Source organism: Mesocricetus auratus, unplaced genomic scaffold (assembly GCF_017639785.1).
Source record: "Mesocricetus auratus isolate SY011 unplaced genomic scaffold, BCM_Maur_2.0 Super-Scaffold_100676, whole genome shotgun sequence".
In the NCBI taxonomy this organism is placed as follows: Eukaryota; Metazoa; Chordata; class Mammalia; order Rodentia; family Cricetidae; genus Mesocricetus; species Mesocricetus auratus.
Genome location: NW_024429266.1, coordinates 97,064,257 through 97,208,435, shown reverse-complemented (window position 1 = coordinate 97,208,435; position 144,179 = coordinate 97,064,257). Strand labels below are relative to the sequence as shown.

At 40.4% G+C, this 144,179-nt stretch overlaps 2 protein-coding genes across 2 annotated transcripts; both read left to right on the top strand.

Moving 5' to 3' along the window:
* The first annotated feature begins 38,809 nt into the window (after positions 1-38,809).
* On the top strand, positions 38,810-68,411 carry LOC101841296 (vomeronasal type-2 receptor 116-like). The gene is made up of 6 exons (XM_040738912.1): positions 38,810-39,009; positions 46,683-46,974; positions 47,647-48,453; positions 49,467-49,694; positions 50,040-50,169; positions 67,504-68,411. Exons 1-6 carry the CDS (start codon positions 38,810-38,812, stop codon positions 68,409-68,411), a joined length of 2,565 nt encoding a protein of 854 aa, XP_040594846.1.
* Positions 68,412-78,390: 9,979 nt separating this feature from the next.
* LOC101822508 (vomeronasal type-2 receptor 116-like) lies at positions 78,391-107,623 on the top strand. The gene is made up of 6 exons (XM_005081334.2): positions 78,391-78,590; positions 96,219-96,510; positions 97,220-98,026; positions 99,069-99,296; positions 103,749-103,878; positions 106,716-107,623. Exons 1-6 carry the CDS (start codon positions 78,391-78,393, stop codon positions 107,621-107,623), a joined length of 2,565 nt encoding a protein of 854 aa, XP_005081391.2.
* Positions 107,624-144,179: the final 36,556 nt, after the last annotated feature.

The window sequence follows — 144,179 nt, the reverse complement described above, 5'->3', positions numbered from 1 at the left end:
CTGCCCCTGAACTCAAGGAGGCTTGAGTCTCAGTCTCTTGTAACTCTAAAAAAGCTTCTTTTGTGTCCTGAACTACCTGGCGGTGACGAACCTTATCTGTCAAAAGTGCTCCCCTCACTAATCTCCATAAGGAGAATGTCATAGGGGGCAAGGACTCAGATCCCTCTTTTCGTAAAAGTCTATGAAGATCACGGTGAACCTCCTCCCAATCTGGAATATTTAAGCTTCCCCCAGTAATGAACCATGGACTGGCTCGTTCGATGGATTTTAGAAAGCCTTCTAGGGTTTTAGACTTGACTGCAGTCCCATGTCCCTTAAATAACTTTTTTAGTTGATACTGTAATGATTCTAGCTTCCCGGAATTATTCCCCATAGTTTCTTAACCCTGTCCACTTACCTCGCTTTCACAATCTCGGTAGGACCTCCACTCTTAATATTCTTTCTTTATTCTGTATATTTGGGGTCTTGATTATTATGTGGCGGGGTGACTTTTTTTGTGGTCCACTCTATTTGGTGTTCTGTAAGCTTCTTTTACCTTCATTGGCATGTCTTTCTTAAGGTTGGGAAAGTTTTCTTCTATGATTTTGTTGAATATGTTTTCTGCCCCTTTGAGGTGGTTTTATTCTTCTTCTATACCTATTATTCTTAGGTTTGGTCTCTTCATAGTGTCCCATATTTCCTGGATGTTTTGTGTTAAGGATTTGCTGGACTTAAGGTTTTCTTTGGTTGATGAATCCATTTCCCCTAGTGTATCTTCAACACTTGAGATTCTCTCTTCCATCTCTTCTATTCTGTTGGTAATGCTTGTATCAGTAGTACCTGGATGTTTGCCCAGCTTTTCTATTTCCTGCCTTTCTTCAGATTGTGTTTTTTTATTGTCTGTATTTCAGTTTTCAACCCTTGCCTTGTTTGCATTGCTTCTAGCAATTTTTGGTTCATCTTTTCATCCACTTATTGCCTTTTATGAATTTTTTTTGGTTTCTTCTTTCTTCCATTTCTTGCATTTTTTAAATTTTATTTTCCAGTTTAAATTTAGATAAGAATCAAGGTTGCTTCACAAGTCAGTTCCAGGTCCCTCTCCCATTCCCTCCCTTCCTCCCGTGCCCTCCCCTCCCCCCCCGTTATCCTCTCATTTCTCCAGGGAGGGTGAGGCCCTCCATGGGGGTGTGCATAGTGTGTCATTTCATATAGGGCAGGGCCTAGACCCTTTCCCAAGAGTTCTGGGTGAGAGTGCACCTCACATTGTTCTATTGGAGTCCAAAGTCCGTGTGTATACTTGGGATGGGTACTGATCTGCTGCCCAAGGCTCAATAGATTCCCTAGGCCTCTTCACTGACACCCAGATTCAGGGGGTCTTGATCAGTCCCATGCTGGCTTCCCAGGCTAATGCCTGGGATTCAAGAGTTAACCTTTGTCTGGTCAGCTGTTTCTGGGGGTTAAACCAGCCCAGTCTTAATCCCTTTGATCATCAGTCCTCCCTCTCTGTTACTGGCTTTCTTGAGTTCAGCTCAGTACTTAACCAAGGGAGTCTGCCTCTTCTTCGATCAGCCACTAAATAAAGTTTCTGTTTCCCAGACTCTCTGGCCATAGGATTGTAGGCTGGCACTCCCCAGATCTATGTCTAAAATCCATATATGAGAGAGTACATGCCATGTTTCTCTTTTTGTGACTGGGTTACCTCACTCAGGATGGTTTCTTCTAGTGTCATCCATTTGCCTGCGAATCTCATGATTCCATTATTTTTTCTGCTGAATAGTACTCCATTGTGTAGATGTACCACATTTTCTCTATCCACTCTTCAGGTGAGGGACATCTAGGTTGCTTCCACGTTCTGGCAATTACAAATAAAGCTGCTATGAACATAGTGGAACAGACCTCTTTGTTGTATGAATGGGCATCTTTTGGATATATGCCTAAGAGTGGAGTTGCTGGGTCTTGTGGTAGGTTTATTCCCATTTTTCTGAGGAATCTCCACACTGATTTCCAAAGTGGCTGAACCAGTTGGCACTCCCACCAGCAATGGAGGAGTGTCCCCCTTTCACCACATCCTCTCCAGCATAAATTGTCATTGGTGTTTTTGATTTTAGCCATTCTGACAGGGGTGAGATGGTATCTGAGAGTTGTTTTGATTTGCATTTCCCGGATGGCTAAGGATGTTGAGCACTTTCTCAAGTGCCTCTCAGCCATTTTAGACTCCTCTATTGAAAACTCTCTATTTAGTTCTGCAGCCCACTTTTTAATAGGGTCCTTTGGTGTTTTGGAGACTTGCTTCTTGAGTTCTTTGTAAATTTTGGAGATCAACCCTCTGTCAGATGTGGGATTAGTGAATATTTTTCCCATTCTGTGGGCTGCCTTTTTGTCTTGCTGACTGTGTCCTTTGCCTTACAGAAGCTTCTCAGTTTCAGTAGGTCCCATTTATTAATTGTTGATCTTACTGCCTGTGCTACTGGTGTTATGTTCAGGAAGCTGTCTCCTGTACCAATTCGTTCAAGGGTACCACCCACTTTCTCTTCTAAGAGGTTCAGTGTGGCTGGATTTATGTTGAGGTCTTTGATCCATTTGGACTTAAGTTTTGTGCATGGCGATAGACATGGATCGATCTGCATTCTTCTACATGCCAGTCTCCAATTATGCCAGCACCATTTGTTGAAGATGCTTTCTTTATTCCATTGTATATTTTTAGCTTCTTTGTCAAAGATCAGATGTTCGTACATGTGTGGGTTAATACCCGGGTTTTCAATTCGATTCCATTGGTCTACCTGTCTATTTTTGTGCCAATACCAAGCTGTTTTCAGGACTATAGCTCTATAATAGAGCTTGAGGTCAGGGATGGTGATGCCTCCGGACGTTGCCTTGTTGAACAGGGTTGTTTTGGATATCCTGGGTCTTTTGTTTTTCCATACAAAATTGATTATTGTTCTTTCAAGGTCTGTGAAGAACTGTGCTGGGATTTTAATGGGGATTGCATTGAATCTGTAGATTGCTTTTGGCAGGATTGCCATTTTTACTACATTGATCCTACCTATCCAAGAGCATGGGAGATCTTTCCATTTTCTGAGAGCTTCTTTAATTTCCTTTAAAGATTCAAAGTTCCTACGATACAGGTCTTTCACTTGTTTGGTTAGCGTTACCCCAAGGTATTTTATGTTGTTTGTGGCAATTGTAAAGGGTGATGTTTCTCTGATTTCTCTTTCAGCCCTTTTATCATCTGTATATAGTAGGGCTACTGATTTTCTTGAGTTGATCTTGTAGCCTGCCACTTTGCTGAAGGTGTTAATCAGCTGTAAGAGTTCCCTGGTAGAGTTCTTTGGGTCATTGATGTAAACTATCATATCGTCTGCAAACAGTGAAAGTTTGACCTCTTCCTTCCCAATTTGTATCCCCTTGATCCCCCTTTGTTGTCGTATGGCAATAGCTAGGACTTCAAGTACCATGTTGAAAAGGTATGGAGAGAGTGGACAGCCTTGTTTTGTTCCTGATTTTAGAGGAATTGCATTGAGTTTCTGTCCATTTAGTTTGATGTTGGCTGTTGGTTTACTGTATATAGCTTTTATTATGTTTAAGTATGTCCCTGTTATCCCAGATCTCTCCAAGACCTTTATCATGAAGGGGTGTTGGATTTTGTCAAAGGCTTTTTCAGCATCTAGTGAGATGATCATGTGATTTTTGTTTTTCAGCTTGTTTATATGGTGGATTACGTTGATGGATTTTCGTATGTTGAACCATCCCTGCATCCCTGGGATGAAACCTACTTGATCGTGGTGAATGATTGTTTTGATGTGTTCTTGGATCCGATTTGCCAGTATTTTATTGAGTATTTTTGTATCAATGTTCATGAGGGATATTGGTCTGAAGTTCTCTTTCTTAGTTGTATTTTTGTGTGGCTTGGGGATCAAGGTTATTGAAGCCTCATAGAAAGAGTTTGGCAAAGACCCTTCTGCTTCTATTGTGTGGAACACTTTGAGAAGAATTGGTATAAGCTGTTCTTTGAATTTCTGGTAGAATTCTGCACTGAGGCCATCTGGACCTGGGCTTTTTTTGGTTGGGAGACTTTTGATGACATCTTCTATTTCCATAGGGGTTATAGGTCTATTTAAATTGCTTATCTGTTCTTGATTTAGTTTTGGCAATTGATAGCTGTCCAGAAAGTCATCCATTTCCTTTAAATTTTTGAATTTTGTGGAGTACAGGTTTTCAAAGTATGACCTAATGATTCTCTGGATTTCCTCAGAGTCTGTTGTTATGTCCCCCTTTTCATTTCTAATTTTGTTAATTTGCGTGTTCACTCTCTGCTGTTTGGTAAGTTTGGACAAAGGTTTGTCTATCTTGTTGATTTTCTCAAAGAACCAACTCTTCGTTGCGTTGATTCTTTGTATTGTTTTCCTGGTTTCTACTTTATTGATTTCAGCCCTCAATTTGATTATTTCCTGGCGTCTACTCCTCCTGGGGGAGTGTGCTTCTTTGTGTTCTAGAGCTTTCAGCTGTGATGTTAATTCTCTGGTATAACTGTTCTCCTGTTTCTTCATGTGAGCATTTAGCGCTATGAACTTCCCCGTAGCACTGCTTTCAAAGTGTCCCATAGGTTTGGGTATGTTGTGTCTTCATTCTCATTGAATTCGAGGAAGTCTTTAATTTCTTTTTTTATTTCCTCTTTGACCCAGGGATGGTGCAGTTGAGCATTATTCAATTTCCATGAGTTTGTAGGTTTTCTGCAATTTGTGTTGTTGTTGAATTCTAATTTTAAAGCATGGTGGTCTGATAAGATGCATGGAGTTATTCCAATTTTTTTGTAGCTGCTGAGGTTTGATATGTTGCCAAGTATGTGGTCGATTTTTGAGAAGGTTCCATGTGGTGGTGAGAAGAAGGTATATTCTTTTTTATGTGGATGAAATGTTCTATAGATATCTGTTAATCCCAGTTGGGTCATTACTTCTATTAGCCCTTTTGCTTCTTTGTTGAGTTTCTGTTTGGTATTCCTGTCTAGTGGTGAGAGTGGTGTGTTGAAATCTCCCACTATAACTGTGTGGGGCTTTAGATGAGATTTAAGTTCTAATAATGTTTTTTAACGAATGTGGATGCCTTTGTATTTGGGGCATAGATGTTCAGAATAGACACTTCCTCTTGGTGGGTTTCACCTGTGATGAGTATGTAATGACCTCCTTCATCTCTTTTGATTGATTTTATTTTAAAGTCTAGTTTGTTAGATATTAGGATTGCTACCCCGGCTTGTTTCTTGGGTCCATTCGATTGAAAAATTTTTCCCAACCTTTAATTCTCAGGTAATGTCTGTCTTTAAGGGTGAGGTGTGTTTCCTGTATGCAGCAGAAGGAAGGGTTCTGTCTTCGAATCCAATCTGCTAGTCTGTGTCTTTTTATGGGTGAGTTAAGGCCATTAATATTGAGGGATATTAATGACCAATGATTGCTCATCCTTCTTCGATTTGCGATGGTTGTTGTTGGTGGAATTATATGTGGAATTTCACCCCTTTGTTCTTTTGGCTGTTGGTAGAGAGAGATTCTCTAATGCTTATGTTTTTCTGGTTGTAGTTAGCGTCCTTGGGTTGGAGTTTTCCTTCCAAAATTTTCTGTAGGGCTGGGTTAGTGGACACATATTGCTTGAATCTAGTTTTGTCATGGAATATCTTGTTTTCTCCGTCTATAGTGATTGAGAGCTTTGCCGGGTCTAGTAGTCTGGGCTGGCATCCATGGTCTCTTAGTATAGGTAGAATATCTATCCAGGACCTTCTGGCTTTCAGCGTTTCCATGGAGAAATCAGGTGTAATTCTGATAGGTCTGCCTTTATATGTTACTTGACCTTTTTCCTTAGCTGCTCTTAATATTCTTTCTTTATTCTGTATGTTTGGGGTCTTGATTATTATGTGGCGAGGGGATTTTTTTTGTGGTCCACTCTATTTGGTGTTCTGTAGGCTTCTTGTACCTTCATTGGCATGTCTTTCTTAAGGTTGGGAAAGTTTTCTTCTATGATTTTGTTGAATATGCCTTCTGCCCCTTTGAGCTGGATTTCTTCTCCTTCTTCTATACCTATTATTCTTAGGTTTGGTCTTTTCATGGTGTCCCATATTTCCTGGATGTTTTGTGTTAAGGATTTGTTGGATTTAAGGTTTTCTTTGGTTGATAAATCCATTTCTCCTAGCGTATCTTCAACACTTGAGATTCTCTCTTCCATCTCTTCTATTCTGTTGGTAATGCTTGTATTGGTAGTGCCTGTCTGTTTGTCCAGCTTTTCTATTTTCTGCCTTTCTTCAGATTGTGTTTTTTTAATGACTCTATTTCAGTTTTCAACCCTTGCAGTGTTTGCATTGCTTCTTGCAATTTTCTGTTTATCTGTTCGTCCGTTTGTTGCCTTTTATGAATTTTTTGGTTTGTTCTTTCTTCCATTTCTTGCATTTTTTGGTTTGTTTTTTGTTCCATTTCTCGCATTTTGTGCTTTGTTTCTTCTTCCATTTCCTGCCTTTTTTGGTTTGTTTCTTCTTCCATTTTTTTCATTTTTTGCTTTGTTTTTTCTACCATTTCTTGCATTTTTTGCTTTGATTCTTCTTCCATTTCCTGCCTTTTTTGGTATGATTCTTCTTCCAATTCTTGCATTTTTTGCTTTGTTTTTTCTTCCATTTCTTGCATTTTTTGCTTCATTTCTTCTTCCATTTTCTGCCTTTTTTGGTTTGTTTTTTCTTCCAATTCTTGCATTTTTTGGTTTGTTTTTTCTTCCATTTCTTTGAGGGATTTTCCAATATCCTCTTTTAGGGCCTCTATCATTTTCATGAAAGTGCTTTTAAGGTCGTTCTCTTCTGTTTCGTCCGCATTGGAATGTTGGGGTCTTGCTGGTGTGGAGTCTCTAGAATCTGGCGGTGTCATATTTGTTTTTCTGTTGCTGACTGTGTTTTTGTATTGTCTCTTTCCCATCTCTTCTTCTAGTGGGTACAGAAAGAGCCCCTTACTGGTCTGGGGACCAGCGTTCCCTTTTGGTGGGTGCTAGCAAGTCCAATAATCTGGTGGTTCTTCTATTCCTTGTCCGAATGCTGGTCCCGTGGGTGGAGAAGAAGAACAGGAATCTGGGGCGCTTATCCTCTTACCTGGTCCCCTGGACCCTATGCTGGGTCCTGTTGTACTTGATCCGGAACAGCTACTCCCCTGGTCTCCCTGGGTCCTCTGGTTTCCTGGTCCCGTTGGTGGGAGAGAAGACCTGGGGTCTGAGTGCTTGGCTCCCGCCGGGATTGGGAGCTCTGTGCAGTTCCCAGGGGATCTGCAGGCACTGGAGCACAGGCCGGGAAGCCGGCCTGTTTACCTGATGCTGCTGGAAGAACCGCCGCTTCCCTGGACTCCCAGCCTCCTCTCCTTTCCTGGTCTCGTTGGTGTGAGCAAAGATCCGGAGTCTGGGGTGCTTGGCTCCCGCCGGGATTGGGAGCTATGTGCAGGTCCCAGGAGATCTGCAGGCACTGGTGCACAGGCCGGGAAGCCGGCCTGTTTACCTGATGCTGCTGGAAGAACCGCCGCTTCCCTGGACTCCCAGCCTCCTCTCCTTTCCTGGTCTCGTTGGTGGGAGAGAAGACCTGGGGTCTGGGTGCTTGGCTCCCGCCGGGATTGGGAGCTCTGTGCAGTTCCCAGGGGATCTGCAGGCACTGGAGCACAGGCCGGGAAGCCGGCCTGTTTACCTGATGCTGCTGGAAGAACCGCTGCTTCCCATTTCTTGCATTTTTTGGGTTGCTTTTTGTTCCATTTCTTGCATTTTTTGCTTCATTTATTCTTCCATTTTCTGCCTTTTTTGGTTTGTTTTTTCTTCCAATACTTGCATTTTTTGGTTTGTTTTTTCTTCCATTTCTTGCATTTTTTGGTTTGTTTTTTCTTCCATTTCTTTGAGGGATTTTCCTATATCCTCTTTTAGGGCCTCTATCATTTTTATGAAAGTGGTTTTAACGTCATTCTCTTCTGCTTCGTTTGCATTGGAATGTTGGAGTCTTGCTGGTGTGGAGTCTCTAGAATCTGGTGGTGTCATATTTGTTTTTCTGTTGCTGAGTGTGGTTTTGTATTGTCTCTTTCCCATCTCTTCTTCCAGTGGATGCAGAAAGAGCCCCTTACTGGTCTGGTGGTTAGGGGGATCAGAGTTCCCTTTTGGTGGGTGCTAGCAAGTCCAATAATCTGGTGGTTCTTCTATTCCTTGTTCTCGTTCTGGTCCCATGGATGGAGAAGAAGAACAGGAATCTGGGGCAAATAGCCTCCCACCTGCTCCCCTGGACCCTTTGCTGGATGCTGTTGTACCTGATCCTAAGGCAGGAACAGCTGCTCCCCTGGTCTCCCTGGCTCCTCTGGTTTCCTGGTCTCGTTGGTGGGAGAGAAGTCCTGGAGTCTGGGGTGTTTGGCTCCCGCCGGGATTGGAAACTCTGTGCAGTTCCCAGGCGATCCCCAGGCACTGGAACGCAGGCCCAGAAGCAGGGCCTGTTGTACCTGATGCTGCCGCCAGAACAGCTGCTCCAAATGTAAATTTCTTAAGTCCAACCCAACTAACAATGGCATAATCCAAAACTCATACCAATTTTGCTATACAAAAAGACAAATAATATACATATATATATGTTTATATATGTGTATGTATATATATCAAACTATTTTATTTTTTAAAAGAATTATTTTTGTTTTTTATGTATCCATATTTGGCCTGTATGTATGGATACTGTAGAATATTATTTTATTTTATGTAACTATGTGTTACATTTGTCTTCACTGCCTTTGTTAATGATGTTAAGATTGCTTACTTGTTATACTTCATGAAGCCCTGAGTTTGTTCCAGGCACCTAATATGTAAAGAATGGTAATACCCACTTGTAATCCCAGCAGTAAAGGGGTGAAGACAGGAAAATCATAAGTTCAAGGTCCTTGTTGGTTACACCGAAATTATGTATCTCACAGGCACCACCACTGCACTCCTGGCTATCAGGATCCTCAAAGGTAATCAGGTCTAGAAGTTTTTCAAGACAAGGAGTCTCTGAAGACTAACCTGGATTGAGACGTTTCCTGGCTGCCAAGTTCTATGGTTGCCAGGCTTGGGTTATTCCCCTCCTGTCTCTATGAAATGTGGAAGAGTGCTACTATCTGTCTTTGGTCTTCAATCCTGACATCTGGTTCATCATCTTAATGTCCCTCTGCCTTCTCCAATAGACTCTTTGTGTGTTAAGGGCCCAAGTGAGTAGGGCCATGAGGGAATTTTAGGATATGTATGATTTAATTAAGAGACCCAGGGCTGTCCCTCAATATAGTAAGAGGTGACAATGTGAGAGTCCTTAGTCTTCAAGGCACAAGTTGCTGGTGGGTTCAGAATGCCTGGGCTGTGGGGGACAGGGGAGTAAAGACTTCCCAGTGAGCTTATGTTGTGTTGAGAGGAAGTGGTTAAAGTAAATGATAGTCCCAGGAAACACTCTCCCAAGAAGTGGGCTAGGGTTTGGAAATTAGGAGGCCATATTAAGGAATAGCTGCCGTGATTTCCTAATGTCACCCTGACTTCCTTCTTCCAGGAAAGTCAAACCTGCCAAGGCAGAGACTGTAGGAATCATCATGTCTTTTTCTTCCTAGGCCTGGCTCTGGGACCCCAGCCTGTCTTTCTTAATTCAAAGCAGTGAAAAGGGAGGCAGCGTTGGATCTTTCTTTAGTCTTCACTATTACAACCCTCCCTCCAAACACTATCCCGTGTCCCTGGAATGAACTCTGCAAAACAGGCCAGCATCCCTAACTCTTGGCTATATGCCCACATCCCTGGGCAAGCAAAGGTTGGGGCCCAGCCATGACACTGTTGGAAGAAATAGCAGCAGTGTCAGAGTGACTCCCTCCTTCACAGGTAGACAAAAACAAAAACAAACAAACAAAAAAACCCCACAACTTTTCCTGCTTATATGCATAGGTTCCCGCTATGACCCTCGGCCTCTAGGACCTCCAAACTTGATTTGCAGACCTCAAAGGGGGTAGACTCAAAGTTGGTTGACTGGAGGTCACTCCTTTGATGCAGAGGAATTTCAGGGAGGGGCAGAAATTATGAGTCCCATTTAAAATGGCGGTCCTGGTGCTCATAGGAATGCTCTCTGTTGCCAGCCCTTAAGAAGATCCACTTGTGCCAGATCTGTCTTCTAATCTATGAGTCCCCCTATTATGGTATTTCTCATCCTGTCCCCCCCCATACTACCCCCCACTAACCTTCTGTTCCGCCATGACCTACTCTCTCTTCCTCTTCTCCCCCTCTCTTCTTCCCAGCTCGCACTCCCGCAGACACCTCGCAGTGTTCCCAATCTGTTCAGGAGATCTTGCTTAATTCCTCTTCTCTGGGGTGCCATGCATACCTCTCTTAGGTTCTTTCCTGTTTCCCAGACTCTCTGTCCGTGGAAGTGCAGACTGGCACTCTCCTGATCCATGTCTAAAATCCATATATGAGTGAGTACATACCATGTTTGTCTTTTTGTGACTGGGTTACCTCACTCAGGATGGTTTCTTCTAGTGCCATTCATCTACTTGTGAATTTCAAGATTCCATTGTTTTTTTCCGCTGAGTAATACTCCATTGTGTAAATGTACCACATTTTCTCTATCCACTCTTCAGTTGAAGGGCATCTAGGTTGCTTCCAGGTTCTGGCTATTACAAATAATGCTGCTATGAACATAGTGGAACAGATGTCCTTGTTGTATGAATTTGCATCTTTTGGATATATGCCTAAGAGTGGAATTGCTGGGTCTTGTGGTAGATTGATTCCTGATAATGAACTTGACGTCTACACTGTATGTCATCCTAGAACCTTCATCCAGTGACTGATGGAAGCAGAGGCAAACACCCACAGTTAAATGCTGAGCTGAACCCATGGAACCCAGTGACAGAGAGAGAGAGGAGTGATGAGCAAATTGGCAAAGAATGGGCTGTCAAAACCAGCAGAGACAGCTGATCCAAACAGGGGAGAGCTCTTGGACCTCAGACCGACAGCTGGGATGCCACCATGGGACTGATCCAGACCCACTGACTGTGAGAGTCAGTGAGGAGGCCTGGGCTACCTATGGGGTCCTGAGCAGTGGATCAGTGTTTATCCCTCGAATACTAACAGACATCGTGTGTCCATAACACTAAGAGGGTTGCTCTCTCTGCCTGGACTCTTAGGGAAGTGCCTAGACCTTACCCTGAGTGAAATGATAGACTCTAGATATCTCCTATGTGGAAGGAATTGGCAATAGGGTGGGAGGATGGGGGGGGATGGTGGGGAGGTTCGGGAGGAGGGAACTGGGATTGACATGTAAAACAAGCTATTTAAAATCAAAAGTTTAAAAAAAGATGAGAATCTTCTAGACTTATACAGATTTTTATCACTTTACCACACCAGTAAAGGAGAACATACAAGCAAAAAAAAATTTATACCTGCAAGGACATTTGCTGCTATTTTTCTGCCTGAGTCTGAAAGCAACCACTTTACGTTTTCTTCCCTACTTTATAAAGGATCCTTCTGTGAAAACAGTGATTGGGTGTGGTTGTGCCCCACTCAGGGAGAATGGAGCACTTTGTCTTGAGAGGGGCTGAAGTACACCCTTTGAGGGCCACAGAGAAGGAACAAGCCTGGAGTCAAGACATCTAGACTGTGGCCCAGTATGGAAAGACTAGTTTAGTTTAGTTTGTTTGTTTGTTTGTTTTCCTAGTTCTCTCTCTCTCTCTCTCTCTCTCTCTCTCTCTCTCTCTCTCTCTCTCTCTCTCTCTCTCTCTCTCTCTCTCAGATGATAAGATGTACTTGAAGATGACCTTAAGCTGTTCCTCCTGCCTTCATCACTTAAGGATGGTACTGCAGGTATCACCATGCCTAGATCCGCGGATCGAATCCAGTGCTGTCTGCATGCTGGGCAAGCACTCCGCTAACTAAGCTGCATCCCAGTCCGTCTGTCTCATTTACAGCCCTGGAAAGGGAGGCAGCTCCGGGTCTCTCAGCCATCCTTGCTGTTACATTCCCCTCCCCCACTGACACTGTCCTCAGCCTCTAGAATGAACTCAGCCAGAATATCCAGCTCCACCCCTAGCTCCTGGGTGTACTCCCACATCCTTGGCAGGAAATGGCTGAGGCTGAGGTTCTTCTTTACTTTGGTACCAGGCCCTGTCAAGAAAGTGTTGGAAGAAATCACACTAGTGCTATGGTAGCCCTTTCTTCCCTAGGCCCACAGATAAAACCTTGCAGCTCACACAAAGGTTTCCACTGCTCCCCTCCGGCTCTGCAATGTGCAACCATGAGGTCCAGAGGTCATGGGGATGGGCAGCTGCAGCTGGCCTGCTTGATGCCACTCCTTTAATGCAGAGGAATTAGAGGGGGACCAGAGTTATGACTGCCAGTCAAAATGAAGGTCCTGGTGCATGTGAGAATGCTCTCCACTGTCACTCCCCATGCAGGTCTCTGTGTCACTGTCCGTGTTAGAGTTAATCCTGGACAGCCTGCTTGTTCTACTGCCAAAGTAAAGCCTTGCCTGCCTGTCCCTGGGCCACTCCCAGGGTCTCCTTCCCAGGAGCTTCCACATGATCCTATCTTGTCCCAAAAGCTCCCTTCATCCAGGTGCCCTGTGATGTGATGTGCCTGGAAATTCCAGCTGCTTCTGAATATCTTCAGCACTAGCCTTAAGTCTCCCCTGGGCGACTAGATTAGGAGCACCCAAGGCAGGCTCAGCTGTTGTGCCCAAATTCTGGACCCCTGAATCACCAAGAGACCCATTCTGATGCAAAAGCAAAGAATCTTTTATTGTTTAACAAGTTAACCCCATTAACTCAGGCCCATCATGGCTGGGTGAATGAGAAGAACCCCAAGGGGCTGTGACAAGGTCAATATATTGGGGTGAGTAAGGCGAATATCTTAGGGGTACGCATCAATGTCAGAATTGGTGTCCTTCTGGGCTTGGGCAACCTGCCCTGTGTTGATTGTACAACTGGTTGCTATGGCCCTCCCAGGGTGGTTGCTATGCTCTGCACATCACTGTTATGCCACTTTTACCTTAAAGCACCATGAAGCATGTCCGGAGCTGCCAGCTAACTTCTGATTGGTTCCTTGGGTATCTGACCCCTTAGTGCCTGTGAGTATGGGCAAAGTCAGGAAGCTCAGCACTTTTTTTTTTTTTTTTTGGTTTTTCAAGACAGGGTTTCTCTGTGGCTTTGGAGGCTGTCCTGGAACTCAGCTCAGCACATTTTGCTGAGTCAGTGGACAGGGCTGTCAAAGCCAGGGGTTGGGTGAGGGTCTAGTCCCTTCACAACTTCCTCTGTCCTGGTGACCATAGCCATTGGGTGGAGCCCTCTATACCAAACCCAGCCTAGTTTGCCTGTCCTACTTGAAGCGTCTGTTAGGTCTAAAGCATTGGCTCACTGGCAGACTTCTCTGTGCATCATTCAGCATGTCCAGACCATGCCTTCCCTGTCTCCTGTCATGAATACCTTTTCCCAAGATGCTTGGTTTGGGGGAGAGGTCCAGGGATTAGCAGGGATGTTTCAACCCACTGAGTTTTCCTACTAGATTATTCCTGGGCTCCCAGGGGATGAGGAGAGAAATGGGGAAGGAGCAGCTCCAGGAAAAGTCACAGGTTCCTCCTCTCTCAAGAGCTCAGATTGTTACTGAAGTTTTCTGTCCCCACAACAGTGCCTAGATGCTTGTGGTGGGTAGGTGTATTGTGTGGTAGCACTTCCCCTTGAGTTTCCCACCCTGCTCATGCTCCGCAGTGACTAGGATGGCTGGGCAGCTTGAGCAAATATTTCACTTGTGCTTAGGGCCCATGGGAATCTTCACAGTGAGCAGTCATGGTGGAGTTTTTACCTCATTGGCTCTTTGTCCTGGTTTAAGTGCACACTGGTCCCCTCCTCACCTGTGTCTGGGGTGCTCTTGTCCTGCTGGGTGGCACTGCACAACTGTTTCATCCATTTATGACTTTGGGAATAGCACAGATAAATGACTGCTGTTTCTCCTAAACTTTGTTCTTTGCCCAAATGATGAAAAAGGTCTAGTTAACAAATTACCTATTTATTTGTGCACAGGTGTTTTGTGTGGTTCTTAATTGAGTTAACTATAGTCCCGGATATTTTACAAGACATATCGGCAGGTGTTGAAGTTCTGAGCCACCTAACTTAGCTCCAATATAGACTTCAGAATGTCTGACTTGGCTGAAGAACCGTTCTTTGAATATTTCTCACTTTCATTTTATTTTCTCACTGTAGTTTCCAGCTATTTTTTTAAATGGCAGGTTTTATCTCTTGGGAGGTTAAATCAGTTTCACCTGTGCCTCTGAAAAATGTCTTAATTAAAAAAGGTGAAGTCTTGCCTTTTAAAATGCGCAGCCATCATGGTACATGGTGATAGTCTAATCTTTCTATTCGCAGATGCCAAAGGAAGTGTTGCAGGCCATTTCCTTTAAGGCAGAAATGGTCCAGCATATGTCCCTCATCATGAATACTTTTTATTTAAAGAAGGAAATTTCCCTTTGAGAGTTGATCTCTAATACTTCCGATCAGAGTGTTCTACTGTATTTTTAAAGCTTTGAAGAAGTGGGAAAATTTAAGTGTGGTTTGACGGTTAATGAAACTGATTGAGCGTAATAATCCAAGTGTTGATCCCCAAACTATGCCATAATTTTAAAGGGTCTCTTTGGAAAAATAGAATAATGCAAACTGCATAGGTCTTTATAGGCCTTGGAAAAGATCCTTTATGTGAACCCAAGAGACCCTCCTAATATGCATGGCAGTAAAGAGATGAAAACTGACATCATCCCCATCTTCAGGAATGCAGGCTTTCCCTGCTGGACACAGTTATTGTATGACCATGTCTGACTTCATATATAACTTGAGAACAATATTTAATTCTGGGGCAAATGTGTTGGTGCAGGCTATCCAGCTGTGGCCATACCATTCTAAATTCATTACTGCTTTCAGGTAGTTAATTTTTCTAAGCCTGTTTGACTGGTGTATGTGAGGAGTGTTTTAGAATGAATACACATGGAAGTCAGAGGAGAACTTTGACAATTTGTTTCCTGAGATTGACCCCTTGACTGTTATACTTTCTCAGCAAGAATTTTTACTGCATGATCAACCAGGGCTTGGATTTTAAGAGGCTTTTGAGCTACAGGTAGCAAGTTGTAAAATTAGCTGGACCCTTGGATAGATTTAGTGACATCTGCCTCAAAACTTATGTCTTTCTTTTCAGACACTGATGAAGATAATCAGCAGCAAAGGAGTGGTTTTCCTAACGAAACACACCCCACACTTGAAAGTGCTGAGGGTGCTTCTCACATGGAAAAACTAGATTTGAGACCTACATGGGAGCCCATGCCTTTTTACGAGTTTCCTTGTGGCTCTCCTGACAGCTATGGCTGTCTTTAAAGCATCTGTTTATTTATTAAGTTTAATGGACCTCTTGAATCCTGTTCTTGTGCCTTAAGGAAGGTGCTAGGGTTGTCCTTCTGTGTATTTTTATCTTATTGGTTGATGAATAAAACACTGTTGGCCAATAGGACAGCAGGATACCCAGGTCTAAGAGATAAGGATAATTCTGGGAGGTATAGGTAGGGGAGGAGTCATCACATGAGCCCTGCAAGAGGAGACACAAATCAGGCATTCTCTGATAAGATAAAAACCAAGTGGAAATACATAGATTAGGAGTTATGGGTTAATAATTAAGACAGAGTGAGCCAATAAGAAGTCTTCATCATTGCCCAACAGCTTTATAATTAATATAAGTCTTTGTGTGTTCATTTGGGGCTGATGCGGCTGTGGGATTAGGCTGCGGGGAAGAACCATCCATAATAGGAAGGAAAATCCTCTCTCATAGAACAGCAGAGTAAGGTGTTGTCTATTGTGGGGTTTTTTTATTCATGGATTTTTGTTTGTTTTGTTGTTCTTTTTAATTTTCTTTTCTGTGCATTGATGTAAGGGTGACGGATCACTGGAGATACAGACAGTTGTTTTAGCTGTCATGTAGGTACTGAGAATTAAACCTGAGTTCTCTGCAAGATCATCCAGATGAGCCATATGTCCAGAACATCTTTCTTTGCTTTGTTTTACCTATTTGTTCTGAAAAGAAAATGATATCTATGCCTGATAGGGAGAATGGAAAATGCATGCTCTTTCAGTTCTTTCTGTGGTCATGTTCCTGGAGCCAAGGAGGCCACAGAAGTGACACAAACTTACAAACTTCCTGCCTGATCTCCATGCCCTCATCAGCTCCCACAATGGGTGCTTTGCCAGAGATTGCCTGCATGGCCTGGGGTGGAGGCAGAAAAGGCCCAGTTACCTTTTTGAACCACAGCACCAATGTTCTAGCCGGGTTGGTCAAGCCATTCGTTCTTGGGATCCCAAGCACAGTGATGACCATTGTCACTCAGTAAAAATGCCTTGTAAATATCTGAGGCTGTGGTGGTTTGAATAAGAAAGATACCCATAGACTCATAGATTTGAATGCTTGGTCATCAGAGAGTGTTGTGTTCACCACCTTGCTGCCCACCATAAAGATAATGAACTAAACCTCTGAACCTGTAAGCCAGCCTCAATGGAATGTTGGCTTTATAAAAGGTGTCACATTCATGGTGTCTCTTCAACAATGGAAATTCTAAGACAGATGACAAAGTACTCGCCTTTGGTTAGTTTTCTTATTTTCTAACAATGATGTCTCTTCTTCTTTTGCCCGGGTCATTGATAATTCCCCCTAGCACCTGTGGCCATGAACTTCAAGGCTTTGTATGACCTGATAGGTCTTCCTTCAACCACTCACCCAACCTGTAGAATACGTCTGTCTTGCTTTATGTTCCATCCCTGAAAGCTCTGTTCCATGTTTTACTCATCCAGTGTTCCAACTTATATGAGAAAGTCTTTCCTAAGCAACACAAAGAATTATCTTCCTCCCACTTCATTGTCCTCCTTCATGTTAGTGTTACCCTTCTCAGCATACACTGCAACTTATAACCATGTTTATGCCCCTGCCCTCTGTGGGTGGGTGAGTGTGGGCTCTGCTTGGGGCCCCAATTCCCTACATACATCTGCTTGGATATTCCTGGGCCAGCTCCATGCTTAGAGTAGACCCACCCAGCCAGAAAGGACAACCCTGAGTCTGGCTACACCTCAGTCTTGACCCCCTTCTGCCCCTGCCCTCTGCTTGAGGTGAGTGTGGTCCCTTCTCAGGGCCCCTACTCCCTACATCCCCCTGCTTGGATCTTCCTGGGCCTGCCTCTCATCTAGCATGTCTCAGACCCATCTGCACCCATTCTGAGACTCATAAGAACATTGGACCTGCTTGAACCCACTGTAAGAGGACCTTAGACCTGTACCCACCAACCCACCAAGAGAAGAAGAGAACACACGAATTCCCACTGGAAGAAGGGATGGGAAGACAACAATAAAAAGACACAGTCAACAATAGAAAAACCAATATGACTGCACCAGCAAGACCTGAACATGCAAATGCTGAAGAAGCAGAAGATAATGATCTTCAAAAAAAAAACCTCATGAAAATTATAGAGGACCTCATAGAAGATATGAGAAAATCCCTTAAGGAAATGGGAGAAAAAGCAAACAAAAAACCATAATGCAAGAAATCAACAAATTTCTTAAAGAAAGCAAGGAAAGCCAAGAAAAAACAATCAAACGGATGAAGGAAACCATTCAAACAGTTCAGGACCTGAAAACTGAAATAGAGACAATAGACAAAACACATTATGAGGGAATGCTGGAAATAGAAAAGCTGAGTAAACTATTAGGAACTACAGATGCAAGCATAACCAACAAAATACAAGGGATGGAAGACAGAATCTCAGGCGCTGGAGATAAACTTCAGGAAATAGATTCATCAACCAAAGAAAATCTTAAATCCAACAAATCCTTAACACAAAATATTCAGAAAACATAAGATACTGTGAAAAGACCAAACCTAAGAATAATAGGTATAGAAGAAGGCGAAGAAGCCCAGCTCAAAGGTGCAGAAAACATATTCAACAAAATCATAGAAGAAAACTTCCCAACCCGAAGCAGGACATGCTTATGAAAGTAAAGAAGCTTACTGAACACCGAATAGATTGGACCAAAAAAAAGTTCCCTTGCCACATAATAATCAAAACACCAAATATGCAAAATAAAGAATATTAAGAGCTGCAATCCACAGGCCCTGGCCACAACAGTAGGACACATTGTTTGTGGTCAAATTGTATCAGCTGCTGTTCCAGCACCCAGACAGACACAAGTGAGGTCTCTAGCCAGACTTCAGACAGTACACTCCAGTGGCTTCCTGGTGATCAGAGGGCAAATAAGAAATGTGCTGAGACATAGAATGGAGAGAAACTGGAATAGTGTCCTGAGATACTGCAGCAGGATCCTAGGAATGCTGCCAGGCAGCACTTTTCCCACCAGAGTTAAAGACCTGCAGGGGACTCACTCACACGAGATTCCCAGGTAGTGCCAGATCTGGGTGCAGGCAAGCCCCAAATCATGAGAAAAATTCTCCCTAAAATCTTGCTGTGCACTTGGGCTAGGAGTTTTTTAGAGGTGATCTGATCTACTCGCCTACTTTCCTCTTTGTTACTACTTTGGACATGCAGAAGGGAAAGTATGAGATGTTTTGAATGATTTTGGTGTTTGGTGTTTAAGCCTATCTCATTATGTAGCTCTTGTCTGGGAATTCACTGCTCAGACGCACATAGGTCTTCTGGCATTTGACTCCTGATTGTTGGGATTAAAAGCATATGTCACCTTGCCCAACTTCATACTTTTTATGTGGGTAAAAATGAGTTTTGCCCCTCAACAGAAACAAACAAAAAATTTAAGAATATTTTTGCCAGGTACATTATTGTAACTATAGTCCTTTGATAAAGTTGGTGCAGACATGTACTGAGGCATGGCTCTCTGGGTTCTCACCATTCTCTGTCTTACATCTGGTAGCTTCGGTGATTCTGCTGTTATCAGGAGTGCATGTTTGGGGATGCTTGGGCCTGAGTTGCTTAGGAAAGTGACTGAATGGGGCAAATACCAGCTCAAGGCCTCTCAGTTGGTAAGAACCTGTATCCTTCTGACTCAGGAGATTTTTGGGGATAGATGGATTGGCCTAGGACATCATATATATTATTCTGACCTGGAATGTCCTCTATAGGTGAGGAATAACTTCATCTATTGATGAGATGAGGTGGTAGTTCATCAAATGCATGATAATCACTCTAAACTAAATTAGAAGACTAACATTTTCATTTGCTCAGATATAACTTGCCAAAAGGAAAACTCTCCAAAGTTAAACTTGAGGCAAGGTTTGTTTTTGTCTACCCAGGAGACTGAAGATATCCACCTAAGGAATCTAAAGACCAGTGAACAAACGAGACATCCGAAGGAAAAGGATGAATCATCCAGAGAAAATGTCCCAAGGAAAAGAATACATTTCCCTATTTGTATATCATATTTCCAACAGGATAAAATTTCATAACTCTTCTCAAAGGTTTGTTTCGGCTGTTCTCTATAGATATATAATGCAAATGGTCTCTTTATAGTTCCAGTCCAACTAAAAATTAAAGCTGGCTTTGAAGTTGGAGCATGGTTCTCTCCTCCTCTTAAACTCAAGCATGCTTGTTAAAGGAAAATTCAGAATCTCTATCTCATGTCAGAAGAGTCATGTGATATGGGGCAGAAGAAAAAAACAAAATTAAGGAACTATTCTATTGCCACTAATCTTGTAATTCATTGGTTTAGTTTTGACTTTTTAAAACTGTTTATAAGTTACAAATGTCTCAAAATTTATAAAATTAATATATCTTTTAAATGATTTGTCATGGTATTAAAGGATATACAGAGTATTAATATTATAAAAAGGCTTTATCTAGCTTCATTGCATGATTTCTAGTTTGAGTCTCTATCAGGTAACTAGGAATTAAGTTTTTGTACTCTGGATGTACATCACAAATTATGGTCCTTTAAGCTATTTGAAATCTACTTCTTGGTATTTAAAATGTTTAAGTTTTCTGCTGTGAACTATGACCATGAGTAACAGTTACCTTTGAATAAGAAAGTGAAACTATTTCTTTTCTGGGAGACTTGGTGCTGTTCACCTGGAGCTTAAATATGAGTGGTGATTAATAAGTGGTCTTCTTATCCTTCTCAAATGGTGGGGGTAGGTGCCTTTAGTCCCAGCATTCAAGAGGCACAGGCAGGCAGATGCCTGTTGAAGACCTATATAATCTACAGAGTTCCAGGAAAACCAGGGCTATACATAGAGAAATGCCATATTGGAAAAAACAAATAAATGGAAAGATCTGCACCTGCTCTATGTAGTGAGTTCCAGGAAAATGAGGGCTACACATAGAGAAATCCTATCTTGAAAAACCAACAATAAATAAATAAAAGAAAGTAGAGACTGGCAACTTTGAGGTGAAATATTGTAGAAGGTGCTGATTGTCAGCACATAGAACCTGTGTTTTGGACATGGTCAAGGATATATCTTAGGCTGGCAGCCAACTTGTCAGTGCAAACTTCAACACGATAATATTAGTTTTGAAGACTTGAAGTGCTCAAGGAGAATGTTCATGGTCATTAGCATTGAGTGTCAGGACTTGGGACTCTGATTGAGTGTCCAGGAGAGGCTATTGGTGAAACTACAGCCCAGATGCACCAAGTAGCCCCAGCAGTTTTGGTGATACCAGTACTATGAAATGACTAGTAAGATTTGCAGCAGCAGTGGAGAGGAGCCAACGAGATCCTAGGTGATATGTAGTGTGTGCTGTGGAGGACAGTGCTTGAGAAGTGACCCAAGACTCTTGGAGGATCCCAGAAGCTGTTAGTGAATCCCAGACAATTGTACAGTTAGTCATTTACATTTTCAGAGTATTGTTTTCCTCTAGTAATATTGCTACTGTGGTCTGGTCCTTTCCTGTTGAAGTAACAAAGTATTTAATTTATTTTTTAATTTTCTGGAGGGTATAGTTTAGAGATTTTGAATTTCCAAACATTGGAATTAAAAAAAAAGATTCACCCTTTTAAAGAGACAGATCTTTGATGTGGTTGAATTTGTAAAGAGTGTGAATTTTGAAATTAATAATTTTTAATGTGAGACATTGGGGAGGGATTAGCAGCAAAAGATTGTGGTTTAACACTGATGTGTTTGTGTGTTCAGTTGACACAGGAACAATTGTGCTGAGAGGACAGAGCATCAAGAAAATGCCCCCATAAGACTGGATTGTAGCCAAAGATTTAAGGCATTTTTCTAATTAGTAATTTATGGGATAAAGGTTATCCCATTGTAAGTAGGGCTATCGGTTGGTCGTGTTGGGCTCTATAAGAAAGCAGATTGAGCTAGCCAGGAGTGCAAGCCAGTAAGGAGCACCCCTTCATGGTCTCTGCATTAGCTCCTGCTCCACATTCCTGCCCTACTAGAGTCCCTGTCCTGACTTCCTCTGATGATAAAGAGTGATATGGAAGAATAAGACAAATAAACCATTTCACCCCATAATTGCAATTTGCTTGTGTTATTTCACTAAAGCAATAGAAACCTAAGAAGAAAGGTGTGTGCTGCTGGATTCTAATGGCTCCCTGGGAGGAGGGGGTGCGGAAACACCAAGTCAATGATGTAGCTCTTGGGAATCAGGTGAATGGAAAGACAGATGCATTTAGTTAGCAATGGATACACACTTACATACTATCTCAGCACCCATGTGTTCTGACGCCTTGACACTGTCAGCTAGGTAGCTGACATTTCCTGTTACTAGGGCCTCAGGCAAGACTGTCTGGTCCACCCTCAGTGTCTAGACAGGATCAGGACCACTGATAGCAATTGTCAAACTCCAAGTTCACTCATTTCTTGACCTGGTAGTCCTTAACTACACACACACACACACACACACACACACACACACACACACACACATATATATATATATATATAATTAAAATTTAAGTATTTACAGTTACACCTACAGAGTAGTATAGTTTATGACCTAGTCACAGAAATAGACAGGAGATATGGAGAATTACAATGTGGTCTTCTGAATGTATCATTGTATTTCAATCACTAACACTTAGCAGGTGTGACCACCTGCACAATCAGGGAACACACACACACACATACACACACACACACACACACAGAGCCATAACAACATAGACCACACAAAGACACATGCACACACACAACCATAGAAACACACTAATACACAGAAAGAAGCACATGGACAAATACAGACACATACACTCACACAGAATATTGTAAAATAGGAAATTAGAGAAGTTCTACAAGGTTTGTAGGAGGATATAAGTGTAATAAGTGGTGAATATGATCATAATGTGTACAAGTATGAAATTTTTAGTAAATATTGAATCAAAATTTAAATCATATCTTCAGCTTGATGTCAGAATTAAGAAACATATTTGAACTACAGAATATGTGGAGACTCCCTGGTCTTAGGTACCCACAGATTAAGATCTGGTTATGACTCATTGCTCCATATAAATTACAGGATTCCTGCATCATTTACTACAAGTCACAACAGGGATAACCAGCTGCCAAGCTTACTGCAACCTGTGGTGGTCCTTGGCTCCTGAGCTCCAGGATACCTTTCCCCCTGAGCTGTGTAACACTCAGTATCCTTGGCTCCCGAGCTCCAGGATACCTTTCCATCTGAGCTGTGTGACACTCAGTGTTCTATGACTCCCAAGTGCCAGAATACCTGACCCATTCCTGTTCCATCCTGTCCGGACCCATCCTGAAACGCTTACATCCACCCTTGTTGTTTGGCTGAATGGACACATCGTCTGGCTTCCTATTCAATGCTTACATCTACATCCATAGGTAGTTCTGACCTTAATCTTGAACAAAGAATCATCTTTTTGGCATAAATGGTAATTACTCAAGAGTCACAAGGTTAATAATGATGCCAAGAACACATGAAGGGTTAGCCTAATTAATCCTTATTAATAAAACATCATGAGTTAGATAACAGGATAAGAGCATGAATGATCAGAGAATCCGGGGAGCAGACACCAGTGACTTTCTATCTCTTCGGTTCCTTTTTCCAAAAGAAGCTGAAATCATCTTTCAGCTCCACTTTACCGCTTCCTGTCTGCTGTCTATTGTCCTCTAATCTCTATGGTTAATTTTTGTCAGCTAGTAGCTAGCTATGCCCTCTGTCTCCAAGCAAGCTTTATTTGTCAGAATACAATCAAAATATCACATAGTTACCCCTTTTGTCTAACTAAAAAGTGAAGAATGTAACTAGCATAGTAAAGTTATATGCAATAACTACAATAACTATATACAAATACAGGCAATAAATACAATGACAATGTCAAGTTCACTTGCATTTGACAAATTCAAAGGAAATACTTCATATTCTAGCCTATCTTTTTGAGTCCAAAGTGTTTCACCTTATTCACTTTCTATACTAACTTGTATTGCCACCCTCAAACTATCTTTTTATGTCTCTCAACCATATACAGTTTACACATCTTTTGTGGGTTTCTTTTCAGAATTTGTTAACAAGGAAAACAATGGCTATAACTATCTAGACTTCAACTCCATTAGAAGTCTGAGAAGGTTGTATTACTCAAGTAAGCAAGAAGTACAGAGCAAACAAGTTCCAAAATTAAGAACTGACAGAAACAGCTGAGTACCTGGACAGTCACCCAATGGCTCTGCAATGTTGGGGCATCTATTTCTGGCCTACAGGCCTAGAATATTTGACAGACTTTTCTGTGAAGCAGGATGTTTGGATTTTCCTGCCTTGCTTTGGCAAAGTTAGGCAGTCACATTCTTTTGTGTCCTGTTTGTCCAATGTGGAAAGCATACTCTCAGTGGTAGAGGCCAGGGAAGCTTCTTTCGCAGTGGCTAACTTTGAAATATAGAAAGTAAACTTCATGCAGAGTTGTTTTTTTTTCTGAAGTAGATTTGTGCTTCCAGGAACAGACCTATCCCATTGTCATAAAAAATCGTATGCTATTTAAACCTTTTGTTTGTTTGTTTGTTTGTTTGTTTTATGAGACAGGGTTTCTCTGTATTGTTTTGGAGGCTGTCACTCCAGCCTGGCCTCGAACTCACAGAGATCCGCCTGCCTCTGCCTCCCGAGTGCTGGGATTAAAGGCGTGTGCCACCACCACCCGGCTTATTTAAACATCTTAAATGCCATATTCTGAAGGTCTCTGAAGCTTTTGGTGATCATATGTCTATCTAAAATACATCTGTTTGATACAGAAAACAAATCTAAACATGACTGCAAGTTTGAATGAAATAGGAGATTAAATAATAATCTGCATTTATTCATTATCATAAATAGTTTATAATAATAACTTCCAAGGACTAGAAATTTACATTACATTTTTAAAAGAGCTGCATAGATATAATACAATAAACAGGAGTACAAATATATGTAGAGTATGTTCCAACAAAAATAATCTTACATTTGTAACAATACACAAAAAAACTTTTTTTCTGCTTCTAGGATATTCTTTTTTCCCTCAATATATGTTTTTATTTAAATTATAAACATGAATGTTTCACATGTCAATCCCAGGTTCCTCCCTTGTCCCTCCACCAGTCCCCTTCTAGCCCCCCACCCAGCCCCATATCATTCCCCAGGGAGGGTGAGGCACTCCTTGGGGGGATTTCCAGAGTCCGTCATTTCATCCAGGGCAGGACCTAGGCCTTTCCCCATGTGTCCCGGCTGAGAGAGCATCCTCTATGTGGAATGGGCTCCCAAAGTTCATTCATATGCCATGGTACACTCTGATCTACTACCCAAGGCCCCAGAGATTTCTGAGGCTTCCTCACTGGCACTGCATTTGTAGAGTCTGGATCAGTCTCCTGTTGGCCTCTCAGCCATCAGTCTGGGGTTCAAGAGTTCCCCTTTGTCCAGTCAGCTGTTTTTGTGGGTATCACCAGCATGGTCTTGACCACTTTGCTCATCACTCCTCCATCTCTGTCACTGGTTTCCAGGAGTTCAGTTCAGTGTTTAGCCATGGGTATCTGTACTGCTTCCATCAGTCACTGGATGAAGGTTCTAGGATGGCATATAAGGTAGTCATCAACCTTATCATCAAGGAGGGACATTTACTGTAGTCTCTCCACTATTGCTTAGTTTTCCAGTTGATGTTATCCCTGTAGATCTCTGGAAATCTCACCAAGCTCTCTCTTCAAACCTATAATAACTCCATCTATTATGGTATCTCTCATCCTGTTCTCCTCTATTCTTACCTTGACTCAACCTTCCTGCTCCTCCATGCCTTCTTCTACCCTCCTCTTATCCCCCTCCCCTTTTCCTGGTTCCCTCTCCCCTCCCCCATGTTCCCAATCTGCTCAGGAGATCTTGCCTCATTCCTCTTCTCTGGGGTATCCAGCATATCTCTTGGGAACCTCCCTATTTCCCAGACTCACTGGCCCTGGGACTGTAGGCTGATACTCCCCTAATCCATATCTAAAATCCATATATGAGTGAGTACATACATGTCTGTCTTTTTGTGACTGGGTTACCTCACTCAGGATGGTTTCTTCTAGTGCCATCCATTTGCCTGCAAATTTCAAGATTCTGTTGTTTTTTACCGCTGAATAGTACTCCATTGTGTAGATGTACCACATTTTCTCTATCCACTCTTCAGTTGAGGGGCATCTGGGTTGCTTCCAGGTTCTGGTTATTACAAATAATGCTGCTATGAACATAGTGGAATAGATATCCTTGTTGTATGAATGGGCATCTTTTGGGTATATGCCAAGGAGTTGAATTGCTGGGTCTTGTGGTAGACTGAGTCCCATTTTCTTGAGGATTCCCCATACTGATTTCCAAAGTGGCAGTATGATTTTGCACTCCCACCAGCAATGGACCAGTGTTCCGCTTTCTCCACATCCTCTCCAGCATAAACTGTCATTGGTGTTTTTGAATTTAGCCATTCTGAAAGGACTAAGATGATATCTCAGAGTTGTTTTGATTTGCATTTCCCAGATGGTTAGGGATGTTGAGCACTTTCTTAAGTGTCTCTCAGCCATTTTAGACTCCTCTATTGAGAATTCTCTATTTAGTTCAGTCCCCTACTTTTTATTTGGATCCTTTGGTGTTTTGGAGAATTGATTCATGAATTCTTTGTAAATTTTGGAGATCAGCCCTCTGTCAGATGTGGGGTTAGTGAATATATTTTCCCAATCTGTGGGGTGCCTTTTTGTCTTGCTGACTGTGTCCTTTGCCTTACAGAAGCTTCTCAGTTTCAGGAGGTCCCATTTATTAATTGTCGATCTCAGTGTTTGTGCTACTGGAGTTATGTTCAGGAAGCTGTCTCCTATACCAATTCATTCAAGGGTACCTCCCACTTTCACTTCTAACAGGTTCAGTGTGGCTGGATTTATGTTGAGATCTTTGATCCATTTAGACTTAATTTTTGTGCAAGGTGGTAGACATGGATCTATCTGCAGTCTTCTACATGCCAATGTCCACTTATGCCAGCATCATTTGTTGAAGATGCTGTCTTTTTTCCATTGTATACTTTCAGCTTCTTTTTGGAAAATCAAGTGTTCATAGATTTGTGGATTAATCTCAGGGTTTTCAATTTTATTCCATTGGTCTACCCATCAATTTTTGTGCCAATAGCAAGCTGATTTCAGGACTATAGCTCTATAAGAGCTTGAAGTCAGGGATGGTGATACCTCCAGACGTTGCCTTGTTGAACAGGGTTGTCTTGGCTATCCTGGGTCTTTTGTTTTTCCATACAAAGTTGAGAATTTTTCTTTCAAGGACTATGAAGAATTGTGCTGGGAATTCAATGGGGATTACATTGAATTTGTAGATTGCTTTTGGCAAGACTGCCACTTTTATTATATTGAGCCTACCTATCCAAGAGCATGGGAGATCCTTCCATTTTCTGGTGTCTTTTTTAATTTCTTTCTTTAAAGATTCAAAGTTCTTGCCATACAGGTCTTTCACTTCTTTGTTTAGCATTACCACAAGGCATTTTACCTTGTTTGTGGCAATTGTAAAGGGTGATGTTTCCCTGGTTTCTTTCTCAGCCCTTGTATTGTTTGTGTATAATAGGGCTACTGATTTTCTTGAGTTGATCTTGTAGCTTGCCACTTTGCTGAAGGTGTTAATCAGCTATAAGATTTCTCTGGCAGAGTTCTTTGGTTCATTTATGTAAACTATCTTATCATCTGCAAATAGTGAAAGTTTGACCTCTTCCTTTCCAATTTGTATCCCCTTGATCTCCTTTTGTTGTCGTATGGCTCTGACTAGAACTTCAAGTACAATATTGAAAAGGTATGGAGAGAATGGACTGCCTTGTCTTGTTCCTAATTTTAGAGGAATTGTGTTGAGTTTCTGTCCATTTAGTTTGATGTTGGCTGTTGGTTTGCTGTATATAGCTTTTATTATGTTTAGGTATGTTCCTGTTATCCCAGATCTCTCAATGACCTTTGTCATTAAAGGGTGTTGATTTTGTCAAAGGCTTTTTCAGCATCTAGTGAGATGATCATGTGATTTTTGTTTCTCAGCTTGTTTATATGGTGGATTACATTGATGGATTATCATATGTTGAACCATTCCTGCATCTGTGAAGCCTGCTTGATCTTGGTGGATGAGTTTTCTGATGTGTTCTTGGATCCAATTTGCCAGTATTTTATTGGGTATTTTTGCATCAATATTCATGTGTGATATTGATTTGAAGTTCTCTTTCTTGGCTGTGTCTTTGTGTGGCTTGGGTATCAATGTTATTGAAGCCTCATAAAAAGAGTTTGGCAAAGACTCTTCTGCTTCTATTGCATGGAACAATTTGACGAGAATTGGAAGAAGCTGTTCTTTGAATTTCTGGTAGAATTCTGCACTGAAAGTATCTGTCCCCGGATTTTTTTAGTTGGGGGACTTTTGATGACTGATTCTCTTTCCTTAGGGGATATAGGTCTATTTATATTGCTTATATCTTCTTGATTTAATTTTGGTAAGTGATATCAATCCAGAAAATTGTCCATTTCCTTTAAATTTTCATATTTTGTGAAGTATAGCTTTTCAAAATATGACTCGATGATTCTTTGTTTTTCCTCACTGCCCATTGTTATGTCTCCCTTTTCCTTTCTGTTTTTGTTATTTTGCATGTTCATACTCTGCCATTTGGTAAGTTTGGATAAAGGGTTGTCTATCTTGTTGATTTTCTCAAAGAACCAACTCCTTGTTACATTGATTCCTAGTTTCTACCTTATTCAATCCCTCAATTTGATTATTTCCTGGCTTCTCCTCCTCTGGGGTGAGTTTGCTTCCTTTTGTTCTAGAGCTTTCAGTTGTGCTGTTAATTCTCTAGTGTGACTATTCTCCAGTTTATTCATGTGGGCACTTAGTGCTATCAACTTTCATCTTAGCACTGCTTTCAAAGTGTCCCATAAGTGTGGGCATGGTGTGTCTTCATTCTCATTGAATTTTAAGAAGTCTTCAATTTCTTTTTTAATTTCTTCTTTGACCCATGAGTGGTACAGTTGTGCATTATTCAATTTCCAGGGGTTTGCAGGGTTTCTGCGATTTGTGTTGTTGTTAAATTCTAACATTAAAGCATGGTGGTCTGTTAAGATACATGGAGTTATTCCAATTTTTTGTACTTGTTGAGGTTTGCTATGTTGCCAAGTATGTGGTTGATTTTTGAGAAGGTTCCATGTGGTACTGGGAATAAGGTATATTCTTTTGTGTTTGGATGGAGTGTTCTATAGATGTCTGTTAAACCCAATTGGGTCATAACTTCTATTAGATCCTTCGTATCCTTCTTAAGTTTCTGTCTTGTGGTTCTGCCTAGTAGTGAGACTGGGGTGTTGAAGTCTCCCACTACAAGTGTGGGAGGTTTTATATGTGTTTTAAGTTTTAGTAATGTTACTTTTATGAACGTGGATGGCTTTGTATTTGGGGCATAGATGTTCAGAATTGAGACTTCAGAATTGAGACTTGGTGGATTTCTCCTGTGGTGAGTATGAAGTGACATCCTTCATCTCTTTTGATTGATTTTAGTTTAAAGTCTTATTTGTTAGATATTAGGATTGCTACCTTGCTTGTTTCTTGGGTCCATTTGATTGGAAAATCTTTTCCCAACCCTTAACTCTGAAGTAATGTCTGTCTTTGAAGCTGAGGTGTGTTTCTTGTATGCAGCAGAAGGATGGATTCTGTCTTTGAATCCATTCTTTTAGCCTGTGTCTTTTTATGGGTGAGTTAAGACCATTAATATTGAGGGAAATTAATGACTATTGATAGCTCATTATCATTTGTTCTGGCATAGTTGTTATTGGAATTCTATGTGGTTTTCCACCCACTTTTCTTTTTGCCTGTTGGTAAAGTGGCATTATCTGTTACCTATGTTTTTTTCTGGTTGTATTTAACTTCCTGTTGTTTTCTTTTCTTTCTTTTTTTTTCTTTTTTTGGTTTTATGAGACAGGGTTTCTCTGTATTGTTTTGGAGGCTGTCGGTCCAGCCTGGCCTCGAACTCACAGAGATCTGCCTGCCTCTGCCTCCCGAGTGCTGGGATTAAAGGCGTGCGCCACCACTGCCCAGCTTAACTTCCTTTTGTTGGAGTTTTCCTTCCAGAATTTTCTGTAGGGCTGGGTTAGTGGATGTGTATTGTTTAAATCTTGTTTTGTCATGAAATATCTTGTTTTCTCCATCTATATTGATTGAAAGCATTGCTGGGTATAGTAGTCTTGGCTGGCATCCGTGGTCTCTTAGTGATTGTAGAATATCTCTCTAGGATCTTCTGGCTTTCATAGTTTCAATGGAGAAAGCAGTTATAATTCTGATAGGTTTGCTTTATATGTTACTTGGCCTTTTTGCGTAGCTGCTCTTAATATTCTTTCTTTATTCTGTATGTTTTATGTCTTGATTATTATGTGTTGAGGGGATTTTTTTGGTGCACTCTATATGGTGTTCTGTAAGTTTCTTTCACCTTCATTGGCATGTCTTTCTTTATGTTGAGAAAGTTTTGTTCTATGATTTTGTTGAATATGTTTTCTGCCTCTTTGAGGTGAGTTTCTTTACCTTCTTCTATACCTATTATTCTTTTTTTTTTGTTTTGTTTTAAGAGATAGGGTTTCTCTGTATTGTTTTGGAAGCTGTGGGTCCAGCCCGGCCTGGAACTCACAGAGATCTGCCTGTCTCTGCCTCCCGAGTGCTGAGATTAAAGGCGTGTGCCACCACCACCCGGCTTATACCTATTATTCTTAAGTTTGGCCTTGTGACGGTGTCCCATATTTCCTGGATATTTTGTGTTAGTGATTTGTTGAACTTAAAGTTTTCTTTGCTTGATGAATCTACTTCTCCTAGTGTATTTTCAACACCTGAGATTCTCTCTTCTGTCTCTTGTAGTCTGTTGGTTATGCTTGCATCTGTAGTACCTGGCTGTTTTTCCTGCTTTTCTTTTTCCAGCATTATTTCAGACTGTTTTTTATTGTTTCTATTTCAGATTTCAGTCGTTTCACTGTTTGAATTGTTTCTTGCAATTTTTGCTTTGTCTGTTCCATTTCTTGCATTTTTTGGATTGTTTTTTCTTCCATCACTTTAAGGGGTTTTTCTCATATCCTCTTTGAGGGCCTCTATCATTTTCATGAAGTTGGTTTTAATGTCATTCTCTTCTGGTTCATTTGTGTTGGGGTGTTCCAGTCTTGCTGGTGTAGGATCTCTCGACTCTGGCGGTGTCATATTGACTTTTCTATTTCTCCTTGTGTGTGTGTGTGTGTTTGGTTTTTACGAGACAGTGTTTCTCTGTATTGTTTTCGAGGCTGTCGGTCCAGCCCAGCCTCGAACTCACAGAGATCCGCCTGCCTCTGCCTCCCGAGGGCTGAGATTAAAGGTATGTGCCACCACTGCCCGGCTTCTCCTTGTGTTTTTATATTGTCTCCTTCCTATCTTTTCTTGCAGTGTGTTCCAGAAGGTGCTTCTTCATCTCCTGGTGCGTTTGGGACCAGGATTCCTTTCTGGTGGGTGTAAGCAAGTCCAATGTTCTGGTAGCTCTCCACTTTCTGGTCTCGTGTGTGGAGAAATGGACGAGGATGCTGAGGTGCTTTGGATCCTGCTGGGGTGGATGGGAGCCTGAGTGGCAGACACCAGGCATGCGAGTGTGGGCTGGAGACAGACCCTTATACTCTTTGTCACGTGGGTGGAGCAGAAGACTCGTCGATGCTGGGGTGCATTGGAGCCTGCTGCCAGGATGGAATTTTTCATGGCAGTCCCCAATCACAGGCAGGGGCCCCAGAAATGGTCCCTGGTTTACCTAGTCCCATGGGTGGGTGTTTCCCACCACTGGGATGGAAGAGCTCATTTTTGATTTTGTTAATTTGTATGTTCACAGTCTGATGATTCATATGTTTGGATAAAGGTTTGTCTATTTTTTGATTTTCTCAAAGAAGCAACTCTTTATTACATTGATTTTTTTTGTATTGTTTTCCTAGTTTCTACTTTATTCAAGCCCTCAATTTGATTATTTCCTGGCATCTACTCCTCCTGGGTGAGTTTGCTTCCTTTTGTTCTAGAGCTTTCAGCTGTGCTGTTAATTCTCTAGGGTAACTATTAACCAGCTTCTTCATGTGGGCACTTAGTGCTATGAACTTCCCTCCTAGCACTGCTTTCAAAGTGCCCCTTAAGTTTGGGTATGTCGTGTCTTCATTCTCATTGAATTATAGGAAGTCTTTTATTTCTTTTTTTTTTATTTCTTCTTTGACCCAGGAATGGTGCAATTTGCATTATTCAATTTCCTTGAGTTTGTAGGGTTTCTGCAATTTGTGCTGTTGTTGAATTCTAATTTTAAAGCATAGTGGTCTGATAAGGTGTATGGAGTTATTCCAATTTTTTTGTACCTGTTGAGGTTTGCTATGTTGCCAAGTATGTGGTCGATTTTTGAGAAGGTTCCATGTGGTGCTGAGAAAAAGGTATATTCTTTTTTGTTTGACTGGAATGTTCTATAGATGTCTGTTAATCCCAGTTGGGTCCTAACTTCTATTAGTTTCTTTGCTTCTTTGTTATGTTTCTCTCTGGTAGTACTGTCTGTCTAGTGGTGAGAATGGGGTGTTGAAATCTCCCACTATAAATGTGTGGGGCTTTATATGTGATTTGAGTTTTACTAATATTTATTTTATGAATGTTGATGCCTTTGTATTTGGGGCATAGATGTTTAGAATTGAAATTTCCTCTTGGTGGATTTCTCCTGTGATGAGTATGAAATGACCTCCTTTGTCTCTATTGATTGATTTTAGTTTAAAGTCTAGTTTGTTAGACATTAGGATTGCTACCCCACTTGTTTCTTGGGTCCATCTGATTGGAAAATCTCTTCCCATCCCTTAACTCTGAGTTAATTTCTGTCTTTGAGGCTGAGGTATGTTTCTTGTATGCAGCAGTAGGATGGATTCTGTCTTCAAATCCATTCTGTTAGCCTGTGTCTTTTTATGGGTGAGTTAAGACCATTAATATTGAGAGATATTGCTGGAGAGATGATGGCTCAGAGGTTAGAAGCACTAGCTTCTCTTCCAAAGGTCCTGAGTTCAATTCCTTGCAACCACACAGTGGATCACAGCCATTTGTAATGAGATCTGGTACCCTCTTCTTGTGTGCAAGGATAACACTGTATACATAGTAAATAAATAAATTAAAACAAAAACAAAGCACAGTTCAGCAAGATGATTCAGGGGATAGACACTTGCCACCATACATGCCAACCTGAGATGGATCCTTGGGATCCATATGGTAGGAGAAAACTGATTCTCAGCATTGTCCTTTGATCTTTGTATGTGTGCTATAGTTCACACATACACACACTAATAATAATAATAATGAGAGATATTAATGACCATTGATTGCTCATTCTAGTTTGCTTTGGATTGGTTGATGGTGGTGGAATTATATGTGGATTTTTACCTCCTTTTTCTTTTGGCTGTTGGTAAATTGGGATTATCTATTGCCTACGTTTTTCTGGTTGCAGTTAACTTCCTTCGGTTGGTGTTTTCCTTCCATAACTTTCTGTAGGACTGGGTTAGTGGATATGTATTGTTTAAATCTGGTTTTGTCATGGAATATCTTGTTATCTCCATCTATAGTGATTGAAAGCTTTGCTGGTAATAGAAGTCTGGGCTGGCATCTATGGTCTCTTAGTGTGGGTAGAATATCTATCCAGGACCTTCTGGCTTTCAGAGTTTCTGTCGTGAAGTCAGGTGTGATTCTGACAGGTTTGCCTTTGTATGTTACTTGGCTTTTTTCCATTGATGCTCTTAATATTCTTTCTTTATTCTGTATGTTTGGGGTTTTTACTATTATGTGGCGAGGGGAGTTTTGTGGTCCACTATAGTTGGTATTCTGTAAGCTTCTTGTACTTTCAATGGCATGTCTTTCTTTAGGTTGGGAAAGTTTTCTTCTGTGATTGTTTGAATATGTTTTCTGTCCCGTTGAGGTGGTTTTCTTCACCTTCTTCTGTACCTATTATTCTTAGGTTTGGTCTTTTCATGGTGTTCCATATTTCTTGGATATTTTGTGTTAGGAATTTGTTCGACTTAAGATTTTTTTGGTCGATGAATCTATTTCCCCTAGTGTATCTTCAACTCCTGAGATTATCTCTTCTGTCTCTTGTATTCTGTTGGTTATGCTTTCATCTGTAGTTCCTGACTGTTTACCCAGCTTTCCTATTTCCAGCTTTACTTCAGCCTGTGTTTTTTTTCATTGTCTCTATTTCAGCTTTCAACCCTTGCAACTGTTTGAATTGTTTGTTGCAATTTTTGCTTTGACTTTTCCTCTATTTCTTGCATTAGTTGGATTTTTGGTTTGCCCTTTCTTCCATTTCTTACATTTTTTGGTTTGTTTTTTCTTCCATTTCTTTAAGGGATTTTCTCATATCATCTTTGAGGGCCTCTATCATTTTCAAGAAGTTGTTTTTTTATTTTTCAGTTTACATTTAGATTAGAAACAAGGTTGCTTCACAAGTCAGTTCCAGGTCCCTCTCCCTTTCCCTTCCCTCCTCCTGTGCCCTCCCCCAACCCCCCCCCATTATCCCCTCATTCCCCAGGGAGGGTGAAGCCCTCCATGGGGTGTCCATAGTCTGTCATTCAAGAAGTTGTTTTTATGGTCTTTTATGGTCTTTCTCATCTACTTCATCTGCAATGGGCTGTTTAAGTTTTGCCGGTATAGAGTCTCTAGTCTCTGGAGGTGTCATAATTGTTTTTCTGTTGCTATATGTGTTTTATATTGTCTTCTTCCCATTGTTTCTTCCTGTGGGTGCAGAAGGAGTCTCTTACTCTCTTGTAGGGTATGTGACTGTGGTTTCTTTCCAGTGGGTGGGAGCAGGTCCAATACCCTGTGGCTTTCCTCTTGAGTGGATGGAGGTTGTCCTAGTATCAGGGCTTTGGCAATCTCTGATTAGGCTGGACCCTTGCCTATCCTGTGGGTGGAGAATGGGACTTGGCAGTCTCTGGATGTCCTGGTTCTTGCCAGGAAGGGAGCTGCAGTTTGCAGTACCCTGGTTCTGGCTAATTGTGCGCAGATCACTCTAAACAGCCCCAGGCCTATCTAGCCCCATGGGTGTTGAAAGGGACTATTGTGCTGTCAGTATCTGGGTGGGCTAAATCCCATCAGGATGGGGTCCACCTTAGGCAGGCTCCAGGTCTCTGGTGTTTCTGCTCAGGGCACCAGAAGTCAGGCTGCAAACAGTCCTATGCTTACCTCCCCTGTCTTGTTGGTAGAAAATGGGGCTTTGAAGCTGGAAGGCTTTGTGGCGGATGACTCTGGTGGCTCTGCTCAGGATGCCAGAAGTTAGGCTCACCTCACCTGTCCCATGGGTGGAGAATGGAACTTGGATGTTGGCAGTCTCTGACCGGGCTGGTTCCTGTCAGGACGGGAGCTGGAGTGTGCAGTACCCTGACCTCAGCTAGTTGTGCTGAGCTGGATTTCTTCACCTTCTTCTACCCCTACTATTCTTAGATTTTACCTTTTTATGGTGTCCCATATTTCCTGGATATTTTGTGTTAGGGATTTATTGGACTTAAGATATGCTGTGGTCCATCGATGTCTCCTAGTGAATCTTCAATGCTTGAGATTCTCTCTTCTAACTCCTGTATTCTTTTGGTTATGCTTGCTGTAGTTCCTGATTATTTACTCACCTTTTTAAATTCCAGCATTCCTTCAGACTCTGTTTTTTTTTATTGTCTCTATTTCAGCTTTCAAACCTTGCACTGTTTGAATTGTCTCTTATAATTTTTGGTTTGTCTTTTCTTCCATTTCTTTAAAGAATTTTCTCATTTCTTCTTTTAGGGTCCCTATCATCTTCATGAAGTTGTTTTTAAGGTTGTTCTCTTCTGCTTCATCTGTGTTGTGATGTTCAGATCTTGCTGGTGTACAGTTCCTAGACTCTGGTGACATCATATTGGTTTTTCTGCCATTGAATTTATTCTTGTATTGTTGTCTTCCCATCCCTTCTTTCAGTTGGTACAGGTGAGGTCTCTTCCTTTCCTGGTGGGTATGGGTCCAATTTTGTCTTCCAGTGGGTACAAGCAAGTCCATTACACTGACAGGTCTGAGGCACTCCCATTCCCAGTGGGTGAGAGCTCTGCCCTCTGCCCTCTGCCCTTTGCCTCCTGCCCCTTGCCCTGAGTGGGGGCTGGAGTAGACCGGCCTTCTCAGCAGGTTCCTTGTTGCTCGGTCCTCCATGGCAAGTTGAGCTTGCTGCAATCCCCAGTCCAGGAGATCCCAGAGAGGGTGAGCAGAAGGAAGTATGGACCAAGATGACAAACTTTGTTTCTAATTCTTCCCAAAGGTCTTACATTAAAAATATTTAAAACATTTCCACTCTTTACAAATTCACCCACATTAAAAGACTGGTATCTTTAAAATAGCACTTTTCTAAATTCAAAGACTTTGGAAATCCAAAGTCTAAACTATGTCTTCCAGGAAAGTAAAAAAAAAAAAAACTTTGTTACTTCAATCAGGAAGAACCAGGTCATAGTAGTAATACGACTAGAGAAAAACAATACTCCAATAGTGTATATTACCCATTATACCATTGTCTGTAATTCACTCATGACTCTGGGTCACTTCTCAAGCTTTGTCCTATGTGGCACTCACTACCTGTCATCTAGGCACCAGTTGTCTTTTCTTCACTTCTAAATCTTATCTTGTTGGTCATCCCATGGTACTGGTATCATCACAACTGCTGGGACCCCTTGATGTATCTGGGATATAATTTCACCAATAGCATCTCCTTGTACTCCTCAGAGTCTCAAGTCCTGACACTCAATGCTAATGACCATGAGAACTCTCCTTGATCACTTCAGACCTTCAAAAGCAACACCATCTTGTGGAAGTTTACATTGACAAATTTGACCACCAGACTAAGTTACACCATCATTCATGTCCAAATACCAAGACTTGGGTGGTTAAAATTAGCACTTTCCAGAATATTTAACCACACATATGCAGGTCTCTCTTTTATTTATTTGCTCATTTGATTATTTATGTTTTTTTCAAGACAGGATTTCTCTATGTGTAGGCCTGGTTTTCCTGAAACTCACTCTGTAAAATAAGCTGGTCTTGAACTCAAGGAGATCTGCCTGCTTCTGCCCCCCTGAATACTAGGATAAAGGCTAGTACTACCACCACAGAGCAGCAGGTTTCTTCTGAATCATCACTCACATCTCTGATTCAGGTAAAAAGCAGCAAATTTACCAGCAAAGCAAAAGTTTCACTTTAATACCTTTTGAGTCAAAGCTTATTCTTCAGCCCCAGATAACCACAGCTACAGATCCTTTCCACTAAAAGTTCAGTAGACCTTGTTTTCTTCTAAAACTTCATGAGCCAGACCTACATTATATGCCTTACTTTCAAACTTTTGATTTTCCAAGCTCCTACATGTTCTTCCCCTATAATGAGACTGATGACTACCTTAAATGCCATCATAGAGCCTTCATCCTGTAGCTGATGGAAGCAGGAGCAGAGATCCACAGCCAAGCACTGAAATGAAATCCTGGAATCCAGTTGTAGGGAGGGAGGAGTGATGAACAAGAGGTCAAGACCATGTTGTGGAAACCCACAGAAACAGCTGACCTGATGAAGTGGAATTTCACGGACCCCAGTTTGACAACTGGGGAACCAGCACAGGACCAAACCAGGCCCCTGAATGTGGGTGTCAGTTGGGAGTCCCGGGCAGTATATAAGGCTTCTGGAAGTGGAATCAGTATTTATCCCTGTTACATGAATGGACTTTGAGAGCCTATTCCTTATGGAGGGATACTGTCTTACCCTAGATACAAATGGGAGGGACTAGAACCTGCAAAAAAATGATGTGACAGTCTTGATGATCCCTCATGGGAGACCTCGCCCTCCCTGAGGAGTGTATGTGGGTGGGATGGGGAGTTTGGGGGAGGAATGGGAGGGCAGGAGGGAGAGGGAACTGGGATTGGTGTATGAAATAAGATTGTCCTTAATTTGGGGTTGGAGAGATGGCTCAGGGGCTAAGAGCATTGGCTGCTCTTCCAGAGGACCCAGGTTCAATTCCTAGCACCCACATGGCAGCTCACAACTGTCTGACTTCTGTTCCAGGGGATCTGATACGATCACACTCAGGAATACATGTGGACAAAACACCAGTATACATGAAATACAAATAAATTAAAAAAGATTGTTCTTAATTTAAATAAAAAATTATAATGAAAATTATTGTCAGGTTTGTCACAACAATACCGCTGTATACAGGTACCAACTTGTCTTAGGGTTTCTATTGCTGTGGTGAAAACCAATGAAAAAAATCAAATTATGGAGGAAAGCGTTTTTCTTAACTAATACTACCATCTCACCTTTGACCATCAAGGATATCAGGTCAGCATCTAAGGAAGAATCTGAGACACAAGTCATGGAGGGTTGCTGCTTACTGTCTTGCTCACCATCACATTCTTAGTCATCTTTGTTATAGAACTGTAAAGGGCCCAGGGACATCAACATCCACTACACGTAGACCCTGCCCTATCAATAACTAGTGAAGAAAATGCCTTAAAGAACTGCCTAAAACCCAATCTTGTGGAGGCATTTTTTGATTTGAGATTTCTTCCTCTCAGTTGACTTTTGCCAAATTGCCATTAAATTATGGGACACAATATCTGTTTAGCAAAATTCAGTAAATGATTTCATCACTAAGCCTTATGATCTCCCTAGCCAGAAGGCTTTCATTAGTTACACAGTCCTAGGCACATATTAACTATGGTGGGCGGGGGTGGGCTTAATATTCAATTGAAGTGTGGTTAGTTATGCTCAGAGTAGTAATGACACTATCATGCATTTTTCCATTTTGTTCCTCAGGCAAAGGGAATCTGCATTTATGAGGTATTTGCATATACTAATAGGCATTATGGTGAATGCAAAGTGCCTCCACTGAATGCTGTAGATACAAGATGACAGTCACTATCTTGGACACTATGGGGCACTGTTTTCTAATTTCATGGAGGAACCCTTCCAGATTGGGGCACTTTCCTGCCCATCTAACTTGGAATCCTCAGACACAATCCAATTGCATCATGTCAGATAACTTTGTGCCATAATCTTATGACACAGGTTTGACAAATAAATTTCCCCATTTGGGTTTGTCCCTGGGGCTTTCTATTCTTAGACATATTTTTCAAGTATGTTCTTGTCCCTTGGACAGAAGACCTCAGATGTAAGGCCTAAGGGTAGAAGATGTTAAAGATTTCTCCAGGGGACACTAGGAAGCAAATGTGGAATGAATGGGTAGTTAGTTGAGAGGCCTCCTTTGCCTGCAACACTTATAAACCTCAGACAGGTTCACACATTCACCTGTTGACTGTACACTTGACATCACTGCAGATTCAGTTTGTACTCAAAGAATCACTAGCAATGTCCACTTTGATTTTCTTCTTCTTGACTTTGAAGCTTCCTGTGCTGCTGTGCAAGTTGGTTTTCCCTGGATGTCCTGTCTCTTGGACAGACTATGTATGCCAGGATGGAGACATGATGATCAGTGCATTCTTACCCCTTTATACCTATCAAAACTCCCAGCACAGTGAAGGGCCACAGGACACAAAATTTCAACAACGGTAAGTGTCTCCTGCCCCATTCTCCAGGATGTACATTAATCCATTTCATCTGTTTCTTCTAATCAGTGCTCTCTTTCCAATGTGGTAAGAGTTTTTCAGTTTCATCTTTTTGTCTATTGCCTTTTATATTTTATGGGTGAATTCTGAGCACAAAACCACTTTCCAGACATTTCCAACACATCTCTCCCTCTTTCAGCTGCCATGCAGAGCAGTAAATGATGTAACTTAGAAATATAACTTGAGGCCTGGGTACAAAATTTGGTACTGAAAGTAATGAACTATTCCTTCTGCAAAATATGGATCAGTCATGCTTCTGTGCATTTCCTTATGTCTGTAAAGACTGGGTGTTACCGTGTGCATGATAAGTTCCTGAGGAGACGACCTATTGCAGTTAGTTATTTCCAGGTCTATTCATGTCAGTACTTCCTGTCAGGTGTCCTCCTGAAGGTTGCTTACAAATTCCAGGTCAGGAACTATAATCAGACAGCTGTGGTGTTAACAGTCCCTCCAGGTGTTGAGCAATGCGGGTGCACAGGCGTTGCTTTGCCAATTAACAATGTCACCAATTCAATCAATGAACGGACTAATAAATGGCCCAAACAGATTTGCACCTAGCTTTCTGCTCCTGTGAGCAGAGAAGGTGTCAAATGGAGAGAAGCTAATGCCCCTGTCAGTTCCTGATGTGACAGGTGTTGTCTGTGGATGCTGTGCACACTCGGCAAGACAGGAGGCAACTGTTCCCACTTAGAATCTGTCTCGTCTCTCCACAAACCTAAGTGTCGGCTGATATTAATGCATCCCTGTCCACTTTCTCCTTGTTGATTCCTTCTCACTTTCTGTAGCTGTGCCAGTCACATATGCTTGCTGTTGTCCCTGTTTTACCAGCTTCACTAATTCCCATGGCTCTCTGCCCATTACCAATCCTCAGATGAGGCTCACCTGAAGTTTTTGAGTGATTTTTGGGATATCATGACCTGAATCACCATTGTATCTAAATTATAGCACTCATTAGTGGCATGTGTTGAATTTGGTCAGAAACTAGCTTTACTGTGTAGAAGGCAAACATCAAACCTTCTTATCTGAAGCTGATATATAATTAACCCAGGCATAATCAGTACTTTGTCTAATTTTGTTAATGGCCAATCATAATTTTACATTTTCAGAGGGTGTAAAGAGTTACACTGTGTGGATAATATTTGTGATAGTACCAAGGGCATAAATTCATCAACTTAAGTTTTTTCACAAAGCCTACAATTTCAAATTGAATCAGTAATGCTTTTTCACACCCTGTGACATGTCCTTACTGAGAGCTTTACTAACTGTGCTAGACAGTGTACCTTCATGTTGTACATACAAAATTTTTACTGACATGAAGTAAGCCCTTGCCTTAATGCATAATAGGCCTTAAATACTTTATGTATGCTTCAAATTTTCATATGTATATATACTATATTAAGAATATATTCTGGAGAAGACCCACCCATACAGGAAAGACATCAGCCCCTCCAAGACCCCAACCCCAGCGAATCCAGCTTCAGGTGAGATTGGGTCTCCAGCAGGGACCGCCCACCCATCCCCCATCCCCCTTGATCTTCCGGGTTGCTCCTGGCATCCAGAAGACCCGCCCACACAGGAAAGACATCAGCCCTTCCAAGACCCCAACCCCAGCGAGTCCAGCTTCAGGAAAGACATCAGCCCTTCCAAGACCCCAACCCAAGCGAGTCCAGCTTCAGGAAAGACATCAGCCCTTCCAAGACCCCAACCCCAGCGAGTACAGCTTCAGGAGACCTGCCCACACAGCAAAGAAGTCAACAATTCCAAGACCCCAACCCCAGTGAGACCAGCATCAGGAAAGACATCAGCCCTACCAGGACCCAAACTCCGTGTCAGCCTCTCCAGCTTCAGCTGCAGGAAGGAAGGAGACATCTACGCCCCAAATACAAAGGCACCTACATTCGTGAAAGAAACATTACTAAAGCTCAAAATGAACATAAGAATCTCACACACTAATAGTAGGAGACTTCAACACTCCGCTCTCACTGCTAGACAGGACCTCCAGACAGAAACTTAACAAAGAAACAAAAGAACTAATAGAAGTTATGACCCAACTGGGTTTAACAGACATCTATAGAACATTCCACCCAAATACAAAGGGATATACCTTCTTCTCGGCACCACACGGAACCTTCTTTAAAATTGACCACATAATAGGAAACATAGCAAATCTCCACAGATACAAAAAAATTGGAATAACCCCCTGCATCTTATCAGACCACCATGCATTTACATTAGAATTCCACAATAACACAAATCGCAGAACCCCTACAAACTCATGGAGATTGAACAATGCACAATTGCACCATCCCTGGGTAAAGGAACAAATAAAAAAAGAAATTAAACACTTCCTCGATTTAAATGAGAATGAAGACACAACATACACAAACTTATGGGACACTTTGAAAGCAGTGCTGAGAGGAAAGTTTATAGCACTAAGTGCCCACATGAAAAAACTGGAGAACAGTCATACTAGAGAATTAATAGCACAGCTGAATGTTCTAGAACAAAAAGAAGCAAACTCCCCCAGGAGGAGCAGACGCCAGGAAATAATCAAATTGAGGGCTGAAATCAATCAAGTAGAAACCAGAAGAACACTGAGAAGAATCAATGAAACAAAGAGTTGGTTCTTTGAGAAAATCAACAAAATAGATAAACCTCTGTCCAAACTAACCAAAAGACAGAGGGAGAGCATGCTAATTAACAAAATCAGGGATGAAAAAGGGGACATAACAACAGACTCTGAGGAAATCCAGAGAATCATCAGGGCATACTTTGAAAATCTGTACTCCACAAAATTCGAAAATTTAAAGGAAATGGAAAATTTCCTGGATAGATATCACTTGCCAAAACTAAATCAAGAACAGATAAACAATCTAAACAGACCTATAACCCCTAATGAAATAGAAGCAGTCATCAAAAGTCTCCCAAATAAAAAAAGCCCAGGCCCAGATGGCTTCAGTGCAGAATTCTACCCGAAATTCAAAGAAGAGTTAATTCCAATACTCCTCAAGGTATTCCACACAATAGAAGCAGGAGGCTCACTGACAAACTCTTTCTATGAGGCTACAATTACCTTGATACCCAAGCCACACAAAGACACAACTAAGAAAGAGAACTATAGACCAATTTCCCTCATGAACATCGATGCAAAAATACTCAATAAAATACTCGCAAACCGGATTCAAGAACACATCAGAAAAATCATCCACCATGATCAAGTAGGCTTCATCCCAGGAATGCAGGGATGGTTCAACATTAGAAAATCTATCAATGTAATCCACAATATTAACAATCTGCGAAAGAAAAACCACATGATCATCTCACTAGATGCTGAAAAAGCCTTTGACAAAATCCAGCACCCCTTCATGATAAAGGTCCTAGAGAGATCAGGGATAACAGGAATGTATCTGAATATAATAAAAGCAATATACAGTAAACCAACAGCTAACATCAAACTAAATGGAGAGAAACTCAAAGCAATTCCTCTAAAATCAGGAACAAGACAAGGCTGTCCACTCTCTCCATATCTCTTCAATATTGTACTTGAAGTTCTAGCTACAGCAATAAGACAACAAAAGGAGATAAAGGGGATACAAATAGGAAAAGAAAAAGTCAAACTTTCACTATTTGCAGATGATATGATAGTTTACATAAGTGACCCAAAAAACTCCGCAAGGTTACTCCTAGAGCTGATAAACACCTTCAGCAATGTGGCAGGATACAAGGTAAACTCAAAAAAATCAGTGGCCCTACTATATACAGATGATGAAGTGACTGAGAAAGAAATCAGAGGAACATACCCTTTACAATAGCCGAAAACAACATCAAATATCTGGGGATAATGTTAACCAAGGAAATTAAAAACCTGTATATCAAGAACTTTGTGTCTTTAAAGAAAGAAATCAAAGAAGGTACCAGACAATGGAAAGATCTCCCATGCTCTTGGATTGGTAGTATCGACATAATAAAAATGGCAATCTTGCCAAAAGCAGTCTACAGATTCAATGCAATCCCTATCAAAATTCCATCACAATTCTTCAAGGACCTGGAAAGAACATTAATCAACTTTATATGGAAAAACAAGAGGCCCAGGATAGCTAAAACATCCCTATACAATAAAGGAACTTCAAGAGGCATCACCATACCTGACTTCAAGCTCTATTATAGAGCTATAGTCCTGAAAACAGCTTGGTATTGGCACAAAAATAGGCACGTATACCAATGGAACTGAATCGAAAGCTCTAATTTTAACCCACACACCTATGAACACTTGATTTTTGACAAAGAAGCTAAAACTGTACAATGGAAAAAAGAAAGCATCTTCAACAAATGGTGCTGGCATAACTGGGTACTGGTATGCAGAAGACTGCAGATAGATCCATGTTTATCGCCTTGTACATAACTTAAATCCAAATGGATCAAAGATCTCAACATAAATCCAGCCACACTGAAACTTTTAGAAGAGAAATTGGGAGATAATCTTCAATGAGTTGGTACAGGAGACCACTTCCTAAACATAACACCAGTGGCACAGGCACTGAGATCGACAATTAACAAATGGGACCTTCTGAAACTAAAAAGCTTCTGTAAGGCAAAGGACACAGTCAAAAAGACAAAAAGGCAGTCCACAGAATGGGAAAAGGTATGCACTAACCCTACATCTGACAGAGGGCTAATCTCCAAAATTTACAAAGAACTCAAGAAACAAGTCTCCAAAACACCAAAGGATCCAATTAAAAGGTGGGGTACAGAGCTAAATAGAGAATTCTCAGTAGAGGAGGCTAAAATGGCCAAGAGACACTTAAGAAAGTGCTCAACATCGTTAGCCATCAGGGAAATGCAAATCAAAACAACTCTGAGATACCATCTTACTCCTGTCAGAATGGCTAAAATCAAAAACACTGAAGACAATTTATGCTGGAGAGGATGTGGAGAGAGAGGAACACTCCTTCACTGCTGGTGCGAGTGCCGACTCATACAGCCTCTTTGGAAATCAGTATGGAGATTCCTCAGGAAAATGGGAATTAATATGCCACTAGACCCAGCAATTCCACTCTTAGGCATATATCCAAATGAGGCAAGTTCATACAACAAGGGCATCTGCTCCACTATGTTCATAGCAGCATTATTTGTAATAGCCAGAACCTGGAAGCAACCTAGATGCCCCTCAACTGAAGAGTGGATAGAGAAAATGTGGTACATTTACACAATGGAGTATTACTCAGCAGAAAATAACAATGGAATCTTGAAATTCGCAGGTAAATGGATAGCACTAGAAGAAACCATCCTGAGTGAGGTAACCCAGTCACAAAAAGACAAACATGGTATGTACTCACTCATATATGGATTTTAGACATGGATCAGGATAGTGCCAGTCTGCACTTCCACTAATAGAGAGTCTGGGAAACAGGAAAGAACCTAAAAGATATGCATATATGCATAGTACCCAAGAGAAGAGGATGGAGACAAGATCCCCTGAATGGATGGGGAACATGGCGAGGGGTATGGGGGAGTGGGACCTGGGAAGAAGAGAGGGGGTGAAGAGGAAGAGAGTTGGTCATGGGGGAACAGGAAGTTGAGGGGGTGGGGGTAGAATAGGGGGAAGAGGGAATCATAGGATGGAAAACAGATCAGGCACCAGAGCGACCTCGAGTGATCTAAAGGGATAACACCAATTGGCAAGCTAAGCAATAGTGGAGAGACCACCTCGAATGCCCATTCCTGATAATGAACTTGATGTGTATAATCATCCGGGAGCCTTCATCCTGTGACTGATGGAAGCAGAGGCAAACACACAATCACTGAACTGAACCCAAGGAACCCAGTGACGGAGAGAGAGGAGTGATGAGCAAATTGGCAAAGAATGGGCTGGCAAAACCAGCAGAGACAGCTGATCTGAACAGGGGAGAGCTCTTGGACCCCAGACTGACAGTGGGAAGGCCAGCATGGGACTGATCTGGACCCCCCAAATGTGAGTGTTAGCGAGAAGGCCTGGGCAACCTATGGGGCCCTGAGCTGTGGATCAGTGTCTATCTCTGGTATACAAACAGTCTTCGTGTGCCTATAGCACAAAGAGGGATGCTCTCTCAGCCTGGACTCTTAGGGGAGTGTCTGGACCCTACCCAGAGTAAAATGACAGACTCTAGATACCCCTATGTGGAAGGATTTGTCAATAGGGTGGGAGGGTGGGGGGGGAAGGGGAGTGCGGGAGGAGGGGAGGGAGAGGGAACTGGGATTGACATGTAAAACAAGCTATTTAAAATTAAAATAAAAAATGATAAAAAAGAATAAAACCCACAAAAAAGAATATATTCTGAATTTCAGTGTTTGTAAAATGACTCCGTGTTTGTTGTTTGTTTTGGAGACATTTAAGTGTTCTGTGTTGAAGTATGCAAGAACATAGGTAGTTAAGGCATTCCTGGTGTAGTAAGAGATGGTTGTATATTCACCTCTAAGGTCTATCCATTTTCATTTGGCTCAGTTTCCATGCCATTCCTGTTCACCTTCTTGCTGAGCACACATTAAGTTAAATTACATATCTACCGGCAATTTATGCAACCAACCTAATATACCACTGAGAAAAATTATGTGTTTTCAGTCCATTAATTCTCCATAAACTACATAGAAATTGTTGTATTTGTTTTGCATCAAATATTTGAATATACATTGAGCTTTCTATAAAATCATTTATTTTTAGCCTTAAGTGAATCACATTTTATCACTTTACTGGTCCTTTATTATGAGTGTGTCCAACGTGTGTGTCTGTCTGTATGTGTCTGTGATTATCAGTGTGGACACATGCATGCCTAACTCCTGAGGAAAACATTGTATGTTTCCTTGAGGTCATTCTTCTTCCAGACATCATATGTGTAGGCCAGGCTTGCTGGTCAATGAGTTCTTCTGTATCCACCTCATATGTATCGGTAGGAAAGCTGCATCACACAAGCCAGCCACAATATCCAAGATTTTCTCGTTTTCCATTCAGTTCTACTTCAAAATTTCTTGACTTAAATCAAAGGGTAAACTATAAATTTACCTCTGGAACAACATTCAATTTGGCATTTTTAAACCTAATCACAAAAGATTGGCTCCCCATGATAAATTTCTTCATCATTTTCATCTGAACAATATGTATTTTAATGTTCTGTGAAAAGAGCTTGATTTATTATTTGTCTTTAAAAGTGCTTCATGTTTTCTACCCAATTACCAATAACCTTTTAAAAATCTCTGTGTGTGGTGGGGGTGCTGTCTGGCTGTCTATCAGTTACATCTGCAGATCACATCAACATTCTGGCAGCTTGGCTTGGTCCAGATTTACTTTGTCTTCAGTTGTTTTCTAGCCCAGGTTGTATAGTTCCTGGATCATATTACCCCAGTCATTGACATTCAAGACTTTGGGGCTGAGGACGTTCCCCTCATTTAAGATAATTCTTCCTTTCACCACTTTCCTCATTCTATTTCTCTTTTGAAATTATGGCACCTACATTTGAACACTCATAATTTCCACATAAACATAACATAATGTATACATTTTATGGGTGACATTTACTATATTCATTTTTAAGAAAATGTTGATTGAATATTGTTCTGTAATGACCCCTATCTCCTCTACACAGAATTAATGCCAACAACTACCAGTTTGCAATAGCGTTGATTTTTGCCATTGAAGAAATCAACAGAAACACTCTTCTTTTACCTAATGTGTCTCTGGGATATTGTATCCACACAGCTGGGCCATATGAAGAACAGACATCTTTTAGTTTCCTCTTTTGGCTCACAGGGTTGGACAGACTCATCCCAAATTACACCTGCAGAAGAGAAGAAAAATATATAGGTGCAATTACAGGAACTACATGGGAAATATCTTCTCTAATTGGCACATATCTTAGACTTTATAACTATCCACAGGTGAGATTATATGAATGCGAAGAAAGGAGAGAAATCTCTATTGATGCCAACATCTAGTGATTAACTTATATAGTCTTGGGCTAGGTTATTCCTCAGGAGTCAAGCATGCTTTCTGTACTATCAGGAGTATAGGAGTTTGGATGCCAGCACCACCCATCTACTCACGACAACACAGCAAAGAAAATGTGACCTCTGTGGCTTCTTGTCTTTCAGTCACACAAAATGATATGAATCCCTTGATGCTGAGTGATCAACATCAATAACATGTGGAGGGAAATAGAGGAAATAGAGGAAATACAATGTCCTCTTCTAGCCATCATATGCATATGTATATGTTCACCTATATGTATATGTTCACCTATACAGTCAGGCAGACACACATGAGTGACAAAACAATATTTGAAATGCATTGTCTTTAAGGGTATGTCCTCTGATACTTGTTGGTATATCCACATACCTTTTGTAAATGTGCATGAAAGGCATGAGACTCAGATAACTGCTTATGACAGAAGGGAGTATTTTATCTCATGTCCTAAGATGTACTCCAGACGTTGGAGGTGACTTTAAGTATAAATCCAAATTTCTAAATTTTAAGCTGCTGTTTCAAACTCACTGAGTCTGTAAATTCTGGAATATCCTCCTTCATGTTCCTCCCTGTTCTCTTTTCTTTAGTTAGCTTTTGGAACTTTTGAACCAAATCTGAATGATCCTGTGAAGTTTCCTTCTCTGTATCAGATGGCCACCAAGGAGTCTTCTCTGGTCTTGGGCATGGTCTCACTGATGGTCTATTTCAGATGGAACTGGGTGGGGCTGATCATCTCAGAAGATGAAAAAGGTGTTCAGTTTGTCTCAGAACTGATACTAGAGTTGGAAAGAAACAGTGTCTGTGTAGCGTTCATGGAAATGCTCCCAGTCATGAATGTACATTACATTGTTGACCCTAATATCATTCAAAATAGGATTGAGGCAAGCACAGCAAAAGTAATTATCTGTTATGGTGATACTGAGTCTTCTGTAGGTATAATCTTCAGAATGTGGGAACATGTGCTCCCATGGAGAACCTGGGTCACCACTTCAAAATGGGAAGTCTTTACTGCTATGAAACATTTATTTCTTGATTCATTTCATGGAACTCTCATTTTTTCACAACACCATGGTGAGATTCCTACTTTTAAATATTTTGTAAAGAAAGTCTCCCCTTCAAGATACCCAGAAGACATTTTCCTTGCAAGATTGTGGGAGATTTATTTTAATTGTCCGCTTTTGCCTGCTTCCTGTACATTGGTGGAAAATTGTTCATATACTGGTTCCTTGGAATGGTTACCTTGGTACCATTTTGACTCTGCCATGAGTGATGGCAGTTACCATGTATACAATGCAGTATATGCGGTGGCTCACACCCTCCACAAGGTGCTTATGCAGCAAGTAGACATGCAAGTGGTGAAAAATGGAGGAAGAATGAAATTTCCCCCCTGGAAGGTAATGACTTTATATTTGAATGATGAAGTATGTCACCAAGGGAACTTAGCTAATTGGCCCTACAAGTGCTCTAAAAATGTATCCTGTGATTCTTTTTCCAAAGATAAGTTGTTTAGAGTATTTTACTGTCTAAAAAATAGATATGGTGGAAATCAAAATTTAGATGATAATGTCATCATTGAAAATACTTCAGAACCAAGGGCAAAGTTTATTTTAAAGCAGACGTTAGTGTCTTGCCCTTGTACTGTCCTCAACAAAGAAGTACTCACCTATTCCTATGAATTTCCTAAAATGAATATTGAGAGAATGACATGTCAGCTACAAAATAAAGTAATAAAGTAATCTTATATCATCCCATAAGATAGGTTTGATATAAACACTCTTTATATCAAACACTGTTCATTTCCTTTTTTCTTTGATAAAGTATGTGGACAGAAGTCATTAAAGTGAGAAAGGAATTTGTGATTTACACTTACAGTTTATAGACCATCATGCCACAGAACCCAAGGTGGTCTGAATTTAAGCAGCCTATCCATTTACATCAATTGTCAAGATCAGAGAGCAATGAGTGACTGCATGGATGCTTTTGCTCAAGTGGCTCATTCTAACACATTCAGTAAACTCATCAAGGGTCTTCGTGTCTTAGACAGACCGAGTTAGCAAATCTCTCATAGATGTGCTCAGTGACCAAATTAATCTAGACAATTCTTCACTGAATTTTCACTCCTAGGTGATTTAAGATTGTGTCAGGTTCATAATTAAAACTAACCATCAAAAATTTAATGATCAGATGATAACCACTAGAACATATAATGAACCAAAAATTTATCTGAAGATCAGCTCACATAGTATTAGGAAAACTTTGTTATTTAGCTATAATCATTCATTTTTTCTGTTACATACCTATAATGATGCTTTATTTTGAGAACAGATTAATGTAAAGGTGACATGGCATAATTCAGGTTTACTTTTTACAATGAGCATGTCCGTCATAAATCATGCATCTTTCTTAGCTGAATCACATCCTGAAGAACATTCAATTCACAAATCCCTCTGGAGACGCAGTAAACTTGCATCCATCTGAAAAATTGCATGTAGAGTATGACATTCTAAACTTCTGGAATTTTCCACAAGGTCTTGGATATAAAGTGAAAGTAGGAACATTTTCCCCATTTTATCCACCTGGTCAACAATTGTCACTGTCAGAGGACAAGATAAAGTGGAGCACAGGAGTTAGAGAGGTGGGTTAAATGTCACACAATGATTTACAGAGCACAGAAAAGAAAAATAAACTTTGATTATCCCAGAAACCTCCTCACTAATTAAAATGAAACTGTGCTAGTATATTTTCAAAATCAATATAGTTCCTTCATAAGTTAATTTTTGTCAAGTATTAATACATCTTCCTCATGTATCTACATGATTCTAAATACACACACTCACACACATATATATTATATATATTCATGTATATGTATATGTTTATTATTTTTGTATTTTATTGTAGGGTGTATTTATATAGTCATTAATAAAAGCTTAGTTCCTGAATTAATTCTTATATTTTCTCGCACCTCTGATTTCCTCAGACTCCAATATCTGTATGCAGTGAAAGTTGTGTTCCTGGCTTCAGGAAATCTTTTCGGGAAGGCAAGGCTGTCTGCTGTTTTGATTGTAGCCTTTGCCCAGAAAATGAAATTTCCAATGAAACAGGTAAGTGTGTGCCTAAAGGATGAGGTACCTACCTTTGTTTTCAATCCATAGTTAGAAGCAGCAATCATGCACAAGAGAATTGTGCAGAATATATTCTTTTAAATTTCTTTTTACACGCCAACCTCAGCTCTCCCACCCTTACCTCCTGCTAACCCCCCTGCCTCCTCCCCAGTCTGCCACCGGTGTAATGTTTACCACCGGTTAGGGCTCCCATGAGGAGACCACAATATCTGGAACAATAGGTTGAGGCAGAGTCAAGCCCTTGTTCCATACATTAGGCTGAGCATGGCACCCTGCCATATGGAATGTGCCCCAACAAGCTATATAACATACCAGGTTTGTATTTTAGTGCTAGTGACAGGTTCCTCAGATAGTCCAGGCTTCACAACATTCTCCCACATTCGGAGGGTCTGGTAGGTTCCCTGTAATCTCACAGGAGGCAGTCTAGAGTTTGAGAGTTCCCATGCACTTGGTTCAGCTGTCTTTGTAGATTTCTCTTGAAGATAGAGTTTTTCCCAGTCAGACACAACAGTCATTTAGTCTCAAATAAACACACAGAGACTTATATTATATTAATTGTACACTCTTTGGCTGATGGCACTGGCTACTTATTGACTATCTCTCATTTAATTATTAACCCATTTCTATTAATTTAAGTATCCCCATGTGGTCTTAGCTTGCTGGAGAATGACCAAGCATCCTACCTCCCCAGGGACTATATGGCTTCTCTCTCATGACTCCTCTCTGTGCTCCTCTTCTCAACCTTCTCCTACTCTGGTAGCCCTACCTATACTTCCTGTCTGGCCACACCCTGCCTGTCCATTAGCCAAAACAGCTTTATTTTTTTATTTAAGTTAGAAACAAGCTTGTTTCACAAGTCAGTCCCAGATCCCTCTCCTTCCACTCCTCCCCTTCCCTCCCCATCAGGTTCCCCAGGCCCCAACTCAATCTCCACTCCAATCACTGGGGAGGGTGAGACCCTCCATGATAGATCTCCAATGACTGTCATTTCATCCAGGGCAGGGCCTAGGCCCTCACCCAAGAGTCTTGGCTAAAAGAGCATCCCTCATTGTGGGAAGGGCACCCAAAGTCCATTCATATGCCAAGGATAAATATTACCCAAGGCCTCGTAGATTACCTAGGCCTGCTCAGTGAAACCCACATTCAGGGGATCTGGGTCAGTCCCATGCTTTCCATACAGCCATCAATCTGGGGTCCAAGAGCTCCCCCTTGTTCAGGTCAACTGTTTCTGTGGATTAAACCTGCCCGGTCTTAAATACTTTACCCATCATTTCTCCCTCTCTGACACTGGATTCCAGGAGTTAGTTCAGTGTTTAGCTGTGGGTGTCTGCCTCTGCTTCCAGCAGTCTGTGGATGAAGGTTCTGTTTCCCAAACTCTCTGGCAGTGGGATTGTATGACGACACTCCCCTGATTCATGTATAAAATCCATAAATGAGTGATACATACCATATTTTTCTTTTTGTGACTGGGTCACCTCACTCAGGATAGTTTCTTCTAGTGCCATTCATTTGCCTGCAAATTTCAAGATTCCATTGTTTTTTTCCCACTGAATAGTACTTCATTGTGTAAATGTACCATATTTTCTCTATCTACTCTTCAGTTGAGGGGCATCTAGGTTGCTTCCAGGTTCTGGCTATAACAAATAATGCTGCTATGAACATAGTGGAACAGACATCCTTGTATGAATGTGCATCTTTTGGGTATATTGCTAAGAGTGGAATTGCTGGGCCTTGTGGTAGACTGAGTCCCATTTTCCTGAGGAATCTCCATACTGATTTCCAAAATGGCTAAACAAGTCAGCACTCCCACCAGCAGTGGAGGAGTGTTCCCCTTTCTCTTCTCCACATCCTCTCCAGCATAAACTGTCATTGGAGTTTTTGATTTTAGCCATTCTGACAGGAGTGAGATGGTATCTTGGAGTTGTTCTGATTTGCATTTCCCGGATGGCTAGGGATGTTGAGCACTTTCATAGGTGTCTCTCAGCCATTTTAGACTCCACTATTGAGAATTCTCTATTTGGTTCTATAGCCCACTTTTTGATTGGATGCTTTGGTGTTTTTGCGTCTTGCTTCTTGAGTTCTTTGTAAATTTTGGCGATCAGCCCTCTGTCAGATTTGGGGTTAATGAATATTTTTTCTAAATCTGTGGGGTGCCTTTTTGTCTTGCTGACTGTGTCTTTTGCCTTACAGAAGCTTCTCAGTTTCAGGAGGTCCTATTTATTAATTGTTGATCTCAGTCTTTGTGCTACTGGAGTTATGTTCAGGAAGCTGTCTCCTTATCAATTCGTTCAAGGGTGCCTCCCACTTTCTCTTCTAAGAGCTTAAGTGTGGCTGGATTTATGTTGAGGTCTTTGATCCATTTGGATTTAAGTTTTGTGCATGGTGATAGATATGGATTTATTGGCAGTCTTCTACATGCCAGCCTCCAGTTATGCCAGCACCATTTGTTGAAGATGATTTCTTTTTTCCTCTGTATAGTTTTAGCTTCTTTGTCAAAAATCAGGTGTTTGTAGGTGTGTTGGTTAATATCAGTGTCTTCAATTCGATTCCATTGGTCTACCTGTCTATTTTTGTGCCAATACCAAGCTGTCCAAAACAGCTTTATTTATTAATCAATAATAGAAACATATATTCACAACATAAGGAAGGACATCCTCTATCATCTCCTCCTTTCTGTCTAGATAAAAAGTAAGGTTTTAACTTTACCATAGTAAAAGTAAATATAACAAAACTGTTATCAAGCAAGAACTATAGCTAACCATAGCCATTCCATTAATATTTGGTAAACCTTAAAGAAAACATTCTACCTTACATCCTATTTTTGTTAGTCTAAATTTTATTTGTAGCTTATCTTTTATCATACCTACTATCTGTCTTCAACTCCATCAAAGACAACAGAGGGGCAATATATAAACTCTAGAATTGACTGAGACAAGTTACTGTCTGGACAGTCACTCAAATTTCCTCTGCAATATTGGGGCATCCCTTTTCAGCGTACAGGCCCAGAATATCTGGCAGACTTTTTGAAGGTCCATTCTGTGTTATGGTAAGTTCAGCAGGAACTTTTCTTTGTATCCTGCTTGTCTGGTTTGGATACAATGCAAGCTTTCAAGCAGTCCAGGCAAGAGTAGTTTGTTTTCCAAATGACACTTCCTGCAACATTGACGGCAAAGACTATGATGAGTTTCCTTGCTGCCCATCCTCCTCTCTGACATAATCAGTGTTGTCAGGAGCAGTTGTGTCTCATTGTCACAAAAACCCCTAATAAACTATTTTAAATGCCATATTCTGTAGGTCTTTGAAATGTTTTGAAGACTATCTATTCATTTGAAATATATCTCTGTATATCCAGTAAACCTAACTAACCTAACTTTTGACTATTATAGGTGACGATCTATTGTCTGTATTTAATTATAAATTAAATTTTTGAAAGAGCTGTATAGACACAATACCTAAACATGATTTCTCTTTAAACCTATAGTGGCTCCCTTTGTTGATATGTCTCTTTTCCTGCTTTCCTCTATTCTGCTCCCTTCTCAATCTTCTTGATCCCTCATGTTCTCTTCCCCCTCCTCTTCTCAATTCTTCTTTCTCCTACCTGCCTCCCACTCCTCCAATGCTTCCAATTTGTTCAGGGGCTCTTGTCCCTTTTTGCTTTGCTGAGGGAATTTGTATGACTCTCTTAAGGTTCTCCTCCTTCCTAGCTTCTCTGGAGTATGGATTATAGTCTGCTACTCCTTTTCTCCATGTCTAATATCCATATATGAGTGAGTACATGCTGTGTTTAGCTTTCTGTGATGGGGTTACAACACTTAGGATGGTTTATTCAAGTTCCATGCATTTGCCTGCGAATTTGGAGATTCCATTTTTTTCTACTGAGTAGTACTCCATTGTGTAAATGTACCACATTTTCTGTATCCATTCTTCAGTTGAGGGGGTATCTATCTTGCTTCCAGGCTCTGGTTATTATAAATAATGCTGCTATAAACATAGTTGAACAGATGTCCTTGTTGTATGAATGCACATCTTTTGGGTATATGCCAAAGAGTGGAATTGCTGGATCTTAAGGTAGACTCAGTCCCATTTTTCAGGGATACTGCCACACTGATTTCCAAAGTGGCTATACAATTTTGCACTCCCACTAGCAATGGAGAAGCTTTTCCCTTTCTCCACATCCTTGACAGCATAAAGTGTCATTGGTGTTTTTATTTTAACCATTCTGACAGGTGTAATATGGTATCTCAGAGTTATTTTGATTTGCATTTCTCTAATGGCTAAGGATATCAAGCAATTTCTTAAGTTTCTTTCAGCCATCTTGTATTCCTCTATTGATAATTCTCTGTTCACTTCTATAACCTACTTTTTAATTAAATTATTTGGTGATTTTGGGACTAGCTTCTTTGTATATTTTTGAGATTAGCCCTCTGTCTAATGTGGGGTTGGTAAAGATCATTTCCCATTCTGTGGGCTGCTGTTTTCTCTTGTTGGCTGTTTCTTTTCCCTTACAGTTGTTTCTCAGTTTCAGGAGGTCCCATTTATTATTTGTCAGTCTCAGTGTCTGTGTTACTGGTGTTATGTTCAGGAAGTGGTCTTCTGTGCTAATTCATTCAAAGGTACCTCCCACTTTGTTTTCTCAGAGGTTCAGTGTGGCTAGATTTATCTTGAGGTATTTGATCCATTTGGACATAAGTATTGTGCATGGTGATAAATACAGATCTCCCTGCAATCTTCAACATGTACCTATCCAGTTATGTCAGGGAAATTTGTTGAAGTTGCTTTATTTTTTCCACTGTGTAGTTTTAGCTTCTTTGTCAAAGATAGATGTTCAATGGTGTGTGGGTTAATATCAGGGTCTTCAATTCGATTTCATTGTTCTATGTGCCTGTTTTTGTGCCAATAGCAAGCTGTTTTAATTCTAATAACACTATAGTAGAGCTTGAAGACAGGGATGGTAATGCCTCCTGAAGTTCCTTTATTGTACAGGGTTGTGTTGGCTATCCTGGGTCTTTTTATATAAAGTTGACTAATGTCCTTTCAAGGTCCATGAAGAATTTGCTGGGATTTTGATAGGGATTGCACTGAATCTGTAAAGTGCTTTTGGTAAGATTGCCATTTTTACTATATTGATCCTATCTTTCCAAGAGCATGGGATATCTTTCCATTCTATGGTATCTTCTTTAACTTCTTTCGTTAATGACTCAAAGTTCTTGTTACACAGGTCTTTCACCTGTTTGGAGTTACCCCAAGATATTTTATGCTGTTTGTAGCTATTGTAAAGGGTGATGCTTCTCTGATTTCTTTTTCAGTCCCTTAATTGTCTATATATAGCAGGGCTACTGACTTTTTTGAGTTAATCTTATATCCTGCCACTTTGCTGAAGGTGTTTATCAATTGTAGGAATGCCTTGGTAGAATTCTTCGAGTCACTTATGTAAACTATCATATCATCAGCACATAGTGAAAGTTTGACTTCTTCCCTTCCAATTTGTATCCTCTTGAATTCTTGTTGTCTTATTGCTCTAGGAAGAGCTTCAAGTACAATATTAAAGATATATTGAGAGTGGACAGCATTGTCTTGTTTCTGATTTTAGAGGAATCACATTGACTTTCTCTCCGTTGATTTTTCTGATGTGTTCTTGGATTCAATTTGCTAGTATTTTACTGATTATTTTTGCGTCAATGTTCATGAGGGAGATTGGTTTGTAGTTCTCTATCTTAATTGTGTCTTTGTATGACTTGAGTACCAAGGTAATTGTAGTCTTGTAAAAAGAGTTTGGCAATGATCCTTCTGTTTCTATTGTATGGAACAATTTGAGATATATTAGTATTAGCTCTTCTTAGAATTTCTGGTAGAATTCTGCACTGAAACCATCTGGCCCTGGGTTTTTTTTTTACAGGGGGAGAATTTTATCACTGCTTCCATTTAATTAGGGATTTCAGGTCTTTTTAAATTGCTTATATGTTCTTGATATAATATTGGTAAATGATATATATCCAGAAAATTGTATATTTCCTTTAAATTTTCCAAACTATTGGAGTACAGGTTTTCAAAGTATAACCTGATGATTCTCTGGATTTCCTCAGTGTCTGTTGTTATGTGCCCTTTTCATTTCTAATTTTGTTAGTTTGCATGTTCTCTCTCTGCCTTTTGTTTAGGTTGGAAAAAAGTTTGTCTATCTTGTTAATTTTCTCCAAGAACCAACTCCTTGTTTCGTTGATTCTTTGTATTGTTTTCTTTATATTTATTTTGTCAATTTCAGCTCTGAATTTGATTATTTCCTGGCATCTATTCCTCCTGTGTTAGTTTGCTTATTTTTGTTCTAGAGCTTTCATGTGTTCTGTTAATTCTCTAGTGTGGATATTCTCCAATTCTTCATGTGGGAACTTAGTGCTATGAACTTTCCTCTTAGCACTGCTTTCAGATTGTCCCATATATTTGGGTATGTTGTGCCCTCATTGTCATGGAATTCTAGGAAGTCTTTCTTTATTTTTCCTTTACCCTGGAGTGATGCAATTGAGCATTGTTCAATTTCCATGATTTTGTAGGGTTTCTGCAATTTGTTTTGTTGCTGAAATTCTAAATGTAAGCATGGATGTCTGATAAGACATAGGGGGTTATTCCGGTTTTTTTGTATCCACTGATGTTTGCTTTATTGCTGATTATGTGGTCAATTTTAGAGAAGTTTCCATGTGGTTCTGTGAAGAAGGCATATTCTTTTGTGCTTGAATGGAATCTTCTATAGAAGTCTGTTAAATCCAATTGGGTTGTAACTTCTGTGAGTTCCTTTGTTTCTTTGTTATGTTTCTATCTGGTAGTCCTGTCCAGTGGTGAGAGTGGGGTGCTGAAGTTTCCCACTATAAATGTGTGGGGTTTAGTGTGTGATTTGAGTTGTAGTAATGTTTCTTTTATGAATGTGGGCGCCTTTGTATTTGGTGCATAGATGTTCAGAATTGAGACTACATCTTCACTGATTTTTACTGTGATGATTATGAAATGACCTTCTTCATGTCTTTTGATTAATTTTACTTTGAAGTCTAATTTGGTAGATATTAGTTTAGCCACATGAGCTTGTTTCTTAGAGTCATTTGATTGGAAAACCTTTCCCAACACTTAACTCTGAGGTAACATCTGTCTTTGATGTTTAGGTCGGTTTCTTGTATGCAGCAGAAGGATGGATTCTGTCTTCAAATCCATTCTGTTAGCCGGTGTCTTTTTATAGGTGAGTTAAGACCATTGACATTGAGGGGTATTAATGATCATTGATTGTTGATTCTTGTTTGTTTTGGATTCGGTTTTGGTGACAGATTTGTGGATATGTATTGTGTTAATCTGGTTTTGTCATGGAATATCTTGCTTTCTCCATCTATAGTGATTGAGAATTTTGCTGGTTATAGTAGTCTGAGCTGGACTCTGTGGACTCTTAGTGTTTGCAGAACATCTATCCAGGACCTTCTGACTTTCAGAGTTTCCATTGAGAAATCAGGTGTAATTCTGAGAGGCCTGTCTTTGTATGTTACATGGCCATCTTCCTTGCTGCTCTTAATAATCTTTCTTTATTCTGTATGTTTGGCATTTTGATTATTATGTGGCAAGGGAACTTTTTTGTTTCTGTCTATTTTATGTTCAGTAAGCTTCTTGCACTTTCATTGGAATTTTCATCTTCAGGTTGGTAAAGTTTTCTTCCATGATTTTTGTTGGATAAGTTTCCTGCACCTTTGAGCTGGGATTCTTTGACTTCTTTTATACCTAGTATTCTTATTTTTTGTCTTTTCACTGTGCCCCATATTTCCTGTATATTTTGTGTTAAGGATTTTTCCTTTTTTTAAATTAAGTTAGAAACAAACTTGTTTCACATGTCAATCCCAACTCCCTTTCCGTCCCCTCCACCCCAATCCTCCCCACCAGGTCTCCCAGTTCCCCACTCTATTTTAAATCTGATCCCCAGGGAGGGTGAGACCCTCAATGGTGGGTCTCCAGAGTCTGTCATTTCATCTAGGGCAGGGCCTAGGCTCTCCCACAAGAGTCCAGGCTGAGACAGCATCCCTCATTGTGGGATGGGTACTCGAAGTCTGTCTGTACACCAAGGATAAATGCTACCCAAGACCCCATATATTACCTAGGCCTCCTCACTGACACCCACATTCAAGGGGTTTGTGTCAGTCCATGCTTTCTATACAGTCATCAATCTGGGGTCCAAGAGCTCCCCCTTGTTTAGGTCAACTGTTTTTGTGGGTTAAACTAGCCTAGTCTTAACTCCTTTGCTCATCAGTTCTCCCTGTCTGTCACTGGATTCCAGAAATTCAGTTCAGTGTTTAGCTGTGGGTGTCTGCCTCTGCTTCCATCAGTCACTGCATGGAGGTTCTGTCAATTTAAATTTTCTTTGGTCAATGAATGTATTTCCTCTAGTTTATCTTTAATGACTGATATTCTCTCTTCCATGTCTTGTATTTTATTGGTTATGCTTGCATATGTAATTCCTGATCATTTGCCCAGCTTTTCTATATCTAGCATTCCCTCACTTTGTGTATTCTTTATTGTCTCTATTACAGTTTTCAGGTCTTGAACTGTTTGAATTGTTTCCTTCACCTGTTTGATTGCTTTTTCTTGTCTCTCCTTGCTTTCTTTAAGAGAATTGTTGATCTCTTGCCTTTTTGGTTTGTGTTTTCTTCCATTTCTTTAAGGGATTTTCTCACGTCTTCTTTGAGGGCCTGTATCATTTTCATGAAGTTGTTTTCTAGGTCATTCTCTTCTGTTTAATCTCAATTGACATGTTCAAGTCTTGCTGGTTTAGAATCCCTAGACTTTGGTGGTATCATATAAGTGTTTCTGTTGTTGCATGTGTTTTTATACTGTCATCTTCCCATCTCTTCTTCTGCTGGGTATAGGTGGGGTCTTTCCCTTTCCTGTTGGGTATGGGTTCAAGGCTCTATCCTCTCCGCTCTCCTGGGAAGTGCAGAGGCAATACTGAGGTTGTGGCCTATGCTGGATGCTTTGTTCTCCCTCCATGTTCCTGTCTCTGTGTCTACCTGCGGGTGGAGGAGCAAAACAGTAATGGCTGCCTATGCTAGGAGTTTTGTTCTGCCTCCAGGTCCATCTAGGGAATTTGTTTGTAGGAAGGGTCTGGTGGCTGCAGGTCAGGGGCTCAAAGAGGGAAAGGTGGGCTGGAAGAGCCCCTGACACTCACCTGTCTACCAGATGGAAGCAGCCCATGCTCCTTCCTCAGCAATTTAAAGACAACGAATAACATACAGTATCCAGATTTGCCATCTTTTTTACCGAGGCAGGGTTTCTCTGTATTGTTTTGGAGGCTGTCCTGGAACTAGCTCTTGTAGACCAGGCTGGCCTCAAACTCACAGAGATCCGCCTGCCTCTGCCTCTTGAGTGCTGGGATTAAAGGTGTGTGCCACCAACGCCTGGGATCAGATTTGCCATCTTTATGTGGCTTTTTTTTACTCTATTTTGTTTTATTTTTTTTTTGAGACAGGGATTCTCTGTGTAACTCTGGCTGTCCTTGAACTCACCCTGTAGACCAAGCTGAATTCACAGAGATCCACTTGTCTCACCCTCAGAGTGCTTGGAATAAAGATGTGTGCTACCAGACCCAGATACTCTATTTCTTCTTAAAGGATATTTGTTCACTATCCTTTTTCTTTTCACTTCCAAGTGTAAGTATGTTTTTAAACATACTGTCAGCCATTTAGAAGTTTATCTTCATCTGAATCAGTCTTTACTGCATATCTCTATCTTTTTCTGGCCAAGAGTCTTTAATCTGCTAAACAGAATGGCTAAGCTTAAAGCATCACCTGGCTCCAAACAGTCTGGCTTTTCAACTTGGTAGGCGTTCATTTTCTGCCACTTCTAGGAGCTGTGCTCACTGCCTTGACTCTTGTCTATGCCACAATCAAGCAGCCTGTATCACTCTGCCAATAATGCTTTACTGTCTATCTGAGAAAAAGCTAATTCTGTCATGAACCATGCTATGTGAATTGGAGATTCAGTTTATGTGTACTGTGGTGGGAATCCACCTTGCTATGTTAAAGACTAACTGCCATAGGCTCTCCTCACCATGGGCTGCATGAGACTGGGAGACTAGGAAGGTCATTGTGGCTCTGTTTTACCTGGAAATTCTTGCCCTATGTTGGATGCCGTATGAAGACAGAGTTTCTTTCCAGGAGGGTCACCCAACCCTTCAGTCCCAAATAAACACACAAAGGCATATATTAATTATAAAATCTTTGACCAATGGCTCAGGTTTCTTATTGGCTAGCTTTCTATTGATTATAAATCCATTTCTATTAATCTATGCATCTCCATGTGGTCTTCACTTACTGGAGAATTCCCAGGAATCCAACATTCCCAATGGCTACCTGACTTCTCTCCAATGAATCTTCTCTGTGTTCCTCTTCTTAACTTTCTCCTACCCCATCTTGATCTTGACCTCCCTTGCTCATATAGTAGTGGCTTCCCCTTTTAACTGGATTCCTAGATCCAGCCTCCTGCTTGATTCTTGATATCTGTGTCTGGTTCCATAAATTCCTGGTTAGAGTCTCTAAAATGGTAGTTGTGGTATTCTTCAATGTGATTACAGGGGCAGACCAGTTCAGACATCCTCATTTGAATTCACAGTTAGTAGTTATAATGAAAAATTTTCCATGAGATGATCAGGTTGGTGACTTTATATTTGTACCAGCTATATTTTATTCAGAAAATACATTTCAAAATCTTGAAATGGGTCTGAGACTCACTTCTTCCAGAAACATTTATGTGTGGAATCCTCACACAGGTATCTATTTCCAATCTGTTGGGCACTGAATTAGCCTCACACTGAAATCCTTAATCTTGTACATGATCATTCTTCTGGTGCCCAGAACTGCTTCTGAAATAGATCAGATTTTAATAGATAGCAGATTTTTCTTATAACCTTCAGGGACTGACAAGGTGGCATATTATTTAAAAGCACTGGATGCCCTTCTATAAGACATAGGATTGGCACCTGCAACTGAAGTGATGTCTTTTTACTACATGCAATGACAATCCCAGGGTACATGGCACCATAGTTTGTCCACTGTGGTTACCTGACAGATGTGGTGCTTAGACCTACACTCAATCAAAATACTGAAATCAAACACAGCATGAGTAAGAAATTAATACATCTCATATATAACAATATGTGGCATAGAATGATTGCAATTTGAAAACTGTATTTTCTGCTCTCTGATGTTCAAAGAGGACCAGAAAAGAAACTCTGTGGAGAAATACATGTAGGGTTATGACATAAAGCTGAATAAATATATGCAAAAATTCCTGGAGGCTGATGTAAGTGAAGCTACTTACATTTTGAGACTAAATCATGGTTGTTTAAGTTGGTTTGTGCTAGAACATAAGATGGTGAAAGAACAGGGGAAATGATTGTCAGTGTTCTTGGAAGCATATAATATAGGAAATTATCAAATCATGTAATATCCAGGACATAATAAACTACTTGACAAAAACCAGGTAATCTCACTACCAAGATTTTAGAAGTTTAGCATGTCTGATTAACATATGTGCAATAATTCACAGTGTAAAATGAATTCAATAACAAATAAAAGAACAATAACCAACATGGAATGTTGAATTCATTATTTAGATGTAGATTATACAATATACGTAAGTAGCTATTTGTAGTCCCCCACATGAACAGATTCAAGCACATAAACTGTGTGATTATCTAATTAGGTAGTGGAAGCATCTGACAAAAAAATCCAAGCTTTCTTTATGACAGAATTTCTGGAGGATTTAGGCATATAGGAGTTATATCTCAAAATAACAAAGGCAACATTCATTCCCATAACAAGCATCACACTTAAGGAAACACAAAATATGTTTCCACTACCTCAGGAATAAGAATAGGTTATCCACTGTGTGTTTTATTCCATAGTGTTTGAAGAAATATGGCAATGAAGCAGATAATGAGGGTATGTATTGAAAAGATGAATTCAAATGATCTTTATTTATAGATGACAGAATTCTATACCTAAAAGTCCCTAAAAACACATCAGAAAACTCCTGAAAGTAATAAATGCATTCAGTTAGATAAGAAGATACTATATTACCGCAAATAAAGGTCTTATTTTCCAACATTCAATATTCAAAGAAAGAAATGTAGAGAACATGATATTAAAGTTAAATTAAAAATCTAGCGATGACTCATCATGTGGAAGGGAAATAATAGTATACTGATGACACTGAAGAGGAAATTGAAAAACGACTGACCCAGACAATTATTTACCCTAAGTACTAGGGAAGAATAGCACAATAACATTTTGTATAATGGTCATAGGATCAAAGTTCTTCCTAAGTCATTAGTGTTATATTCATAGATTAGTGCAGGTATCATTCCTCATCAGAGATGCTGTTTTTCAGTAAGTGGCAGTTCATAAAGTGACCTACTATAGGTCAGCAAACAACAAATGAAAATCTCTAGATGTACCAGTAATCCAACCTCTAAACCCATTGTTCAGAGATCATGACCAAAGAAGACTGAGACAATAGATTTTAGGGATGAGAAGCAGAAGAAGGCTGAAGCACAAACTAATTTACAGATGTGGCAGTGCTGCTACTGGCATGAACTCAAAGCAGCTGTAACAGCAGCGCAAGAACTAGACAGCGTGAAGTTGCCCAAAATCACTGATTGAATTTTGTACTTTATCATGAATTCCTATCTCTGCATTCAGAGAAATTGATGGTGAAATGGGAGTCAGTTTGTCAGTTTTTTCAGGAGTGGATTTGGCCTCTGAGAGTCTTATTAATGCTCCATAAGGTACGTTAGGAAATATTATGTAAACTCTGTGGAATTGCATGAGCAGCACATGAAGTTGGGAAATAAAAGTTTTGGGAAGGGAAGGGAAATAATTGAATGGGAGAAAATGTGGAACAGCATTGATAAAAACATATTATATGTGTTGGTGAAATTCACCAACAAGAAATAATCAAAAACTGAATTGTGTTAGGCATGGGAGATGACTCCATTTGGAAATGCATTATCATGCAAATTTGTAGCCTGGGTTTGGTTCCACATCATTCAATTTAAAAACTGGTAATTAATTTATAATGATTTTACAAGGATATCAAATCTCTCTATCACACACACACACACACACACACACACACACACACACACACATCCCACCACCACCAAGAACAATAACAACGACAATCTAACCCTTCAATTAAGTGGATTGAGTAGTTAGACGTCCCAGGTGTTAATAGTCACTTTCTAACTAGACTTAAGGTCCTCACAATAAAAAAACACCATATTTGGCCATGTTATCTAGGTCAAGATTCTGTGGTAGGATTGGTTATAGGCTGTGCTAGTTTGAATGAGTTCGGTTTCCAGAAGCTCATAAGGAGTGGCACTATTAATAGGTGTGGCTTTGTTGGAGCAATTGTGTTCTTGTTGGAGGGTGCTGGGTAGTACATGCCTTTAATCTAGACATTGAGAGTGGAGGTCACATCTGTAATCAGGGATAAACCCTTTGTGGAAAGTGAGTTACTGGGGGTTGGGCTTTTAGGTCTTTTTCTTAACATCCACTGAGTGTGATAGTTGGTTGGCTCTCCGTTACCTTCTTGCTAAAATGTAGCACTCTCAGCTTTGGAAATATGTCTGTTTGCTTGTCACTGAGGTCCATGCCATGAAATAATGGACTGCACCTGTGACCTATAAGTGAGTCACCCAAATCAAATGTTTCATTTCCTAAGAGTTACCTTGGTCATGGTTTCTCATGAGCAATGAAGAAACCCTAAGACAAAGGGACTAGGAGAAAAACATTCTACGTTTATCCTGTGAAATAAATATTATGTTAAGTAACTCTTAGTGACATTACTTTCATCATGATCGGGAAATCTCTTAGCCCCCATTAGAGAACTTCATTCTTGCGATTCAAGGAATTAAGCAAGACCTATAACTTGTCATTGTGCAGAGAAGTGAGAGTCTTGGAGGGCCCTGTACCATAAATGGTATGTGAATTTTAAACACACACCTATGAAGGTTCAGGAGTCTTCATGGAAGAAGCTGTGGTTAGATTTTAAGATGGTGGGTGATTACAAGAAAACAACATTTTTCTGAAAGCAACAAGGCCAAAACAGACATAAATATAAACCCAAGTCAGGCAAATGCTAGCATGAGTGAGGTCTGAGGTATTACCTAGTCCCACAATTACCTGAGAAGATAATAATATTTTCTAGGTATTGAAAAAGGCTGTGTCAGATTATTTTTATGCTGTAACTTGTAGTGTACTCATCACATTCTTCAGAAGTCCCCATACTACAAATACTCAACATAAATCGTATTTTTTTGTTGACAGAATCTGGGAAGGGGACATCAAATGAGGAACGGAGGGAGTAATTGAAGAAGGGAAGATGAAGAAAGAGCATGAATATGGGTGGGTAGGGTAGGGAGGTATGGGGCATCTGTGGAAATCAGTGGACAGGAATAAATGTGATCAAAAGGCATTATATTAAATAACCAAAAATTTAACAAAACCTTTTAGAATATGAGAAAATTAAGAAGCATTTACCAGTGTTACACATCTAAGAATTGATTTCTCTTAGGATGCTGCTTATATTAACTAAGTAAATATCCAGAGCCCTGGTGTAACTTGCCCAATAGAATATGCTCTGATTCTTGACCAATGTGATCTCTAACCTTTTTGTCAGCTTGACATACATGATAAGAGAGGAAAGGACACTACTTGAGGAATTGCCTCCATCTTTTTGCCCGTAGCACTGTTTGTGAAAAAATTTCATTAAATTATAAATGTAGGTTCTTAGCATTCTGTGGGCAGTATCATTCACTGGCATGTGGTTCTGGGCATTGTAAGACTGATAACTCAGCGAGACAGGGAAATGAAGGCAATAGAAAGCGTTCTCCATGTTTTCTGTACCAGTTTCTGTTTCCAGGTTCCTGTCCTGAATACTGCTTTTTCCTTCCTTAGATGTTGAACTGTTACCCATAAGTCAAACCCCTATCACTTAGATGATACCTTTTGTAAATATAAAATCAAATTAAATAATACATTAACAGTTGATATCAGTTACAGTTCACTATACAAATTACAGACAAAATTTCCATATCCATCAACATGTTACATTTTGAAAGTGAACTAAACACAGTTTTTGAATATGGTTATGAAATTAATATTTGGTTCTTCTTTTTGGAGCAACAGAGTACATGTATCAAACTGATATGATGGCTCTCAGCTGGCTGTAACTCCAGCACAAGAGGGGCTTTGGTATATGCATAAGGCATAAATGTCACATATTTATGACAGTATGACAGTAAAGGTACAATACCCATAATATTCAATATTAACAACATTTACAAAAGTCTAAATACTGGATGTTTTAAACTTAGTTTTGAGATTATAATATAATTACTTCTATCTATTCACTTTCCTCATTCCAATCTTACCATATAGTGTCCCAATGCTCTCCTACAAAAGGGCCTCCCTTTCATTATTTATTGCTTGTATATATGTATGTACAAACACATTAGTAAACATCAGCAGCTCAGGCCATATGACATTACTTTTATGTCTGTTTTCATGGATAATAGTTTGACACTGGACTATAAATTGGTGTACTCTTTACTAGAGAAGACCTCATGTGTAGTTTTAATGAACTTTTCTAATCTGGTACAGTGGTGGACATAGGCCATAGACCACCTAATAAAACCCCAAAATTAAAAAGGAGAAGCCCTCCTTTTAGTTGTTGGTAAGAGATAGCATAATAATATCAGAAACTACACCCATAAAGCTTGTTAACATGACTACCCAAATGTAAGAAGGAATAGGATGATACCAATAGATATACTAAAGTGGATTAAACACAGGACACAATTCCAAACCCAATACAAAGAACTCTTGGTAACTGAGGAGAGCAGGGACTGAGAAACCTGGAAATATGAACAAGGTTTCTTTACTGTATATGTGTAACTAAAATAAAAATATTAACATTTTTGGGTGATCTAAAACTCACTCATAGTAATGCCATGCTCCGGAAACTCATAATGTATATTATCAGTTTTCTTGGTAGTTTGCAAACTTTTGTGCTTGTGGTAGTTTTGATGAGTACATAATACATAATTAAACAAGCAGGGTTTGTATTCTCCCAAAATTCATCTTATATTATGTCTTGCACTAAAAGTGACTTTGTTAGCTTTCTGTTGTTTTTAATTAAGACCTTGGCATAAGTACCTTCAGAAGTAGAGAGTTTACTGCATTCTAAAGTTTATAGTCTACCATGAAGGAATGGACTCAGGTCTGGAAACATGATGCAGGAAGTGAAACAGAGAAAAACTGAGTTGCATTTTATATTTCTCTCCATCTCTATACAATTTATTTTGTTAATACATCCTAGGACCAGTTTCCAAGGTTGGTACTGCCCACCAAGGCTAGTTCATCCTATAACAATCATTCAGACAAATCCCCACCCAGACTGGCCCAGCCTTATAGAGACATTTTCTCACTTAACATTCTTTTGTCAAAAAATGACTTTTCTTTGTATTATGCCAATAAAAACACTACAGTTGTTATGTTGGAAATTCAAGAGATGTTTTTAAAATACAAGCTAAGGTTAATTTATGGTGCATTCCATTCATAGGTTGAACTCACACAATTCTTACATATTTGGGGGCATTAATTCATCTATGTCATGGGAAGAAATAGAAGTATTGTCCATGGGATAACAAATCTCCTTGTTTTAGTGACCCTGATTATTCAATGTTATAGAAATAAGCTTAATAAATACTTGCTTTTATAAAATCTAACTCTAAATTACCATAGCATTTAAAATGTACAAATATAATAGATATGCTGTCTGTTTTGATTGTTGTGTGTTTTTCAAGACCGGGTTTCTCTGTGGAGATCTGACGCTACTTCGGCTCACTTTTTAGAGAAGATTGGCCAGGAACTCAGAGATTTAATGCCTTTGTTTTTTGATTGCTGGGATTAAAGATAGATGAAGCCATGCCTGGCTAGTTTTCTTTTTCTTTTTGTTTTGTTGCCTCTTTGTTGGTTTTGATACGCTATATTTATATGGAGATAAAAAACATACTTCAAGACAAATAAAAAGGATATCTATTTATTTACTTGGTACAAAAGAAGATATATAAGATTAACTAGGTAAATTTTTAAAGCAGTAGTTCATTTTTCATTGGCTTCAGTGGTAAGAGAAATAATTGGATTCCTTTTTCCAATATACTATTTATAAGTGTGGGTGGGGTTACAATGAGCAAAATCAATGAAGTTGTAGTGATATCACATTGCATTTTTTTGTCAGATATGGAGCAGTGTGTGAAGTGTCCAGATGATCAGTATGCCAATACAGAACAAACCCACTGTCTCCAAAAAGCTGTAACATTTCTGTCATATGAAAATCCTTTGGGAATTACACTGGCAAGCATGGCCCTGGCCTCCTCTACACTCACAGGACTTATCCTTGTGGTGTTTGTGAAGCACCAAAATACTCCTGTTGTGAAGGCCAACAACAGGACTCTCAGCTACATCCTGCTCATCTCCCTGATCTTCTGCTTTCTCTGCTCATTGCTCTTCATTGGTCAGCCCAACACAACCACCTGCATCCTACAACAGATCACATTTGGAGTTATCTTTACAGTGGCTGTGTCTACTGTCTTGGCCAAAACCATAACTGTGGTCCTGGCATTCAAGATCACTATGCCAGGAAGAAGGATGAGGGGGTTGCTTAAATCAGGGACACCCAAATGCATCATTCCCATCTGTACAATTATACAAATTATCATCTGTGGAATCTGGCTAGGAACATCTCCTCCCTATGTAGACACAGATGCACACTCTGAACATGGTCAGATCATCATTTTGTGCAATAAGGGCTCTGTCACAGCCTTCTACTGTGTCCTGGGATACTTGTGGGCTCTGTCCATGGGGAGTTTCACTGTAGCATTTTTGGCCAGGAACCTGCCAGACACCTTCAATGAAGCCAAATATCTGACCTTCAGCATGCTGGTGTTCTGCAGTGTCTGGGTCACCTTCCTTCCTGTCTACCACAGTGCTAAGGGGAAGGTCATGGTTGCTGTGGAGGTCTTCTCCATCTTGGCCTCTAGTATAGGACTCCTAGGATGCATCTTTATACCCAAGTGCTACATTATTCTCATGAGACCTGATAAGAACTCATTAAAAGTCATGAGAGATAGAGTTCGGTTGAAGTAAACAGTCTTTAGGAGAACTCATGTTACATTTTATGATTTTGAGTAGTGTCAATAGAATTTCTAAGATTAAACTGCAACAATACATTAAAGATTCCTCAAGTCTGTAAGTCAGACTGTGTTTGTGGAACATTGGAATGTTGTATCTTCAAGACAAAATTATCTTTAGATGTCTTAGTCTTCTAATCAGTCAGTTATAACTTATCCCTTTATGTGGCTTCCATATTAATATTTTGCAAAGTACAAAATCTTCTTATATCCCACCAAACTGTAAATGGAGTTCTTATTTGGTATAATTAATAAAAACCTGGAGTCAGATATAGAATAAAATGCTAAGATACCATAGAGAAGAAGAAAAAGCCTCAGCCACACCTTACCTCCTAGCATCTAAGCAAACAAGAGAGCATAAGTTTTTGTTTCTGCCCACTTATATTCTCTCTATGTTCAGCCATCTCCTTCCTGTCTGTCTGAACAGACCTCTACACCTCTATGGTTAGCTAGTAGCAAGCTCAATTTTCTGACCTTCAGACAGGCTTTATATGTATAACCAAGGTATCACCACATAGTCCCATTTTTATCTAAAATTTAAAAAAAGATTGTAACTAATATAAACAAGCTATATATAGTAAATACAATAGCTGTGTACAATATATAGGGTGATAGATGCATTAGCAATGTCTAATCCATTAGCATTTGACAAATTCAGAGAAAATACTCCATTATCTCTTCTGTTTCGATGAGTCCAAATCTTGTAACTAATTTATTTTCTCTTCTAATTTGCATTATCAAATTATCTTTTAATGTCTTTCCAACCTATAACACTTGACACTCCCTTAGTGAGCTTCTTTACTGAGTCTGGTAAACAAGTAAAAGTATACCTAAACTATCTAGACTTCAACACCCTCAGAGACCCGAAAGGTAAATAATATCAATGGGGTAAGCAGGAAGTGCAAGAAAAGACTTCCAAAACATGTGAGGAATGACAGAAATACATGGCTCCCTGGACTGTCACCCAAGGTTGCTCTGCAATGCTGGGGCATCCATCTTAAGTCTATAAGCTAGCTTTTGTGAGAAGCAGGATATTCTGAAAGACTTCCCACCTTGTCTTTGTAAGGTTTGAAGTCACACTTTTTGACGTCCTGCTTGGCCAATGTGGACAACTTACTGTCAGCAGTTGAGGTAAGGACACTTTCTTACCCACTGATTTACCTTTGTGACAATTAAAGTAAATTCTATAAACATGTGTGCAATAATTCACAGTGAAACACTTGAAAAATAGATTCAATAACAAATAAAAGAACAATAACCAACATGGAAACTTGAATTCATTGTTTGGATATTAGGGAGCTTCAACATACATAAGTTGATATTTGTAATCCCCCACATGAACATATTAAAGAACGTAAACTATTATCTAATTAGGCAGTGGAAGTATCTCATAAGAAAAAGCCAAAATTTCTTCATGACAGAATTTCTGGATGACTTAGGCATACAAAAGACATAAGCAATGCAAACACTGCAAGGGTTGAAAACTGAAATAGAGACATTAAAAAAAACACAATCTGAAGAAAGGCAGAAAATAGAAAAGCTGGACAAACAGTCAGGCACTACCAATACAAGCATTACCAACAGAATAGAAGAGATGGAAGAGAGAATCTCAAGTGTTGAAGATACACTAGGAGAAATGGATTTATCAACCAAAGAAAACCTTAAATCAAACAAATCCTTAACACAAAACATCCAGGAAATATGGGACACCATGAAAAGACCAAACCTAAGAATAATAGGTATAGAAGAAGGAGAAGAAATCCACCTAAAAGGGGCAGAAGACATATTCAACAAAATCATAGAAGAAAACATTCCCAATCTTAAGAAAGACATGCCAATGAAGGTACAAGAAGCCTACAGAACACCAAATAGAGTGGACCACAAAAAAATCCCCTCACCACATAATAATCAAGACCCCAAACATACAGAATAAAGAAAGAATATTAAGAGCAGCTAAGGAAAAAGGTCAAGTAACATATAAAGGCAGACCTATCAGAATTACACCTGATTTCTCCATGGAAACTCTGAAAGCCAGAGGTCCTGGATAGATATTCTACCTACACTAAGAGACCATGGATGCCAGCCCAGACTACTATACCCGGCAAAGCTCTCAATCACTATAGACGGAGAAAACAAGATATTCCATGACAAAACTAGATTCAAGCAACATGTGTCCACTAACCCAGCCCTACAGAAAATTTTGGAAGGAAAACTCCAACCCAAGGAACCTAACTACAACCAGAAAAACATAAGCATTAGAGAATCCCTCTCAACCAACAGCCAAAAGAACAAAGGGGTGAAATTCCACACATAATTCTACCAACAACAACCATCACAAATCGAAGAAGGATGAGCAATCAATGGTCATTAATATCCCTCAATATTAACGGCCTTAACTCACCCATAAAAAGACACAGACTAGCAGAATGGATTCGAAGACAGAACCCTTCCTTCTGCTGCATACAAGAAACACACCTCACCCTCAAAGACAGACATTACCTGAGAGTTAAAGGTTGAGAAAAATTTTTTCAATCAAATGGACCCAAGAAACAAGCAGGGGTAGCAATCCTAATATCTAACAAGCTAGACTTTAAAATAAAATCAATCAAAAGAGATGAAAGAGTTCATTACATACTCATCACAGGTGAAACCCACCAAGATGAAGTGTCTATCCTGAACATCTATGCCCCCAATACAAAGGCATCCATATTTGTTAAAGAAACATTATTAGAACTTAAATCTCATCTAAAGCCCCACACAGTTATAGTGGGAGATTTCAACACACCACTCTCACCACTAGACAGGAATACCAGACAGAAACTCAACAAAGAAGCAAAGGGTCTAATAGAAGTAATGACACAACTGGGATTAACAGATATCTATAAAACATTTCATCCACATAAAAAAGAATATACCTTCTTCTCATCACCACATGGACCTTCTCAAAAATCGACCACATACTTGGCAACATATCAAACCTCAGCAGCTACAAAAAATTTGGAATAACTCCATGCATCTTATCAGACCACCATGCCTTAAAATTAGAATTCAACAACAACACAAATTGCAGAAAACCTACAAACTCATGGAAATTGAATAATGCTCAACTGCACCATCCCTGGGTCAAAGAGGAAATAAAAAAAGAAATTAAAGACTTCCTCGAATTCAATGAGAATGAAGACACAGCATACCCAAACCTATGGGACACTTTGAAAGCAGTGCTACGGGGGAAGTTCATAGCATTAAGTGCTCACATGAAGAAACAAGAGAACAGTTATACCAGAGAATTAACATCACAGCTAAAAGCTCTAGAACACAAAGAAGCAAACTCCCCCAGGAGGAGTAGACGCTAGGAAATAATCAAATTGAGGGGTGAAATCAATAAAGTAGAAACCAGGAAAACAATACAAAGAATCAATGCAATGAAGAGTTGGTTCTTTGAGAAAATCAACAAGATAGACAAACCTTTGTCCAAACTTACCAAACAGCAGAGAGTGAACACGCAAATTAACAAAATCAGAAATGAAAAGGGGGGCATAACAACAGACTCTGAGGAAATCCAGAGAATCATTAGGTCATACTTTGAAAACCTGTACTCCACAAAATTCGAAAATTTAAAGGAAATGGATGACTTCCTGGACAGCTATCATTTGCCAAAACTAAATCAAGAACAGATAAGCAATTTAAATAGACCTATAACCCCTATGGAAATAGAAGCTGTCATCAAAAGTCTCCCAACCAAAAAAAGTCCAGGTCCAGATGGCCTCAGTGTAGAATTCTACCAGAAATTCAAAGAACAGCTTATACCAATTCTTCTCAAAGTGTTCCACACAATAGAAGCAGAAGGGTCTTTGCCAAACTCTTTCTATGAGGCTTCAATAACCTTGATCTCCAAGCCACACAAAGATACAACTAAGAAAGAGAACTTCAGACCAATATCCCTCATGAATATTGATGCAAAAATACTCAATAAAATACTGGCATATCGGATCCAAGAACACATCAAAACAATCATTCACCACGATCAAGTAGGTTTCATCCCAGGGATGCAGGGATGGTTCAACATACGAAAATCCATCAACGTAATCCACCATATAAACAAGCTGAAAAGCAAAAATCACATGATCATCTCACTAGATGCTGAAAAGCCTTTGACAAAATCCAACACCCCTTCATGATAAAGGTGTTGGAGAGATCTGGGATAACAGGGACATACTTAAACATAATAAAAGCTATATACAGTAAACCAACAGCCAACATCAAACTAAATGGACAAAAACTCAACGCAATTCCTCTAAAATCAGGAACAAAACAAGGCTGTCCACTCTCTCCATACCTTTTCAACATGGTACTTGAAGTTCTAGCTATTGCCATACGACAACAAAGGGGGATCAAGGGGATACAAATTGGGAAGGAAGAGGTCAAACTTTCACTGTTTGCAGACGATATGATAGTTTACATCAATGACCCAAAGAACTCTACCAGGGAACTCTTACAGCTGATTAACACCTTCAGCAAAGTGGCAGGCTACAAGATCAACTCAAGAAAATCAGTAGCCCTACTATATACAGATGATAAAAGGGCTGAAAGAGAAATCAGAGAAACAACACCCTTTACAATTGCCACAAACAACATAAAATACCTTGGGTAACGCTAACCAAACAAGTGAAAGACCTGTATCGTAAGAACTTTGAATCTTTAAAGAAAGAAATTAAAGAAGCCCTCAGAAAATGGAAAGATCTCCCATGCTCTTGGATAGGTAGGATCAATGTAGTAAAAATGGCAATCCTGCCAAAAGCAATCTACAGATTCAATGCAATCCCCATTAAAATCCCAGCACAATTCTTCACAGACCTTGAAAGAACAATAATCAATTTTGTATGGAAGAACAAAAGACCCAGGATAGCCAAAACAACCCTGTTCAACAAGGTAACGTCCGGAGGCATCACCATCCCTGACCTCAAGCTCTATTATAGAGCTATAGTCCTGAAAACAGCTTGGTATTGGCACAAAAATAGACAGGCAGACCAATGGAATCGAATTGAAAATCCGGGTATTAACCCACACACGTACAAACATCTGATCTTTGACAAAGAAGCTAAAAATATACAATGGAATAAAGAAAGCATCTTCAACAAATGGTGCTGGCATAATTGGAGACTGGCATGTAGAAGAATGCGGATCGATCCATGTTTATCACCATGCACAAAACTTAAGTCCAAATGGATCAAAGACCTCAACATAAATCCAGCCACACTGAACCTCTTAGAAGAGAAAGTGGGTGGTACCCTTGAACGAATTGGTACAGGAGACAGCTTCCTGAACATAACACCAATAGCACAGACAGTGAGATCAACAATTAACAAATGGGACCTACTGAAACTGAGAAGCTTCTGTAAGGCAAAGGACACAGTCAGCAAGACAAAAAGGCAGCCCACAGAATGGGAAAAAATATTCACTAATCCCACATCTGACAGAGGGTTGATCTCCAAAATTTACAAAGAACTCAAGAAGCAAGTCTCAAAAACAGCAAAGGACCCAATTAAAAAGTGGGCTGCAGAACTAAATAGAGAGTTTTCAATAGAGGAGTCTAAAATGGCTGAGAGGCACTTGAGAAAGTGCTCAACATCCTTAGCCATCCGGGAAATGCAAATCAAAACAACTCTGAGATACCATCTCACTCCTGTCAGAATGGCTAAAATCAAAAACACCAATGACAATTTATGCTGGAGAGGATGTGGTGAAAGGGGAACACTCCTCCATTGCTGGTGGGAGTGCCAACTGGTTCAGCCACTTTGGAAATCAGTATGGAGATTCCTCAGAAAAATGGGAATAAACCTACCACAAGACCCAGCAACTCCACTCTTAGGCATATATCCAAAAGATGCCCATTCATGCAACAAAGATGTCTGTTCCACTATGTTCATAGCAGCTTTATTTGTAATAGCCAGGACTTGGAAGCAACCTAGATGTCCCTCAACCGAAGAGTGGATAGAGAAAATGTGGTACATCTACACAATGGAGTACTATTCAGCAGAAAAAAATAATGGAATCATGAGATTCGCAGGCAAATGGATGACACTAGAAGAAACCATCCTGAGTGAGGTAACCCAGTCACAAAAAGAGAAACATGGCATGTACTCTCTCATATATGGATTTTAGACATAGATCTGGGGAGTGCCAGCCTACAATCCTATGGCCAGAGAGTCTGGGAAACAGAAACTTCATTTAGTGGCTGGTTAAGTACTGAGCTGAACTCAAGAAAGCCAGTAACAGAGAGGGAGGACTGATGATCAAAGGGATTAAGACTGGGCTGGTTTAACCCCCAGAAACAGCTGACCAGACAAAGGTTAACTCTTGAATCCCAGGCATCAGCCTGGGAATCCAGCATGGGACTGATCAATACCCCTGAATTTGGGTGTCAGTGAGGAGGCCTAGGGAACCTATTGAGCCTTGGGCAGCAGATCAGTACCCATCCCAAGTATACACAAGGACTTTGGACTCCCATAGAACAATGTGAGGTGCACTCTCACCTGAACTCTTGGGGAAGGGCCCTGCCCTATATGAAATGACAGACTATGGACACCCCCATGGAGGGCCTCACCCTCCCTGGGGGAATGAGGGGATAATGGGGGGGTTGGGGGAAGGGCATGGGAGGAGGGGAGGGACCTGGAACTGACTTGTGAAGCAACCTCGTTTCTTATCTAAATTTAAACTGGAAAATAAAAAAAATAAAAAATAAAAAAAAGAAACACACAATATATGTCCACTACCTCGGGAATAAGAATAGGCTATCCACTCTCTGTATTTTTTATTCCATAGTGTTTAAAGTCATAGCTAGTGAAATATGAGAATGAAGTAAATAATGAGGGTATTGAAAATATGAATTTAAAGGATCTTTATTTACAGATGACAGAATTCTATGTCTAAAATCCCCTAAAAATCCATCAGAAATCTCCTGCAATTAATATATACATTCAGTTAGATAAGAGAACACTGCCTCAGAATAGGTCTTATTTTCCAACATCCAATATTCAAAGAAAGAAATGTAGAGAATATGATATCACAGTTTAATTAAATAACCTTAGGATGAATTATCATGCAGAAGGTAAATATTAGTGCACTAAAGACTCTGAAGAAAGGAACTGAAAAACATACAAATAAATGTGAATTGATAAACTACACATAAGATAGTTTGATCATCTTCACTTTCAAAGGTTATTTACAGTAGCATGGCACCTTGATCTTGGCTACATGGACGAAAATTTATGTCGCTACATTGGTAACATTCATTTGTAGTAAATCCTTACAAATTCGTATTTTGTAAATTTACATTATTATTTAATTTGATTAAAGAAATTTTGTAAGACATATTCCAATAAAAAATAAGATGGAAACCTGGACTCATAATCAGTGTAAAGATTCAGCAAAATTCTAACTATGAGTGATTTGTCACTTGATTCCTGAGAACTCAAAACACTTGTATTTTGGGGCTGTCACATTAACTGATAAAGACAGAAAAGAAAATGCTTGATATGGTATTTCCACACAAAAATGGCATTAAGAAGCCTATAAAATTCTCCTATCAAGCAAAAGACAGTAAAATAAGTCTTCAGGTTTCCCATTGAGTAAATCTCTCAAGCATACATTGACAATCAAATATATTCAGACACAGCAAAAAATACACTGTTGTTCAAAACATACCAAATATAAGATGCTAGAATTGAAGTCTTATGTCCTCATCTCTACATGTTCAGAACAAAGAATGACCATGTAGAGGTTGTTCTCAGGAACAAATGAAATGATAACAAGCCTTTCAATATAGAAATGTGCTAAAAAAACGTACAGGATTATAAAGATTATGTTTTTCACCACTGACCATTTGTTATAAAAGAACCAAATTGTATGCTCTTTTCTAGTGAAGACTAATCCTCTTGCTCTCAGGATTTCTCATTTACCTCAGTTTCTTTGTATAATGATGAGTCATATTGTGCTTTTTCCCTGTCCATTTTAGCATGTCTATTGTTGACTTGTCATAAAAACATACATAAAAGAAACATTGTAGTATAAGAACAGCTTGTGTTTGTACATATAAAAATAATAAATTTGTGTTGTTGTTGAATTCTAACTTTAAAGTATGGTGGTCTGATAAAATACATGGAGTTATTCCAATTTTTTTGTACCTGTTGAGGTTTGCTATGTTGCCAAGTATGTGGTCGATTTTGAGGTAGTTCCATGTGGTGGTGAGAAGAAGGTATATTCTTTTGTGTTTGGATGGAGTGTTCTATAGATGTCTGTTAAACCCAATTGGGTCATAACTTCTATTAGATCCTTAGTATCCTTGTTAAGTTTCTGTCTTGTGGTCCTGTCTAGTGGTAAGAGTGGGGTATTGAAGAAAATCAGTAGCGCTACTATATACAGATGATAAAAGGCCTGAGAAAGAAACCAGAGAAACATCACCCTTTACGATTGCCACAAACTACATAAAATACGTTGGGGTAATACTAACCAAACAAGTGAAAGACCTGTATCACAAGAACTTTGAGTCTTTAAAGAAAGAAATTAAAGAATACATCAGAAAAATGGAAAGATCTCCCATGCTCTTGGATAGGTAGGATCAATGTAGTAAAATTGGCAATCCTGCCAAAAGCAATCTACAGAGTCAATGAAATCCCCATCAAAATCCCAACACAATTCTTCACAGACCTTGAAAGAACAAATCTCAAGTTTATATGGAAAAACAAAAAAACAAGAAAACCCTGCTCAACAAAGCATCACCATCCCTGACTTCCAGCACTATTATAGAGCTATAGTCCTGAAAACATCTTGGTATTGGCACAAAAATAGACAGGTAGATCAATGGAATCGAATTGAACACTCTGAGATTAATCCACAAACCTATGAACCCCTGATTTTTGACAAAGAAGCTAAAATTATACAATGGAAAAAAGATAGCATCTTCAACAAATGGTGCTGGCGTAACTGGATATTGGCATGTAGAAGACTGCAGATAGATACATGCCTATCGCCATGCACAAAACTTAAATCCAAATGAATCAAAGACCTCAACATAAATCCAACCACACTGAACCTACTGGAAGAGAAAGTTGGAGGTTCCCTTGGATGAATTGGTACAGGAGACTGCTTACTGAACATGACACCAGTAGCACAGACACTGAGAGGGACAATTAATAAATGGACATCCTGAAACTGAGAAGTTTCTGTAAGGCAAACGACACAGTCAACAAGACAAAAAGGCAACCCACAGATTGGGAAAAGATGTTTACTAACCCCACATCTGACAGAGGGCTGATCTCCAAAATTTACAAAGAACTTAAAGAGCATGTCTCCAAAACACCAAAGGATCCAATTAAAAAGTGGGGGACTGAGCTCAGGCAAAGGGAATCTGCACCCGTGAGGTATTTGCATATACTAATGGGCATTATGGCGAATGCCAAGTGCCTCCACTGAATGCTGCAGATACGAGATGACAGTCACTATCCTGGACACTATGGGGCACTGTTTTCTAAGTTTGTAGAGGAGCCCTTCCAGATTATGGCCTTTTTCTGCCCATCTAACTTGGAATACTCAGGCACAATCCAATTGTATCATGTCAAATGGCCTTGTGCCATAATTTTATGACACAAGGTTTACAACTAAACTTCCCCATTTGGGTTTGTATCTGTGGTTTTTCTATTCTTAGACATATTTTTCCCAGAATGTTTTTTTCTCTTGAACAGAAAACCCCAGATGTAAAGCCTGAGGGTAGAAAATGTTGAAGATTTCTCCAAGGGATTGTAGGGAGCAAATGCGGAATAAATAGGTAGTGTTGCCTGCAACACTTATAAACTCCAGACAGGTTCACACATTCACCTGTTGAAAGGGTGCACTTGAAATTACTGCAGGTTTCATTTATACTTAAAGAAACACTAACAATGTCCACATTGATTTACTTCTTCTTGACTCTGAAGCTTCCTGTGCTGCTGTGCAAGTTGGTTTTCCCTGGATGTCCTGTCTCTTGGACAGACTATGTATGCCGGGATGGAGACTTGATGATCAGTGCATTCTTACCCCTTTATACCCATCAAACCTCCCAGCACAGTAAAGGACCAGAGGACACAATAATTCATCCACAGTAAGTATATCCTGCCTGCTCTTCCTAGCCCTATTCTCCAGGATGTACGCTTAATGCATTTCACCTGTTTCTTCTAATCAGTGCTCTCTTTCCAATGCGGCAAGAGTTTTTCGTTTTCATCTTTTTGTCTATTGCCTTTTATATTTTATGGGTGAATTCTGAGCACAAAACTACTCTCCAGACATTTCCAACACATCTCTCCCTCTTTCAGCTGCCATGCAGAGCAGTAAATGATGTAACTTAGAAATATAACTTGAGGCCTGGGTACAAAATTTGGTACTGAAAGTAATGAACTATTCCTTCTGCAAAATATGGATCAGTCATGCTTCTGTGCATTTCCTAATGTCTGTAAAGACTGGGTGTTACCGTGTGCATGATAAATTCCTGAGGAGACAACCTATTGCATTTAGTTATTTCCAGGTCTATTCATGTCAGTACTTCCTGTCAGGTGTCCTCCTGAAGGTTGCTTACAAATTCCAGGTCAGGAACTATAATCAGACAGCTGTGATGTTAACAGTCCCTCCAGGTGTTGAGCAATGCAGGTGCACAGACATTGCTTTGCCAATTAACAATGTCACCAATTCAATCAATGAACGGACTAATAAATGGCCCAAACAGATTTGCACCTAGCTTTCTGCTCCTGTGAGCAGAGAAGGTGTCGAATGGAGAGAAGCTAATGCCCCTGTCAGTTCCTGATGTGACAGGTGTTGTCTGTGGATGCTGTGCACACTCGGCAAGACAAGAGGCAACTGTTCCCGCTTAGAATCTGTCTCGTCTTTCCACAAACCTAAGTGTCGGCTGATATTAATGCATCCCTGTCCACTTTCTCCTTGTTGATTCCTTCTCACTTTCTGTAGCTGTGCCAGTCAGATATGCTTGCTGTTGTCACTGTTTTACCATCTTCACTAATTCCCATGACTCTCTGCGTATTACCAATCCTCAGATGAGGCTCACCTGAAGTTTTTGAGTGATTTTTGGGATATCATGACCTGAATCCCCTTTATATCTAAATATAGCACTTACTAGTGGCATGTGTTGAATTTGGTCAGCTTTTTTGTGTGGAAGGCAAACATCAAGCCTTCTTAATCTGAAGCTGATATATAATTAACCCAGGCATAATCAGTACTTTGTCTAATTTTGTTCATGGACCAATCATAATTTTATATTTTCAGAGAGTGTCAAATGTTAGACTGTGTGAATAAATGTGATAATACCAAAGGACATAAATTCATCAGCTTAAGGAGTAGTTTTTTTGGGCAAAACCTACAATGTCAAATTGAATCAGTAATGGATTTTCTCACCCTGAGACATGTCCTTACTGAGAACGTTACTAAATGGGCATTGTGCCTTCATGTTGTGCATATAAAATTTTTTGTAATTTGAATGAGATCATGCCTTAATGCAGAATATGCCTTCAATATTTTATGGATGATTTAAATTTTTACAAATGTATATACTTATTAAGAATATATTCTTGATTTCAATGGATTTAAAATGACTCTGTGTTTCTTGTTTGTTTTGAATACATTTGAGTGTGATGTGTTGAAGTATGCAATAGCATACGTAGTTAAGTCATTACTGGTGTGGTAAGCGGTGGTTGTAGATTCACCTCTAAGATCTATCCGTTTTCAGTTGGCTCAGTTTCCATGCCAGTCCTGTTCACCTTCTTGCTAAGCACACATTAAGTTCAATTAGATATCTATCTGCAATTTATTCAACCAACCCAGTCTACCACTGAGCAAAATATGTGTTTTCAATCCACTAATTCTTCATAAACTACATAGAAATTTGAATATACATTGAGCTTTGTATAAAATCATTTATTTTTAGTCTTAAGTGAATTACATTTTATCACTTTACTGGTCCTTTATTATGAGTGTGTCCAATGTGTGTGTCTGTCTGTATGTGTCTGTCTGTATGTGTCTGTGATTATCAGTATGGACACATGCATGCCCAACTCATGAGGAAAACATTGTATGTTTCCTTGAGGTCATTCTTCTTCCAGACATCATTTCTTGCTTACTGCCGTGTAGGCCAGGCTTGCTGGTCAATGAGGTTCTTCTGTATCCACCTCATATGTATCGGTAGAAAAGCTGCATCACACAAGCCAGCCACAATATCCAAGATTTTCTTGTTTTCCATTCAGTTCTACTTCAAAATTTCTTGACTTAAATCAAAGGGAAAACTATAAATTGACCTCTGGAACAACATTGAAGTTGGCATTGTCAAACCTAATAATAAAACTGGTTTCCCACAATAAATTTCTCCATTATTTTCATCTTAACAATGTGTGTTTTAATGTTCTTTACAAAGAGTTTGATTTATTATTTGTCTTTAAAAGCACTTCCTATTTTCCTCCCAATTACCAATATTCTTTCAAAAATCTTTGTGTGTGTGTGTGAGAGAGAGAGAGAGAGAGAGAGAGAGAGAGAGAGAGAGAGAGAGAGAGAGAGAGAGAAAGTATGAATGTGAGGGTTGTTTCTGAATGCAGTTAGGAATGTGTGTATGTGTTCTCTTGCAAACATGTATATGGGTTTGCTCCTTATCGTGTGTGAATAGGAGTGTTTTTATGAATATTAGTGTGTGCACATACATGTGTGTTTCTCTGTGTGTTTTAGAATGGGTATGTTGCTTCTTGTTCATGTATATGAATGTATGGGTCAAGTGGGTGTGTGTAGATGTGATGCGTGTTGTTAAAAGCCTGTATCTATGTAGTTCTGAAGAGAATATTGGGTGTTGTTCTTCATTTCCCACCATTTTTTATGCAGAACCACCATGTAACTCATTGCTGTGCACACCAGAATGACAGACTAGGGACTTCTGGGATTCTACTGTTTCTCTGTCCCATCTTTACACAAAGACTTTGGGATAGAAAACATTTGCTACCATGGCCTGGCAATACAAACTCAGGTCCTCGTGTGTGTGTGTGTGTGTGTGTGTGTGTGTGTGTGTGTGTGTGTGTGTGTGTCTGTCTGTCTGTCTGTCTGTCTGTCTGTTTGTCCATCATGTCCCCTGTCAGTAACATCCGCAGCTACCATCCACAGTTTGGCAGCTTGGCTTGGTCCAGATTTACTTTGTCTTCAGTTGTTTTCTAACCCAGATTGTATAGTTCCAGGATCATATTACCACAGTCATTCACATTCAAGACTTTGGTGCTGAGGACTTTCCCTCATTTAAGACAATTCTTCCTTTGCCACATTCCTCCTCCTATTTATCTTTAGAAATATTTCACCTACATTTGAACACTCATAATTTCCATATTGTAACGTAATGTGTCTGGATATTTACTAGTTATACATGGCATGACTTTTGAAATTCATTTTTGAGCTTCAAGAAGATTATTCTTTGTACTTAATGAATTGGGTTTCAAACACCGATTGTTCTCCCTGATCTAATCAATCAAAGCCTCCGTGACTGAGCAAAAAAGATGTCTCTGCTGGTAACATTCTGAAATCTCTGTCATGTAGAAGTTGACACACTTATTTTTACTCAATCATAATACTCTGAATTTAAGGTTTTGCTGTGTTCTGTGTATGGACCCCCTTCCCAAAGCCCACCTTTACAATGCTGACCACTCAGCTTTGGTTCTAGAAGTTGTTGGAAATAAATACTAGTGAGCCATTGCAGTACATCTAGGTCTCATGCAGAAAAAGGAACTTAACTTTTTCTTTCTTTTTTTCTTTTTTTTTAAATTTTAAGTAGCTTGTTTTACATGTTAATCCCAGTTCCCTCTCCCTCCCATCCTCCTGCACCTCCACACCATCCCCCCCATCCTCCCACCCTATTACCAATTCCTTCCACATAGGGGATATCTAGAGTCTGTCATTTCATTCAGGGTAGGGTCCAGGCACTTCCCTAAGAGTCCAGGCAGAGAGAGCAACCCTCTTTGTGTTATGGACACACGATGTTTATTAGTATTCAAGGGATAAACACTGATCCACTGCTCAGGACCTCATAGGTAGCCCAGGTCTCCTCATTGACTCTCACATTCAGGGGGTCTGGATCGGACCCATGCTGGCCTCCCAGCTGTCAGTCTGGGGTCCAAGAGCTCTCCCCTGTTCAGATCAGCTGTCTCTGCTGGCTTTGCCAGCCCATTCTTTGCCAATTTGCTCATCACTCCTCTCTCTCTGTCGCTGGGTTCCTTGGGTTCTGTTCAGTATTTAACTGTGGGTATTTGCCTCTGTTTAATCAGTCACTGGATGAAGGCTCCAGGATGGTTATAGACATCAAGTTCACTATCAGGAATAGGCATTCGAGGTGGTCTCTCCACTATTGCTTAGCTTGCCAATTGGTGTCATCCGTTTAGATCACCAGAGGTCACAATGGTGCCTTATCTGTCTTCTAACCTATGATTCTCTCTTCCCCCTATCCTACCCCCACCCAGTTGACCTTCCTGTTTCTCCACGTCCTACTCTCTCTTCCACTTCTCCCCCTCTCTATTTCCCAGGTCCCCTTCCCCCCTCACCCCTCGCCGTGTTCCCCATCTGTTCAGAGGATCTTGCCTCATTTCTCTTCTCTTGGGTACCATGTATATCTTTTAGGTTCTTTCCTGTTTCCCAGACTCTCTGTCAGTGGAAGTGGAGACTGGCACTCTCCTGATCTATGTTTAAAATCCATATATGAGTGAGTACATACCATGTTTGTCTTTTTGTGACTGTGTTACCTCACTCAGGATGGGTTCTTCCAGTGCTATCCATTTATCTGCGAATTTCAAGATTCCAATGTTTTTTTCTGCTAATACTCCATTGTGTAAATGTACCACATTTTCTCTATCCACTGTTCAGTTGAGGGTCATCTAGGTAGCTTCCAGGCTCTGGCTATTACAAATAATGCTGCTATGAACATAGTGGAGCAGATGCCCTTGTTGTATGAATTTGCCTCATTTGGATATATGCCTAAGAGTGGAATTGCTGGGTCTTGTGGTAGGTTGATTCCCATTTTCCTGAGGAATCTCCATACTGTTTTCCAAAGTGGCTGTAGGAGTTGGCACTCCCACCAGCAGTGGAGGAGTGTTCCCCTCTCTCCACATCCTCTCCAGCATAAATTGTCTTCGGTGTTTTTGATTTTAGCCATTCTAACAGGAGTAAGATGGTATCTCAGAGTTGTTTTGATTTGCATTTCCCTGATGGCTAAGGATGTTGAGCACTTTCTTAAGAGTCTCTTGGCCATCTTAGCCTCCTCTATTGAGAATTCTCTGTTTAGTTCTGTACCCCATCTTTTGATTGGATCCTTTGGTGTTTTGGAGACTTGCTTCTTGAGTTCTTTGTAAATTTTGGAGATTAGGCCTCTGTCAGATGTGGGGTCAGTGAATATCTTTTCCCATTCTGTGGACTGTGTCCTTTGCCTTACAGAAGCTTCTCAGTTTCATGAGGTCCCATTTGTTAATTGTCGATCTCAGTGTCTGTACCACTGGTGTTATGTTCAGGAAGTGGTCTCCTGTACCAACTCGTTGAAGAGTATCTCCCACTTTCTCTTCTAAAAGTTTCAGTGTGGCTGGATTTATGTTGAGATCTTTGATCCATTTGGACTTAAGTTTTGTACAAGGCGATAAACATGGATCTATCTGCAGTCTTCTGCATACCAGTACCCAGTTATGCCAGCACCATTTGTTGAAGATGTTTTCTTTTTTCCATTGTATAGTTTTAGGTTCTTTGTCAAAAATCAAGTGTTCATAGTTGTGTGAGTTAAAATCAGGGTTTTCAATTTGATTCCATTGGTCTACCTCCCTATTTTTGTGCCAATACCAAGCTGTTTTCAGGACTATAGCTCTATAATAGAGCTTGAAGTCAGGTATGGTGATGCCTCCTGAAGTTCCTTTATTGTATAGGGTTGTTTTGGCTATCCTGGGCCTTTTGTTTTTCCATATAAAGTTGATTAATATTCTTTCCAGGTCTGTGAAGAATTGTGCCGGAATTTTGATAGGGATTTCATTGAATCTGTAGACTGCTTTTGGCAAGATTGCCATTTTTATTATGTTGTTCCTACCAATCCAAGAGCATGGGAGATCTTTCCATTTTCTGGTATCCTATTTGATTTCTTTCTTTAAAGACTCAAAGTTCTTGATATACAGGTCTTTCAATTCCTTGGTTAACATTATCCCCAGATATTTGATGCTGTTTATGGCTATTGTAAAGGTGAGGTTTCTGTGATTTCTTTCTCAGTCACTTCATCGTCTGTATATAATAGGGCCACTGATTTTTTTGAGTTTACCTTGTATCCTGCCACATTGCTGAAGGTGTTTATCAGCTCTATGAGTTCCCTTGCAGAGTTTTTTGTGTCACTTATGTAAACTATCATATCATCTGCAAATAGTGAAAACTTGACTTCTTGTCCTATTTGTATCCCCTTGATCTCCTTGTGTTGTCTTATTGCTGTAGCTAGAACTTCAAGTACAATATTGAAGAGATATGGAGAGAGTGGACAGCCTTGTCTTGTTCCTGATTTTAGAGGAATTGCTTTGAGTTTCTCTCCATTTAGTTTGATGTTAGCTGTTGGTTTACTGTATATTGCTTTTATTATATTCTGTTATCCCTGATCTCTCTAGGACCTTTATCATGAAGGGGTGCTGGATTTTGTCAAAGGCTTTTTCAGCATCTAGTGAGATGATCATGTGGTTTTTCTTTCGCAGGTTGTTTATATGGTGGATTACATTGATAGATATTCTAATGTTGAACCATCCCTGCATTCCTGGGATGAAGCCTACTTGATCATGGTGGATGATTTTTCTGATGTGTTCTTGAATCCGTTTTGTTAGTATTTTATTGAGTATTTTTGCATCGATGTTCATGAGGGAAATTGGTCTATCGTTCTCTTTCTTAGTTGTGTCTTTTTGTGGGTATCAAGGTAATTGTAGCCTCGTAAAAAGAGTTTGGCAGTGAGCCTCCTGCTTCTATTGTGTGGAATACTTTGAGGAGTATTGGAGTTAACTCTTCCTTGAATTTCTGGTAGAACGCTGTACTGAAGCCATCTGGGCCTGGGCTTTTTTTGTTTGGGAGACTTTTGAGTTGTATTTCTTCACCTTCTTCTATATCTATTATTCTCAGGTTTGACTTCTTCATGGTGTCCCATATTTCCTGGGTATTTTGTGTTAAGGATTTTTTGATTTTGAGATTTTCTTTGGTTGACGACTCTATATCCTCTAATGAGTCTTCAACACCTGAGATTCTCTCTTCTGTCTCTTGTATTCTATTGGTGATACTTGCATCTCTAGTTCCTGATTGTTTACCCAGCTTTTCTATTTCCAGCATCCCCTCATTCTGTGTTTTCTTTATCATTTCTATTTCAGCTTTCAATCCTTCAACTGTTTGAGTTTTTTCCTTCATTTGTTTGGTTGCTTTTGCTTGGTGCTCTTTAGATTCTTTGAGATATTTGTTTATTTCTGGAATTTTCCCCCATTTCATGGATTTTTTGTTTGTTTTTTCTTCTATTTCTTTAAAGGATTTCCTCGTTTCTTCTTTGAGGGTCTCTATCATCTTCATAAAATAATTTTTAAGGTCTGTCTCCTCTGCTTCGTCTATGTAGTGCTTTTCAGCTCTTGCTGGTGTTGGTTCCCTAGATTCTAGTGGAGTCATGTTGGTCTTTCTATTGCTGAGTGAGCTCTTATTCTGTCTTCTTCCCATCTCTTCTTCCAGTGGGTGCTGCATGGGTCTTTCTGTCTCAACTGGTCTCCTTCCTTCCTGAAGCTGAAGCTGGGGATGCTGACACTGAAGCTTAAGCTGAAGCTGGGGTTGCCAGAGTTTGGGGCCTGGAAGGCCTGATGTCTTTCCTGTGTGGTCGGGTCTCCTGGATGCCAGGAGCAGTCTCGGAAGATCGGGGGGGATGGGTGTTGGGCAGTGGATGAGGGCGTGTCCCCTCCAGAGATCCAATCTCACCTGAAGCTGGGCTCGCTGGGGTTTGGGGCCTGGTAGGGCTGATGTCTTTCCTGTGTAGGTGGGTCTTCTGTATGCCAGAAGAGGCCCGGAAAATAGAGCTGATGGGGGTCAGGCGGAGAATGGGGAGAGTCGCCCCCCCCCCCCGGAGACCCAAGCTCACCTAGCTGGGATCGCTGGAGATTGGGACCTGGAAGGCTCTTTCTTTTTTTTCAAATCACAATCATGGAGTAAAAATCATGCTGGTTTTTGAATATTCATGACATCCTACGCTGCAACGTGTTCAATACAAACTGATAGGAAACCATGGAGTAAGTCTGAAAATATGTGGACTGAAGGAATAGCTTTCTCTTTTCAAGCTAATTATGTATTTTATAATAAATATCAAAGTTCATTAATATGGGCACAAACTTGGTGTTTAATACTATATTAGTAAGGTCACTGTTCTACATAGTTCTTTTGTAAACCTGTGCTGTTTGAGGACTTGAGACTATGATCATTTCTCTTAGCATTACTGAGCTCCATCATTTTAAATACATATTATTAAATATTTATTTTACATATGAGTCTATACAAATTCTGTTTTAAACTTCTTCATTTTGATTTCTTTAAAATATTTACAATTTATTTTCCACTACTTTTTCTAAGAGGTATATTAGATCTTGGGGGAAGTAAATGGCTGTGATTTGCTGGAGAAGAGAGATTCAACTTACTTTGGCTGTGATTCTTGGCAGGTTGGACATGATCCAGTGGATGGCCCTATATCCACTCATATGAGGGCAACATTAAATAGACTTAGTTTTTTAAGCAGAATGCCTTGAAACTTTGAGGGGTATGTGGCAGGTGAAATGCCTCACAGATCATTGTACAGTAAATGCTTTTGTGAATTCTCCTCAAATTATTAAAAAAGAATTTTTACCAGGGATATACCTATCTGAGCATTCAAAACTATATTTCACATTTGTCAATTTTTCATAATTTGGGCAGCAAAAATTTCTGAAGTCAACAATAAGACCATCTGGTTTTTTTATTGTAATGTATTTGATCCCCATGTTGCCTCATACAGATATGTAGAGTCAAGTATGTCATCTGTTTTGAACACATCTGCTTGTTAGTTTGATGTCCACTTGGAACATTTGGAAAGAAGGAAAACCATTTTAAGAAAATATCACCTGTGATTACACTGTAAGCAACACTGCTATCGCTTTCTTGATTGGTGATTGATGTGGGATGGCCTAGGATGCTGTTTGCAGAGCTGACCCTGGGTTGGTGGTCTGCATGGAATAAGAAGCAGGCTGAGGAAGACATGAAGAACAATCCAATTATGCTGCTTGTCCTCATGCTCTCTCTTTTATCTCCTCCCTCAACTTTTTTTGAAGAACGGTGTGACCTGTGAATTTTGAGCTGAAAGGTATCTTTCATTTGAAAATTCATTTTCATAATTGTGCTCATTACAACTATAGAAAAGGAACTAAGAGAACATAATTACACTTATACCCACTCGTCTCACCATACCTACAAATCTGATTGCCCCTTCTATTAATCATTCCTATGTCCATTTTATTTTCACACATAGATAACATGATACACAGAATGGATGTAATATGATCCAGTTTTTTGATCATTGTCATATTTTCCCTTGTGAGGACTCTCTGATCATTTCTTTGGCTGTTGGACTAATGAGATTGAGCTTTCATCATGAGCCAGATCAGCAATTTCCATCAACTAACTCTCTAGGGTTTTCTCTACATAACCAATTTGTCTTTGTATAATTAGAACTTTTTCTCTTGTTTTAAAAATTATTTTATTTTGTGTATATAAAATTTTTCTGGCATCTATCTCAGACAGTCCACCACATATATGCAGTGTCACAGAGGAAGAAAATTTTTCTTAGAACTTTTGTAAGCAAAGCTACCGTCAGTGTGCTAAACATAAGATGCATGTCCTATGAAAGAACAGCCAGCCAGTGCTCTTAACTGCTGAGAAATCTCTGCAGCCCAAATATGGTCTTCTTCTTCCATAGTATTACAAATCTTTTATCCTAATTTAAAGTAGTTTTTAGCTTGTAATTTTATGAACCACGGGGTAGAAAGTAATGCACAAAATCATGCTAGAAATGTCCATAAATATTAATTCCACTGATGCCATCATACTTTAAACTAATAGACCTCAAGTTTGCAATGTTTTATCAAAGTCATTGACATATTTGAAAATCAGACTGTCTGATTCTGTAGAGTCTGGGTAATGACATCACAGGGCCCTAACACTTCCTTCTATGGTTTCTCAAATGTGAGACACTTTCCATTCATTTCAACTCCCCTGCAGATTTCTTCAGCAAATGCATGATTATACACTACACTTGAAAATTACAGTTTTTCAAAATCAAAGAAACTTACCTAACTAAAGGATGGTGTAATGGAAGCAACCTTTACCTCATATTTTTGGCACTTATTAATTATACACAGTAACAGGATTCATAATGGTAAATGATAAAATGCATATAGGATAGTGCATTGATCACCTTCAATTCCAAAAGCTATTTACAGTAGCATGGCACCTTGATATTGGCTACACAGAGGAAAATTTATATCCCTCCATTGTTAACATTAATTTGTAATAAATCTTTACTAATTTGTATTTTGTAAATTTATATGAATTTTTATTTGATTAAAGAAAGTTTGCAAGACATATTCCAATAAATAAAATTAAATGAAAACCTTGGCTCATAATCAGTGTAAAGCTTCAGCAAAACTCTATTAGTGATTTGTCAGTTGATTCTTGAGAACTCAAAACACTTGAATTTTGCGGCTCTCATATTAGCAGATATAGACAGAAAAGAAAAAGCTCAATATGGCATTTCCACTTAGAAATGAGACTGAAAATTCTATAAAAATCCTCCTATGAAGCAAGAGACAGAAAGATAAGTTTTCAGGTTTCCCCACATCTGACAGAGGCCTAATCTCCAAAATTTACAAAGAAATCAAGAAGCAAGTCTCCAAAACACCAAAGGATCCAATTAAAAGGTGGGGTACAGAACTAAATAGAGACTTCTCAATAGAGGAGGCTAAAATGGCCAAGAGACACTTAAGAAAGTGCTCAACATCCTTAGCCATCAGGGAAATGCAAATCAAAACAACTCTGAGATACCATCTTATTCCTGTCAGAATGGCTAAAATCAAAAACACCGAAGACAATTTATGCTGGAGAGGATGTGGAGAGAGGGGAACACTCCTCCACTGCTGGTGGGAGTGCCAACTCCTACAGCCACTTTGGAAAACAGTATGGAGATTCCTCAGGAAAATGGGAATCAATCTACCATAAGACACAGCAATCCCACTCTTAGGCATATATCCAAATGAGGCAAATTCATACAACAAGGGCATCTGCTCCACTATGTTCATAGCAGCATTATTTGTAATAGCCAGAACCTGGAAGCAACCTAGATGCCCCTCAACTGAACAGTGGATAGAGAAAATGTGGTACATTTACACAATGGAGTATTACTCAGCAGAAAAAAACAATGGAATCTTGAAATAAGCAGGTAAATGGACAGCACTGGAAGAAACCATCCTGAGTGAGGTATCCCAGTTGCAAAAAGACAAACATAGTATGTACTCACTCATACATGGATTTTAGGTATGGATCAGGATAGTTCCAGTCTGCACTTCCACTGATAGAGAGTCTGGGAAACAGGAAAGAACCTAAAAGATATGCATAGTACCCAAGAGAAGAGGAATGAGGCAAGATCCTCTGACCAGATGGGGAACACGGTGAGGGGGGGAGTGGGAGCTGGGAAGAAGAGAAGGGGAGAAGAGGAAGAGAGAGTACATCATGGGGGAACAGGAAGGTTGAGTGGGGGGGTAGCATAGGGGGAAGAGGGAATCATAGTTTAGAAGACATATCAGGCACCAGTGTGACCTCTAGTGATCTAAAGGGATGACACCAAATGGCAAGCTAAGCAATAGTGGAGAGACCATCTCGAATGCCCATTCCTGATAATGAACTTGATGTCTATAACCATCCGGGAGCCTTCATCCAGTGACTGATGGAAGCAGAGGCAAACACCCACAGTTAAGTACTGAACTGAATCCAAGGAACCCAGTGACAGAGAGAGAGGAGCGATGAGCAAATTGGCAAAGAATGGGCTGGCAAAACCAACAGAGACAGCTGATCTGAACAGGGGAGAGCTCTTGGACCCCAGACCGACAGCGGGGAGGCCAGCATGGGACTGATCCGGACCCCCGAATATGAGTGTCAGTGAGGAGGCATGAGCAACCTATGGGGGCCCTGAGCAGTGGATCAGTGTTTCTCCCTGGAATACAAACAGACATTGTGTGCCCATAGCACAAAGAGGGATGCTCTCTCAGCCTGGACTCTTAGGGGAGTGCCTGGACCCTACCCTGAGTGAAATGACAGACTCTACATATCTCCTATGTGGAAGGAAGTGGCAATAGGGTGGGAGGCTGGGGGGTAGGCTGGGGGGTGCGGGAGGATGAGAGGGAGAGGGAACTGGGATTGACATGTAAAACAAGCTATTTAAAATTAAAATTAAAAAATTAAAAAAGATATATTTAAGTTGCTCATATGTTCTTGATTTAATTTTGGTAAGTGGTATCTATCCAGAGAATTGTTCATGTCTTTTTAATTTTCCAATTTTGTGGAGTACATCTTTTCAAAGCATGACCTGATGAATCTCTGAAGTTTTTCGGTGTCCATTTTTATGTCCCCCTTTTCATTCTTGATATTGTTTGTTTGCATTCTGTCTCTCTCTCTCTCTCTCTCTCTCTCTCTCTCTCTCTCTCTCTCTCTCTCTGTCTCTTTGTCTCTCTCTCTCTGTGTCTGTCTCTTTGTCTCTCTCTCTCTTTCTCTCTGACTTTTGGTTAGTTTGCATAAAGATTTGTCTATCTTGTTGATTTTCTTGAGGAACCAGCTCTTTTTACATTGATTCTTTGTATTGTTTTCTTTGTTTCTACTTTATTGATTTCAGCACTCAATTTAATTATGTCGTGGCATCTACTCCTCCAGAACAAGTTTTCTTCCTTTTGTTCTAGAGCTTTCAGTTAAACTGTATATTCTCTAGTGTGATTATTCTCCAGTTTCTTAATGTGGGCACATAGTGCTATGAACTTTCCTCTTAGCACTGTTTTCAAAGTGTCCCAAAAGTTTGGGTATGTTGTGTCTTAATTCTCCTTGAGTTCTAGGAAGGCTTTAATTTTTTTATTTCTTCCTTGACTCAGGAATGATATAATAGCACATTGTTCAATTTCCATGAGTTTATAGGGTTTCTTCAGTCTGTGTTATTTTTTAATTCTAACTTTAAACCATGGTGATCCGATGAGATACAGGGCTTTATTCCAATTTGTTCATATCTGTTGAGGTTTGCTATGTTGTTGAGCATGTGATCAGTTTTAGAGAAGATTCTACATGGTGCTTAGAAGAAGGTATATTATTTCATGTTTGGATGGAATGTTCTATAAATGTCTCTTAAACCTAATTGGACCATAATTTCTGCTAGTTCCTTTATTTATTTGTTTAATTTCCGTCTGGTGGTCCTCTCTAGTGGTGAGAGTTGAAGTCTCTCACTATAAGTGTGTGAGGTTTTCTGTGGGAATTAAGCCTTAGTAATGTTTCCTTTACAAATATGGGTGCCTTTGTATTTGTGGCATAGATGTTCAGAACTCGAGTTCTTCCTGATGACCTCTTTTGATTGTTTTTGGTTTGAAGTCTAATTTGTTAGATATTAGGATTGCTACACCAGCTACTTTCTTGTGTCCATTTGATTGGAAAATATTTTAACAACTCTTTACTCTGAGGTACCGTCTGTCTTTGAAGTTGAGGTTTGTTTCTTGTATGCAGCAGAAGGATGAATTCTGTCTTTGTATCCATTCTGTTAGCCTGTGTATTTTTATAGGTGAGACAATACCATGGATAATGAGGGATATTAATGACCATAGATTGTTAATTCTTGTTTGTTTTGGATTTGTTAGTGCTAGTGGTATTGTGTGTTGATTCCCCCACCCTTTTTGTTTCTTTTGATGTTTTGTGAAGTGAGATTATCTATTGCCTATGTTTTCATGAGTGTATTTAACTTCCTAGGGTTGCACTTTTCCTTCCAGTAGTTTCTGTACAAATCCATTGGATTTGTGGATATATATTGTTTTTAACTGGTGTTGTCATGGGATATTTTTTTTCATTTTTAGTGACTGAAAGCTTTGCTGTGTATAGTAGTCTGTGCTGGAATCCATGTTCCCTTAGTGTTTGTAGAACATCTATCCAGGACCTTCTGGCTTTCAAAGTTTCCATTGAGAAGTCAAGTGTAATTCTGATAGATCTGGCTTTACATATTACTTGGCCTTTTTCCTTTGCTGCTCTTAATATTTTTCTTTATTCTATAAGTTTGGTGTTTTGATTATTATGTGGCAAGGGAACTTTCTTTGTGGTCCAGTTTTTTTTGGTGTTCTGTGAGCTTTTTTTACTTTCATAGTCATGACCTTCTTTAGATTGGGAAAGTTTTCTTCTATGATTTTGTTCAATATGTTTTCTGTACCCTTGAGCTGTATTTCTTTGCCTTCTTCTATACCTGTTATTCTTAGGTTTGGTCTTTTCACAGTGTCCCATATTTCCTGGATATTTTGTGTTAGGAATTTGTTAGACTTAAGATTTTCTTTAGTCAATGGCTCTATTCCTTCTAATTTTTTTAACTCATGAGATTCCCTCTTCCATCTCTTGTATTCTACTGGTTATACTTACATCTGTCGTTTCTGATAATTTACCCAGCTTTTCTATTTTCTGCATTCCCTCATTGTGTTCAGGTCTTGCTGTATAGAGTTTCTAGATTCTGGTGATATCATACTGGTCTTTCTGTTCTTGAATGTGTTCTTATACCGTCCTCTGCCCATTCTTTCTACCAGCAGGTAAGAATGGGGCCTCTTCCTCTCCTCTTGTCTCCCCTTGAATGTAGGTATTCCAAGACTCTGGATGGTCTGGCCTCTCCTCATGGTCTCCTCACCCAGTGGGTTTAGGGAGGACCAAGACTGAGATGTGGGCAAACACCAGATGATCCAGCCTGTCTGGGAGGGCTTACTCAATGCTGAGCAGACCCAGGAAGCTTCAAGGAGTAGGCCTGAGGGGAACCCACACTCACCTCAAGTGGAGGGTTTGGGGATCCAAGGCTGTGATGTGGGCCAATTCCAGATGGTGTGGGCTGCTGGGGTGGATTTACTACACTTCCAGCAGCTTGTGTGCTCTTTTCTAGTCAACAATATTCCTCTTGCTCTCAGGATTTCTCCTTTACCTCAGTGTCTTTGTTTAATGATGAGTCATATTTGCTTTTCCCTGTTCATTTTAGCATGTATATTTTTGACCTTGTCATGAAAACATATATAAAAGAAACATTAGAGTATAAGAACAGCTTGTATTTGTACAGACAAGCATATTTAATTGTTAAAACAATAAATAATCAGAAAGAAGGAATTAAAAGAGGAAGGAGGGGTATATACTGAAGTGTAGACAAAAAGGAAAAGGGAAAATGGTGTGATTATATTGTAATTAAAAATTAATGGAGACAATTCAAAGTATTCAGTACTGGATATTATATCAGACATTAATAATGATATTTAAGTTTAATAGACATGAACACAGAGTTATTGAACATTAACAATAGAAAGCAATAAATGTGAAACTATGTAAAAAGACTAGAATGAAAAATATAAAATGATACATGGGACAAGATATCTAGGTCATTCGAGATGAGAAAAATTACACACACCAAATAGTATACAAATAGTATGCAATGCTTTGGAATAATTTTTGTCTGCACTGTGAAAATGTCATTCTAATTGGCTTAATAGAGTGCTACATGACTAACAGCTAGGCTGAATTTCCAGGCACAGAGAAAATGCTGAGAAGAAGGGCAGAGTCATGAGGAGATTCAGAGGAGGCATAACATGTAGAAGAGGGAACACGCCACGAGTCACATAACAGCATGTAAATTAATGGAAAAGGTTTAATTTAAAGAATAAGAAGCACTTAAAAACAAGTCTAAGCTATAGGCCAAGGTTCATAGTCAATATAAGATTCTGTGTTGCTTTTTCTCTGAGACCTGTTCTAAGGTAAATCCAACTACATCCAAAAAGGGAGCACGTGTTTCCACGTAAAACCTGAGAAAGTTTTAAAAAGGTTTTGAGCACACAAAAAATGGACACAATGGTGACTTCTGAGCCCTGCGAAGTGGGCTACCATACAGAGACACATCCCCAAGCTGCTGCTTGTGGTTTTGAGACACCACTGCCATGAGCTAAGCTGAAAGGTGGTTTAAGTTCTGCTCATTCAGATAGAAAATGTGACAGACAGACAGACAGACAGACAGTAAAGCATATTCAGAAAGGAAAAATCCTCTAAACAGGTAGACTGTGTTTTAAACATGAGCTTAGGATTTAAGAAAAGAAAATGGATATAGACAATCACAGAAAAGAAATGTTTAGAAATAGTAAGATAAAATCTTCAAAGAAAAATAAAATAATACAAAAATAATAAGACACATAGAAGTGGAGTATACACAGGGAGTCTGGAACATATATGTTGTTGTATTGACTTTAAATTTTTTGGCTTCTGATGAACATACAATAGCTTCTGAGAGACACTGAATTATAAAAACTATATATTACTTAACTTCAAAATACAAGTCAAAAATATGTTACACTGGAGAAGAATTTGTGCTTTTGTTTCTACAGAAAATGAAAGGCTGTGGCTTCACTCAAACTTAATAGAGATCAGATTTGACTGGGGAAAATCTTACTACAGATATAAAGAAATAAACCTAAAAACACTAAAATACTTTTAATGTATATTTTACGTGGTCAAACACGAAAAAAATGCCAAAGTCATAATTAGTGCAAATAAATCATCATGGCTACAGACATCACATATTGAACTGAACCTGAAAGTAAAATGGTCCCAAATCACAAGGTGCCAAGAGGGAAGAATGAGGATGAGGGATAACTTGGAGCAGAAATTCTTGAATAAACTGATGGCTTAAGCCAAGCAAATTTATAAAGAAATATTGCACCCTATGTACTATCTGTAATGACAAAATGTCCAAGGTCAGCAGAGAGCTAAGGTAAAAAATGTTGTCAAAGAGAAAACAGGATATCTCAGAAACAGCTGCTTTAGAACTGATAACCATAACTCAGGGTGAAGAACTGAGTTATGAAACTCAAATGTGATGCCTTTATTGAACTTGTTGCATTCCTAGACAGACTTTTTCCAAGTTCAAACTTGGAAAAATACACAGAATTAAATTTCCCTTTGTCCTTACATCAGGATCTCTTAGAAAGTCTTGATTCAGGTTGGCTCCAATAGCATACAGACCCCCCACCTACAGAACCACAAATATTATATGTATCATTTTTATGAAGGATAGGCATACCAAGTTAAAATCATGTGAGGGTCATGTAGAGACTGCCTGCTTCAGGAAAGGGTGATAGTCTTCTTGCTCTATCTACAATCAGAAAATAGATGAAGAAGATGGTCTAAAATTTTTAAAGGCATTAGTCCTTGTATGAGCTGTTAAAAATAATACAACCTGTCATACTTACCTCCAAATGATCTCATGTTGTAACAGCATCAAATAACAAGATATGAGTTCAACATGGAAGCTGTGAAGGGATGCTTTCATTAATGTGTGACATTTACTGTATTCGTTTTGAAGAAAATGGTGATTGAAGAGTGTTCTATAATGACCCCTATGTCCTCTACACAGAATTAATGCCAACAACTACCAGTTTGCAATAGCGTTGACTTTTGCCATCAAAGAGATCAACAGGAATCCTCTTCTTTTACCTAATGCATCTCTGGGATATTGTATCTACACAGCTGGGCCATATGAAAAACAGACATCTTTTAGTTTCCTCTTTTGGCTCACAGGGGAAGACAAACTCATTCCAAACTACACCTGCAGAAGAGAAGAAAAATATATTGCTGCGATCTCAGGAACAACATGGGAAATATCTTCTTTACTTGGTATATATCTTGGACTTTATAACTATCCACAGGTGAGATTATATGAATGGGAAGAAATGAGAGAATTCTCTATTGATGCTAACACTTGACTACCAAGGAAAACTATGAAATAGAAGACTCCATGTGTTTGTGATTTAAATTACATAGTCTTGGGCTAAATTATGGCACAGGAGTCAGGCATGTTTTCTGTGCAATCGTGAGTATAGGAGTTTAGATGCCAGCACCACCCATCTTCTCATTTCGGCACAGCAAAGAAAAGTTGACCTCTGTGGCTTCTTGTCTTTCAGTCAGGCAAAAAGTCATAAATCTCCGGGTTGTTGGGAGACCAACATCGAGAACATGTTGAGGAAAGTAGAGGAAACACAATGCCTACTTCCTACTTCTAGCCTTCATATGCATATAGTCATGTGTTCACCTATACAAACATAGGCAGATACATTGGACACTCATGAGTGACAAAGCAGTCTTTTGAAATGCATTATCTTTAAGGGCATATCCTCTGAGATTTGTTGGTATATCCACATACCTTTTGTAAATGTGCACAAAAGGCATGAGATTCAGATAACTACTTACGACAGAAGGGAATATTTCATCTCATATCCTAAGATGTACTCCAGATGTCAGAGGTGACTTTAAGTATAAATCTGACTTTCTAAATTTTAAACTATTGTTTCAAACATATTGAGACTGTAATTTCTGGAATATCCTCCTTCATGTCACTCCCTGTTCTCTTTTCTTTAGTTGACTTTTGGAACTTTTGAACCAAATCTGAATGATCCTGTGAAGTTTCCTTCTCTGTATCAGATGGCCACCAACGAGTCTTCTCTGGTCTTGGGCATGGTCTCACTGATGGTCTATTTCAGATGGAACTGGGTGGGGCTGATCATCTCAGAAGATGAAAAAGGTGTTCATTTTGTCTCAGAACTGATACTAGAGTTGGAAAAAAACAGTGTCTGTGTAGCGTTCATGGAAATGCTCCCAGTCATGAATGTACATTACATTGTTGAACCTAATATCATTCAAAATAGGATTGAGGCAAGCACAGCAAAAGTAATTATCTGCTATGGTGACACAGAGTCTTCTTTAGGAATACTCTTCAGAATATGGGAACATATACTCCCATGGAGAATCTGGGTAACCACTTCACAATGGGAAGTCTTTACTGCTATGAAACATTTATTTCTTGATTCATTTCATGGAACTCTAATTTTTTCACAACACCATGGTGAGATTTCTACTTTTAAAGATTTTGTAAAGACAGTCACCCCTTCCAAATACCCAGAAGACATTTTCCTTGCAAGATTGTGGGAGATTTATTTTAATTGTCCACTTTCACATGCTTCCTGTAAATCAGTAGAAAATTGTTCATATAAAGGTTCCTTGGAATGGTTACCTTGGTACTACTTTGAAAAGGCCATGAGTGATGGCAGTTACCATGTATACAATGTTGTATATGCGGTGGCCCACACCCTCCACAAGATGCTTCTGCAACAAATAGACATGTCAGCAGTGAAAAATGGAGAAAGAATGAAATTTCCCCACTGGAAGGTAATGATTTCTCATTTGAATGATGAAGTGTGTCACCAAAGGACACAGTTAAATAACCCTACAAGTTCTCTAAAAATGTATCTTGTGATTCTTTTTCCAAAGCTAAGTTTTCTAGAGTGTTTTATTGTCTAAAAAATAGATTTAGGAGAAATCAAAAATTAAAAGGCAATGTCATAATTGATATACTTAATATCTAAGGGCAAAATTTTATGTTAAATCAGACATTAGTCTTGCTCTTCTACAGTCCTCAACAGAGAATTCCTAACCTCTTCTCATGAAGTTCCTAAATATGAACAAGCAGAGACTGACATTTCAGCTAGTAAATTGTGTGGGGTAAAACCAAGTGAAGTAATCTTAAAAAATCTCATGGAATAGGTTTAATATAAACATTGTGTAGGTTTATTTCCTTTTTCTTTGATAAAATATGTGGACAAAAGCCACTAAAGTGAGAAAGTAATTTGTGATTTACAATTACAATTTGTTGACCAGCATCCCACAGGACACAAGGTGGTCTGAATTTAAGCAGCTCATTCATCGACATCAACTGTCAAGAGCAGAGAGCAATGAGTGACTGCATGCATGCTTTTGCTGAAGTGGCTCATTCCAATGCATTCAGTACAGTCTCATGAAATTGTTATATTTAAACTCAGCAAAGGTCTTTTTGCCTCAGTTAATCTGAGTTACCACTTCTCTCATAGATGTCCTCACCAGCCAAATTAATCTAGACAATTCTTCACTGAATTTTCACTCCCAGGTGATTTAAGACTGTGTCAGGTTCATAATTAAAAGTAACCATCACAGACTTTGGTGATCAGTGCTGAAAAGCATTAGAATGTATAATGAAGCAGAAACTTATCTGATAACTCAGTTCACATAGTATTAGGATAGTTTTGTTAATTCCCTATAATCATTCATTCTTTTCTGTTACATACCTATAATGATGCTTTATTTTGAGAACAGATTAATGTAAAAGTGCCACGGCATAATTCAGGTTTACTTTTTACAATGAGCATGCCCATCACAAATCATGCATCTTTCTTAGCTGAATCACATCCTGAAGAACATTCAATTCACAAATCCCTCTGGAGACCAAGTAAACTTGCATCCATCTGAAAAATTGAATGTAGAGTATGACATTCTAAACTTCTGGAATTTTCCACAAGGTCTTGGATATAAAGTGAAAGTAGGAACATTTTCCCCGTATTTTCCACCTGGTCAACAATTGTCCCTGTCGGAGGACAAGATAGAGTGGAGCACAGGAGTTAGAGAGGTAGGTGGAATGTCACATAATGATTTACATAGCACAGAAACGAAAAAAGAAAAAATCTTTGATTACCGTCAAGTCTCTTTTTTTAATTACATTTTTTTAAAAAGGAGCTTACTTCACATGTCTATCCCAGCTCTCACTCCCTCCCCTCCTCCATCACACCCCACCTTCCCCCCTGCAGCCTCCCACCCCATTCCCACCTCCCTCCACATAAGGGCTATCCAGAGCCTGTCACCTCGCTCAGGGCAGGGTCAAAGCCCTCCCCTAAGAGTCCAGTGAGAGAGCATTTCTCCCCGTGCCATGGACACACGAAGTCCATCTGTTTGCCAGAGACGAACACTGATCCACTGCCCAAGACCCCACAGGTTGCCCAGATCTCCTCACCGACTCTGAGACTCAGAGGGTCCAGATCAGTCCCATGCTGGCCTCTCTTCACGTGGGCACTTAGTGCTATGAACTTCTCTCGTAGCACTACTTTCAAAGTGTCCCATAGGTTTGGGTATGTTGTGTCTTCATTCTCGTTGAATTCTAAGAAGTCATTAATTTCTTTTTTTATTTCTTCTTTGACCCAGGAATGGTACAATTGTGCATCATTCAATTTCCATGAGTTTGTAGGGTTTCTGCAATTTGTGTTGTTGAATTCTAATTTTAACGCATGGTGTTATTCCAATTTTTTTTGTACCTGTTGAGTTTTTTTTATTTTTTGAGACAGGGTTTCTTGTATTGTTTTGGAGCCTATCCTGGAACTTGCTCTGTAGACCAGACTGGCCTCAAACTCACAGAGATCCGCCTGCCTCTGTCTCCAGAGTGCTGGGATTAAAGTCGCCAAGTATGTGGTCGATTTTTGAGAAGGTTCCATGTGGTGGTGAAATGAAGGTATATTCTTTTTTATGTGGATGGAATGCTCTATAGATGACTGTTAATCCCAATTGGGTCATAACTTCTATTAGACCCTTAGCTTCTTTGTTAAGTTTCTGTCTGGTATTCCTGTCTAGTGGTGAGAGTGGGGTGTTGAAGTCTCCCACTAAAAGTGTGTGGAGCTTTATATGTGATTTGAGTTTTAGTAATGTTTCTTTTACGAACATGGATGCCTTTGTATTTGGCGCATAGATGTTCAGAATTGAAACTTCATCTTGGTGGATTTCTCCTGTGATGAGTATGTAACGACCTCCTTCATCTCTTTTGATTGATTTTAAACTTTAATTTGTTAGTTATTAGGATTGCTAGCCTCGCTTGTTTCTTGGGTCCATTTGATTGGAAAATCTTTTCTCAACCTTTAACTCGGAGGTAATGTCCGTCTTTGAGGCTGAGGTGTGTTTCTTGTATGCACAGAAGGACGACGGGTTCTGTCTTTGAATCCATTCTGCTAACCTGTGTCTTTTTATGGGTGAGTTAAGACCATTAATATGAGGCATATTAATGACCACTTAGTGCTCATTCTTCTTTGATTTGGAATGGTTTGTGGTGGTGGAATTGTGTGTGAAATTCCACCCCTTTTTTCTTTTGGCTGTTGGTAAGGTTATGCCCCCTTTTCATTTCTGATTTTGTTAATTAGTGTACTCTCTGTCTCTGCCTTTTGATTAGTTTGCACGAAGGTTTGTCTATCTTGTTGATTTTCTCAAAGAACCAACTCTTTGTTTCATTGATTCTTTGCAGTGTTTCCCTGGTTTCTACTTGTTTGATTTCAACCCTCAATTTGATTATTTCCTGGCATCTACTCCTCCTGGGTAAGTTTGCTTCTTTTTGTTCTTGAGCATTCAGTTGTTCTATTAATTCTCTGGTGTCACTGTTCTCCAGTTTCTTTATATGGGCATTTAGTGCTATGAACTTTTCTCTCAGCACTGCTTTCAGAGTGTCCCATAAGTTTGTGTATGTTGTGTCTTCATACTCATTGAATTCCAGGAAGTCTTTAATTTCTTTTTTTATTTCTTCCTTTTCCCAGGGATTGGTGCAATTTTGAATTCTTCAATTTCTACCAGTCTGTAGGGTTTCTGCAATTTGTGTTATTGTTGAATTTTAATTTTAATGCATGCTGGTCTGATAAGATACAGAGGATTATTTCAATTTTTTGTATCTGTGGAGGTTTGCTGTGTTTTCCCTTATGTGGTCAATCTTAGGGAAGGTTCCATGTAGCACAGAGAAGAAGGTATATCCCTTTGTGTTTGGATGGAATTTTCTACAGATGTGTGTTAAACCCAGTTGGGTCGTAACTTCTACTAGTTCTTTTGTTTCTTTTTGGAGGTCCTGTTTAGTGATGAGAGCAGAGTGTTGAATTCTCCTACTACTAGTATGTGAGCTTTTATGTGGGATTTGAGCTTTAGTAATGTTTCTTTCACAAATGTGGTGCCTTTGTCTTTGGGGCATAGATGTTCAGAACTGAGACTTCATGTTGATGGACGTTTCCTTTGATGACTATGAAATGTCCTTCCTCGTCTCTTTTGATTGATTTTAATTTGAAGGTTAATTTGTTAGATACTAGGATTGCTACACCAGCTTGTTGTCAGGTCCATTTGATTGGAAAATCGTTTCCTAACGCTTTACTCTGAGGCAATGTCTGTCTTTGACGTTGAGATATGTTTCTTGTATGCAGCAGAAGGATGAGTTCTCTCTTCATATCCATTCTGATAGTCTGTGTCTTTTTGTAATCAAGTTGAGACCACTGACATTGAGGGATATTAATGACCATTGATTAATGATTCTTGTTTGTTTTTTGATTTATTGATAGTGGTGTTATTGTGTGTAGGTTCTCCTCTCTTTTTCTTTTGGTGTTTGGTTAAGTGGGATTATCTATTGCCTATGTCTTTGTGAGTGTAATTATTTTCATTGGGTCTAAGTTTGTCTTCCAGCACTTCTATAGGGCTGGCTTGTTTAAATCTGGCTTTGTCGTGGAATTTTTGTTTTTTCCATCCATGGTAATTGAAAGCTTTGCTAGATATAACAGTCTGGTCTTGCATCCTTGTTCCCTTAGTGTTTGTAGGACATTTGTGTTTCATAGTTTCCGTTGACAAGTCAGGTGTAATTCAGATAGGTCTGCCTTTATAAGTTACTTGGCATTTCTCTTTAGCTGCTCTTAATATTTTTTCTTTGTTCTGTAGGTTTGATGTTTTTATTATTATGTGGCAAGGGGACTTCTTTTTCTGGTCCAGTCTATTTGGTGTTCTGTAAGATTCTTGTATTTTCATAGGCATATCCTATTTTAGGTTAGGGAAGTTTTCTTCTATGGTTTTGTTGAATATGTTTTCTGTACCTTTGAGCTGTATTCTTCACCTTCTTCTATACCTATTATTCTCAGGTTTGGCTTCTTCATGGTGTCCCATATTTCCTAGATATTTTATGTTATGAATTTGTTGGATTTGAGATTTTCTTTGGTTGATGCCTGTATATCCTCTAATGAGTCATGAGTCTTCAACACCTGAGATTCTCTCTTCCATCTCTTGTATTCTATTGGTGATACTTGCATCTGTAGTTCCTGATTGTTTACCCAGCTTTTCTATTTCCATCATCCTCTCATTCTGTGTTTTCTATATTTTTTCTATTGCAGCTTTCAGTCCTTCAACTGTTTGAGTTGTTTCCTTCATTTGTTTGGTTGGATTTTTTTTCTTGGTACTTTTTAGATTGTTTAAGAGATTTGTTTATTTCTTGAATTTTTTTGGTTTGTCTTTTCCTCCATTTCATGTAAGTTTTGTTTGTTTTTTCTTCTATTTCTTTAAGTGATTTCCTCATTTCCTCTTTGAGAGTCTTTATCATCTTCATAAAATAATTTTTAAGGTCTGTCTCTTCTGCTTCATCTATGTTGTGCTTTTCAGGTCTTGCTGGCATGGGGTCTCTAGATTCTGGTAGAGTCATGTTGGTCTCTCTATTACTGAGTGAGTTCTTATTCTGTCTTCTTCCAGTGGGTGCAGGTGGGGTCTTTCTGTCTCTACTGGTCTCCTTTTTTTTTTGCTGAAGCTGGGCATGCTGGAATGTGGGGTCTGGAAGGACTGATGTCTTTCCTGAAGCTGGGCATGCTGGGGGTAGGGTCTGGAAGGACTGACATCTTTCCTGTTGGGAAAGGTCCTCTGGATGCCAGGAGCGGGCCCCCGGAAGATTAAGGGAGTGGATTATGGGAGGGTGAGGAATCACAGGAGCCTCAAGTCTCTTATTAATTATAAGATGGTTGTACTGATGTATTTCCAAATTCAATTTATACATTCCAATATATTCTTCATAAGTTAATTATTGCCAAGTATGAACATCTTCTTCCCCACGTGTATGCATGATTCTAAACACACACACTTATATATATTTGCATGTATATGTTTACTATTTATATGTTCTATTATGGGGTATATTTGTGGATTCATTATTTAACTGAATGTGGATTTATAAAATTAAATTCACCAATGGCCAAATATTCTCATAAAGCTTAATTACTGGATTAATTCTTATTTTTCCTCACATTGCTGATTTCTTCAGACTCCAACATCTGTATGCCATGAAAGTTGTGTTCCTGGATTCAGGAAATCTCTTCAGGAAGGCAAGGCTGTCTGCTGTTTTGATTGCAGCCTCTGCCCAGAAAATGAAATATCCAATGGAACAGGCAAGTGTGTGCATTAAGGATGAGGTCCTCAACTTTTTTAAAACCCATGGCTTGACTTAGAAATCATGACAAGAGAATTGCACAGATTATATTCTTACGAGTTTGTATTCAATGTTAATAGCTATAATCAAATTTTTTTTCATGAGGTACCCCATATTTGTAGACTTTATATGATTATAAAACACACTTTATTCACATAATACTTCTAAAAATCTTGATAGGACTCTAATGCTCACTCTTTCAGTAAAATTTGTGTGGGGTCTGTATACATGTGTCTATATCCAATCTTTTTAGATCTGTATTAACCTTACACAAAATCCATTAATCTGGTACAGGATCACTTTCTTGGTGTCCAGAACTATTTTTTAAATAGAACAGATATTAATAGAGAGTAGATTTGTCTTAAGAATTTCAGGGGTGCCGGGCATTGGTGGCACACGCCTTTAATCCCAGAACTCAGCATGTAGAGGCAGTTGGATCTCTGTGAGTTCGAGGCCAGCCTGGTCTACAAGAGCTAGTTCCAGGACAGCCTCCAAACCACAAAGTAACCCTGTCTCAAAAAAAAAGAATTTCAGGGGCTGGAGAGGTGCAATAATAGTTAAGAGCACTGACTGCCCTTTTAGAAAACCTAGAATTGGCGTTCAACATTCAAATAATGTCTTTCAGCTGCATGTAATGATAGTTCCAGGGTACCTGACACTGTATTCTCGCCATTGTGGGCAACAGACACATGTGATTCTCAGACCTACATTCAGGAAGAATTCTCAATCTAATGCATGAAAAGCAATAAATTAATGTGTCTCCTGTATGACAACATGTGATGTAGGATGATTCCAGTGGGAAAATTATGTTTGTTGCTCTGTATAGTTCAAAGCTGAACAGAGAAGAAACCAGGTGGAGATGGAGGATTAAGCCATAAAACTGAATAAATATATGCAAAAATTACTTGAGGTAGATGTAAGTGATGCTACACACATTTTGAGAATAAATCATGGATATTTATGTTGGTTTGTACTAGAAAATACAATGATGAAAGAACAGGGCAAATGTTCAGTAGTACTCTTTGTAATTACCAAGTATAGGAAATTATAAGATCATATGCATGACATAATGAACTACTTGGCCCACATCCAGCAATTCCACCACTAAAAAATATAATAGGTCCAAATGCCTAATTATATAGGTGCAATAACTCTGTGAAACACTTGTAAAATAAATTCAGCAACAAATAAGAAAACGATAACCAACATGAAATGTTGACATCATCCTTTAGATATTTGAATATCACAGTAACATCACAAATTGCACACATATACTCTCATTAACATGAGCAGCCAAATGTAAACAGAAATAGGATGACACCAAGAGATGTGCTAAAGTAGATCAGAGAGAGAACACAGTTCCCAATCCTATACAAAGAGCTGTTGATAACTGAGGGCAGCAAGGACTGAGAGAGCTGGATAGATTAACAAGGTTTATTTGCTGTTTTTTGTGTAACTAAAATGAAAAAGTTACATTTTGGGGATAGAATTAAAACTTACAAGATTGTCATTCTCCAAAAATCATATTGTATATTATCTTTGCTTTCTTGGTAGTTTGCACATTATGGTTTTGATGACTACATGCTACATAATGAAATAACCAAGGCATAAGTTCCAGAGATCTGATTTAACAGAATATAAATGTGGTTTGAACTGTCCCAAAATTTATGTTATATTTTGTCTTGTACCAAAGGTGATACATTAGTTTGCTTACCATTGTTTTATAAAGAACTTGACCAAAAGCACCTTCAGAAGGAAAGAGTTTGCTTCATCATAAAGCTTACAGTCTATCATAAGGGAAGTCATGGATTGAAGTCAGGTCTGGAAACTTGATGCAGGAAGTGAAGCAAAGAACATGGAGCTGCACTCTATATTACTCTCCATCTCTATTTAGCTTATTCTGTTAATACAATCTAGGGTCCACTTCCCAGGTTGGTACTGCCCACTAAACTAGACCATCCTATAATAAGCATTGAGAAGTTTCCCCACCTGACTGTTCCATTGTCCATTTCTTACTTGATATTCCTCTTTTAAAATGGCTTTTATTTGTGCTGTGTTGAAAAATGAATACAAGAAACAAGTGTTGAAAAAACACATGAGACATTTTTGAAATATAAGCTTTAATGGTTGTTAATGGTGCATTCCATTCGCCAGCAGAATTCAAATTTTTCTCAGGATATTTGGGGGCATTAGTGCATCTCTGCCATGTGAAGAAAGAGTAGTAATATGCAAGGAACACCAAATCTCTTTGTTTTAGAGACTATGGATATTCAATGGTATAGAAATAAGAGTAATAAATGTTTCCTTTTATGAAATCCAAGTCTACACTACCATTCAATATCAAATGTACAACTAGAATACATATGTTGTCTATTTTTTGTTTTTGTTTTTCAAGACAGAATTTCTCTGTGTAGACCTGTCTATAATTCAGGTCACTTTGTAGACAAGACTGTCTAGAAAGTTACATATTCAAGGCCCTTGCTTCTTGATTTCTGGGAGTAAAGGTGGTTGGCTAGTTTTCCTTATCTTTTTTGGTCTGTTTTCTTGTTGTTTTGGTATGCTATCTGTATATGGAAATAAGAAAGGACATTTCGAGACAAATGAAAAGGGTATCCATTTATTTACTTGCTACTAATATTAATAGGCAAAATCTTCAAGGCAGTAGCATACATTTCTTTGTTTTCAGTTGTACAAAGACTAATTGGATTCATTTTCCCTTTGTACTACTTCCAGGTTTGTGTGAGGATGCAATGAGCAAAACTCAATGAAGTTGTACTAATAGCATATTGCATTTCTTACCAGATTTGGAGCAGTGTGTGAAGTGTCCAGATACTCAGTATTCCAACACTGAGCGAACCCGCTGCCTCCAAAAAGTTGTGACATTTCTGGCGTATGAAAACCCTTTGGGGATAACACTGGCAGGCATTGCCCTGTGCTTATCTCTACTCACAGTTCTTGTCATTGGAGTTTTTGTGAAGCACCAAAACACTCCTATTGTGAAGGCCAATAACAGGACTCTCAGCTACATCCTGCTCATCTCCCTCACCTTCTGTTTTCTCTGCTCCTTCCTCTTTATTGGTCAGCCCAACACAGCAACCTGCATCCTGCAACAGATCACATTTGGAGTTGTCTTCACCTTGGCAGTGTCTACTGTCTTGGCCAAAACCATCACTGTGGTCCTAGCCTTCAAAATCACTATGCCAGGAAGAAGGATGAGGGGGTTTCTTAAATCAGGGGCACCCAAATTCATCATCCCTATCTGTACATTTATACAAATTATCATCTGTGGAATCTGGCTAGGAACATCTCCTCCCTATGTAGACACAGATGCACACTCTGAACATGGTCAAATTATCATTTTGTGCAATAAGGGTTCAGTCACAGCCTTCTACTGTGTCCTGGTATACCTTTGGGTGCTGTCCATAGGGAGCTTCACAGTAGCTTTTTTGTCCAGAAACCTTCCAGACACCTTCAATGAAGCCAGATATCTGACCTTCAGCATGCTGGTGTTCTGCAGTGTCTGGGTCACCTTCCTCCCTGTCTACCACAGTGCTAAGGGGGAGGTTATGGTGGCTGTGGAGGTCTTCTCCATCTTGGCTTCTAGTACAGGGCTCCTAAGCTGTATCTTTATCCCCAAATGTTATATTATTCTCATGAGACCTGATAAGAACTCATTGAAAGCTATGAGAGATAGAGTTCGATGGAAATAAAGGTTTTTTTCAGATAAATAATGTTCCATTTTTAGGATTTTGCACAGTGTCAATAGATGTTCTCAGGAAAGCCAGGCATTGCTGGCACACACCTTTAATCCCATCCCTCAGGAGGCAGAGACAGGTGGATCTCAGTGAGTTTTAAGCCAGCCTGGTCTACAATGTGAGTTCCAGGACAGCCAAGAATGTTACACAGAGAAATCCTCCCTCAAAAAAAAAGTTTCTCAGGTTAAAATGTTTAGGCACATATGCTAAACATCCTTCAAGTCTGACTTACTGTTTAGATATTTTGTGTTTGTGGAATACTGGAATGTCACATGTCCAGGACCAAATTTCCTTGGGTTGCCTTAGCCTTCCAATAAGCCTATATGTGGATTCCAGGTAAATATTTTTGAAAAGTGCAAAATGAACTTAACTTCCACCAAAGCAATGTCAAGATACTATAAGATAACATCAAACGCTAATTACAGCATAGAATTCCAAGATTTGCTGTAACTTGCCACACAACTTATCCATAAAGATATTTTGTAAGTGTCTTTATTTGTGGATTAATTTATTTTCTTACTATAAACACCAGTTAAAAACATTATTGTATTGGAACATAGTATTTGTGATAACCTGTGTTCGCACCACATACTCACTCATATTTGGCCCCTGTGGAAATTCTTTCTCACCACCTTTGAGGACAAAGGAGTTTCTTTTCACTTGAGGAGAAAATGTTTATCCATTCCTGTCTTATGAAGTAACTGATATCACTGGCAGCGTCTACTCCAGGTTTTAAATTTGACTGGCACAAAACATCACCGTGAAATCAAAACGTTGGTGGGTCTTTGAAGATTTTGGCAGACTAGAATAACTAAAATGTGAAGAATTCATTTTAATTTTGGAAAATACATTGCATGGTGAAGAGTCACAAGGTTTATACAGAGAAAGTAAGGTAATCCAAATACTAAGGAATATCTCCTAAATTTGATGCAACAGAAGTACATGCTTTAGACTCTTACTGTCATAACTTCCCCATAATGATTTACTGCTCCCTTTTTTATGAACCAAAATAAATCTCCTTTAAAATGATGTCTTTTTTGAGTTTGTACTACAATTTACCCATTTTTCTAATTATTATTTTATTTGGGATACTTTGTCCCAAGTTTTTATTATGTAATGTGACATCAAATATGTATATGTGTACAAATATATATCCTCAATAACTAAATACAACTGGTCAGTCTGTATAATGTTACCTGTGCCTATGTAACCAACCCAGAAACTGCAACACATGAAAACACAGAGTTCTGGAGCACAGTTCCAACAGATAACTCTCCAACACATTCCTGTACCACGCCTCGGAGAACATTGTGGAAGTGGGTATGGAAGGACTCATAGTGACAGTGTATTGGGAAGCTTGCTCTAACATTGTCTCCTATAACTTCAGAGATAGATCATCAAAACCTCACCATTATTGCCACCTAGACAAGAGCAGATACAAAGCCCAACTGCAGTCATTCTAAAGTGCATGAGCGAAAGTCCAGGAGTGCTCGACACTGTGCAACTCACTACAGGCTACTCAGGAAAGCTACGAGTGGGAGAAACAGGCTTCTTCAGGAAAGATCACATCAATTGTATATTCAATAGCAATTATTTTTCTTAAACTTGCTTTTGTCAGGTGTTTATGCACACAAAACACAGGAGAAATTCATAGAGAACACTGGCTGTATGTAGTGAGGATGCGGTTGTAAAAAACACGGGTAAGTGTCTGTTACGCCTTTGTAATTGGTTTGTTAGAGCAGTTTTGAGAGATTTGTAGCTTAAAGACACATAAGTCTTGAAATGTAGTCAGTATAGATTAACTGTCCATTTTGAAAGAGTTTGGCATATGAGAAAGCCAAAATCAATATGAACACTCGAGACCACTCTAATGAGTTTTCAGAGGCCAGCAAGAGCTCAATCATAAATTGGGTGGTTGCACACATATGAACATCTGATCTTTGACAAAGAAGCTAAAAATATACGATGGAATAGAGAAAGCATCTTCAACAAACGGTGCTGGCATAACCGGAGGCTGGCATGTAGAAGAATGCGGATTGATCCATGTTTATCGCCATGCACAAAACTTAAGTCCAAATGGACCAAAGACCTCAACATAAATCCAGCCACACTGAACCTCTTAGAAGAGAAAGTGGGTGGTACCCTTGAAAAATTTGGTACAGGAGACAGCTTCCTGAACATAACACCACTAACACAGACAGTGAGATCAACAATTAATAAATGGGACCTACTGAAACTGAGAAGCTTCTGTAAGGCAAAGGACACAGTCAGCAAGACAAAAAGGCAGCCCACAGAATGGGAAAAATATTCACTAATCCCACATCTGACAGAAGATTGATCTCCAAAATTTGCAAAGAACTCAAGAAGCAAGTCTCCAAAACATCAAAGGACCCAATTAAAAAGTGGGCTGCAGAACTAAATAGAGAGTTTTCAATAGAGGAGTCTAAAATGGCTGAGAGGCACTTGAGAAAGTGCTCAACATCCTTAGCCATCCGGGAAATGCAAATCAAAACAACTCTGAGATACCAACTCACTCCTGTCAGAATCGCTAAAATCAAAAACACCAATGACAATTTATGCTGGGGAGGATGTGGTGAAAGGGGGACACTCCTCCATTGCTGGTGGGACTGCCAATTGGTTCAGCCACTTTGGAAATCAGTATGGAGATTCCTCAGAAAAATGGGAATAAACCTACCACAAGACCCAGCAACTCCACTCTTAGGCATATATCCAAAAGATGCCCATTCATACAACAACGATGTCTGTTCCACTATGTTCGTAGCAGCAGATCAGTACTCATCCCGAGTATACACACGGACTTTGGACTCCCATCCAACAATGTGAGGTGCACTCTCACTCTGAACTCTTGGGGAAGAGTCTAGGCCCTGCCCTATATGAAATGACAGACTATGGACACCCCCATGGAGGGCCTCACCCTCCCTGGAGAAATAAGGGGATAATGGGGGGTTGGGTGGAGGGCACGGGAGGAGGGGAGGGAAAGGGAGAGGGACCTGGAACTGACTTGTGAAGCATCCTTGTTTCTTATCTAAATTTAAACTGAAAAAAAAGACATCAAATAAATAAATAAATAAATTGGGTGGTTGGGCATTTATTATATATTCTGCCAATGTCACTGACCACATTATTACTGTGCAGAGAGCTTCTGTGAGGGTTAATTCAAAGGTAATGGTTGCTTTGTTTAGTGGGTGAACCCTCAAGTCAGGCTGTAGTTCAGGCTGTGTTATGGTTGTCAATCACTGTCTTTGGATCTATAATGAGAAGAAATGAAGCAGAGGCCGGGTGGTGGTGGCGCACTCCTTTAATTCCAGCACTCGGGAGACAGAGGCAGGAGGGTCTCTGTGAGTTCCAGACCAACTTGGGCTACAAGGGCTAGTTCCAGGACAGCCTCCAAAGCCACAGAGAAACCCTGCCTTGAAACCCCATCACAAAAAAAAAAAGAAATAAATGTCCATGGTCTTGGGATTAAAGTGGTTTCACAGTATAAAGACATAGACAAGAAAGATGGAAAAGCGCCTGTAATTATTAAGTCTCAGCCTAGAAATGAATGCAACCTTTTACTCTGTAGTGGTGTGTTAACAAAGATGGTCCAAGGGCAGAATGTAACCCAAGGATGGCAGAAATTTGTAAAATGCAAATTTATTCCCAATTGGAGGAGACTGATGAGAAGGGCTTTCTTCCTAAAATCTAAATTCGGAGGTTTTATTTCCATGGATTCAGACCACAATTCATGCAGAGCCTGCTAAAGATTTCTCCAAGGGGACCAGGCTACATTTCAAGTTAGTAAAATGGCTCAAGAGAATGTTTCTGGTGGGTTTCAGAGAGCGCAGGGGACGGACAACATGTCACAGGTCAGAGTGTATGCAAGGGGCCATTATGTGAAGTTATGGAAGTAAGCTTTGGTTACAAGGGAAAGGATGGCATGTGGGAGAAACAAAGTCCATGGGAAATCCACAAGGAAAAACTATATGAACAGAGCGTATTGGATCTGATAGATCCTGCTTCATGGCCTGCAGACCTGGAGGGATGGAGCACAGATAATTCCACCCAAATCCTCAGATAGCACAGAACTAAAAGTATTGTGCACTCGGGAGGCAGAGGCAGGTGGATGTCTTTGAGTTTGAGGCCGGGCTGGACCGATAGCCTCCCAAACAATACAGAGAAACCCTGTCTCATAAAAACCAGAAAAAGAAAAAAGAAAAAAAAGTATTGTAGTTTTCCCTGCTGGGTTTCAATATTGCTTTAATCCTATCTTTCTTTCCTGATTCCTTATTTCCTACTTCTGGAATTGGGATGTTTATTCTTTTTGTAAATGGTATTGGGATTGCACCTACGGCCTTGTGCATGCTGGTTGTATGGTCTATGACTGAGGTACAACCACAAGCTGTAATGTTTTTATGTAGTCATTCTATATTGAATATAAAAGAAAATTGTTAAATTTTTCACGGTTTCTGAACTAAGAGGATGTTTTGAACCTTAAAGAGACATTGGGAATCACATTTAGGGAGTTTTGAAATTATGCAAGAATATGAGATCTTCTAAAGCTGGTGAGTTCATTTTGCACTGTGATATTTTGCACTATTTCAATTTTAGGATCCTGTAGTAGAGTGTCATAATTTAAAAGACTTATGTGTTTGGGTACTGAAAAGGAAACAACAGCTCAGTCCAGGGTTGGGGGCTGGAAAATGTAGTGCTTATGCTTGACTGTCCTCCTCAGGTATTGGGAACTCAGGAAGGTACGGTTTACCTTAGTGGACAATGAATGGTCTACTTGGATATTGATGGGATGGTTCTAACTAGACTGACAACACATTGACCACATATGACAATGGAATTTGCAAGATAGACAGAGCCATTTCATTCTCCAAGACAGCATGACAGACATGGTAAATGTATTCCCGGGACTTACCAACCAGCATGGAATGAAATTTTGTTAGATTTAGATATTGTATTCTAGGTAATTTCCATCAAGTAGAAGTCCTGACCTAACTCTCTCCATTGTAATTGTTTCCCATATTTATGCAGGAAACAAAATTCCTTCCTTTAAGAATTCCCAATTGGAGGAGAGGAGGCTGGGAGTCCAGGGAAGCAGCTGTTCCTCGGGCAGCATCAGGTAAACAGGCCGGCTTCCCGGCCTGTGCTCCAGTGCCTGCAGATCGCCTGGGACCTGCACAGAGCTCCCAATCCCAGCGGGAGCCAAGCACCCAGACCCCAAGTCTTCTCTCCCACCAACGAGACCAGGAAACCAGAGGACCCAGGGAGACCAGGACCAGCATTCGGACAAGGAATAGAAGAACCACCAGATTATTGGACTTGCTAGCACCCACCAAAAGGGAACTCTGGTCCCCAGACCAGTAAGGGGCTCTTTCTGCACCCACTAGAAGACGAGATGGGAAAGACACAATACAAAAACACAGTCAGCAACCGAAAAACAAATATGACACCGCCAGATTCTAGAGACTCCACACCAGCAAGACCCCAACATTCCAATGCGGACGAAGCAGAAGAGAACGACCTTAAAAGCACTTTCATGAAAATGATAGAGGCCCTAAAAGAGGATATTGGAAAATCCCTCAAAGAAATGGAAGAAAAAACAAACCAAAAATTGCAAGAAATGGAAGAAAAAACAAACCAAAAAATGCAAGAATTGGAAGAAAAAACAAACCAAAAAAGGCAGGAAATGGAAGAAGAAACAAAGCAAAAAATGCAAGAAATGGTAGAAAAAACAAGCAAAAAATGAAAAAAATGGAAGAAGAAACAAACCAAAAAAGGCAGGAAATGGAAGAAGAAATAAAGCACAAAATGCGAGAAATGGAACAAAAAGCAAACCAAAAAATGCAAGAAATGGAAGAAAGAACAAACCAAAAAATTCATGAAAGGCAACAAACGGACAAACAGATAAAAAGAAAATTGCAAGAAAAAATGCAAACACTGCAAGGGTTGAAAACTGAAATAGAGTCATTAAAAAAAACACAACCTGAAGAAAGGCAGAAAATAGAAAAGCTGGACAAACAGCCAGGCACTACCAATACAAGCATTACCAACAGAATAGAAGAGATGGAAGAGAGAATCTCAAGTGTTGAAGATACGCTAGGAGAAATGGATTTATCAACCAAAGAAAACCTTAAATCCAACAAATCCTTAACACAAAACATCCAGGAAATATGGGACACCATGAAAAGACCAAACCTAAGAATAATAGGTATAGAAGAAGGAGAAGAAATCTACCTCAAAGGGGCAGAAAGCATATTCAACAAAATCATAGAAGAAAACTTCCCAACCTTAAGAAAGACATGCCAATGAAGGTACAAGAAGCCTACAGAACACCAAATAGAGTGGACCACAAAAAAATCCCCTCGCCACATAATAATCAAGACCCCAAACATACAGAATAAAGAAAGAATATTAAGAGCAGCTAAGGAAAAAGGTCAAGTAACATATAAAGGCAGACCTATCAGAATTACACCTGATTTCTCCATGGAAACTCTGAAAGCCAGAAGGTCCTGGATAGATATTCTACCTGCACTAAGAGACCATGGATGCCAGCCCAGACTACTATACCCGGCAAAGCTCTCAATCACTATAGACGGAGAAAACAAGATATTCCATGACAAAACTAGATTCAAGCAATATGTGTCCACTAACCCAGCCCTACAGAAAATTTTGGAAGGAAAACTCCAACCCAAGGAACCTAACTACAACCAGAAAATCATAAGCATTAGAGAATCCCTCTCTACCATCAGCTAAAAGAACAAAGGGGTGAAATTCCACACATAATTCCACCACCAACAACCATCGCAAATCGAAGAAGGATGAGCAATCATTGGTCATTAATATCCCTCAATGTTAATGGCCTTAACTCACCCATAAAAAGACACAGACTGGCAGATTGGATTAGAAGACAGAACCCTTCCTTCTGCTGCATACAAGAAACACACCTCACCCTTAAAGACAGACATTACCTGAGAGTTAAAGGTTGGGAAAAAATTTTTCAGTCAAATGGACCCAAGAAACAAGCAGGGGTAGCAATCCTAATATCTAACAAACTAGAGTTTAAAATAAAATCAATCAAAAGAGATGAAGGAGGTCATTACATACTCATCACAGGTGAAACCCACCAAGAAGAAGTGTCTATCCTGAACATCTATGCCCCAAATACAAAGGCATCCACATTCGTTAAAGAAACATTATTAGAACTTAAATCTCATCTAAAGCCCCACACAGTTATAGTGGGAGATTTCAACACACCACTCTCACCACTAGACAGGAATACCAAACAGAAACTCAACAAAGAAGCAAAAGGTCTAATAGAAGTAATGACCCAACTGGGATTAACAGATATCTATAGAACATTTCATCCACATAAAAAAGAATATACCTTCTTCTCACCACCACATGGAACCTTCTCAAAAATCGACCACATACTTGGCAACATATCAAACCTCAGCAGCTACAAAAAAATTGGAATAACTCCATGCATCTTATCAGACCACCATGCTTTAAAATTAGAATTCAACAACAACACAAATTGCAGAAAACCTACAAACTCATGGAAATTGAATAATGCTCAACTGCACCATCCCTGGGTCAAAGAGGAAATAAAAAAAGAAATTAAAGACTTCCTCGAATTCAATGAGAATGAAGACACAACATACCCAAACCTATGGGACACTTTGAAAGCAGTGCTACGGGGGAAGTTCATAGCACTAAGTGCTCACATGAAGAAACAGGAGAACAGTTATACCAGAGAATTAACATCACAGCTGAAAGCTCTAGAACACAAAGAAGCACACTCCCCCAGGAGGAGTAGACGCCAGGAAATAATCAAGTTGAGGGCTGAAATCAATAAAGTAGAAACCAGGAAAACAATACAAAGAATCAATGCAACGAAGAGTTGGTTCTTTGAGAAAATCAACAAGATAGACAAACCTTTGTCCAAACTTACCAAACAGCAGAGAGTGAACACGCAAATTAACAAAATTAGAAATGAAAAGGGGGACATAACAACAGACTCTGAGGAAATCCAGAGAATCATTAGGTCATACTTTGAAAACCTGTACTCCACAAAATTCGAAAATTTAAAGGAAATGGATGACTTCCTGGACAGGTATCAATTGCCAAAATTAAATCAAGAACAGATAAGCAATTTAAATAGACCTATAACCCCTATGGAAATAGAAGCTGTCATCAAAAGTCTCCCAACCAAAAAAAGCCCAGGTCCAGATGGCCTCACTGCAGAATTCTGCCACTAATTCAAAGAACAGCTTATACCAATTCTTCTCAAAGTGTTCCACACAATAGAAGCAGAAGGGTCTTTGCCAAACTCTTTCTATGAGGCTTCAATAACCTTGATCCCCAAGCCACACAAAGATACAACTAAGAAAGAGAACTTCAGACCAATATCCCTCATGAACATTGATGCAAAAATACTCAATAAAATACTAGCAAATCGGATCCAAGAACACATCAAAACAATCATTCACCACGATCAAGTAGGTTTCATCCCAGGGATGCAGGGATGGTTCAACATACGAAAATCCATCAACGTAATCCACCATATAAACAAGCTGAAAAACAAAAAATCACATGATCATCTCACTAGATGCTGAAAAAGCCTTTGACAAAATCCAACACCCCTTCATGATAAAGGTCTTGGAGAGATCTGGGATAACAGGGACATACTTAAACATAATAAAAGCCATATACAGTAAACCAACAGCCAACATCAAACTAAATGGACAGAAACTCAACGCAATTCCTCTAAAATCAGGAACAAAACAAGGCTGTCCACTCTCTCCATACCTTTTCAACATGGTACTTGAAGTCCTAGCTATTGCCATACGACAACAAAGGGGGATCAAGGGGATACAAATTGGGAAGGAAGAGGTCAAACTTTCACTGTTTGCAGACGATATGATAGTTTACATCAATGACCCAAAGAACTCTACCAGGGAACTCTTACAGCTGATTAACACCTTCAGCAAAGTGGCAGGCTACAAGATCAACTCAAGAAAATCAGTAGCCCTACTATATACAGATGATAAAAGGGCTGAAAGAGAAATCAGAGAAACATCACCCTTTACAATTGCCACAAACAACATAAAATACCTTGGGGTAACGCTAACCAAACAAGTGAAAGACCTGTATCGTAAGAACTTTGAATCTCTAAAGAAAGAAATTAAAGAAGCCCTCAGAAAATGGAAAGATCTCCCATGCTCCTGGATAGGTAGGATCAATGTAGTAAAAATGGCAATCCTGCCAAAAGCAATCTACAGATTCAATGCAATCCCCATTAAAATCCCAGCATAATTCTTCACAGACCTTGAAAGAACAATAATCAATTTTGTATGGAAAAACAAAAGACCCAGGATAGCCAAAACAACCCTGTTCAACAAGGCAACGTCCGGAGGCATCACCATCCCTGACCTCAAGCTCTATTATAGAGCTATAGTCCTGAAAACAGCTTGGTATTGGCACAAAAATAGACAGGTAGACCAATGGAATCGAATTGAAAACCCGGGTATTAACCCACACACGTACGAACATCTGATCTTTGACAAAGAAGCTAAAAATATACAATGGAATAAAGAAAGCATCTTCAACAAATGGTGCTGGCATAATTGGAGACTGGCATGTAGAAGAATGCGGATCGATCCATGTTTATCGCCATGCACAAAACTTAAGTCCAAATGGATCAAAGACCTCAACATAACTCCAGCCACACTGAACCTCATAGAAGAGAAAGTGGGTGGTACCCTTGAACGAATTGGTACAGGAGACAGCTTCCTGAACATAACACCAGTAGCACAGACAGTGAGATCAACAATTAATAAATGGGACCTACTGAAACTGAGAAGCTTCTGTAAGGCAAAGGACACAGTCAGCAAGACAAAAAGGCAGCCCACAGAATGGGAAAAAATATTCACTAATCCCACATCTGACAGAGGGTTGATCTCCAAAATTTACAAAGAACTCAAGAAGCAAGTCTCCAAAACAGCAAAGGACCCAATTAAAAAGTGGGCTGCAGAACTAAATAGAGAGTTTTCAATAGAGGAGTCTAAAATGGCTGAGAGGCACTTGAGAAAGTGCTCAACATCCTTAGCCATCCGGGAAATGCAAATCAAAACAACTCTGAGATACCATCTCACTCCTGTCAGAATGGCTAAAATCAAAAACACCAATGACAATTTATGCTGGAGAGGATGTGGTGAAAGGGGAACACTCCTCCATTGCTGGTGGGAGTGCCAACTGGTTCAGCCACTTTGGAAAGCAGTATGGAGATTCCTCAGAAAAATGGGAATAAACCTACCACAAGACCCAGCAACTCCACTCTTAGGCATATACCCAAAAGATGCCCATTCATACAACAAAGATGTCTGTTCCACTATGTTCATAGCAGCTTTATTTGTAATAGCCAGAACTTGGAAGCAACCTAGATGTCCCTCACCCGAAGAGTGGATAGAGAAAATGTGGTACATCTACACAATGGAGTACTATTCAGCAGAAAAAAATAATGGAATCATGAGATTCGCAGGCAAATGGATGACACTAGAAGAAACCATCCTGAGTGAGGTAACCCAGTCACAAAAAGAGAAACATGGCATGTACTCTCTCATATATGGATTTTAGACATAGATCTGGGGAGTACCAGCCTACAATCCTATGGCCAGACAGTCTGGGAAACAGAAACTACATTTAGTGGCTGGTTAAGTACTGAGCTGAACTCAAGAAAGCCAGTATCAGAGAGGGAGGACTGATGATCAAAGGGATTAAGACTGGGCTGGTTTAACCCCCAGAAACAGCTGACCAGACAAAGGTTAACTCTTGAATCCCAGGCATCAGCCTGGGAATCCAGCATGGGACTGATCAAGACCCCCTGAATCTGGGTGTCAGTGAGGAGGCCTAGGGAATCTATTGAGCCTTGGGCAGCAGATCAGTACCCATCCCAAGTATACACACGGACTTTGGACTCCCATAGAACAATGTGAGGTGCACTCTCACCCTGAACTCTTGGGGAAGGGTCTAGGCCCTGCCCTATATGAAATGACAGTCTATGCACACCCCCATGGAGGGCCTCACCCTCACTGGGGAAATGAGGGGATAACGGGGCGGGGGGGGGAGGGCTCGGGAGGAAGGGAGGGAATGGGAGAGGGACCTGGAACTGACTTGTGAAGCAACCTTGTTTCTTATCCAAATTTAAACTGGAAAATAAAATTTAAAAAAAAAGATTAAATATCTGCTCACTGTTGCTTACTGCATATGTCTTTGTAATGGGGAAGACCTTGCAGTGTGATGGCATTTAGATGAGACATCTTTACTGATGAACAAACACTTTTTGATGTTTCTATGGCAGACCAACTTCTCAAAATTTGAATGCATCCTTTCTTTGTATAGGTTAATATAACTCTTGGGTCACTAGGGGTTTTTGTTTGGTTTGGTTTTTTTGGTTTTTCAAGACAGGGTTTCTCTGTGTAACCTTGGCTGTCCTGGATCTCAGTCTGTAGGATCTCTAGTTCTAGAGCCCAACAATTGCACCTACACACAGGAATGATGTGTGTGTTCACTTATGTGCACATGGTCTGTAAATGGAAGAATGAGGTAGGTAGGTGGCCTGCCAAGTGCATGAACTTTTATTCATTCTCTTGCTCAGCCAAGATCTTCCTTACCTTTTATAGATGCTGGGTTTCTTGTTTTGTTTCTCTCTCTTTTTTAAAAAAAATTAGATTTTATGGTTTAGAAAGCTAGCTGCTCTTCCAGAGGACCCTAGTTCAGTTCTCAGCATCCATGGTAGCTCACAACTGCCTGTAACTCTAGTTCCAAAGGATATGGCACCCTCTTCTGACTTCTACTGACATCTGCACACGTGTAACACATACACTCACACAGGCACACACATAGTCACATAAATAAAAGTAAATCTAGCCGGCGTTGGTGGCGCACGCCTTTAATCCCAGCACTCAGGAGGCAGAGGCAGGAGGATCTCTGTGAGTTCAAGGCCAGCCTGGTCTGTAGAACCAGTTCCAGGACAGCCTCCAAAACAATACAGAGAAACCCTGTCTTGAAAAACCAAAAATAAAAAATAAAAAATAAAAATAAATCTAAAAGAGAAAAGAAAAATATCCAAGCATTAAGATATCTAAAAAAAATCTTGATTAAAAAAAAAAGAATTCCCAATTGACTTACCAAATCTGCCAACAATGTCAGGGAACTGTGAGGTGTAGCAAAACTGATCCAAGAACCAGTTTGTGGCCATGAGCTTAGACTCTCAGCCTGAGGAGAGGGCTGTAGGGACCCAAAAGCCACCAGACTGTCGTTGGCATCTGAAGACTGTTTAGAAAAGCTAAAACAGGAAAACAGTAGAACAGTAGAAACTTGAATGGGTTTCAAGGCAACCACCTAGTTTGAAAGCATCCTAAGAAGAAGGTCTAAGGGGTTCAGGGAAAGTTCACAACCCACTGGGAGAAAAGAAGCTTAAGAGTCAGCTGCCTGCATGGGGGAACATGTAAAAGCAGCTAACTTCTGTGGGGTTTGGAGCTTGAAACTTTAGTTTTTGTTGCAGACAGGCTGCAACTGAAAAATCTCAAACTTGCTCAAAATCTTGGGGAGAAAAGAAAAGAAAACCTATCCAGTCACACAGGCACTCAAGCAGGCCTGGGCCTGGGTCAGTAGCTACAAGTGGCTCTTTTGTGTCTTTGTACCTTTAAGTTGGGTGCCAATATGTAACACAAAAAATGAAAGACCCAGAGACAGATATTGGGGTTCAAGCTGAGGGTCAGATAAACAAAGAAGTCAGCCACTATCTCTTACTTCAGCTCAGACTGAAAGGGTTGACACTGTCTCTATGAGCTCTCCTCCAAGCTTCAGAATGCTGGTTCTCCTCAACATGGCTGGAGAATAAATCTCAGAATACAGCCTGGGCTCCTACCTTTTATATACCTCTCTAGGGCTGGGATTAAAAGTGTGAGCTGTCTCTCTTTATGACTAGATAAACTTCATGTAGTTCCGTATAACCTTGACTCCTGGGATTAAAGGTGTGTACCACCACCACCTAGCTTCTATAGCTCACTAGTGTAGCTGGCTTTGCATTTTGATCCTCAGTGGCTGAATTAGATTATAAACAATATATCACCACATGAATGACCTGTGTTATTTCATACTATTCTTCAAGTGTACTTCCTTCTCCATGAATTTTGAAGAAACAATATTTCTGGGTGAAATGAAATGTTTGACTATTATTTTCTCTCAGGACTCTACACATATCTCGGGTCTTTTATGGAGAGATGTGGGAAAGACCTCTGTTATCATTTTGTTGTTTGGCTATTTTATGGGGTTTAACATTTTCTATAACAGAGTTGTATTAATTTTAGGTTTGTGTTTTGACACATTGCTGTGAAATGTCAACAAGAGTTCTGGTCTTTGTTCCTGCAACAGAAACTTAGAGAAGAGTTGTCAGAGAGAATGGCTGTGTCTTCAGGGAATGTGTCCCAGGTCAGTGTCCTATCAACATTACTTTGAAAATTATTTTTATATTAAAACTATGCAAGATTCTAATTCTCAGCCTTATGCAATGTCATCTAAATTATTTATTTCTTATGATTGTCTTTCTTTTACTTGCTTTATAAATGCATGCCTTTTTCATGGACTGAAAACCTACCATTCTGAAAGAGATTCCATTGTAAATGATGATCCAAGAACTATATTAATACTTAGATGGTATAGAGAGAGCATGGACGTGTATCTTTGTATATTATTGACTAGGGAAGACATCATGTCCTAAATGGGTTATGGTTCAGAGATGGTCAGGTTTTGAGAAACTTGCTTTTGTATGTGACCATGCAAATTCATGTAACTTTTTCCTGCTATTACTAATAATTGTATGGAAAACTGGAATTAGAAGAGACTTGCTGACTTGTTTCCTAAATAATACTTCAGCACCAAACAGAGCTCAGATTTTGGAAGGAGTGTGTGGCTTGACCTTGTCATGAAATTGATGTTTCTGTGAGGTGATGCACATACTTATACAGCATGATGACACAAATTGTATGGAAGACTCTGTCAGAGTGCACCATATAGCAGGGTTTGGTTGATGAAATCTTAAAGTATCTGTGGCAGCAGGAAGTCCAGCCTCTTCTGGTGAACTGAACCCCAAAGAGCCACACAAAGGTTCATTTGTTGAAAATTACACAAAGTATTTCCTTACTAAAGGAGAGCATCACATGCCCTCCTAACTTTCTGTATCATTTGCAATACACAGTAATACAAGAGACTTGGGTGTGCCTGACGCATTTTGTAACCAAAGTCATGCCCCTTCAGCAGAACAATCACTGTTTTCCATGAGGATTCTTCAAGGTCAAAATACATACATACATACATACATGCATGCATGCATACATGTATAAACATTGTTCATTGTTCTACTCTGCTAAATTCCTGCAACAAGGCCCAAAGCAGCTTAAGTGGATTTTATGTCTTTGTGGAACAGGCAGGGAAGTCTTACCACAAGAGATGAATCTTAGTTGAGACTTAAAGGATAGAGCAGTCAAGGGGACTACCCAGTCTTCTCTGTTTTTCCTCACCCCTACCCAACCCCTACTGATCAACCGTTGAGGATAACACAGATCTTTCCAGTGAATGAAAGACTAAAAGCAGAGCTCTATTTCCCTCTCTGTGATTCTGGAATTGGGGACCTAAGGATGTGAGGAGAGACTCAGGAGGAGTTTCTCAGAAGAGCAACCTATGGCCTTCATAGTTGCTTTCAGAGAAGCTGCCAGGAATTAAAGATAGTAGTATCTGCCACCCTCAACATGTTCTCAGAGTTAGGAGTCTGCTACATTGTGTCTGTGACCCTCTGTGCCTACAGACAGTGTTCTATCTGGCATTCATATGGACCAACTTGATGAAGTTTAGGCTTTGGTGCTGAAGGGTGCCAGTAGAATACTACAGGTTCTAGATTGTGAAACAGGTTTGCATGTAGCCCATTACCAGAAACTGTCCTGTGCATGCTGCCTGTTGGAGAAGCAGCCAGTACCATGCAGAGAGCCATCTCACCACCTCTGTCTCACACTTAAGAGCTGGAAAGTTCTGAGTAGCTTTATTGTCTGAGGAGCAAAGACTGGGGTCCAAGTTGCAGGGAAGAAAGTGTCCTATCCTGTTCATTACCATCTCTCTAGTCCATGCAAATGAGTACTACATACATCCTTACTAAATGACTGAGTAAATGATCAGTTTCAGAATGGACCCAGAGTCTGCAGTTTGCTGTGCACAAATACGTAGCTTCTCCTAAAGATATTAAGTTCAGTGGCAATTAGATGAACTCACCTTCTATGTGCCACACATTGTCCTAGGAGCAGAGCTTACACTTGGGAAGAAAACTAATGAAGAGTGAGAAAGAAAATACATACAAAAGGTGAATTATATGTGTGTTTAAAGGGAGTAAGTGCTGTGACAGAATAGCATAGAGAGGACTCTGATGATGTGGGGGTGATTTTTTGATACGCTGGTCAGGGAAGGCCTTAGAGTCAGAAATACTTGAACAGAGACTAGAAACAGAAAAGGATAAAGTTGGAATTTAAACCTCTATGACAAGCAGGGCTACAGACAGGAAGGAAATTCCAGACCAGATGGGAGATAACAAAAGTAAAACAAGACACATGGGGTATATAGGAAGTAGGGTCCTTGGGTAGAGACTGGGCCCATGAGGACTCACAAGCAGGTTCTCTAAGAAGCCTGGTGGGGACTGGAAGGGAGACACGGCTTACAGCTGATAAGGGTGTGCATATGCATTGGAAGAGTGTAGGTGTTTGGGGCTGTCACTCAGCAGCCTGACCTCTGAAACATGAGAGTTTCAATAATGGAAGAGTGAAAAGTTTATGTTCCTTTCTTTTTAATAGTCTTGGGATTAGAAAGATTGAGTTGCATGATCTAGGATCAACTTTTTGCACACTGTAAAGGTATTCCTCGGGCTGGAGAGATGGCTCAGGGGTAAAGAGCCCTGGCTGCTCTTCCAGAGGTCCTGAGTTCAATTCCCAGCAACCACATAGTGGCTCACAACAATCTGTAATGAGATCCACTGCCCTCTGCTGGCCTTCAGGCATACTTGCAGGCAGAACACCATATATATATATAATAAACCTTAAAAAATGTGTCTCTGCCTAAGGTGCTTTCTTCTTGGTTTAGGAAAGGGTTCAATAGATAATTGCTAGGCAGGAGATCATCACAGGAGAGCATCAGCATGACAATTAGGGCAGGAGAGGAACACAGGGTTAAAATCTAGGCACACAGGAGATGCCAGCTATCCAAAGAGGGACTTGGACATACAACATTGAGGAGAGGTAAGGAACCATGAGGGGGAAAGTGGATTAACAGAAACTGGTTAATTTAAGTTATAAGAGTTAGTGGGGAAAGTCTAAGCTCAAGTGAAGCTCTCATAATTAATAATAAGTTTATCTATCATTATTGGGGGGCTGGCAAGCCAAAGATAATCTAATGAGAAAGTTGAACTACAGTTGACAGGGGTCCCTTGAGGCTGTATGTTAGTGTGGGCTTTGATGAAAATGAGTGGTAGATGTCAAAAAAAAATTGCTACCCTAATCTACCCAAGGCCTGGCCTGTCTTCAAGTCATCACATTGCAGAAGAACCCACCATTCATAGAATTGCTACTAGAATTCAGAATGGAGCAGGATTCGATCTGGTCCACCTCCTGACTCCATCTTGTCTAGCTACATGTTCATTGACAGTATTGAATATGTTGGATCTCTATCTACAGAGAACAGGCTCAATATACTGCCTCTTGAACTTCAGAGATGATAATTCCATTGCTGTCTAGTAGACCACCACTGGAAAGACTGCACCCCACCTGGCTCTGGAAACCCAGAAGCAAAGTATGGTTTAGTTCCAGATCCAAGTTGGTGCCCAGGTAGATGCTCACACACTCGAAGGATATTCACCTGTCAGCTGGCTGGGGCCTCAACAGCATCTCATCCCCTCTTTATGAGACTTATTCTGAATCTCTGCAGCTGAATATGCAAGAAAAGGTACCCTATGACCAGGGTGAGAATATAACAAATATATGCTTGCCAAGCATAGCATCTTACCCATAACAGAGGCAATTTCATTAGGGAAAGAACACACACCACTTAACAGTGGTCAGTTTGGAGATGTGGCTCAGTTGACCGAGTATTGGTCTAGGATGTAAGAGGTTCTGAGTCCATTTTCCAGTAACACATAAAGTGGAATATATATGTTACTCCAGCACTTGGGGAATGTAGGAAGCAGGTTGAAAATGTGAACGTCTTCCTCATCTGTTCAGGACATTGTCCTACTTTTTCTTTTTACAGCCAAACTCCACTACTTGTAGGAAGTAACCCAAAGGGTAATCAAAGGAATAAAATCTGGCAGACGGATGTGTTACATTTTGTAGAATTTGGAAAATTAAAATATGTATATCATATCATTGATATCTATTAAGGTTTTAAATGGGCAACTGCTTTGAGTTCTGACCCGGCTGATTCAGTAATTACATATTTGCTAGAAGTTATGGCCATCATGGGTATACCTGCACAAATAAAGACAGGCAATGCTCCAGCATGTCTTTTATTATATTACAAAACATATTACAAATATACCACACAATGCTACAGGGTAGGTGATTATAGAAAGATCAAATCAAACTCTAAAGGATATGCTAAATAAACAGAAAGGGATGATAAAGAACCCCCAAACAGACTGGCACCACAATGTGGGGCTACTACAGATGGTTACTATAGGACATTCTAGGCCAGCCTAAGAAACATAAGATCCTACACTAATCCCTCTGTCCCCCCCAAAATGCTGGGACAAAACAGAGCTGCTTCTTACAAACTGCAACACCTTAAGCTGGTATTTGCCCCAGTCAGCCAGTTTACTGAGCAGGTCAGGTCAAAGGAGCCCAAACATGGATTCCCCAACAGGACCCAATCATTGAAGCTGCCAGATGGACAATTCAATGCTGAGGCCTGTGAGAATCCAAAGAGCCATAAATCACGACACTCAACTTCGTCAAACGTCTGCACCTACAAATATATACCTGACATTTCCAGGTATTAGAGGGTTTTTGGTTTTGTTTCTGTTAAGAAGCGAAACTCATATTTTCCACACATAAAATAGTATCCACTTGGGCCAATTTGCACTTGCTTTTAATCTTGCTTTTAATTGCACTGAGGAGGCAAATGCCAGTGGAACTATGTAAGTCTACTCAGTGAATTCCCTGACAACTACAGATAAATAATTACTCCATCTCTCAAAAATCAAACATAAGTATGCAAATCACCTCACCCTTACCTTCTACACCCTCAAAGAAGTAAGAAAAATTTGGCAAAGAGACTAGATCACCTCTGGCCATTCCTAGCTCATTTTGTGCGGCATGATTTTAAGGAAAACTTGTCTTAAGTTTTGGGGCTCAGTCATATTCAAATCAGATACTACCTGGGAAGCTAGTATGACTGAGTTCCCTGCAGGTCTTCAGCTCTGGTGGGTGGAGTGCTGCCCGGCAACGTTCCTAGGTTCCTGCTCAGTATCTCAGGACAGCATCCCCGTTTTGCTCAAGTCTCTGTCTCAGCACATTTGCTATTTGCCCTTTGATCACCTGAAAATCTCCAGGAAGACACTGGAGTGTACCGACTAAGGACTGGACAGAGCTCCTATTCCTTCCTGATTGGGAACTGAGACACAGCTGACACAATGGAGGCTAAAACAATATGCTCCCCTGCTGATGAAAGAACCTGGGACTAGTGTAATCACATAATTAGAGGAAGAAGAAGAAGAAGCATCAAACCACCACTATAAGCTCTGATGATTATAAGCTCAAAGCAAGTGCTTCCTTTAAGTCAGTAGGCTATTAAAATCATAAGCACGGTTATAAGTTGCAATGTGTGTTGGGAAGGGAAACACTAGCAGGAGGGAATAAAATAAAGTGGGTGATAGATTGTTTTTGTGTGGCCCAAGGAAGCTTCAGGTACTTGTCCTATGAATTAAGACCTGGGATGAGCAAAGAAAGGGACAGAGATTTCGGTGAAGGAACAGAAAGCAAGTCAGCAGCAGTCTACGGGTTGGGTGAGTGGTTGAGGCAAAACACAGCAGGTCGTACAGAGCCTTCCAGTTCATGGCCAAGAGTGCCACTGGAATGATATTGGCCCAGCCAAAACAGGAAGAGACATCGTTTTTAGAAAATGTGAAAACTGGGCTGGAGAGATGGCTCAGCTATTAAAGGCTAGGCTCACAACCAAAACTATAAGAAAATGCGAAAACTAACCAAAGGCAAGTGGGTTGTCCTCTGTCTTAGGGTTTCTAAAATGGAAGAGACACCATGAACAAGGCACCTCTTTTAAAGAAAAGAAATAGAATTGGGACTGGCGTATAGGCTCAGAGACTTAGTCCATCATCATCACGGCAGGAAGCAGGGTGCTGCACAGGGATAAATCATGGTAGATAAGGAGCCAAGAGTTGTACGTCTAGATCTGCAAGCATCAGAAAGAAAGTAACACTGGATTAGGCTCAAGCACCTGATACCTCAAAACCTACTCCTAGTGACACACTTCCTCCAACAAACCCACAACTACTCTAAAAAGGCCATACCGCCTAACAGTATCACTCCCTGATGATCAAGCATTCAAATTTATGAGTCTATGGGGGCCATTCTTACCCAAACGACCACAGTCTCAGGTAATCAAAGTGCCTGTCCACTGAGTGGCAATGGTCATCACTGTGTATGGGAAGTCAAGGGCTGATGGTTTGATCAAGCAGGCTGGAACATTGGGAAAGCTTCAGTGCTAGAGTTCCCCAAGGGAACTGTGCCTGGCCTTCCTCTAGGCCCAGAGCATATAGGGTCTCTGGTGCAAAGTAGCCATTGTGGAGGCTGAAGAGGGCATGGAACAGTCAGGAGGTTTTTGTCATTCCTGCATCCTCACTGGCTACTGGAACTCTATAGCACAGAGAGGTGAAAGAATGAGCTGTTTCCCTTCCCCTCTCCATCCGTGCTCAGGCATGGATAAAAAGTTGGGGACCTACAAAGCGGAATGGGCTTCCAAGCGGCCAACCTGAATGGAAATGTCAGTGTCTTTGTGGATGAAAATGTGGTCTGGGGTCTATCCTTCTTTGGGAAATTTCAAAAGCCCTGTCCAGACAGGATGTGGAACCGAGTCTCTCCAGAGAAGAATGGGGCTTAGGCTGTGGCCCAAGCAGCTTTTGTACTGGAGGGAACAGCACTGGCATATGTGGCTGGGCATGCGGGGCTGCCCCTCAATAGTCAGGAGGGTCTCTCCAGTGTGTCAGGACCAGAGAGAGAGAGAGAGAGTGACACAGAGACAGAGACACAGAGACAGAGACACAGAGAGACAGAGACACAGAGAGAGACAGAGATACAAAGAGAGATAGAGACACAGAGAGAGAGAGACAGAAATGCTATTTGTCTGTCTTGCTGGACTGCTTCAGAGAGAGCAAGGAATCTACTGGGCACCTTCCTGGTACAATCCACTCAAGATGGCACAGGGTATGAAGAGTGGCAACCCTAATTCCTGCTTTCATCACTCTGGTTTTTCTATAGTTTCCCAGATACTGGCTAAGGGCAAATCATTTTTTTTCAGTATCAGAGAATACCACAGGTCATGAAGCCCTGGAGGCAAACTTTTGCTATTAGAGCTCCAACTACCTTACCAGGAAGTCACTGCAAGTAAGTTACAATTGTGGATATGGTTACAGAGTTAATTCAGGTATACAACACTCCCTTTCTGATATCTTGACTTAGCTGGCTAGTGCCCATCTTTGCTTAAATCTTTAGCATTCACAACACACACAAAAAATCCTACCAGAAACTGCTTTGGGGATGAAACTCCAAACTATGATGCTATTTCTCTAAGGATAGTGGAAACATTGTTGTGCCAGAGGGGATAGCCCTGCCTAGGCCCATTCTGAACTCTTTGTTCCCAGAATGAATTTGGTACTTGAAATTGCCACATTTTGTTCTTATTTGAAGAAACTGCTGTAGTGACTTGGTCTTGTGTTTTGGTTGGCAGAAGGGGACTCAAAAGGCCTTTCTAATCATCTTCCAATACTTCTCAGGAAAAGTTCACAGCATCCCAATTATTAATTCACAAGGAGAGAAGGAATCCACGCAACTGAAACTTCCCTATTTTGCATAGTTCTACTTTTAGAAGAAAAAAACAAAACCAAATAAAGAAAGAAAGGGCCGGGCAGGCAGAGGCAGGCAGATCTCTGTGAGTTCGAGGCCAGCCTGGTCTACAGAATGAGTTCCAGGACAGCCTCCAAAAACAATACAAAGAAACCCTGTCTCGAAAAACCAAAAAAGAAGAAGAAGAAGAAGGAGGAGGAGGAGGAGGAGGAGGAGGAGGAGGAGGAGGAGGAGGAGGGCTGGAGAGGTGACTCAGCAGTTGCACTAATTGGTCTTTAAGGACTCAGGTCTAATTCCCAGGATCCAGGTGGCATCTAAAACAACTGCCTGTTACTACAGTGTTCTGACACCCTCACACCAATGCACATAAAAGAACATTAAAAACAACGTCAACAAAATAGAAAAATCCACAAAGACACAAAACTCCACAATACACAATACCCAACTCAGCTATTCTGTGGGAGATTTTCCTGCCTTAATGCACAAGGAGAGGATAGAAGACATTCACTGAACTTAAAAACAGCTTGATGGGTTAAGACCAGTCAAAGCCCTTAGGTGGAGCCAAAGAGAAACTCAACAATGTCTCCAATCTACTTTTTCTTTTTCTTTTTTTTTAAGATTTATGTATTATGTATAGTGTTTTGACGACATGTATGCCTTCGGGCCAGAAGAGGGCACCAGATCTCAGTTACAGATGGTTGTGACCTCTGGAAGCACAGCCTGTGCTCTTATCCACTGAGCCATCTCTCCAGCTCCCAATCTAGTTCTTCTATGTGAAAAACACCATCATCACCTTCAGGTGCCTGGTGGAGTGTCATCAGGAATGGCCACACTGGGCTCCTCTGCTGACATCCTATCTTCATCAATGTCTAAAAGTATAGACAGAAGATTTGAACCAGATGTCACTAAGTCTGTCCAAGGGTCAGCCTGTTCCATAAATTGCCACCTGTACTCATAAGCCTCTTAATTCACACAGGCCTAGTTTGACCATGCAGTAAAAGTTCTTTCTGAGCAAGTGTAACAGTCAAGGGTTCAATCTCAGGAAACTAATTGTCAAAGTTCTCTTGTGACCTTCACATGAACTAATTCCAAAAACCCACCACATGCACAAGTCAGACAAGTTTTGAAAAATTAACGAGCCAAAAGCAGTAATGAATTGACAATGTCATGGATAAAAGGCCACACTTGGATAACCTCCATCAAAACATTTGTGCCAGAATTAGCAATGGGTATATATGAGGTCAGCCTTGGTCATGCCAATGCCCGTGTCCAGCAGGGCCAGCCTGCATTCCTGAGAGTTGGGCATGGTTTTAATTTTCACGTTTTTACTGCTGTCCAACTTAGGAGGGTCTCTTAAGCTCACATAGAGAATTTTTCAAGGACTGTAAAGACACACACAGTCACATTATTCTTATATACAGTCTCTTTCATATTTGTGTCATAATTTTGGGATCAAATGATAGGTCACTCATCTGGATCACTTCCACTAGATGTGACAGAATACTTCAACTCTCACACTCTTACAAAGCTTTAAACATACAGCACAACACTCAGTTCTGAAGTGTTAGAGATCAACTCCCAAAGGGAAATTTCATTCTTTGAATGGAAACTATTGATGATGAGAGACATAAGCTGAACCATTTCTGCCTGAAAGGAAAAGGTTTCAACCTCTTCCTCTGGCATCTAAGAATGAAAGCGCCATATATTACCATGAACTATGATGGCTGCACGTTTTCAAATCCAAGAGTTCACCTGTTTCAATGAAGTCATCACTCAGAGGTACAGTTAAAAGTGCTTTAAACTCCCAATAGCTGAGAATTGCCATTGAGTGGAAAATATTCAAAGGGTGGTTCTTCAATCAATGGAATGTCAGGCTTTCTGAACTGTATATTGGAACTCAGCTAGGTTGCTCAGAGCAACAACACCTGCCGATATGCCTTGGTGAAAAAAAATCCAGAATTATACTTGAGTATACATGACACCTGTGGAAGAATTCAGGCATTATGCTGGCAGAATGCACTGAGGCAGTGCCGTGGTCAGCCCAGGGCTCCAAGGTTGTGTAGTCTGCAGGCAGGTGCAAAGGACCCTTTAAAAGACCACTTTAAAGGAAAGACCCCTGCCCACTTACTTCTCTTTCTGCTCTCTATTTCCCGCTGTTCCTCTTCTGTCCTCTTTCTGTCTCTTTCACTCTTTTCTTACTTCCCCCTCAATAAAACTTTCATTATGAGTCACATCTGTAGGTCTCTGTTTCCCAATCCACCCTCTGTCCATCACCCACCACCCGTGGTCCCAACCCACATGCATTATTCCTAACAGCCTGTACACAAATAAATGGGTAATTTGATAGCTAGACCTTTTTTCAGCATTTGGGTGAAGAACAGACAATAAGAGAAACAATAGCCATTTTGATGTGTTGTTCTCCATGTGCATAAGGTGTTGAAACATTTGAGCAATGACCCCCGTCACAGCAAGGAAACGCCAAGGCACAGGAACGGAGAAGGGGGCAATTAAATCAGGACAAAGTGACAAAGAGTTAAAAGTTCCATCCTGCCGGGCATTGGTGGCGCACGCCTTTAATCCCAGCACTTGGGAGGCAGAGGCAGGTGGATCTCTGTGAGTTCGAGGCCAGCCTGGTCTACAAGAGCGAGTTCCAGGACAGCCTCCAAAGCCACAGAGAAACCCTGTCTCGAAAAAACAACAACAAAACAAAAAACAAAAAAAGTTCCATCCTGACTGTTTACTGTGAAGACTTGCATAGGCCTCAGCACAAGTAAAATAGTTCCTGAACCTGTCCAGTCTGCATAGTCCCTGAAGAGCATGCGTGGGGAAACCACAAAGGGAGGAGGAGTCACTGTACACCTTCCCACCACCTGGCGTCTAGTCACTGCTGTGGGACCTGGAAGTTTCCACAACAGTCTGAGCTCCTGGGAGAGGAGGAGCCTATGAATCTTCCTGTTCCTGTCTTTCCCCCATTTCTCCTCATCCTCCCTTTGGAGCTCAGGGAAGATCTAGAAAGGCACAGTTATATGGGTTCAAGTGTCCCTGCAGATTCCTGGAACACTTCCCCAAAGCAAGCTTCTTTGGAAAGGAATCCAAGACATGCTGCATCACCTACAGAGCAGACCACCCCCCACCCCCCCAACCCCCTCCACCCCCGAGAAGGCACTTCAGACCCGGAAGCTACATCTAGAAAGAGACAGCAAAAATGGCTGTGCAGAGTATAGGCGGCTCCAACCAGTGGGAGCAGCCACCTGGACAGGAAAGCCTGAGTCCCCACCTTGAGAGCTGCACATCTAGTCGCCCCAGGGAGCCTTGCCACAGGCTTACAGGACAGACAGCCTTGAGCAGCTGGAGACCTTCCTGGCCACTCACCACACAGGAAGCCTAGATGGTAGGACCCTTTGGGACAAAGGATAGTATCATGGGGAGACTCTTGGGGAGGAGCCTCCAGAGTGGTTAGGTTCGGGCAGCCAAGGCCTTACCTTGACCATGGGACAGACTGGGGTGTTGGGGACGAACTGTAGCACATAAACCTAGCTGCATGAGGGTGGAGGGTGATTGTCAAGAGCTCACCCACATGCCCCCAGGAACTCCATTTTGACTGGGTATCACCTCTCTGGTGTCTCCCTCAGATTCCTCTACATTAATGGAGTGGAAGGTCGCAGAGCAACTGGAGCTGAGCGCCCCCTTGACATCTGGGGAGCAGTATGAAACTGTGTGCGTGTGTGTGCATGTGTGTGTGTGGTGTGTGGTGTGTGTGCGTGTGTGTGTGTGTGGTGTGTGTGGTGTGCGTGTGTGTGTGTGTGTGTGTGTGGTGTGTGTGTTTGTGTCAGAGAGAGACAGAGAGACAGAGAAAAGAGAGAGGAGAGATAGTTGGAAGGTTTTTTTGTGTTTGCCCAAGGAGGAAGGAGCCACACTGGCACTACTGTGATTTCTTCCAACAGTGTCACTGCGGGACCTGATGCAAGTTAAGAATCTGGACCCTAGCCTTTTCCTCCAGGGGTGTGGTACTGACCAGTTTGCCAGGGTTTACTTCAGGGGGTGAAAACAGTTAATACAAAAGAATGTCCCCCAAACCGCTTGAGTTTCCAGTCTTTTGAAATAAGTGAGTCAGGCTGGGATGCAGCTCAGTCAGCCTAGGGCTTGCCCAGCATGCACAGAGCACTGAATTCGGTCCATGGATCTAGGACATGGGGCCTGCACCACCAGCACTTAAGAGGTGAAGGATGAAACAGGCCGGCAGTGTTCCAGTGCCTGCAGATCGCCTGGGAACTGCACAGAGCTCCCAATCCCGACGGGAGCCAAGCACCCCAGACTCCAGATCTTCTCTCCCACCAACGAGACCAGGAAACCAGAGGAGGCAGGGAGACCAGGGGAGTAGCTGTTCCGGATCAGGTACAACAGGACCCAGCATAGGGTCCAGGGGACCAGGTAGGAGGCTAAGCACCCCAGATTCCTGTTCTTCTTCTCCACCCACGGGACCAGCATTTCGACAAGGAATAGAAGAACCACCAGATTATTGGACTTGCTAGCACCCACCAAAAGGGAACTCTGGTCCCCAGACCAGTAAGGGGCTCTTTCTGCACCCACTAGAAGACGAGATGGGAAAGAGACAATACAAAAACACAGTCAGCAACAGAAAAACAAATATGACACCGCCAGATTCTAGAGACTCCACACCAGCAAGACCCCAACATTCCAATGCGAACGAAGCAGAAGAGAACGACCTTAAAAGTACTTTCATGAAAATGATAGAGGCCCTAAAAGAGGATATAGGAAAATCCCTCAAAGAAATGGAAGAAAAAACAAACCAAAAAATGCAAGAAATGGAGGAAAAAACAAACCAAAAAATGCAAGAATTGGAAGAAAAAACAAACCCAAAAGGCAGGAAATGGAAGAAGAAATGAAGCAAAAAATGGAAGAAAAAACAAAGCAAAAAATGCAAGAATTGGAAGAAGAAACATACCAAAAAAGGCAGGAAATGGAAGAAGAAACAAAGCAAAAAATGCAAGAAATGGTAGAAAAAACAAAGCAAAAAAATGAAAAAAAATGGAAGAAGAAACAAACCAAAAAAGGCAGGAAATGGAAGAAGAAACAAAGCACAAAATTCGAGAAATGGAACAAAAAGCAAACAAAAAAATGCAAGAAATGGAAGAAAGAACAAACCAAAAAATTCATAAAAGGCAACAAACGGACGAAAAGATAAACAGAACATTGCAAGAAGCAATGCAAACACTGCAAGGGTTGAAAACCGAAATAGAGACATTAAAAAAACACAATCTGAAGAAAGGCAGAAAATAGAAAAGCTGGACAAACAGTCAGGCACTACCTATATAAGCATTACCAACAGAATAGAATAGATGGAAGAGAGAATCTCAAGTGTTGAAGATACACTAGGAGAAATGGATTTATCAACCAAAGAAAACCTTAAATCCAACAAATCCTTAACACAAAACATCCAGGAAATATGGGACACCATGAAAAGACCAAACCTAAGATTAATAGGTATAGAAGAAGGAGAAGAAATCCACCTCAAAGGGGCAGAAGGCATATTCAACAAAATCATAGAAGAAAACTTTCCCAACATTAAGAAAGACATGCCAATGAAGGTACAAGAAGCCTACAGAACACCAAATAGAGTGGACCACAAAAAAAAAATTCCCTCGCCACATAATAATCAAGACCCCAAACATACAGAATAAAGAAAGAATATTAAGAGCAGCTAAGGAAAAAGGTCAAGTAACATATAAAGGCAGACCTATCAGAATTACACCTGATTTCTCCATGGAAACTCTGTAATCCAGAAGGTCCTGGATAAATATTCTACCTACACTAAGAGACCATGGATGCCAGCCCAGACTAATATACCCGGCAAAGCTCTCAATCACTATAGACGGAGAAAACAAGATATTCCATGACAAAACTAAATTCAAGCAATATGTGTCCACTAAACCAGCCCTACAGAAAATTTTGGAAGGAAAACTCCAACCCAAGGAAGCTAACTACAACCAGAAAAACATAAGCATTAGAGAATCCCTCTCTACCAACAGCCAAAAGAACAAAGGGGTGAAATTCCACACATAATTCCACCAACAACAACCATCGCAAATCGAAGAAGGATGAGCAATCATTGGTCATTAATATCCCTCAGTATTAATGGCCTTAACTCACCCATAAAAAGACACAGGTTAGCAGAATGGATCCGAAGACAGAACCCTTCCTGCTGCTGCATACAAGAAACACACCTCACCCTCAAAGACAAACATTACCTGAGAGTTAAAGGTTGGGAAAAAATTTTCCAATCAAATGGACCCAAGAAACAAGCAGGGGTAGCAATCCTAATATCTAACAAACTAGACTTTAAAATAAAATCAATCAAAAGAGATGAAGGAGGTCATTACATACTCATCACAGGTGAAACCCACCAAGATGAAGTGTCTATCCTGAACATCTATGCCCCAAATACAAAGGCATCCACATTCGTTAAAGAAACGTTATTAGAACTTAAATCTCATCTAAAGCCCCACACAGTTATTTTTTTTTCTTTTTCTTTTTTTTTTTTTTTTTTTTTTTTTGGTTTTTCGAGACAGAGTTTCTCTGTGGCTTTGGAGGCTGTCATGGAACTCGCTTGGTAGTCCAGGCTGGTCTCGAACTCACAGAGATCCGCCTGCCTCTGCCTCCCGAGTGCTGGGATTAAAGGCCCCACACAGTTATAGTGGGAGATTTCAACACACAACTCTCACCACTAGACAGGAATACCAGACAGAAACTCAACAAAGAAGCAAAGGCACCAACTGGCAATCTAAGCATAGTGGAGAGGCTACCTTAAATGCCCTTCCCCTATAAATGATATTGACGACTACCTTATATGCCATCCTAGAGTTTCCATACAGTGGCTGATGGAAGCAGAGGCAGACACCCACAGCTAAACAGTGAACTGAACTCATGGAACCCAGTTACAGAGAGGAAGGAGTGATCAGCACAGGGGTCAAGACTGGGCTGGTGAAACCCACAGAGATAGCTGACCTGAACCAGGGGGAGCTCATGGACCCCAGACTGATGGCTGAGAGGCCAGTATGGGACTGATCCAGACCCCTTGAATGTTGGTGTCAGTGAGGAAGCCTTGGCAATCTATGAGGACTCAGGTAGTAGATGAGTATTTATCCCTGGAGTATGAATGGACTTTGGGAGCCCATTCCACATGGAGAGATGCTCTCTCAGCCTGGACACATGGGAGAGGGCCTAGACCCTGTCCTGGATGATATGAAACACTTTGGAGATTCCCCATGGAGGGCCTCAGCCTCCCTGTGGAGGGGAGGGGTAATGGGGTGTGAGGTTAGGGAGGTTGGTGTGGAGCAGGGGAGGAAAGGAAGGAGAGGGAGCTGGAATTGACATGTGAAGCAAGCTTGTTTCTAATTAAAAAAAAAAAAAGAGCCTGTGGGAAACAGCAGCCATAGTGTTGAGTGTGATTCTTAAGCTTAAATGGCTCAAACTGCCAAGGAGAGGAGCTTGGGAAAGGCCCCATTCCACTACCCCTGAAAATAAAAATCACAAAATTTCTAATCTTTCATGTTGCACCCTATCAGCCAGGCACAATTCCATTGTGTTTCATTATGACTTATTAAAGTGCTTGCTAGGGTTCTCCAGTGTAAAATTATTTCTTTCCAGGAACCTAAGTCATGCACCCGCACAAGGGTTTATAAACCACTACACAGATGGGGTGTTTCAGTAAGTAAGACGTACTAGAAACTCTCACTAAAATGGGGATTGTTGCTGTTTAGCTTCTTAAATACAGAGCAAAGGTATGTTCATATAGATTCAAGTGCCTTATTGATATTTGATGTTTTTTATGTTGATTTTCATATAATATGGTAATATTTAGTTTCCACATGTCTCTGTCTCTCTGTCTTTTTCTCATATACATAAACACAAGCATGTGCGTGTGCACACACACAACAAAACACACAAACACAATCCAGAAGACTGGAGTTTCACAGGGAGCAGCAGTTTCTAGATCCTATGTAGGAGCAAACATTTACTCACAATTTAGGTAAGTACTAGAAGGAAGGGGTCTTACACAGCCACTTTAATGCAATTATCATTCTTAGTAAATGCTCTAAAACAGATACACCATTACCATTCTTGCACATTTCTTACTTATTAACAACAACAACAAATCTCTCAATTTCCTAGCTTCCTTTGCTGTTAGGTATGGTCATATGACATTGTCCCAACCAATTAGATCAAAGAAAGCTGATGTGAAAATTAACTGGTGTGAAAATTCAGAGCCTGCAGACGGATGTTGTTCTAGTTCTCCTGTGCTGCTGATTGAGTGATTACAGGAACCAAGAGGCATATAATCTTAAGCCTGATTGTGGTTCACTCTGGAGAAGAGGGAGAAATACAGCCCAACTAAGGGCACTAATATCAGATGCTCCATGGTTCAACTGCTAAAGTTAGCTTCCAGCAATTTGTATATTCCCAACTGCTTAAGACACCACGCCCCTAAGGTGGAAGATCTTCATCAGTACAGAAAGATTAAGGCCAGCCTAAGCTACCAGAGATCCTACCTTGACACCCCTATCGCCCCCAAAGTTGCTGGGACAGAACAGACTGCTTCTTATGAACTGAGGCACCTTGAGCTGATTATTTGCTCCAGTCAGACAGTTTCTTTATCAGGTCAGGCCCCAGGATCCCAAGCTAGGATTTCCCAACAGGAGTGAATCACTGAAGTTACCAGATAGAAGACAATGGGTGATGAGGACTCTGAGAACTCAGTTATGCCTCAGTACATACATGTATGCATTAAACTTCACCAAGTGTCTGCAGCTACACATGTATACCTCCTAAGTCCAGGTGTTTAAAATTTTGGGGGAGGATGGAAAAGGTTTGTTTTTTTGTTTTGTTTCGTGTTTGCTAAGGGGCAAATCTGGAATTTTCCATAAGTAAAAACTATTCTGTTTGGCTAGGTGGCACATGTTTTTAATTCCTTTTCCTTAGCCCTTCTCTCCCCTAAATATTCTGTCTGGTTTTTCTTTCTTTCTTTCTTTCTTTGCTCTTCTTTGTTTTTCCAGACAGGGTTTCTCTGTGTAGCTCTAGCTGTCCTGGAACTAGCTGCTTAGATTTGAGATCCAACTGCCTCCCATGTGCTGCGCCACCGCTGCCGGGCCTGTCTGATTTTCTGTGAGGTGAAGGATCATACAGGTTTCACATGGGTTCACCCGCATAAAGATGAATCACAATAAAATATGAAGACACGGAATTAAAACTGCAACTAGGCCACTTTAAATACAATGCTCAGATTTCTGATTAACTCAGAGAATTCCACCAAGCCCAATGTGCACAGCCGGCTCACTGTGATCTGTATGAACTGTGGAGGAGTCACAGCAGAGGACTCAGAGTCACACAGCTCGTCATATAGGTGCTTAGTGATTGTAACCACTGCCTCTTACAACAAATACACAGAGTAAACTCCAGCCTCACACTGCCCATCATGGCGATGCTCAAAACAGCCAGGGGAGAACTTTACAGTTCAGGACCAGCCCTCAAGACGGCTCTGCAGAAGAAAAACGTCTCAGGAACCTAATTGTCTAAGTTCTCCCCTGACCTCCAAAAGTACTCACTCTGAAAACACACCACATACATCCCTCAAACATGTTTGGAAAATTTAACAGCCCCAAAGCAGTAATGAATTGAGAATGGTTATGGATGAAAGGCCACACCTGGACAGCCTCCATTAACACTTTCGTTGCAGAATTAGCAATGGTTGCCAAGTCAGCCTCAGGCATTCCAATGCCTATTTAGCAAGGCCAGCTTCATTCCTGAGGAGTGGACATGATGCCAATTCTGCCCATGTACTGTCCTCTAACTTAGAAGGATCTCTTGGACTCTTAGTAAATCCTGTCTAAGGCCTACAAATACATACACAGCGTCACATTATTCCATTAGTTCAAAGTGCCTATTCCCTTTCAAACATGTGGCTGATTTTTGGGACCAGTTGGTAGGCTATTCTTGTCAATCACTCCCACTAAGTGTCCTAATATACATCAACTCTCCCACATCTACAAAAATTTAAATACACAACAGAATACTCTCATCAAAAGCATTAGAAATCAACTCCTGTAGAAAAGAATGAGAGACATTAAGCGAGTGATTTCTGCCTGAAACCCGAAGTTTTCCTCCTCTTCCTCTGGCATCTGTGAATGAAAAGACCATGTATTATAATGGACCACAAGAGTGGAAAAGGTTCAAACAATGGTTCTTCAGGCCTCAACGCCTGCTGCTACATCTTTGCAAACAATCCAGAATTATACTTAACTCGATTAAGAACCACACACTACACCTGTGCACTTAGAAGTGAGGAGACTGCTACCTAGACCGTTTTCATCACTTGATCCAAGACAAAACCAAAAGAAACAGCAGCCATTTCTCTGTGCTGTTCATCAAGGGTATAAATTGATGAAATAGTTGTACAGTGCCACCCAGCAGGGAAAAAGAACCCCAGATCACAGGAGTGGAAGTTCTCTGGGGGCAATTAAATCAGGACAAAGAGGCAATGAGGTAAAAGTGCCAGCAAGACTGCTTCTTGTGAAGACTTGCACAGGCCTCGGCACAAGTAAAATAGTTCCTGAAGCTGTCCAGTCTGCCTAGTCCCTGAAGAGCATGTGTGGGGAGACCGCAGCAGTCTGAGCTCCTGGGAGAGGAGGAGCCTATGAATCTTCCTGTTCCTGTCTTTCCCCCATTTCTCCTCCTCCTCACTTTGGAGCTCAGGAAAGATCTAGAAAGGCACAGTTATGTGGGTTCAAGTGTCCCTGCAGATTCCTGGAACCCTCCCCCATAGCAGGGTTCTTTGGAAAGGAATCCAGGCCATGCTGCATCACCTACAGAGCAGACCATCCCCCACCCCCACCCAGAAGGCACTTCAGACCCGGAAGCTACATCTAGAAAGAGACAGCAAAAATGGCTGTGCAGAGTATAGGCGGCTCCAACCAGTGGGAGCAGCCACCTGGACAGGAAAGCCTGAGTCCCCACCTTGAGAGCTGCACATCTAGTCGCCCCAGGGAGCCTTGCCACAGGCTTACAGGACAGACAGCCTTGAGCAGCTGGAGACCTTCCTGGCCACTCACCACACAGGAAGCCTAGATGGTAGGACCCTTTGGGACAAAGGATAGTATCATGGGGAGACTCTTGGGGAGGAGCCTCCAGAGTGGTTAGGTTCGGGCAGCCAAGGCCTTACCTTGACCATGGGACAGACTGGGGTGTTGGGGACCAACTCTCACACAAAAACCTAGCAGCATGGGGGCAGGGAGTGACTGTAGATAGCTTACCCCTACATGCCCCTGGGACTCCATTTTGACTGGGTGTCACCTCTCTGGCCCCTCCCTCAGATTCCCCTGCCTTAAAGGAGAGGCGTGTGGCAGACCAACTGGAGCTGCGCGCCCCCCTTGACATCCAGGGAGCAGCGGGGGTCTGCGTCTGAGCTGGAAACTTTTCTGTGGTTGCCTGAGGAGGAAGGAGCCAGACGGGGACAACTGCGATTTCTTCCAACGGTGTCACGGCAGGGTGTGGTGCTAAGGTAAGGGAGAGCCCGGACCTAAGGCTTTTTTCTGCCAGGGATGTGGTAGTATGGCCAGTAGCAAGGGGTGATGCTGGCCAGTTTGGCACAGTTCATTCTTGGGTCTGAAAACAGCATTTTGTGGGGAAGGGGAATGTAACAGTGAATTCGAAGACTCAGTTAGCCTAGTGCTTGCCCAGCATGCACAGAGCACTGGATTCAATCCATGGATCTAAGTCATAGTAGTTCATACCTGGACCACCAGCACTTAAGAGGTGAAGGCTGGAGGAAAAGTTCAACATAATACTTAAGTACCTCTTGTCTCATTAAAAAAAATGGGCAGGAAAAAAAAGTCTGGATGTCTTGGCTTCAAGCCTTTCCTTCCTCTGAGGCCTTAGCATGGGGTACTGAGGCCCATCTCAGAACAAAGGGCTCCATTACACTGAAGGAGACTCCCTCAACCCAGCACAGTAGGAGCTTCCTCCCGGATCCTGAATTAAGCACAAACCACACCCAAACAGTGTTTTCAGGAAGAGCTCCTTTATTGAGGAGGGAAGAAAAGTTAAAGTGGCTGCTTTCTGACTCAGGCAGAAAAACAGCAGCACATCACCTTGCAGGTGGAATTTTTCTTTTCTTTTCTTTTTTTTTTTTTAAGGTAGGGTTTCTCTGTAGCTTTGTAGACCATGCTGGCCACTGGCTCCTGAGTGCTGGGATTAAAGGCATGCGCCACTACTGACCTGCTGCAGGTGGAATTTTTTAAGACTAAAATTGGGAGGTCTGTGTTATGATGGGCTAGGATGTGGTGGTGTATTTAAATTGGGCAGGTTAATTAGGTGAACCAAAGGGGACTTTTGACTGCTGGACCTCAGCAGTCAGCCTCAGGAGGAAGTGACAAATAAGGGAATAGATCTTGGATGCTAGCTTCAGGAGTGTAATCTAATGGTTTTTATTTAGGCAGAGGGGACAGGGGAGAAGGACCTTTGAAGGCACCTGGTTTATGTAGGTATAAAAAAGGCAAGGAATGGAGGCGTGGATACCAAGCATAGACGAAAGGACAGAGAGTGAACATCATCAGATCACATGCTACAGCAATCAGGCTTCCTTCCAGCCCATCATTATTTTAGGCAGGAAGCTCTTACTGTCACCCAAACCCCTAGTCTAGGCATTCTGTCCCCACCAGCAGCTTTCAGCTTGGGGACTAAAGAGCTCCAATATTGTCATCTCTCATTATGTTGATGGACACACATGGGTCTCTTAATTAAATGCTACCTGGTATCATGAAATTTCCTCACTTGGGTTTGAACCATAAAGAGACTGGGCAAGTAACTTGGCAGCCAGTAACCATCCTTATCAGGCTGGAAGAAACAGGAAATGCCCCAGCCCACCTTGTTCCTCAGAGACCTTTAGAAATTGGAAAGAACTTCTAGGCTGGCTTACCTTTAGGGATGCTAATAGCCAGGAGTGCAATGATGGCACCTGAATGATACTTAACTTTTTTAAATTTCTTTTTTCAGGCAAATTTCCTTTATCCCAGGCTGATCTCAAACTCACTATGTAGCCAAAATGACCTTAAGCTTGTGTTCTCCCTGTTTTAACCCCCAGGTGCTAGATTATAGCTGTGTACTATCATACTTATGAGTTGCCCAGGATCAAACTTGGGGTTTCATGAAATATGCTGGGCAAGCAGTTTTAACAACTGAGCCACGTTCCAACTCCTAAATATTGGGTAAGTACTTTTCTTTTGTGTAGATATGTGTGCATGCACACATATAAGAACTGTACACGTGGCCTGGAGAGATGTCTCAGTGAGCTATGCACAATGCCCACATTTAGTTCCCCACATCCATAGCAAGCACCTCACAACTACCTGTAACTCAGGGGATCTGGTGCCCTGTAGGCATTAATACCATCTGTGTGCATTAGTGCACTCAACATGCACACACCCACACAAGCATATTTACTCACAATTTAAAATAATTTTTGAAGGGTGGACATGGTGGTACATACACTTGCTAGGCAGAGACAGGTAGATCTCAGTGGATTCAAAGCCAGCCTGTTGTACATAGTGAATTAAAAGGCAGCCCGAGCTTTATCAAGAGACCCTGTCTCAATAAAACAAAAGTAGCAAAGTAATACTTTTTTTAAAGACTTATTTATTTCATGCATATGAGTGCTCAATCTGAGTTCACACCTTTACACCAAAAGAGGGAATCAGATCCCATGTGAGTCACCACATGGCTGCTGGGAATTGAACTCAGGACCTCTAGAAGATCAGCCATCTCTCCAGCCCCAAAATAATAATTTGTAAGTCTACAAAAACTGCATACAAAGTTACACATAAGTTATATCTACACTTGAAAAGCATAGTTTTCTTAGGACTTTGGCATTTTTTGTTGATTGGTATGTAAGTTCATTTGTTGTTGTTCTGTTTCTTACTCTGCTATAGAGACCAGAGGTCATACATGCTAGACAAGCCCTCTACCACAGCCACATTTTTTTGCTGTTCCTCTTAGATGTTGTTGATCCCACAGGTCTATACCCTATCCTCTACTGTTCCACATGAAAACCACCATGTGGTTTTCAGTCCTAGCCCAAGACATTGGAATGACTTAGCATCCTGCAAGAGAGAAGACAGACTTAGCCTTAACACCAGGCTCTCTCTGGGTCTTAGCTCCTCCACTGTAAAACAGAAGAGATGTTTCCATCTAAGGGCTGGTCCATGAGGATCCAGCTGGGCAGAAGGTTCCCTGTGTTCCCCACATTCCACCCTTGTTCCACTATAGACTGAATCCATCCTTGGAAGCTGTGGCAGCTTTAATCCAGGCACCAGTGCCTCCAATGTCATATTCATTTTCAACCTTTATAGCAGGGACCAAGGTAATAGTGACTATGCTGGATTTTTTTTGAGTTTTTTCTATTTTTTAAAAGATTTATTATGTATACAGTATTCTACCTGTGTGTATGCCTGCATGCCAGAAGAGGGCACCAGACCTCATTGAAGATGGTTGTGAGCCACCACATGGTTGCTGGGAATTGAACTCAGAACCCACGTGTGCTCTTAACCTTTGAACCATCTCTCCAGCTCTCTCCTGGATATTTTTATGTGACACAAGCTACAGTCATCTGAGAAGGCATAACTTCAGTTAAGAAAATGCCTCCATAAGATTGGGTTGTAGGGCAAACCTGTAGGGTATTTTCTTAATTGGCTATTTATGTGGGAGGGCCCAGCTCATTGTGGGTGGCACTGTCCCTGGGAGGAGATGCTGGGTTCTATAAGAAAGCAGGTTGAGCAAGCCATGGGTACCAAGCCAGTCAGCAGGACTCCTTCATGGAAATGGTTTTCAATTTTCCTAATACTGGGACCCAATAATACAGTTCCTCATATTGTGGTGACCCCAACCAAAAATTACTTCTTTCACTGTTATAACTGTAATTTTGCTACAGATAAATGAATTATAATGTAAATATCTGATAATGCATGTCAGCTGACATGTGGCCCCAATGGAAAGGTAGCTCAAGAACACCCTAGAGTGTTTGTGACTCATAGGGTGTGGACTACCATACTATGGCCTCAAGACCATCTCCTGATTCAGGCTAGATCTCTGCTCTGCTTGAGCTGAGTTTCTGGCCTGACTTCCTTCATTGATGAGCATTGATATGAAGTATAAGCAAAAGAAGAAGAAAGCACTTTACTCCCTGGGTCACTTTAATTGTGGGGTTTCCTCACAACAATAGTAACCCTAACTAAGGTAGTGGATCAGATATGGCCAGGATA

What these genes read in the sequence shown, in the direction of transcription:
- LOC101841296 (XM_040738912.1), top strand. Translation starts at nt 38,810, where the DNA reads ATGTCCACTTTGATTTTCTTCTTCTTGACTTTGAAGCTTCCTGTGCTG. An exon ending in GACACAAAATTTCAACAACG is followed by an intron (nt 39,010 to 46,682) that starts GTAAGTGTCTCC and finishes TCCTCTACACAG; the next exon opens with AATTAATGCCAACAACTACC. An exon ending in GGAGCACAGGAGTTAGAGAG is followed by an intron (nt 49,695 to 50,039) that starts GTGGGTTAAATG and finishes TGATTTCCTCAG; the next exon opens with ACTCCAATATCTGTATGCAG.
- LOC101822508 (XM_005081334.2), top strand. Translation starts at nt 78,391, where the DNA reads ATGTCCACATTGATTTACTTCTTCTTGACTCTGAAGCTTCCTGTGCTG. An exon ending in GACTTTATAACTATCCACAG is followed by an intron (nt 96,511 to 97,219) that starts GTGAGATTATAT and finishes TCTTTTCTTTAG; the next exon opens with TTGACTTTTGGAACTTTTGA. An exon ending in GGAGCACAGGAGTTAGAGAG is followed by an intron (nt 99,297 to 103,748) that starts GTAGGTGGAATG and finishes TGATTTCTTCAG; the next exon opens with ACTCCAACATCTGTATGCCA.